General features: G+C 39.6%; 1 protein-coding gene across 1 annotated transcript; it reads right to left on the minus strand.

Moving 5' to 3' along the window:
* Window positions 1-12995: 12995 nt before the first annotated feature.
* Window positions 12996-121038, minus strand: GNAI1 (G protein subunit alpha i1). The gene is made up of 9 exons (XM_069587783.1): window positions 120668-121038; window positions 119984-120152; window positions 46586-46628; window positions 46351-46492; window positions 36539-36696; window positions 33079-33207; window positions 25448-25577; window positions 24247-24400; window positions 12996-15101 (listed from the first exon to the last, which is right to left on the minus strand). The coding sequence occupies exons 2-9, from the start codon at window positions 120099-120101 to the stop codon at window positions 14911-14913; spliced, it is 1065 nt and encodes a 354-aa protein (XP_069443884.1). The 5' UTR covers window positions 120102-120152; window positions 120668-121038; the 3' UTR covers window positions 12996-14910.
* Window positions 121039-144179: the final 23141 nt, after the last annotated feature.

Below are 144179 nucleotides of genomic sequence, written 5' to 3' on the forward strand. Positions count from 1 at the left end.
ACAGGCTGTGTACACCAGACACACTTCACATCTGCTTTGTTGTTGATGTTCAGTCGCTCAGTGGTGTCAAACTCTTTGTGACCCCATGGGCTGAGCACAGCAGGCTTCCCTGTCCTTCACTGTCTCCTGGCGCTTGCTCATGCTAATGTCCATTGAACTGCCAATGCCATCCAGTGTTGTCCCCTTCTCCTGCCTTCAATCTTTCCCAGCATCAGATCTTTTCCAATGAGTTGGCTCTTCACAACAGGTGCCGTGGTATTGGAACTTCAGCTTCAGCATCAGTCCTTCCAGTGAATATTCAGGATTGATCTTCTTTAGCATTGACTGGTTTGCTCTCCTTGCAGTCCAAGGGACTCTCAAGAGTCTTCTCCAACACCACGGTTCAAGAGCATCAATTCTTTAGTGCTCAGCCTTGGTTATGGTCCAACTCTCACATCCAAACATGACTCCTGGAAAAACCAAAGCTTTGTCTATACAGACCATTGTTGGCAAAGTGATCTCTCTGCTTTTTAATACACTGTCTAGGTTTGTCATAACTTTTCTTCCAAGCAGCAAGTGTCTTTTAATTTTATGGCTGCAGTCACCATCTGCAGTGATATTGGAGCCTAAGAAAATAAAGGCGGCCACTGTTTCCATTATTTCTCTATTTGCCATGAAGTGATGGGATTGGATGCCATGATCTTAGTTTTCTTTACTCTAGAGTTTTAAGCCAGCTTTTCCACTCTCCTCTTTCACCTTCATCAAGAGGCTCTTTAGTTCCTCTTTGCTTTCTACAATAAGGATGGTGCCATCTACATATCTGAAGTTGCTGATATTTCTCCTGGCAATCCTGATTCCAGATTGTGCTTCATTCAGCCCAGCATTTCACATGATACACTGTGCATGTAAGTTAAATAAGCAGGGTGACAATATACAGCCTTGACATACCTCTTTCCCAATTTGGAACCAGTCCATTGTTCCATGTCCAGTTTTAACTGTTGCTTTTTGACCTACACACAAGTTTCTCAGGAGGCAGGTAAGGTAGTCTGATATTCCCATCTCTTTAAGAATTTTCCACAGTTTGTTGTGATCCACACAGTCAAAGGCTTTATCATAGTCAATAAGCAGAAGTAGATGTTTTTCTGGAATCCTCTTGCTTTTGATCTCTGGTCAAAAGAGCTTGGCAATTTGATCTCTGGTTCCTCTGTCTTTTCTAAATCCAGTTTGTACTTCTGGAAGTTCTCTGTTCACGTACTGTTGAAGCCTAGCTTGGATGATTTTGAGCATTACATTGCTAGCATGTAGAATGAGTGCAATTGTGCTGTAGTTTGAACCTTCTTTGGCTTTGCCCTTTTTGGGGATTGGCATGAAAACTGAACTTTTCCAGTTCTGTGGCCACTGCTGAGTTTTCCAAATTAGCTGGCATATTGAGTGCAGAACTTTCACAGCATCGTCTTTTAGGATTTGAAATAGTTCAGCTGGAATCCATCACCTCCACTAGCTTTGTTTGTAGTGATGCTTCTTAAGACCCACTTGACCTCAAAATCCAAGCTGTCTGGCTCTAGTTGAGTGATCACACCATTGTGGTTATTTGCATCAGGAAGATCACATCTGTTTCAGTTCAGTTCAGCTCAGTCACTCAGTCGTGTGTGACTCTTTGCAACCCCATGAACCGCAGCACGCCAGGCCTCCCTGTCTATCACCAACTCCCGGAGTTTACTCACACCCGCGTCCATCGAGTCAGTGATGCCATCCAGCCATCCCATCCTCTGTCGTCCCCTTCTCCTCCTGCCCCCAATCCCTCCCAGCATCAGGGTCTTTTCCAATGAGTCAACTCTTCGCATGAGGTGGCCAAAGTATTGGAGTTTCAGCCTCAGCATCAGTCCTTCCAATGAACACCCAGGACTGGTCTCCTTTAGGATGGACTGGTTGGATCTCCTTGCAGTCCAAGGGACTCCAACACCACAGTTCAAAAGCATCAGTTCTTCGGTGCTCAGCTTTCTTCACAGTCCAATTCTCACAGCCATACATGACCACTGGAAAAACCATAGCCTTGACTAGATGGACCTTTGTTGGCAAAGTAATGTCTCTGCTTTTTTTTTTTTTTTTTTTTGGTTTAAGAGTAGGTTATTATTTTAGTAACATCAAGTAACTGTCCCCCAGATAGGTTCAATTCCAAATGATAACTGCTCTCCATAAGCAAATTATTGAATACAACTATTTTAAAATGCTTTGTTAGCTAATGGAAAAACACTCCTTTTTTATTTTTTTTTAATTTTTTAATTTTTTTACATTTTTTAAAATTATTTATTTATTTTTATTTATTTATTTTTTATTTTTATTTTTTTCCTGCATATATTTTATTTTATTTTTTTAATTAATTTATTTTCTTTTTATAATTTTAAAATCTTTAATTCTTACATGCATTCCAATGTGCTATCTAGGTCAGTCATAACTTTCCTTCAAACGAGTAAGCATTTTTTAACTTCATGGCCACAGTCACCATCTGCAGTGACCTTGGAGCCCAAAAAAGAGTGTGACAATGTTTCCACTGTTTCCACTGTTTCTCCTTCTATTTCCCATGAACTGATGGGACCGGATGCCATGATCTTCGTTTTCTGAATGTTGAGCTTTAAGCCAACTTTTTCACTCTCCTCTTTCACTGTCATCAAGGGGCTTTTGAGTTCCTCTTCACTTTCTGCCATAAGGGTGGTGTCATCTGTGTATCTGAGGTGACTGATATTTCTCCTGGCAATCTTGATTCCAGCTTGTGCTTCTTCCAGCCCAGCATTTCTCATGATGTACTCTGCATAGAAGTTAAATAAGCAGGGTGACAATGTACAGCCTTGACATATTCTTGTTCCTATTTGGAATCAGTCTGTTGTTCCATGTCCAGTTCTAACTGTTGCTTCCTGACCTCATATAGGTTTCTCAAGAGGCAGGTCAGGTGGTCTGGTATTCCCATCTCTTTCAGAATGTTCCACAGTTTATTGTGATCCACACAAAGGCTTTGGCATAGTCAATAAAGCAGAAATAGATGTTTTTCTGGAACTCTCTTGCTTTTTTGATGATCCATCAGATGTTGGCAATTTGATCTCTGTTTCCCCTGCCTTTTCTAAAACCAGCTTGAACATCTGGAAATTCATGGTTCATGTATTGCTGAATATGTTCAGCACATCTGCTTAGGCAACTCCATTTGGGACACACTGCCTGATATTCTGCAGCACTCTGAGGGAATAACCTTTGATGTGACTGGATTCTGGAGACATGGCTAACAAATGACTCAGTCCTGGGTTGTGCTCACTCCCACTCTGCTGGTGACCAGGGGTTCAGCATTATACCAGACACTGAACCTTTCTTAATTGGTCTCCATATCTGAAAAGTGAAACTGACCAGTGGCATTGAAGGGCTGCTCTGATGACTAACTGGGAATTAGTAAATCACTGAGAGAAGTTCTGGCGCATAGTAGATACCTAGGAAATGTGGTACATTTGCATTTTCTATGTATAGTTGTGCTATTAGAAGGGACAGATTATCTGAAATATATTTGAACATTATCCTGAGCTTATGGTGTTGAATGAATCCTGTTAGTAAAACTTTTCGAAGGACTCAATTTAGAACTATGTTGATTTTCCTTATATATAAATACATATATGCATATTTTTGAAGTATAATTGATTTACAATGTTGTGTTACTTTTAAGTGTACCACAAAGTGATTCAGTTATACACACACACATCTATTTACCCAGCTTGCTATATTCTTTTTCAATTCTTTTCCATTCGAAGTTATTACAAGATACTGAATATAGTTCCCTGCCTGTTATAAATAAAATAGACAAAAAGCTATGTTATTTTAAATCTGCACTTAGAAGCTTTAGGTGCAAGAGATCAGAGGTGGAGTCTCAGAGAGAAGAAAGGGTGCCTTATACTGCTTCCATGCTTTCTTTCCTCTCTACCTTCAGCCAGAAGAACTCTTTAATTATTAGACATTAGGATGAGTTTCTTTCTGAAGAAACACATACACAGTTAAAACTAGTTGGTAATCTAAAATAGGGAATTTAGGAATGGAGTAAAATGTATACCCAAGCCTGCAAGAGATCCTCTTATTCAAAGTTAATTGCCTTGAAATGAAGTAGGTTGCTACGCGAAATGGTCACTTATGACAACAAATTACTTATGTTTAAAAAGAGAAACATTATATTCTATTGGCATGAGGCACAATGTGCAGCACAATTTCACTAGAAGAATTTGGTGCTGGGATGGTCCACATTCCACAAGGTACAGAATTGACAATTCAGTATTTTTTTTTTCCCTTGAGTACATTTTTATTCAAAGACAAATAGAATTTTAAAGCTGGAAAGATGTCGCACATCTATTCCTTATTCTATTTACTTTTTATTGAGATATAATTGACATATTTCAGGAGCACAACTTAATGATTTGGCATTTGTGTACATTATAAAATGATCACCTCAGTAAGCCTAGTTAAGGTCCATCACCACACATAGCTACAAACATTCTTTTGTAATGCCAAGTTTTAAAATTTATTTTCTTAGCACCTTTCAAATATACAACACAGTGCTATTGACTATAGTTACATGCTGTACATTAAATTATCCTCATGACCTTTCTTGTAACTGGCAGTTTGTACCTGTTGACCACCTTCCCATGTTTCCCCCACCTTCCCACTCCCCAGCCCCTGCAAGCGCCAGTCTGTTGTCTGTACCGATGAGCTGGGTTTTTGTTGTTGTTTTTATGTTCTGTATATAGTGGGATCATACGGTCATTGTTTTGTCTGACATATTTCACTATTATAATATCCTTAAGGTCCATCCATGTTGCAAATGGAAGGATTTCTTTTATTTGGCTGAATAATTTTCCATTGTGTGTGTATGTGATGTTTCATACATGATACACATGCATGTATATGATGCCGCCTTTTCCATATCCATTTACCCATCAGCAGACACTTAGGTTGCTTTCACGTCTTGGCTGTTGTAATAACGCTGCTGTGAATATGAAGGCACAGACAACTCTTCCACACAGTGCTTTTGTTTCCTCAGGATATATTCCTGGGAGTGGAATTTCTAGGTCATTTGGTGTTTAATTCTTGAAAAACCTCCATACTATTTCCCATGGTGGCTGTACTTATTTGTATTTCTGTCAATAGTGCACAAGGATTCCCTTTTCTCCATGTCCTTACCAGTGCTCGTGATTTCTTGTCTTTTTTATAAAATCCATTCTAACAGGTATGAGATGATAGCTCATTCTGTTCTTTATTTTCATTTCCCTGATAGTGACCTTGATGGACCTGTTTTTCATCTATATGTCTTCTGAAAAATGTCTGTTCAGATTCTCTGTCCATCTTTAACTCAGACTGTATTTTTTGCTAATGTGTTGTAATGAATTCTTTATACATTTGGTCTTTACATATTTAGGTATTAACCTCTCCCCTTATCAGATATATGGCTTGAAAAATGTTTCTATATTTCCACAGGTTGCCTTTTCAGGTTGTTGAAGGTTTCTTTTGCCTTACAGAATCTTTTTTTAGTTTAGTGTAGTTCCATTTGTCTATTTTTGTTTTGTGTTTGGTATCGAATCTAAAAATCATCACCAAGACAGATGTCAAGTAGCTTACTGCCTATTTTCCTCTTCTAAGAGTTTTATGGCCTCAGTATTAAATTCAAGTCTTGAATCAGTCTGTATTTAAGTCTTGTGTGTGGTGTAAGACAGCAGTCCAGTTTCATTCTTTTGCATGTGGCTGTCCAGTTTTCTCAACACTGTATGTTCTGGGATCCTCTGTGGTAAATTAATTGACCATGCCTATGTGGATTTATTTCTGGACTCTATTATTCCTCAGATATATATGTCTGTTTTTATGCCACTATCATAACTTTTTTGATTACTATGACTTTGTGATAAAGTTTGAAATCAGGGAGCGTGCCTTTAGGTTTGTTCTTGCTCAATATAGCTTTAGCTTTCAGAGGTTTTTGTGGTTCCACATAAAATTTAGGATTGTTTGTTCTATTTCTATGAAAAATGTCATTGGAATTTTGATAGGGATTGTATTGAATCTTTAGATTGACTTGTATGGATATTTTAACAATATTAATTCTAATTCATGAGCACGGAATATCTTTCCATTTATTTGTGTGTTCTTCAATGTCTTTTATCAGTGTCTTATAGTTTTTAGTGTATACCTTTTTGGGTTAAATTGATTCCTAGGTGGTTTTATTCATTTTGATGCATTTGTAATGGATTGTTAATTTCTGATTGTTATTAGTGATAGGCACCAGATTTTTGTATATTGACAATTATATCCTGCAATTTTACTGAATTTGCTTATTAGTTCTAGGAGCCCACAGCTTTTAAAGTATAAAAATACATATAGTCCCATGGGATCACAAGCATAAATCCTATTGGCATCGGAGCCAGGTGATCTGGAGGCATCTTCTAGGCAGTGGTTGCAAACATTAGGGCATCAGATGAGCGCCTGAGCCCCTTCCCAGAAGGTACTAGCAACCTGGAGCAAGGAAGGGGGAGCACACAGATGGTGTCCCCCTGGCCACACTCCCCAGAGAAGAGCTCAGTTGACCTCTAGACCTGTTTCATGTCAGAAGCCCACCCCTTAAGCTGCAGTTCCAGGACAAGGAAATAGGCCTCTTTTCCCATACAGACCGGGGTGTCTGTACTTCAGTCTACCGTCTGCACTGTTCCCCAGGGGCGGTAAGCAGCTCAGAACTGTCTCTCCATTTGCTACAGTCCCATAACACTCATCAGTGAAAGCCCCACTGGCCACCAGGGACAGATGAAGGGATATCCTCTGGTTGACAGAGAAAAACTGAGCCACGAGACATAGATACAGAGCTCCCCTCTGGCGGGTACTGTCACTCAAGAGTGCAGCAGAGGGAGAACGAGAAGACAGTGTCAGCCTCTGACGTCCCTGGAGAGAACTGGGGTGGCCCTTCGATGTGTGTTTAATAAGCAGCCTGCCCCTCAGGCTGCAGCTGTGAAGATGAGCTGATGCATCGCTTTCACAGAAAGACCGGGCACCACAGCCTCCTGTCTCTCACTAAGCCCTGGGGCTGGAGTTTGTTAAGAACTCTTTCTGTTGGTGACAGTCCCATGGGGACTGTGAGTTTCAGCCCCACTGGCACCAGAGCCAGGATTTCTAGAGGTGTCCTTGGGCAGCAGCTGCAGAAGTTGGGGCACCAGATGAGAGTGAAAGTCCTTTCCAGGAGATACATGTGACCTGGAGCAAGGTGGAGGGGCCTGCTGTCCTCCGTCCCTGGAAGAGTTTTCAGCAGGTCCTCAGTTCAGTTCAGTTCAGTCGCTCAGTCATGTCTGACTCTTTGAGACCCCATGAATCGCAGCACGCCAGGCCTCCCTGTCCATCACCAACTCCCGGAGTTCACTCAGACTCGCGTCCATCGAGTCAGTGATGCCATCCAGCCATCTCATCCTCGGTTGTTCCCTTCTCCTCCTGCCCCCAATCCCTCGATGTGTTATATTAGATGCCTGCCTCTCGGGCCCATGCTGTGGGATAGACAGGTAAGCCTCTTTCACAGAGCTGTGTGCTTTTCAGGTGGCTGCCTCTTTGCTTGTCCCTGGCCTGGCTGGCTCCATTTCTCTGAGAAGTGGCTCTGTTTGCTGTAATCTTGAGAGTCTCATGGACGTAAGCCTGCTAGCTTTCAAAGCCAAATGTTTGGGGTGCTCATCCCTTAGGTGCAGGCCGTAAGAGCTGGGGTGTCCAAAGTGGGGTTCAAACTCTTTCCTCCCCAAGGAGAAGTGGGAGTTTTGAGTTCTCTCCTGATTTTGAGTTGCTGTGCCGGCGGTGGGTTTTATGATGAGATTGTGTTCAGTCTTTTACCTGCTTCCATGTGGCTTTCCTCATTTGCCCAGTGCAGAGGAGTCGCTCAGCTAGTTTTTGGTCTTTCTTCAGAAGCAGTTGTTTCACCTGTAGCTGTAAATGCAGTGTGTCTGGGAGGAGGTGAGTTTAGGCTCTTTTTCTATACCACCCTTTTGAAACACAACCCACTGATTTCATTTGATGAAAATTAAAGACAGAATTGTTTAGAAGTAGCTTTGGCCTTACTCTTTTTTTATTTTTAAAAGTAAGGAAAGGATCAAAGCTGAAATTATTTTCAAAGAAAATAATGAAAATTCAAGAAGACATAACAGAAAATTCCAGGTAATATCCAATCTTCACAATGGCTTATTTGTAAGACTAGTTTTACAAAGAAATTGTACAAATGTATCAATTAAGTTAAAAATGCAAAATTGTACATCTCTCTTGGAAAAGGAATTTCTTTCTTTGGGTTCTTAGGTTGTCAAGAGGCCTACTCCATGTGTTTTCGGTGAGGCACTGTGCAATTCAGGATATGGTATCTTCTTTTGCTAAAAGTGGTACTCTCACTTTCTAAAGTAGTATTTAGTAGTTAAAACCTGCTTTATCATCTCTGCATGGTTTGCTAATACTAGTGTCTAGTTTGTAACCATTTACAATGCATTCTTACTCTGAACAACTATCCTTTGGCAACGGCAATGTTTCCATTCAGTATGGAACCCCAGGAAGATGGCCAGTAAATCAGTCAGAGATATTTGAACTTGTATATGGTGCTCGAGAGTTATAATGTAGTAGGCAGGGATAGGATATCCGCTCCAGTATTCTCAGGCTTCCCTAGTGACACAGGTGGTAAAGAATTTGCATGCAATGTGGGAGACCTGGTTTTGATCCCTGGTTTGGGAAGATTCCCTGGAGGGATGGCATGGCAACTCACTCCAGTACCCTTGCCTGGAGAATCCCCATGGACAGAGGAGCATGGTGGGCTGCAGTCCATGGGGTCACAAAGAGGCAGACACGACTGAGCGACTAAGCACATACAGCAGAGAACTGTCCTGGGTCAGGCCTCCTCAGCCCTGGCCTGCATGATTACAACAGATCCCTGCCTGTGCACATTTGGGTGTTTCTGGACTTGACGAAATGCGTTTCATAACTTTTAAAGTAACTGAAAAATACAAGTAAATAATAGAACACATCACAACAGACACCAAAGCAAAGCAGCTATTGGTTAAGGGAGAAATGCCCAGGAAACAGGCCAATGGAGTAGTAAAACATAAAACTCTTGATACAAAGACATTTTTAATCATTAAGATGTAGGTTTCCAGAAGCAATTACAAGAGAAAATTCCCCAAACCTTAAAATTAGATAAATGTCCGTATGTTTGGTTAAATAATGTAATAATAAAGAATAAAAATAACAGAAGTGTCCTGAAAATGAAGAAATGCATATTTTTTCTTCTGACATTTTCCAATATCATCATCAATGTGAGACATTCGGAAGTTTCATCTATAAAGATGAACTATGATACTTGTTTTGAGACATTTTATTCAAAAATAGTATCAACAACTATTATTTAAGCACTGATTAGGGTTTTAAAGGCATCCCCAAATTAAAGTCTTTATAGTCAAGTAGCAGTACAACTTATCAAGTGCTTACCACATGCCAGACTCACTTCTAAGTGTGTAACATGCATTGTGAATTTAATGGCCTGATTATTTAATCCCTTTTTTTTTTCCAGATAAAAAGGAGACCGAGTACAGTTAAATAACCTGCCCCAGTTTACCCAATCAATAAGAACCAGAGCCAGGATTTGAACTCACGTAACACCAGTGCCTAGGCCACCCCCACCACTTTCAACTTTTCTCTAAAATAACACACTGAGCAATGACAACGCTAACATCTATAATGCAGATTACATTATTAAATCCCTTCACACAAGGCACCATGGGCAAGTCTGCTAACAATAAATGACGTAAAAATGTCTGTAACTGATTGTGTCCTTAAGAATCTTCACATCTAATGGGTGTTATCATAAATAGCTTTGATACAAGATATAAGTGTACATATTTTTAAGCTTTTATGCATTTTTGAGATATATTTGACATATAACATTTCATGTGTACACTAATGAGTTTATGCTACTGCTAAGTCACTTCAGTCGTGTCCAACTCTGTGTGACCCCATAGACGGAGCCCAGCAGGCTTCCCCGTCCCTGGGATTCTCCAGGCAAGAACACTGGAGTGGGTTGCCATTTCCTTCTCCAATGCAGGAAAGTGAAAAGTGAAAGTGAAGTTGCTCAGTCGTGTCCGACTCTCAGCGACCCCATGGACTACAGCCTTCCAGGCTCCTCCATCTATGGGATTTTCTAGGCAAGAGTACTGGAGTGGGGTGCCATTGCCTTCTCCGGATGAGTTTATATATATGGCAAAATAGTCAAAATAAGTCTAGTTAAACATCCATCACCACACAGTTACATTTTTTTTTCTTGCAATGAGAACTTTAAAAACTTACTCTTTGTAACTCCCAAATATGCTACACTGTTATTAACTATACTCACCATGGTATACTTATATCCCCACGACTTATTTCATAGCTGGAATTTCTTTATTATTGACTCTCTCCACCCATTTCATCCACACGCACACACCACCTCTGGCAAGCACCAATCTGTTCTCTGCATCTATGAGCTGAATTTTCTTGATTGTACATATAGGTGATACCCCATATTTGGCAGTCTCAGACTTACTTCATCTAGCATAATGTCCTCCTCAGGGTCCATCCATGCTGTTAAAAATGGCAAGATCTTGTTTGTTTTATGGCTGGTGATCATGCGTGTGTGTCTGTGTGTCTGTTGCATCTTCTTTATCATCTGTGCATAGACACAGGTTGTTTCCCTATCTTGGCTATTGTAAATAGTGCTGCCGTGAAAATGAGGGTGCATGTCTTTTTGAGTCAGTGTTTTCACTCTCTTTTTGGATAAATACCCTGAAATAGAATTTCTGAATCATATAGTCATTCCACTTTTAATATCTTGGGGAACCTTCATCCATAGTGACAGCCCCAGTGTACATCCTGACCAACGGGGTAAAAGGGTTCCTGGTTCAGCACATCCTTACAACATTTGTTATTTCTTTTGGTAATAGTCATCCTAACAGAGTGAAGTGATAGCTCACTGTGATTTTGATTATGTAATTCCCTGATACTTAATAATGCTAGGCAACTTACTGTGAACCTATTGGCTATCCATGTCTTTTTTGGAAAAAAAAAAAAGTATATTCTCAGGCCATTTTAAAATCAGGGTTTTTTTTGAGTTGTATATTTTGGATGTTAACTATTGGATTATATTTGGATTATAAGATATGATTTGCAGTTTTTTCTCCCGTCCCACAGGTTGCTGTTTCAGTTTGTTGATGGATTTCTTTGCTGTGCAGAAGCAGCTTCTTAGTTTGAATGTAGTCCCACTTTTTCTGTCAAATCTCAAAAGATTATCACCAAGACCAGTGCAGAGGAGCTTATTACTGCCTCTGTCTTCTGGGAGTTTCATGGTTTCAGGTCTTAATCCAGTCAGGCCCTTAATCTATTTTGGGTTTATTTTTGTGTGGTATAAGATAATGATCCAGTTCCATTCTCTTGCATAGTGTCCAGTTCTCTCAACATCATTTATTGAAGATACTGTTCTTCCCCTGTTGTATATACTTGGCTCTGTCTCATAAATTGACCATATATGTCTGGGTTTATTTTTAGGCTCTCTATTCTTTTTCTCAGATCTATGTGCACGTTTTTATGCCAATAGAACACTGCTCTACTATAGCTTTCTAGTATAGTTAGTACAAAGCAGGACACATCATGCTCCATAATTTCTATCTTATGTATTTTTAGTCTAAAAAATATGATTCAGATAAACTCAGAAGGTGACAATGGGGGTGCTTAAAAGAATACTTAAGATATTTTCTGGAAATAAGGTAGCATTAAACTGATGTGAAGCCAGAAGTCACAGGTTTGAAATGTAATGTTGATCTTGGTTGTTGATTAACCTCTCTGAGACATTTTTAATCTATCTCACAGTTACTGCTGGCATTTAGTAAGAACTTGTGCATTTTAGTCAGTTGTTTTTTTTTTTTTTGGTAAAAGTCTGAACCTGAATGAATGACACAAAGTGTTATTTTTTAAAAGGATACTGAAATAAATGAAATGAAGGGACTTTAGCAGCCAGAAGAGCTTTAGGAAATTGAGAAATGAGAACTGGCTCTATGACTGGCTCAGCTGAGCTGCTTCCCAGTGAGGGGGATGAGGGCTGATCAGACTGAGCCTCTGGCCAGCGAGGTGAGAACTGTGATTGGCAGCCCTACGAGAACCATGCAGTTTCATGTAGGGCAGATAGAAGACAAGATGCCAGTTGATCTAAAAAGAGAAACCACCAAAAATAGTGCTAATAAATAACAATAACATTAATAGACATAAAGGAACACTTCCTGTGTCCCAGGCATTGTTTTAAGCATTTGCAGGCAGTATGTAGTATAGTGCTTGAAGGAAAGCCCGGGCTATGCACAAAGCGCTGTTAGAATGTGTGGAAGGTGGCAGGGGGAGGGGACGTAGTGAAGTGGGCTCATATGATGAAGAGCATGAATGGAAGGCTAAGTAGATTTCATTTTACTGACAAAGAGCGAATGCACAGAAAGGAACACAGGCGCAGTTCTAGATTAGGATAAGTAACCTGCACTGAAGAAAGGAGAAACTGGAAGCAAGTGGGGAATTTAATTAATAATCCACTTTAATTGGAAGTTAAACAAAGACCTGAATTCAGTAGATGGTAGTGGGAATGGGAAAGAGAAATAAGACAAAAACCACATGTAAGGCACTGGGAAGGAGACCTGTATGCAAATAGCGGCTTATCAGAGATGGAGATGAGGGCTGAGGGATTCCGTGAACAGCGGTTCAGTGGCCAGGACAGAGGGTGAGAACTGGTTGACGGGGAAGATGATGATGAATTTGGTTTGGGCGTACTGAGTTGGAGCAGGAAATTCCAAATGTGGCACCACATCTTGTGAGAAAATTTAGGGCAGGAAAAACTCAAGCTTTGGGAACAGATGAAATTGCAAACACAAAGGTAAAGAAGAAATGAACTATAGACTGATAAGTGCTAATACAAAAACATGTATTTAGCCAAGAGGTTTGTAAAATTTTAAAAATTCGAATTTATTAGATTTTATTAGTAACACAATTACACAGAATAAAGTTCAGGAATTCATCAATGGTGGTCACCAATATGTGCTTCTTTGTGGCTTTTTAAACTGTTATTTCTCATGATTCAAATCGATTCACAGGACAGTTGAATTTCACACATAGCTTCATAAGATGAATACAACAGGTCTTCCATCCATAAAATTAATGAAAACATATCTTTCATGAAAGGCACATAAAGAATCTAAACTAACACATTTATTTAAAGAATTTTGATAACTTTGAATTTCTTTACATTACAAAAAAGAAAAATCCCCAAATGAAACAGATGTAAATGTAGTTTCTGGTTACACACACACAAACACACACATGGCAACAAATAGACCTCAACAAAATGATAACACACAGCTAAATTTAGAAACTACTTACCCACAAAGCTTATTGAAACACTACATAAATGTTTTTAAGACGAGTAAAAAAAGAGAAGTAGGGTATGGAATGCTGTTCACTTTGCTGAAAACAAGGTCATAGAGAGATACTGTGAATAATTAAAACAACAGTGACTATCAAAAGTTTAATATCTAGCGAAAATGTAATACTTACTTGAGAATACATACAATTGCTGACTTAATTAAATACGATTACTCATTTTCCTAAGTGTAATTGCCCATTTCATTCTCAGAGATAATAGCACAGTTTAAAGTAATAATACAAACTCAAGCAAGTGGAGGAAATTTGAATAATCTCAGGGAAAAAAGTAATTTTAATATAATGTGATAATTAAATCTGAAACTAGTTACTTACATATGTGAATTTAAAGCTTGCATGTTATCAGCAGCAGAATCTTCAGAGGTCTTTCCTGTTACCTTCTGAACAAGGAGCGGTCATGTATGGTACGTACAAAGGATTTCCCAAAGGAAATACACAAATGAATGTCTCAAAATTCATTATGCTGACTTATTTTTTACCCACAAAAATGCTCTTGCACCCACCTAAACTGAGTTATAAATAAAAATGTAGTTATTTGAAGTTTATAAAAATTAACTTGGCATCACCTTTAAGGCAATGCATGAATACCATCCAAATATTAAAATTCAAAGTGAAAACAAACCAACTGAATAAAAATTAACTGTTTATAAGTCTATACGTATATCCTCAGAAACCTGCAATTTTACAGTTTTTAAACCAAATCTAACGTAGAACCAGATTAGCATGCACCCTTCAAAGAAAAACTGAAACGCGTACAATGTTTAACTGATCCAAAGGCAGGTATAGTCATCTTCAAGAACATTTCAAAAAAACACATAAATTTAAAGAACGAATCATGTTATTAAAATAGTCTGTGCAGTGTTTGTACAAATAACATTTATGATTACAAGTATACTACATATAATCAAGACAAGAGCTGCAATGTGTCCTAATATTAATCATCGTACTTAAAAATTTATAGGACAGGAACATAAATAAAGCTGTTTAGAACTGGCAAACATGACAATAGTCTGTCATTCAGTACAAAGTACTTAATATTTCTGTTATTTCCAAAGCCATCACGCTAAAATTATAAGTTGCCACTTACTAAATACCTAAAAGTAATGTGGAAAACTAAAGTCATAAATACATGTATACATACATTTGCATATTTACACGTATGTAGAAGTCTATCAGTACACTAGAGCCCAGCTTTAACACTGCCCTTAGTTTCACACTGCAGGACCACCTCTCACATTTAAGAAAGGTCCTTCCATTACTTTCAGTTTAAAAAAACAAATAGAACAGCTTTGGTCAGGTCCCAGATGCACTTGCCATATACTACATTCTGTGTTGCTGCAAGACTCTAGTCTAGAGAGATCCACATGTAAGTACTCATTTGGTTTGAAAATGCATTTTACCATTTACTGCCAAAACTCAGAAGAGACCACAATCTTTTAGATTGTTTTTTATGATGACATCTGTTACGGCATCAAAGACAAACTGCACGTTCTTGGTATCTGTGGCACATGTGAAGTGGGTGTATATTTCCTTTGTGTCCTTTCTCTTATTGAGGTCTTCAAACTGACACTGAATATATGCAGCTGCCTCTTCATATGTGTTTGAGCCTGAGAAGGGAAATGGAAAGAAACGTAAGCAACATGGACCTTAAACTACAGAAATAGGTTTCACAGGTATAAAATATGTAGATTCCATCATAATTGTCTTTGCCATTTGAGAATAAGATAAACTTTAAGTGAAAAATACTCACTGTTAATCACCCTTTAATGACTATAAGTTACCCTTAAAGAAAAAAAAAAAAAAAAAAAAAGCATGGTATTCCATGTACCCCATGATCTTTGTTCCTGCCTCAATCTCCAAGTGTCAGAGCCTCTTTTTGCTTTTACCCCTTACACTCTACATCCTAACATGGAAACAACTTACACAAATGTCTGATGTGGCTTCCTATAACACTTCTAGCCTATAGTGGCTGATCAAGAAATGCTGACTGAGTACTGACTGGTATATTTTTATTCAAAGTGTTGTGTTAGTTGCTCAGTCTTGTCCAACTCCTTGTGACTCCATGGACTGTAGCCTGCCAGGCTCCTCTCTGTTCATGGAATTCTCCAGGAAAAAATACTGGAGTGGGTTGCCATTTCCTTCTCTAGGGGATTTTCCCATCCCAGGGATCGAACCCAGGTTTCCCACATTGCAGGCAGATTCTTTACTGTCTGAGCCACAAAGGAAGCCATTTTTATTCAACTTCCTATATATATTCAATACATTAACTAGCATTTCTCTCTCAGTTTTTTATTCAAAAACTGTATAGTGGTCTACAATGTGGTATATGGCTATGAGGTTACAAAAAAGTGAATGACAGAATGACCGCCACTTTCATCAGATGACCGAAGACTGTCACGTCCACTGGCCTTGTTCACAGTGATGCCTTTGTTCATGTGACTTCACATTCCAGGATGTCTGGCTCTAGGTGAGTGACCACACCATCGTGATTGTCTGGGTCATGAAGATCTTTTTTGTACAGTTCTTTTGTGTACTTTTGCCATCCCTTCTTAATATCTTCTGCTTCTGTTAGGTCCATACCACTTCTGTCCTTTATAGAAATGAGCACACTGCGCTACAGAAATGGCTGTGCGGCGCTGGAGTGGCGAGAGGCTGTGAGGATATCTCATGACCAAGGGCAAAGTAGAAGACCCAGCAAGATGGTAGGAGGAGTGAGTTCGCATTTAGAATTAAACCCCATTCCCACCGGAGATGCTAAGAGGGCTCAAACCGTGTGGACACCAGGACCCAAGGACCCCACAGAGACTGAAACAGAACTGTGTTCGAGCATCTCCTGTGGAGGTACCGTCAGCAGTGGACTGTCACAGGGGCAGGGGCTCTGGGTGCAGCAGACTTGGGTTGGCATAAGCCCTCCTGGAGAGGTCACCAATAACCGCACCGCCAGAACTTACACAGGACTGGGAGACAGACTCTTGGGAGGGCACAAACAGAACCTTGTGCACCAGCACCCAGGAGAAAGGAGCAGTGACCCCACAGGAGACTGGCCCAGGCTTGCCTGCGAGTGTCCAGGAATCTCCAGCAGAGGCATGGGTCGGCAGTGGCCTGCTGCAGAGTTGGGGACACTGAGTGCAGCAGTGCATGCATGGGACCTTTTAAAGGAGGTTGTCATTATCTTCACTGCCTCCACCATAGTTTGGCCCCAGGTAAATAGCAGGGAGGGAACACAGTACCAGGCATCAATAGAAAATTGGATTAAAGATTTACTGAGCATGGCCCCGCCCATCAGAACAAGACCCAGTTTCCCCCTCAGTCAGTCTCTCCCATCATGAAGCTTCCATAAGCCTCTTATCCATCTCCATCAGAGAACAGACAGACTGAAAACCACAATCACAGAAAATTAACCACTCTAATCAAATGGACCAGAGCCTTGTCTAACTCAATGAAACTATGAACCATGCCGTGTAGGGCCACCCAAGACAAACAGGTCATGGTGGAGAGGTCTGACAGAATGTGGTCCACTGGAGAAGGGAATGGCAAACCACTTCAGTATTCTTGCCTTGAGAACCCCATGAACAGTATGAAAAGGCAGAAAGATAGGACACTGAAAGATGAACTCCCCAGGTCGGTAGGTGCCCAATATGCTACTGGAGATCAGCAGAGAAATAACTCCAGAAAGAATGAAGACAACAGAGTCAAAGCAAAAACAACACTCAGTTGTACTTTGGCTGGTGATGTAAGCAAGATTAATGCTGTAAAGAGCAATACTGCATAGGAACGTGGAATGTCAGGTCCATGAATCAAGGCAAACTGGAAGTGGTCAAACAGGAAATGGCACAACTAAACGTCAACATTTTAGGAATCAGTGAACTAAAATGGACTGTAATGGGTGAATTTAACTCAGATGACCACTATATCTACTACTGCGGGCAAGAATCCCTTAGAAGAAATGGAGTAGCCATCATAGTTAACAAAAGAGTCCGAAATGCAGTACTTGGATGCAATCTCAAAAATGACAGAATGATCTCTGTTCGTTTCCAAGGCAAACCGTTCAATATCACAGTAATGCAATATGCCCCGACCAGTAATGCTGAAGAAGCTGAACAGTTCTATGAAGATCTACAAGACCTTTTGGAACTAACACCCAAAGATGTCCTTTTCATTATAGGGGACTGGAATGCAAAAGTAGGAAGTCAAGAAACACCTGGAGTAACAGGCAAATTTGGCCTTAGAATGCGGAATGAAGCAGGGCAAAGACTAATAGAGTTTTGCCAAGAAAATGCACTGGTCATAGCAAACACCCTCTTCCAACAACACAAGAGAAGACTGTACTCATGGACATCACCAGATGGTCAACACCGAAATCAGACTGATTATATTCTTTGCAGCCAAAGATAGAGAAACTCTATACAGTCAGCAAAAACAAGACCAGGAGCTAACTGTGGTTCAGATCATGAATTCCTTATTGCCACATTCAGACTTAAACTGAAGAAAGTAGGGAAACCACTAGAACATTCAGGTATGACCTAAATCAAATCCCTTACGATTATACAGTGAATGTGAGAGAGAGATTTAAGGGACTAGATCTGATAGACAGAGTGCCTGATTAAGTATGGACAGAGGTTCGTGATAATGTACAGGAGTCAGTGATCAAAACCACCCCCATGAAAAGCAAATGCAAAAAAGAAAAATGGCTGTCTGAGAAGGCCTTACAAATAGCTGTGAAAAGAAGAGAAGCGAAAAGCAAAGGAGAAAAGGAAAGATATACCATTTGAATGCAGAGTTCCAAAGAACAGCAAGGAGATAAGAAAGCCCTCCTCAGTGATCAGTGCAAAGAAACAGAGGAAAACAACAGGATGGGAAAGACTAGAGATCTCTTCAAGAAAATTAGAGATACCAAGGGACTATTTCATGCAAAGATGGGCTCAATAAAGGACATTTTGAATGTTAACCCCTAAGCAGATAAATGGTTTGCAAATATTTTCTCCCATTCCTTTGGCTGCAGTTTTATTTTGTTGATGATATCCTTTGCCATGCAGAAGCTTTTTAGGTTGATGTAGTCCCACTTGTCTATTTTTGCTTTTGGTGTCAAACCTAAAAGTTTACAGTCAAGACTGATGTCCAGCTTACTGCCTATGTTTTCTTCTAGGAGTTCTATCATTTCTTGAACACTCAGATCTTTATTTGGGTTTATTTTTGTGTATAGCAGAGAGAGCAGTCCAGTTTCATTCTTAGCATGTGGCTGTCCAGTTTTCCTAACATTTATTAAAGAGACTGCTCTTTCCCCATTGTGTATTCTTGAGTCCTCTGTCATAAATTACTTGATCATGTATGCATGGTTTACTTCTGGGCTCTCTATTCTGTTCCTCAGTTCTGTTTTCAATGCCAACACCACACTTGTTTTGATTACTCTAGCTGTTGGAAACCAGGGAGCACGGTGCTTCCACCTTTGTTGTTCCTTTTAAAGACTGCTTTAGTTTTTGGAATCTTTTATGACTTAAAATTATTAGGATTATTTATTCTTCCTGTGAAAACTGCAATTAGAATTTTGATATGGATTACACTGAGTCTTTTAGACAACTGTAGGTAGCATGGACCGTTCTAACAGTATTCTTCTAATCGGGCATGGAATACCAGACCACCTGACCTACCTCATGAGAAATCTGTATGCAGGTCAGGAAGCAACAGTTAGAACTGGACATGAAACAACAGACTGGTTCCAAATAGGAAAAGGACTAAGTCAAGGCTGTATATTGTCACCCTGCTTATTGAAGTTTTATGCAGAGTACATCATGAGAAACGCTGGGCTGGAAGAAGCACAAGCTGGAATCAAGATTGCTGGGAGAAATAACAATAACCTCAGATGTGCAGATGACACCACCCTTATGGCAGAAAGTAAAGAAGAACTAAAGAGCCTCTTGATGAAAGTGAAAGAGGAAAGTGAAAAAGTTGGCTTAAAGTTCAACATTCAAAAAACAAAGATTATGGCATCTGGTCCCATCACTTCATGGCAAATAGATGGGAGAAACAGTGGAAACAGTGCCTGACTTTATTTTGGGGGGCTCCAAAATCACTGCAGATGGTGACTGCAGCCATGAAATTAAAAGACGCTTAATCCTTGGAAGGAAAGTTATGACCAACCTAGACAGCATGTTAAAAAGCAGAGACATTACTTTGTCAACAAAGGTCCAGCTATTCAAGGCTATGGTTTTTCCAGTAGTCATGTATGGATGTGAGAGTTGGATTGTAAAGAAAACTGAGCACTGAAGTATTGTTGCTTTTGAACTGTGGTGTTGGAGAAGACTCTTGAGAGTCCCTTGGACTGCAAGGAGATCCAAACAGTCCATCCTAAAGGAGACCAGTCCTGGGTGTTCATTGGAAGGACTGATGTTGAAGCTGAAGCTCCAATACCTTGGCCACCTGATGTTAAGAGCTGACTCACTGGAAAAGGCCCTGATATAACTGGGAGAGATTGAAGGCAGGAGGAGAAGGGGATGACATGGTTGGATGGCATCACTCAATGGAGGTGAGTCTGAGCAGAGTCCGGGAGTTGGTGATGGACAAGGAGGCCTGGTGTGCTGTGGTACATGGGGTCGCGAAGAGTCGGACATGACTGAGCGACTGAACTAAATTTTCTTGTGACATATTTGCCTGGTTTAGGTGACAGGTTAACGCTGGCCTGGTAAAATAAGTGATGGAAGAGTTAGAGAAGAATTACTAGCAGTGCTTCTCAGAGTGTTTGGCAGAATTCACCAGTAAGGCCATCAGGTTATGAACTTTTGTTTACTGGGAGGTTTTTGATTACTGATTGAACTCTTTACTAATCAGTCTATTCAGATTTTCTATTTCTTAATGATTCAAACTTGGTTGATTGTTTCTAGGAAATTTTCTCTAGGTTGTCAAAATAAGTTTACGTTTTATCTCAAGTCAATAGCAGATAGCCATATACTCTACAAATTAAATTTTAGTTTATTAAATCATAATCAGGTTGGTACACTGAAATATAAAGGAATAAATAATGTCCTGTTGACTCACAGAAGCTAATGCAACCTCTAATTTAAAAATATGTTTTGAGAAAACAGCTTGCCCTGTGTGCATTCCTCAATCTGCTGCATATATTCCAGGTAACTAGTTACATTACTTAATCTCCAGAACTACAAGATACATGAATGAACTAGTAAGTACAGTATTAAACCTGATTTTAAGTTTTGGTAAAGAATGACTGACTGAGGGAAGGAGTGGTGGAAGATGACATTAGTTTCTAACGTAATAGAACTGTCTTGACTAAAGGTTTATTACAGATGATATAGCCTGGCTCAAGACTGGAGAATGGGAGGCTGGTGATACAATTCAAAAGGAGATAAAGGTGATTTGGAAAAAAAAAATAGCGTGAGTTCAATTTGAGTCTCAGGTGCTAAAAAACACAGATATGCTCAGCAAGCAGTTGGAAATGCAAGCCTGAGTCTCCACAGAGAAATTAGAGTTGACAACAGAATGTATCATGCTGAGAATAAATATGCCTATGAAAGAATAGAATGCTGGAAGATTATAAGACTGCAGACAGAATTTGGTGAAATGCCAACATACAGATAAAAAGAGAAGACAGGAGCAGAGGGAGGTAGGAGATAAACCAAGTGAGGAGCTTGCAGGCTACATGTCATCTATAGCAAACAGTATAGAACAGGAAGGAATTAAGAATTGAAGGTGCATCAGAGAATCTGAATCAGGTGAATCAAGAATTCTATAATACTCTTTGCTAAAAGAATCTTAGATCAGTGATTATTACTAACTTTAAAAAAATGTATACCTGGCCTGGCCAAAAAAAAAAAAAAAGAGCTCACAAGTATGTTCTTGGTGGCTCTAAAATCTCTGCAGGTATGTAATATTTGAGGAGTGATTTGGGTTCTCTGGGACTTTCCCTGGTAGCTAAGACAGTAAAGAATCTGCCTGTGATGCAGAAGACCTGGTTCATCCTCTGGGTCAGGAAGCTGTCCAGTATTCTTGTCTGGAGAATCCCATGCACAGAGAAGCCTGGTGGGCTATAGTCCATGGGATCGTGAAAGAGACACAGCTGAGTGACTAACACTTTTACTTTTTTACTTGGGTCCTCTGACAAAAGGGCTACTTTACAATGTTGTTGTTGTTTAGTCCGTAAGTTGTGTCTGACTCTCCCAACCCCATGGACTGTATTCTGCCAGCTCCTCTGTCCATGGGATTTCCCAGGCGAGAATACTGGAGTGGGTTGCCACTTTTTTCTCCAGGTGATCTTCCCAACCCAGGGATCAAACCCACATCTCCTGAATTTGCACGCAGATTCTTTACTGCTGAGCCAGCAGAAAAGCCTTTACTTCACTACAGAAAATGAATATGACTTTAAAGTAAAGGCAAAACTGAACTGCCTTGATTCTAGGTATCTTCAATCTTGGAATCAGAACTATTAATAATTCTATCCCCAATAAAGCACTAAAAATATTTGAGTAAGGTGACTTAGGATACTAAGACTTTCAAAAATTAAACTAAAAACAAGTTAACTCTGTGAAATTAGTTTGAATTGAGGTATAACTCTGTGGGCTTTCCTTGTGGCTTAGCTGGTAAAGAATTCACCTGCAATGTGGGAATACTGGGGTTCAATCCCTGGGTTGGGAAGATTCCCTGGAGAAGGGAAAGGCTACCCTGCCTCTTGAGAAATCTGTATGCAGGTCAGGAAGCAACAGTTAGAACTGGACATGGAACAACAGACAGGTTCCAAATAGGAAAAGGACTAAGTCAAGGCTGTATATTGTCACCCTGCTTATTTAACTTATATGCAGAGTACATCATGAGAAACACTGGGCTGGAAAAAGCACAAGCTGGAATCAAGATTGCCAGGAGAAATATCAATAACCTCAGATATGCAGATGACAATACCCTTATGGTAGAAAGTGAAGAACTAAAGAGCCTCTTGATCAAAGTGAAAAAGGAGAGTGAAAAAGTTGGCTTAAAGCTCTACATTCAGAAAACTAAGATCATTGCATTTGGTCCCATCACTTCATGGCAAATACATGGGGAAACAGTGGCTGACTTTATTTTTTTTTGGCTCCAAAATCACTGCAGATGGTGACTGCAACCATGAAATTAAAAGACACTTACTCATTGGAAGAAAAGCTATGACCAACCTACACAGCATATTAAAAAGCAGAGACATTACTTTGCCAACAAAGGTCCATCTAGTCAAGGCTGTGGTTTTTCCAGTACTCGTGTATGGATGTGAAAGTTGGACTCTAAAGAAAGCTGAGTGCCGAAGAATTGATGCTTTTGAACTGTGGTGTCGGAGAAGACTCTTGAGAGTCCTCTGGACTACAAGAAGATCCAACTAAGTCCATCCTAAAGGAAATCAGTCCTGAATATGCACTGGAAGGACTGATGTTGAAGCTGAAGCTCCCATACTTTGGCCACCTGATGCAAAGAACTGACTCATTTGAAAAGACCCTAATGGTGGTTGGATGCCTTCACCGACTCAATGGACATGAGTTTGAGTAAAATCCAGGAGTTGGTGATGGACAGGGAGGCTTGGCATGCTGCAGTCCATGGGTGCAGAGTCGGACGTGACTAAGCAACTGAACTGAACTGATACCTCTGTGATTTACAAAGAGGGCTGTAGTAAAGGGCAGTAGGGTCACACTGACTGAAGAACCCTCTGCTTTGCCTCCAGTGAGAATGTAATTAAATGTATTCTGACTGTTCATGTTCTGGACGCAGCAGGTGCAGCAGACTTGGATCTGGTTTGGGACTCTCTTGCTTCATTCCTCCCAGTGCTCTCACCTGTGTTAGTGGGATATAAAGGCATCCATAGCACACAGTTGTTTTAACACTGCCCATGGAAAGGCAGTAAATATTTGTATCATTTACTCAATACAAAACTAAAATTTTGTTTATAAGAAAAAAATTCTTAAAATAGGATGGAGCAAGGGTTGTTTTTTTCTATCACGTTCGACTCTTTGTGGAGGGGACCTGGGGAGCGAGGGGTGGAATATCTGTGTTCCTTGTGCCCACTTCCAGTAGAAGCCAGGGAAGTGTTCCAAAGAACTAAAGCAGTGTTCTTGCCTAACTTTTGATTTCACAGATGGAGTACTGAGACAGGGAAATTAACTGCCTCATTCAAGATCAAAGAGCAAATTATGGGGAAGCCAGGACTGCAACTCAGCTTTCCTCTTCTCAAAGCAGACCATTTTCCACAGCAGTAAAATTGAAGTAGCTTTAAGGTCTCATTACCAAAGGCTGGATTTCTTGTGAACCCTTCCCCCATTCCCCTGAGCAGTTAGCTACCTCAGACTCCTTTCTCATCTTTCCCCCCTTACAATTACTGTTCATTTTCCTCTGTAGCCACATGCTGCACTGTTGTTGTATTATCTGTTTCCTTAGGAGTATCTCTGTCTTAGAGATTAGTCAGTGAACAGAGACACGTCTTATTTATTGTGCATCACACAATACCTAAGATCTGTTAACTGCATGAACAAATCAGTATCTTATGTTTGCAAAGACTCAGGGTCACCATAGAAAATTATCTAACAGCTTTTCCATAAAACGAATGTTATTTTTAATCCTCCACACCTCAAGGAGCTAGCCCAAGCAAGCTGGCCTTGAATGCAGTTTGCTAAATAATTTTGCTTAGAGGTTAAGAACTACGAAGCCAAGAGATTCAAATCAACAACTGAAATCTTGGCTTAGGGGAACTTTCACTTAGAAATCTACGAGTTGACAGAGAAAGTAAAATACCTGCATATTCTGGATAGCATATAGTGAGAGGGCTCTTCTTGATTTTTTCTTCAAAGAGATCCTTCTTGTTCAGAAAAAGTATAATAGATGTATCTGTAAACCATTTGTTGTTACATATGCTGTCGAATAACTTCATGCTTTCATGCATTCGGTTCTGTAATAGAAAACAGCCTGTGTCATAAGGGCAAAGATTCTGAGAAATATTACTTTTAAAAAATAATGAGTGTCTGGTAAAAAAAGTGTGGCAGTACAATAGAGCTTAGTCAGCCGAAAAATAGATAACCTATCACAAAAATGCACTTCTACCATTTAAGAACAAGCACACGTGACGATTTTAGGCAAGATGAATATCTGCATCTCTCATCACGCTTTTGCATCCATCCAGCACTCGCTGAGTGCCCGCGGTGTGTCACTGTACTGCAGGAGCTTGTGATCTAGAAATGGCAAGTGCAGACATCTCGGAGGAGACCTCATCATTACAGAGTGAACTGAAGTTTCCATTAAAAGGTAAGTAGAGGTTTTTAAAGATTAATAAACTGAAAAAGCTGAATACAATTAGACCAATACCCTATATAATAGTGTATGAAGGAAGGAAACCTCCAATTCTTGTTTCCTGCCCTTCTGGTATTTGTGGTTTCAAAAAGGGCACTGATATATTATAGTGCACCAGAAGGACAGAAATGAATGCTGTATGTTACACCTACTGAATGGTAACTGTATATACCTTATCTTAAAAAAAAAGAAACATTTATAGCTCTTATATTTAAAAATATTTCCCCCAGATTAATGGTACATTGAAACACATGTGCCAATTACATGACAGCCGCGAAGTATAATATAGTATAATACAGCCCAGGGATTACTAAGCTGGAAGAAGAAAGAAATATAAGCCTTGGACTATAATGGCGCTAACTTTATTTTTATTCAGTATGTAGATACCAGATCTCAGAAATGCCTAGTTAAGCATCGAGAGTTGAACTCTTTGCCTTCTCCTTTTTATGAGGATCCATCATAAAAAGTATGCTTCTTTGCATACTAAGAGGGAAATGTACTAAATAGAAAAGTTAGAGAAAAGTGCCTGAACTTTCACATTATTCAGGGATTAGCAAGAATTTCTCAAGACGTTTTCTTAGAAAAATTCTTGGCAACAACTCCAACTCTTCCTATTCCATGTTCAATCTTTAAAAGAGGTTCTACTTGCCATTTCTTCATCTTCAGCTAGAACCAGGTCGTAGTCACTCAGCGCCACACAGAAGATGATGGCGGTCACTCCTTCAAAGCAATGAATCCATTTCTTCCGCTCAGATCTCTGTCCTCCCACATCAAACATTCTGTAAGAGGAGAAATGAGTTTGACATCACCCTGAATGCTCAGACACACCAAGGAATTCTATGAAAAAAACAATAAAAAAGCTCTAAATCGCATGGAGAATGTGGGATGGAAGGTAAGGAGAAAAGGACTTTAAGGGAGAAAAAGTCTACTAGAAGGGAAGGTCTCTCACAATAAAACACAAAAAATCCCAAAATACCTTAAAAAAAAAAAACACACACACCTAAATTCATTAACATATGAGACCACATTAGAACAAGAACATTACACATAGTTCAGCCCCTTCATTTGTGTGTTTTAAACAGAGAAGTCACAGGAAACATCTAGAGAATGCAGAGATAATAGAATATATTCAATTCACCAGAGTCACAGAACATTAGAGGCAGAGAACATGGTCCCCTTGTCCAACTACAAAATGTTTTTTCTCTGAAGCAATATAGCAGGACTTAAATGTAAAGGAGAAACCATTAGAGGTAAGAAAGGTGTCATATTTAAATAGGGGCAAACAGGCTGCCTAAATCAAAAAATAAAACCAAGGTACAGAAAAAAAAAGATGAGATAAATGGGTGGCCTACTGAATAGTGTGAATACTAGGAGTTTTTAAATGATATGCAGTAGGAGACCATTCTATTCTAAGTTGCTATACAAGGCAGTAACACAAACAATATAAAGATAATGATGTTTTCTGCTTTCTCCTCTAAGAGTATAAGTTAAGCAAAAGTTGAAATTCACATAAATTGTTATGTAATCTAGAAATAGCCGCTTACATAATAGAAACACTATGCAAACTGGTACATTTTAAAAGACTCCATTTATCTAGATACTGCATTAATTAAAATAGTCCCTATTTAATTCTCAGGCAAAACGAATTTTCCCAGTAGAGTAGGATTGGCCTATAAACCAAATCCAAGTGCATCAGATTTGTACTCAATATAAAAGTAACAATACTAGTTAGTTTTATCATCATTTAAGTGGTATTCTATTAGTCTACCTGGTAAATTGTTCATTAAGTTTAAGTATGCTATATAACAAAATGATTCTACTACACACTAAATTAAAATGGGTAAGATGCAAAAAGGACAGCTGGTAATGAAGATCAAACAAAAAAAAAATTAAAATGATTACCCATCTGTTAAACTGCCAAGGAACACAATTTGAAGACTACATTACAAAAAAATAATATATTTTAGCTAACTTCTCTGATCATATGTCATATACCACTCCATGTAAAATAACAACAACCCTCCCTCTCCCACATTTTCCCTCTGTTGATGGTTGGTTTATGTATCAATTTGGCTAGCCTAGCATATGCAGTTACTTAATCAAGCACTAATTTGGGTGCTGCTGTGAAGGTATTTTATTGTTATGCTTAGTATCTACAATCAGTTGATTTTCACTAAAGGAGTTTATCCTTGATAATGTGGGCAGACCTCATCTATTGAGTTGAAAGGCCTTAAGGGCAAAAGCTGAAGTTTCATAGAAGAAAAAAATTCTGCCTCAATACTGCAAAATTAATATCTACCTGAGCCTGCTGTCCTGCACTGCAAACCAACACCCACTGTCAGGTAAGCCAGGTTCTTGATAGCAAGGAGAGATAAGAAAGCCTTCCTCAGCCATCAATGCAAAGAAATAGAGGAAAACAATAGAATGGGAAACACTAGAGATCTCTTCAAGAAAATTAGAGATACCAAGGGAACATTTCATGCAAAGATGAGCTCAATAAAGGACAGAAATGGTAGGGACCTAAGAGAAGCAGAAGATATTAAGAGGAGGTGGCAAGAACACACAGAAGAACTGTACAAAAAGATCTTCACGACCCAGATAATCACGATGGTGGGATCACTCATCTAGGGCCAGACATCCTGGAATGTGAAGTCAAGTGGGCCTTAGGAAGCATCACTATGAACAAAGCTAGTAGAGGTGATGGAATTCCAGTTGAGCTATTTCTATCCTGAAAGATGATGCTGTGAAAGTGCTGCACTCAATATACCAGCAAATATGGAAAACTCAGCAGTGGCCACAGGACTGGAGAAGGTCAGTTTTCAGTCCAATCCCAAAGAAAGGCAATGCCAAAGAATGCTCAAACTACCACGCAATTGCACTCATCTCACATGCTAGTAAAGTAATGCTCAAAATTCTCCAAGCTAGGCTTCAGCAATATGTGAACCGTGAACTTCCTGATGTTCAAGCTGGGTTTAGAAAAGGCAGAGGAACCAGAGATCAAATTGCTAACATCTGCTGGATCATGGAAAAAGTAGTAGAGTTCCATAAAAACATCTATTTCTGCTTTATTGACTATGCCAAAGCCTTTGACTGTGTGGATCACAATAAACTGTGGAACATTCTGAAAGAGATGGGAATACCAGACCACCTGACCTGCCTCTTGAGAAATCTGTATGCAGGTCAGGAAGCAACAGTTAGAACTGGACATGGAATAGACTGGTTCCAATTGGAAAAGGACTAAGTCAAGGCTGTATATTGTTACCCTGCTTATTTAACTTCTATGCAGAGTACATCATGAGAAATGCTGGGCTGGAAGAAGCACAAGCTGGAATCAAGATTGCCGGGAGAAATATCAATCACCTCAGATATGCAGATGACACCACCCTTATGGCAGAAAGTGAAGAAGAACTAAAGAGCTTCTTGATGAAAGTGAAAAAGGAGAGTGAAAAAGTTGGCTTAAAGCTCAACATTCAGAAAATTAAGATCATGGCATCCAGTCCCATCACTTCATGGCAGATAGATGGGGAAACAGTGGCTGACTATTTTTCTGGGCTCCAAAATCACTGCAGATGGTGAGTGCAGCCATGAAATTAAAAGACGCTTACTCCTTAGAAGGAAAGTTATGACTAACCTAGACAACATATTTAAAAGCAGAGACATTACTTTGCCAAAAAAGGTCCGTCTAGTCAAGGCTATGGTTCTTCCAGTGGTTATGTACGGATGTGAGAGTTGGACTGTGAAGAAAGCTGAGTGTCGAAGAATTGATGCTTTTGAACTATGGTGTTTGAGAAGACTCTTGAGAGTCACTTGGACTGCAAGGAGATCCAAACAGTCCATCCTAAAGGAGACCAGTCCTGGGTGTTCACTGGAAGGACTGATGTTGAAGCTGAAGCTCCAATACTTTGGCCAACTGATGCGAAGAGCTGACTCATTGGAAAAGACCCTGATGCTGGGAAAGATTGAGGGTGGAAGCAGAAGGGGACGACAGAGGATGAGATGGTTGGATGGCATCACTGACTCAATGGACATGGGTTTGGGTGGACTCTGGGAGTTGGTGATGGACAGGGAGGCCTGGCGTGCTGCGGTTCATGGGGTTGCAAAGAGTCAGACACGGCTGAGCTGAACTAAACTGAACAGGCTGTTTCATCGAGAACCCTAAGTGACACATGTTTAGTACCCAGATTTGGGTAATGCAGTAAATCAAATAACTCCTGTGGATGTGGCTTTGGATGTGGGCAGTAGAGAAAGGTTGGAAGAATTTTGAATAATTTGATAGAAAAAGTCCAAAATACCTTGAAATATGGTTGGTTAGAAATACAGATATTAAAAGTGATTTTGATGAGAATTAGATTTTTTTTTAGCCTTCAGGAAGTGCATAATCCTGCTAACAAACTAATTTCTCGCTTCAAGTACTATCACAGAATAAATTTCTGTTGTTTTATGCCACAAATTTGTGGTAATTTGTTACAGAAGCTTTAGGGAGCTAGCTAGTATATGCCATCTTGCTGTTCTCATCATAGCAGTTACCACCCTCTGAATACTAAATATGTATTTCATTTCCTCTCATCCCACAACCCTACAATGATGTAAAGACAAAGACTTTGTTTTGGCCTCCACTGGACGAACAAATGTAATGCATAAGTATTTCTTGAATGAAACAATGAACTGTGTCTACAGAGTATTTTAAAATACTTTTAAGCAGTAATAGACTAGTGCTTACCAATGCTATTTTTCACAAAACTAGAGCTAAAAAACTTTAAAATTTATATGGAAACACAAAAGATCCCAAATAGCCAAAGTAATCTTGAGAAAGAAAAATGAGGCTGGAGGAGTCAGACTCCCTGACTTCAGACTATACTACAAAGCTTTAGTAATCAAAATACCAGGATAGCATGATACTGGGACAAGAACGGAAATACAGATCAAGGGACTAGGTCAGAAAGCCCAGCAATAAACTCACACACCTACAGTCAGTTAATCTAAGATAAGGGAGGCAAGAAAATACAATGGAGAAAGTGGTGCTGGGAAAACTGGACAGCTACATGTAAAAAGAGTGAAATTAGAGCATTCTCTAATATTATATATGGATCAATAACAGACTAATTTTAACATGTTAAAGATACAGACCTTCCAGTTATGCTCTGGGAATGTTAAACATAAAAGAGCTTTAAGTTGATAAGTAGTATGAATACAGAAACAATCTCTTCAATTTAATTTATGAATGAATGAGGGTCATTCATTATTGATCATAAGTGAACCTACGGACTATAGCCTGTCAAGCTTCTCTGTCCATGGGATTCTCCAGGCAAGGATACTGAAGTGGGTAGACGTTCTGTTCCCCAGAGGATCTTCCCAACCCAGGGATCAAACCTGGATCCCCTGCATTGCAGGTGGATTCTTTACCATCTGAGCCACCAGCAAAGCCTAACATAAACAAAGACTCTTTAAGCCAGTGCTTCTCAAACGTTATGTGTGATGTTGATGCTGCTGATTTGCAGACTGGACTTTGAGAATCACTGGCCTAACTCGAGCAAAAATGACTAAGAACTAATACAACGAAGGATCAGACTGTGCACAGAGCATTATTCATTGTTTCACACATGTATTAAAATTATCTTCAAATTCTGAATTTCCATTTAACCCAAAACAAAAAATGATTATAATATGTTCTCCTTCATATGCAGAGACTATTGACTAGTATTAAACAGGGAGTGAAATTGAGCTTTCTTAGATTTCTTTCTTTAGGGAAGAGGGGGAGGGAGGGAAGATGGAAGGGAATGTACTGAAGATCCTGAACTGTGCTGACTTACTCTCAAGACTGTTACTTGATATCACTGTGACCAAGACTGGGGCAGTGCTAATTGACTATACATGAACACTACCCCATAAATGACTTTCCACCCCAAAACCAACTGCACATTTACATGACTACAGAAAAGGAACAGAAACATATTGCAATGATAAAGTATCCCTTCTATTAGAAAATTCTATTTTCAACAAAAATGTAACAAAATACCAAAAAAACTGTTGATTCTTTAAAGCAAAATAATCCTCATAGACACTGTCCATAAATGCCTGGTCACAGAGGTGATAGCATATATTCCTAAGTTATAAAGCTTTGTTGCCTCATTTTAAATTTGTTAATTCCCATACCACAAAACAAGTGAAACTAAAATTTTGTATCAGCAGTTAAAAAATTGGACAACGAATTTATACCACACAACACACAAAAGAATAAAACACACTCAGGAGTTTCCAGTAGAATTGTTCTAAGCGCATTTTTTTGTCTTCATTTTTCTGAGACTCTTAAATATATAAAAAGCATACTTGGAACCATATGTTAGCAATGATAGTAATTTAACAATTCAAATCCAAAATAAGACAAAGTTTATTTGAAGTTCCTGACAGACCTATGTTTAAGTCAGCAAGTGAAAACAGTGACTAAAAACATCCTGTGAAACTTTACATCACCCAAGAAGAGTAAACAGAGCAAGGTTCCTGGAAGGATCATGAGAACAATCTACCTGATGCTGAAATGACAACTTCGGGAAATCGAGGCTGGAAGTGATGAGTATGGTCTGGAAGTATTTATAGTGCATCTACCCAAGAACATGACTGAATTTAACACAGATTGCCTGAAGCACCAAATAATTGACGTAATATTTACCTTTGCCATTTCCCATCATTTACAGAGCTGTCACCTCTATGTTTTTCTTTCACAGATAATAACCCATTTTATGTATAAACCTCTGACACTGGGCAAGATTGGAACAATCTATTAAGAATCTTAAACACGTTTGCCTTTACCTAGCAAGGGCAAGTCCAGAATCCTTATTTGGTAACCTTAACCCCAGGTACTTTTTCCTCAGATTTCACGGTTAGAATAAAGTGATGATCTGAACATAATTTAAGATTGCTACCAAATACGGTTGTAAAGCAAGGTTAAAAAGAAATTTTTTTAAAAAAATCAGAATTTAAGGTGTACTAGGATTTTTAAAAAATGCAATAAACCTTACAAGTCAAACACTGAACTTCCTTATACTTAAAAATCATTTCAAAATTTTAAAATAAATCCAGCAGTAGTAATCAAGTAAGACAAATCAGATGATTTAAAATAATGCTATTTTAATGTTCCTGAGTTTGGCTATGTAATATTCTACAAATAGTAAGCAAACTAAAATAAGGCAAATGATTTCAGTAAATAAAAGATAATACCAGCAGGGAAAGGAGAAAAAAATTACAAGCAAATACAAAACAGTACCATATTATAGTACCAAAAGTTACATGCTCAGATAAACTAATTATGATCTGTATCTCTGTTTAAGAAAGCAAGGTAGTGTTTGCTTCTGAGAGGGAAGCTGCCATGGAAAACTGAAATTAAATTTTAATTTCCTGGAAAACTCAATTACATGAATCACTGAATGTGGGATAATGTAGTGATGAATGCTAGTAACAGATGTATTATATTTAAAATACTTATGGAGAGACTCAGAGGTATAGTTGCATATTTAGCTGTGCTCCCCACAGTGTGTAATATTGAGCTTCTTTGAGGTGAGCTGACGAATATTTCTTTTTAATCTCTGACTAGAAACCTCTTTTTAAGATAGTTTCAGAAATTCTGATTTGTTATCATACTGTTTCAGAGCACTGGAATTAACGAGCAAAATTCAGCAGTTTTTCTCACATTTTGTTTTTCTTTTTTCAATAAGTAACAATTTTCAATGTCTAACTGAAATTCCCTGAACTTGGTTCATTATAAAATGAGCAAACAAGACAAAATGAATTTCAGGATCCCTTTCATTCTATAGGCTACCATTCAATGCTTCTCTGTTCAGACCTCAATAAGTTATAGTACACTGTAAGTTAAACGAACATTTTTCATCATGAAATAGTAGAAATGTAAGTGTGCGTAAAAATCTTTGTGAAAAATTTTAAAAAGGTAGCTTTTAAAAACATTTACATAAATCAGCATATATTCTGTCAGTAAAACCTAAAAATAGATGGCAACACTTTTCAAAATATACAGTATTAGAGCAGTAGTTTATATTTAAAAATAAAAACCAAAATCTATTTTTATTTAAGCCACTGTGAAAAATACAGGCAAAAGAAATCTGCATGGTTACTTTTTCTTAAATAAAAATATCCCTCTTTGGACCTGAAAAACATTTTTTGTAATTTCCAACTCTAAATTTTAAACCTTTTTATACTTTTTTTCCCTTAAACATTGTATTTTGTATTATATATCTCAATTCATATATTATATGCTTTGAAGCTACTCACTTAAAATGAAGATCTTTGAAAGTAAAATGGGTCTCAACAATTCCTGTGGTTTTCACTCGAGTTCTGAGAACATCTTGTTGAGTTGGAATATAATTTGGTTGTGCAATTCTGTCCAAATCATTCAAATAGCTGAAAAATAAACAATATGCTAATAGTTAACATTATCAATAAAGATCATCTAAATCAAAGAGCAAAACATTTTGATGCATAAAGTACTACAGATCACTGCAAGTTTTTTTTAAATCTGTATCTTACACAACTCTCTCTGAAATGAAAATGTTTACACTTCTCCAGCCCCAAAACTCCATAAGCACCCGAACTCACTGCAAGCCATGAATTTGTCTCTAAAAACTCTTTATTACATTTTTTTGATGTACCACTGTGTTTATTTTCTAAACATTTTTTTGTTGAGGAGTTATTGTAGAAAGCCTTCCTTTTTGAGAAAGGCCAAAGGCTGAATTCAGTATTGTTCCTTTTCAACTAGCCTTAAGTTATACAGAAAAACACGACACATGCTCCTGTACTCTACATTTCACTGGCTCTATGAATCAACCTTCATATTTTATTTCTGGTTTCAGCCACTCATTCAACTCTCTCTGCCAATAATGCAGAATATGTTGTGCTATAAAAATGTAGTGGTATCATACTATGCAATTCTTTTGTGTCCAATTATGCAGTAGAATCAATAATGTTACACACAGTACAGGTATAGAGAGATTAAGGTGAACGTGAGTGGTTAAGAAGAGGGCTTATTGGAGAGTGAGGTGAGGAGTGTAACAGAAATCTGAAAGGTACATGGATAAAAGGGAAAGTTATTCACATCAGAAAAAGCGTAGTAAGGAGGTAGGAACAGTCACATCTTGTATCTTGGAACATAAGTCCACTACTAGGCTATGCATGGAATTAATCCTAAGGTCACCTGAATGTGGGGAGCATGACTGCAGTGTTTTCTAATACTAGAATGGAACAGTTCAAGATAATTTAGCAAATACCTCAGGGTTCATTACAGAAGCACCAACTTTTGCAACTTTAATTGATGTTGCCCTCTCAAAGTGTTCTTTAGCCATTCAGAATGAGGACTTATCCACAAAAGGAGCTCAATAAATATATGATTTGTGGAGATGGAATTGGAAAGCCATCTACTGAATTAGTAATCAAAATGTTACAGACAAGTATATGTATGTGATGTTGATACTAGAATACACAGAGATGATAGTTTATCTGTATTTTAAAATAATGTATTACCGCATTGTTGATAATCTATTTTATCTGTTTTTAGTTCCACATATATTAAAGCTCACTTTACTGTAATAAAATCTGACTTAAAACAGGCCATGACAAGAGTTTCCTAACTGTCCCTTTGAAATAATGAGCTGTTCTTATTTACACTATGTTCTGATTACTCATATAAACATTTATTTGCTTAACACTGCTATAGTTCTATTAGCCTCTAAAAATAATGCACATTTATATTTCAACAAGACAAAAAAGAAAAATGGGCACTGTGAAAAACTCCAGTTGTTTTAAAAGATCACAAATTTTTCATAGATGGATGCTTAGGTGGTCTTACTGGGCAACTTGGCAGCACCCTCTATCTCCAGTCAAGAATTCAGAAATCAAGATGCCTTATAACTACCAAGGAGAATAATGAGTTTCATGACTGCCTTCATTCTTGAAAAATGGCTCCATCTTGACCATCTTAAGATCAGAACTATTAGTAATGAAATAACGGAGAGCCAAAGTGACTCCAAGCACTGTGCACAGGACAGGGGGTCTGGGCAAATATACTTGGCGGGAAGTGGGACATCCATCCAGGAAGATAGGGGGAAGTGAACTTTAATCTACTGTCCCTGAGAAGCTCCCCTTAATTATTCACATAGCTCCTCTTGCTGGGCTCAGCTCAGAGCAAGTTACTCACCATAAGTAATTTCCGCTTTGATCTTTCTGTAGGTTCTGGTGGTGCCAAAGCAAGTACTGTGGACCAAGAGTTGTGTTTTGCACTGAGAAAATTTTTTTCTAATTTTTTCCTCTAGCTTCTGGAAAGTTTGGCTTATTAATATAAGGGCATATTGTGTGATGACTATGTATCAGGTAATGGAGATAGAATACTGGGCAAACAGACCTTACTGAGTTTACAGTTTAGTGGCACAGATTTAAAAAAGAAAATCAAATAGTCCTCAATGTTAAGTATAAATAATATTACCTCAAAATACGTGTAAATCTGTGAGAGCTAGGGAAAAATAATACCGCAGATCATGAGTACACAGCATGGAGACAAAGGCCTACCCACTGAGTCAAAGAATATTTCCTTGTAAAAAGTCAGGACACCAGATGGAGAGATGAACTACATGTCAATAAGATGTTATACCCATGTAATAATACATATGGCTTATACACTTGTAAAACACTAAAAATACATGTTAAAAAACATAGCGCTATAAAAATTATGACAGATTACACAATATCTTGTATTACTTCTTCACTCACACTAAATCATTAACGTAATGCCGAGTATACTGACGTGCAACACATGACGATACTATAATTAGGTTCTCAGCAGCCACACCCATTTGCTTTTCACTGTGGCAAAGTGAAAAGCAAAATTAGACCTTCTAATACTTGGCATCTTCTACCCTGAGAGCCAAGACCTCTGTCAAGAAAACTAACTTTGGAAAATAAATAAGCATAAGGTACTTGTTTCTACTCAGAGGATCATCTTTGACATTGCTGAGTATGTGTGCCAAATAATGGAAATAAATTCTTGATTTTTTTTTTCCCTATGCAGATCACCAAACAGAAAACTCCCTGACTAGGTTTTATCAAAACTTACTTTATAGACTTTCTGAGGCCACCACCTAGAAAATTGGGGCAAATTTTTCTTCTAAAAACTGCAGTTTGATATCTATTAATATAAACAATGTCTAATGCAACACAGCACATATACTTGACAATTGTCAAGTTTACAGCTCCTTTATTTTCATCAATAAGAATATCTTGATGCTATCACTGTACACCCCTTCAAACAGGCTGCCTGTGACTCAAGGTGCCTGTCACTGGACAAGTGACTTCCCAGGCATGTTAGTAAATGAAGAGCACTCACATTAGTTACCCTTCCCTTTGGCTGGTCCCAGGCAAACTAGAGGTCTACCCAAATTCAGAGTAAACTTTGGGAAATTCCAAATACTTTCTTGGAAGTATACTGGAAACAGTTCCATGCCGCATGATTAGAGTTAGTTACATAAGCATGAGTGCCCTGAGACAATTTTTGAACACAAAAGAAATATGAGCCTTGCTACCTGCAAACACACACACACAGAGACAGAAAAAGTGTTCAAATATTGTCATCTTGAATACCTTGAATTGTACAAGAATGTGTCAGCCAATTCTGCATTAAAACTGACTTGGAGGTATATTTGACTTGCAAGTAACTATTCATGATCATGAAGTTATGATTACTTACTATGCTGCAGAATCATTAAGCTGGTACTCTCGGGATCTGTTGAAGCAGGCTTGTACACCACTGTCTTTCCACAGTCTCTTTATAACTCCAGCAAGTTCTGCAGTCATAAAACCTTCCTCGGCAGCACCAGCAAGCACAAAGAGTTGGCGGGCATCATCCTGAACATTCAAAGGCCATTTTTATTTAAAAAGTAAAAAGACACTACAGATAAAATACATTGTTGATTACAAAAGGTACAATCATGAATTTCCTTTATGCTGTCTGTTGATGTCATAACTTGGATTTCCCTAAAATACCATTTTAAAAATTGGCTTAATCAAAAAAGCACAATCTTAAGTCATGTGTCCATGTTTTGTGATATTAGTAACAGCTATCAAGGCACCAGAAAGCTCAAACAACGACGAGACAGCTCATGAGGGAATATATTAACCAACTACCCACTGACAGTCAGCCGTGCATGGAAGATGATCACTTGTGACCAAACAGAAGATTGTATTCTTTGCCTCCCATCACCAAAATGTTTCCTAATCTAAAAAACACATGACACCATTAGAAGTTATTTTCAGAACTGAATTGTCAGCTCTGTGATATACTTTGTAGAGGCATAATAAACTCAGATAAGGAAGAAGTAATGTGGAATAAAGCAAGAATAGTTCCACAGAATAGTCTGAGATTTCAGAATACCTTAAAGTGTGTATACATTAACATCACTGGGTCCAGAAGTGGTGATAGGTGTTTGCTAATCCAAGCATAGGGAACAAACACAGCTCTGAAGTAGAAATAACTCATGATGCATACAGAAGATAGCATGCAGAAGTTTTTAAAAGGAGGAATACTGCACATAAAATTAAATTCTACTCAAGTGCTGAGCCTACAACGCATGTGTGCTAAGTCGCTTCAGTCGTGTCCAACTCTGCGACCCCGTGGACCGTAGCCCGTAAAGCTCCTCTGTCAATGAGATTCTCCAGGCAAGAATACTGGAGTGGGTGGCCATGCCCTCCTCCAGGGATCTTCCCAACCCAGGGATCAAACCCCCATCTCTTATCTGTTCTACATTGACAGGCAGGTTCTCTACCACTAGTGCCACCTGGGAAGCCCAGAGTCTACAACAGTTACAGTTATTCTGATCTATAGGTAATAAAACCCACTAAGTCAGGACTGTCCAAGAGATTTAAGCCACTGATGGAATTCTAAATTTTCTAACAGCACATTTTAAAAAGTGTAAAAAAAAAAAAAGTAAAATTCATTTCCACAATACTTTATATCACCTGTATATAAAATATATTTCAACATTTAACCAATATAAACTTAGATATTTACTCTTTGAAACTTGGTATTTCTTTTATACAGACAGCACATCCCAATTCCGATCAGGCACATTTCACACACTCAATAGCCACAAACAAGTAGTGGTAAGAGTGCTCTACAACACAATTCTAGTCTTTGGGTAATCACATGGTTAACACAAAATAAGGGAGATGTGAGGATACCATCGTCACAAAGATTGTTGGGCTGGGATTTGCAGCTTATGTTAACTGGGTAGACCATTCCTAACTTTTCTCTAGGGGCATCTTTCCAGCCTGGTGTAGTAGCTCTTTACAAAGTGATGGCACATCTCAGGATATAGTGTACAGAAGGGAAGCATTTGGTGACACAGGCTAGCAGTGGGTACCAACTGACAATATAAATTCATTCTACTGCCAATTTGAGAAACATTTTCTTTTCAGATGGAACCCATCATGAGAAATAATTAAGTCACTCAGCATGGGAACATATTATTCAAGCATATGTTTCCCTTTTTAGTAAATCACAGGAGAAATGCATGCAAGCAAGTAACACGTGTACAAGATCCTTAATAAACTCCAACAAAACACGATTTCAAGTCGTTCTTAGCACCATTTACCTTATTCCAGTAAACAGTTACTCAGTTTTCCAAATAATGACTTACATATAAGAAATTTCTAAATTTGGTCATTTTTATTTTTAACTAAGTGACATCAAACATACTTTTCTCTATCCATTTTAGAAAAGTGCTTTGCACTTAAATGAGCTTTCATTATGATGCATTTATTCAATTTCCATAAAATTTTTTGATAGAAAAGACTAATGCCCACTGGTATGGGTCATAAGATCACATTCTCTTCAAACTTACCAGGCAAGAAGCCTGAAGACAAGACTTGGGAAACTGTGGAAACGCTATTTATAAACTGTATTCTCTCTGTAGTATTCAAAAATGTCTCCTCTTCACAAAAATGTTAAGAAGTCTCTTTTCCTTAATAAATAAATTGGAATACTCCCACGTCATTAGCAGGATATTCAGATGTCTACAGATGAGCTTTAAGGAATAAATATAAGCTGGAAGGTACTTTTAAAATTATTCTTACTTTAGGTTTTATATAAAAAGAATCCGATGCACAGGAAGACTGCGCAATTTATCTGGAGTTCCACAGGTAATTAGTCACCTCACCCAATCACACATATTAGTCAATAGTTACTAAGTAGCCACCGCCTAAGATAAGACACATTTGAAAATTGCAGAATGATGACAAGTCCTATCTTATCATCAACTGAAGTATTTTCAAGATTCACGTAGAATGTTATTTAAGAACATTTAGGGCTTCCCTGTAGCTCAGATGGTAAAGAATCTGCCTGCAATGTAGGAGACCAGGTTAGAGCCCCAGGTAGGGAACATCCCCTGGAGAAAGGCATGGCAACCCACTCCAGCATTCTTGCCTAGAGAATTCCATGGACATAGGAGCCTGGTGGGCTACAGTCCACAGTGTTGCAGAGTCGGACACGACTAAGGTAGTGACATTACTAAGAACATTTAAGAAAGAAAAACTCAAGTGCACCAAAACAGCGTGATGCAGAGTAGAAAACTGATAGGTATCACTGAAGGGCTACAGGTAAGTAAAACAGCTTGTAAGGACTCTTGTTTGTGAAGTTAAGAAGAAATTTACTTATCAGGCAATTACTTGCAAGCATCAAGAAAAAAAATCTGTGAATGTAGCCAAGTTAGTATGTTTTTAAATGACTAAGAACTAAATGCAAATAAGATGGTTTGAAGAATGGAAGTTCTAGTTCATACAAACTGGGCATTTGGGGAACTCAGAAAAGAGATAAGAAATGCTATCTGCTATCATGTCAAGAGATGCATAATAGCCTCTTTTCCCACACTGACGATGAGCGAGCACCTGTTACTCAGCGACAATACATATGGCTGTTTTCTGATTTCTGATATATCAAGGTTCATTAAAGGGAAGAAGTAGACGTTGTGCTTAGACACAGAGCAGAAAAAGAATTCTTAGGGCAAAGGAGAGCAGATTTCAATTCAATAAAAGCACTTTTTAACAACCAAAGCCACCTAAAAAACAAGAAATGGAGGGAGAGGGAAAGACTGAAATTTTAAGCAAAGGCTACATGATTACTTACTGTGATCTAGCAGACAGAATTTATGAATCAGAAGGAGAGTTTAAACAGAAATCATCAGAAAGCCCTTTACGATAGAGGCTAAAGAATATGCTCAAGGAGTGTTAAAAAACTGACACCTTCAAAATTTTGGCTGCAGGGAAAATATCAATATATTGATGTCATGATGGATATACACATAGAAATCCTTTGTTTCAATGGTTTTGAATAATTATTTTCATTAATATTATTAGTTAACAACACTGAACACCACATACAATGAGAAATGCTCCTATATTTAATCTACCACATTTCTATAGCATAAATCACTCCTATAAATTTAAAACGACTATACAGCTTTTACCAAAGTTAGTGTACTCAATAGGAAATACTGAGAATAGTGAAATCACCTCTCCACAGCTCCTGGTGCTAATCCCAGACATTAAAGAATAGCTTTGATTAAAAAATAAACGTAAAGCTTTTTTTTTTCCCTCTAAAAACAGAACTGTAACTAAAGTAAAAATGACTGAGACAAGGAAATGGGGGAAGGGTGTGCTAAAAATAAAATAATCTAATTTTAAATTGCAGATGGCAAAACTTGACTAAATTGCCGTAAGCATGAGCTTCATTAAGTCAAAAAAAGAAATTACAATATATTACACAAATATAACATGTATTTATTAATTTTACAAATGTATGTATCTTAAAATATCAAATCAATAAAATAAATATTTAAGTGTTCTTTGTATGGACAATAGAACCTTTTGTCAAAAGACAGTTAAATATGTAATGAATGATACATGAACTGAGTAAAGTAGAAAAATACTGTGCTGGAGGGACATAATATATTTCAAATTAAGGTAAGTATCACTTTCCACATATATAAATCATTATTTCTCAGACTCAAAAACAATATAACTTCTTCATCATCCTGGTTCTCAAATAAAAACCAGGCTACTACTATAAATAACTCAAATACTGATCTGGGAAAATAACAAGCAGAAATACCTAGAAACATTTTGAAAAAGAATACTGGGGACAGAGGGCTGAAATTATCAGATATTAAAAGTCTACACTATGTAGATCATCTGGTATTAAGATCAATAGGGGTGGGGAGTCCCAAATCTGAACTTATATGGTAAAGTTGGCAAGATAAATCAGGAAAGAATGCAATTACTTAAAAAACACTTGTGAATATTTAGATAGCCATCTGAAGAGGAAAAAAAATAGTGTAGATCCTTATTCCATGCATACAGCAAAGTTTCAGAGGGATTTGAGGATCTAGCATAGAAACAATGCTGAAATCTACTCCCTAAAAAAACTCTTAAAATATCATAAATATTCAGTAAACCTTTGGTCGAGAGAAGACTACCTAAATTTAAACATAATAGAATAAATAATAGGGGATTTTTTTTTAAATGAAAACCTAAGATGAAAGGCAGTAAGCCAAATGTGAGAGAAGTATGCATTAGTGGACCAAGAGTCACTATATATGTACATTTGTTGTTGTTTACTGGCTAAGTTGTGTCCATTCTTTGTGACCCCATGGACTGTAGCCCGCCAGGCCCCTCTGCTCATGGGATTTCCCAGGCAAGAATACTGGAGTAGGTTGCTATTTCCTTCTCCATGGAACCTTCCAGACCCAGGGTCTGAACCCACATCTTCTGCTTGGCAGGGCAGAGTCTTTACCAATGAGCCACCTGGGAATCCCATATATATACAAACAAGCAAAGAGATCATCAAAACACCAATACTCTAATCAATAAATGAATACAGGATGAAACAGGTGACAAAACGTGGAGAAAGAGAGTCGATGCAGATGTGGAAAAACGCATCGCTGTAGTAAAAATTGAAAAGGCAAATTAAATTGAAGTAAGACTTAAATTAGCCAATATTTTTGAAATTTAAGACTGCAAGATTTTGGCTACTGAGACTGCTAAGAAACAGCGCTGCTGCTAGGAAGGTACATTGATACAGCCTTTCTCAAAAGCAATCTGGCAAATTTGGCAGACAGATATAATGTAACTAACTAATGAAATAAATTTAAAAATCAGAGGAAGAGGAAAGTGGCCATAGTGCAGGAGCCCACTCCAGTATTCTTGCCTGGAGAACCCCAGGGACAGAGAAGCCTGGAGAGCTACTGTCTATGGGGTTGCACAGAGTTGGACACGACTGAAGCGACTTAGCAGCAGCAGCAGCAGCAGCAGTGCAGGAGCATGCTGAGGCCTGGGGGAGAAAGGGAGCTTAAGTCAATTCAAGGCAAGGATTTCTGTTCCTTATAGCCCAGCTTATTCTAAGGAAGTACTTCTCAAGCTTTCTTGGATGAAACATCAGCCCTGTGTTTTATCTTCTTTTGTTTCTAACATTTTAATACTAATTCTACTGGAAATTAATTAAATGACAGAACACATTTTTATTAACTTGTCAATTGCTGCAAGTCTAATTACTTCCCCTACCTCTGCGCTCACTTGTGTACATGCTTGTGTGCAGTGCCTAAGACATGTTTACAGGCCCCTATTCAAGGCTTCCCTAACTGCACATTATTAAAAACAAAATAATCTAATTTATCAGTATTGTCATCTACAGATTAACTACACTCATTATGAGAGTTCTAAAAGTATATTAGGTACAAAATTTGATTGCTCTATGCCAGCCTTGAAAACAATTTTGTTTCCTCTCATTTTAAATAACTAATGTGTAATCTGCTTTGCAAATTCACTAGCTGCCAAATATGAAGCAAACCACAGCAAATGAGTCACCATCTCTTAAAATTTAAAATACATTTTGTCATCAGTTCTCACTCACCCAGTTACCCTACATATTAAAATATAATTCCAGTTAAGACACTGATAGGCTTTTTTGTTTCAATAGGGATGTGGGGAATTACAATGATTCCTGAGTTCATCGGGAAGAGAAATGGATAGTAGCCTTGATATTTTGGTTAACAGTGGAATGGATGCACTCACCCTAGCAAATACCCATGTCCTATAAATCAAGAGAAACTAAATGTTACTCTGACAAAAATTATAATAGTAGTATAGTCATTATAAATGACAGTAGCAGTAATAAACATTTATTGAAATCTCTTATGGCCAAGGCATGTGGTAAAGTCTTGTCATTATTCCTCACAACCCTCCAAGGTAGATGTTATTATTTCCATCTTACGATGAAAATGTGACTGAGCTGGGGAAAAAAGAATATATCAGTGAGGAAAAAAAAAAAAACAACAAAAAACCGGAGTCTAAAAACACTCAACAGAATGCTAAGGGTAGCATTTTCAAGTCACTCAGGAACAGACTACTTAATACATGGTTTGTAAGGCAAGAGATGATCAAATTATAAAACATACGTAGATTCCACCTAGCAGGAGACACAAATAACATTTCCAGATGAGTGGACATGTTATTCTAGAAAAAGAAGATATGTTTTTAAAAATAATTTTAAGATGAAGAACATCTAAAGGTACAAAACACAGAAGTCAGAATTGCCTGAAGAAAACGACTTCTAACGTAAGAAAAATACTGTTTTAAAACAATAAAAGAAATATCCTGAATAATATTCTAAGAGACTTAATGTGAAAAAGGACAAGGTATTAAACAGAACTGAGTAAAGACTACTAAGACGAGTCCAAATACTAAGTTCAATACTAAGAGATACAAAAAGAAAGATTCTCAACCTCAGTAGAAATCAAGAAAATAAAAGCCAGTAAAGAAAAAAAGAGAGTAATTTTTCACTAAGATATTAACAAATTCGGAACAATCCCTGGTGGTCAGTCCAGTGGCTAAGATTCCTTGGCTCCTAAAGCAGGGGGCTTGCGTTTGATCCCTAGTCAGGGAGCTAGATCCCACACGCTACAACTAAAAACCCAGTAAAGCCAAATAAACTTACCAAAAAAGATACTAAATAATTCAAATGTTGACATACCTAAGTTAATGAGACTGAGTTGACACTGATGCACAGTTGCTAGAAGAGATTATTCACTTTGTGTTTTTTCTGAGAACAGAAAAAACTATACTACCTTCACACTTAAATATCTGGTTATCCTTCAACTTAAGGCTAACACGTCCAAGAATTGATACCTTAGAAAAAGAAACATATGCAGCCTTTCACTATACAGTTTCTTCTTTCTAGAATGCTTTTTCCCCTTGTTTTGGTCTAGAAAACTCATAACACATGCTCCAATTATCAAGCTCAAAGTCCAAGCTGTCTTTAATTCATCTTTGTATTCCTGAGCACAATTTCCAGAGCCTCACAGTATTTTAAAACTTGCATAGAGGCAAGGCTGCAAAGACATGGACGAGACCACTCAAAACCAATGAGACAGCCTGAAGACATTTGTACGAAAGACTGACAGTGGCTAACATTAGCAGAGGTAACAGGCAGAAGGAAGGAAGAAAATAAGTTACTAGGATACAGCTAGAGAGTCTAGAAAGAGTGGGTGAAACAGAACTGACCACTGCAGGCCCTCATGTAGATTCCAAAGCATCAGAAAACCAGTTAAAAAAAAAAAACACCTTGTGTGAGGGAGCAGTTATTCCCAGTCAGTCCTGAAACAAAGTCTCTGAAAGTTGCTCAGCCATGTCCAACTCTTTGCCATCCCATGGACTATATATACAGTCCACTGAATTGTCCAGGCCAGAATACTGGAGAGGGTACCCCTTCCCAGATCTTCCCAACCCAGGGATCAAACCCAGGTCTCCTGCCCTACAGGCCGATTTTTTATCAGCTGAGTCACCAGGGAAGCCCAGTCAGTCCTGAAATTAAGCCCAAATCTCCCCCCAGAGGACAGAAAATGAAAATATTTCTTGAGAAAAATATGAAAATAAAAAGACCTCATAAAAAAGCAGCTTGCATTGACCCTTCATTACCTCACACAATGGAGGCTACAAAACCTTTCTCTTTAATAATCACATGTAAGATCTGAATGCATAATACTGTGCATGTGAATTGGAATTAATGTAAAGTACAATTTATTCAATTCCTTATCTTAGAGTAGCTCTCTTGTGTATGACTAAGAGCTCAAAAACATTTCCTGAATGAATAACGATAAATGAATAAGTTACAGCCTGAATGGATAGGAGATAAGGCAAAAATTGTCTGGATATGATCAAATGTTGTTTCAGAAAAGATAAGTTAGAAGAATGCTATGAATTATTATTAAAAATGATCTTGAAGTCTTTGAAAATATTCCTTATTTAAAAAGAAAAGCTTAGTAAATTAATATGCCCCACAACTTATAAAGAAATTTTAGTGACTTATTATACAAAATAAATTTTAACAGATTTCCCCAATATGTTTTCTAATGATGCTTTCATTCATTTTTTTTCCTATTAAGTACAAATTGAGCCTGTATATAAAATTAAAAACCTGGCAGATGTGAGAAGATAAAAAGTTATGGTCTCTATACAAAAAAGTCTTTCTAGTATTATTAGGGAGATAACACACATATTGAACACATAAAAATAAAAAGGAACTATAAAAGAGGGTAGTAGTAGTTAACAGTAGTAATAATATACATCTACTTTGTACCAAAATATTAAAAACTAATCTAGAGACTTACTTAAAGGTTTCTAGAAACATCAAGTTTTACCATGTTATTTAAAAAAAAAGAATGAGTGAAGAATAAACCATACACAAATTAAAAAAACTTAAAACAGATTAAGCAAGCTACCCAGGACTGGGGAGAAAAGAGGAAAACGTAATAGATGGGCCAGGCTGGGGCTGTTTCTAATCAAACTGCAAACAAGTTACATACTGGGTCACATAAGGAAGCACAGGCACACTGCCTTGCTCACCACCCTGGGGCAATCTTTCCTATCATGGGATGTCCTGGTTTCCAGTTCCTTTACTGCCAAAATGAAGTGATGGAACTAGCCTGTCTCCTAAGGTCCTTGTTCTAGCTCTGAAATTCTGAAAGATGTTTTCTAATAGCAAGTATTTGCTGATTCCAAAGATAAGCAAACTTTATACTGTTTTCATCATCTGAGACTAGACTGCTTTTTAGTCTGGGCATGAACACAAATATTTAGATCATTTCAGCATTCCAAATCACATAAACAAATTCTGAAGAATGCCAGTGTAGGCAGTTTACTGAACTCGGTAGTAACTACTCAAAACCATGATGGAGATTCAGAGGTAGTCAGTATACTGTGTTATACAAAAAACACGGTAATGGTTACTGAGTGGTCCAAACCATCTGATGGATAAGGAAAGAATTCTGGCTAAATGGGAAGATTATGAAATCTGTGTATTCTTACTCTACTCACTTCTAAAGCTTCTGACCTACTTCACTCACTACTATTCTTCTGGTCCTGAGACAGCTGATAAATACAGTATGGTGTTATCATGTAAGCCTTCTTTTATTTTTACTCTTCTGGTCTGCTGCAAGGACTTTAGTAACTTACCGCCCGGGCCGAGTCACCGAAGTCAATCTTCAATCTCCCCATGGCCCTAATGATAGCGATAATTGACTGGATGGTGTTACTGTAGACCACTGCTTTGTACTGCTTACATTCCTCTTCTGAATAACCAGCTTCGTGGATAATTCTAAGGAGACAAAAGGAAAAAAAAGAATACTTACTTCCTTTGAGGGAATGGTATACTTAAATAACATCAAAAAAATGTTTTAAATCTACTTACTTCATTTGCTTCACAATTGTACTTTTCCCAGATTCACCAGCACCTAAAAATAGTGAAATAAAATAATTAAGGGATTTCTAGTTTTATCACTTATGTATATCCAACTCCCAAACACACACATTCTCACAGTTGAATTTTTTAAAAACATTTTTTTAAATTGGAGTTATAGTTCAAACTACAGCACAATGGCACTCATCTCACATGCTAGTAAACTAATGCTCAAAATCTCCAAGCCAGGCTTCAGCAATACGTGAACCATGACTTCCAGATGTTCAAGCTGGTTTTCGAAAAGGCAGAGGAACCAGAGATCAAATTGCCAACATCCGCTGGATCATGGAAAAAGCAAGAGAGTTCCAGAAAAAACATATATTTCTGCTTTATTGACTATGCCAAAGCCTTTGACTGTGTGGATCACAACAAACTGTGGAACATTCTGAAAGAGATAGGAATACCAGACCACCTGACCTGCCTCTTGAGAAACCTGTAAGCAGGTCAGCAAGCAACAGTTAGAACTGGACATGGAACAACAGACTGGTTCCAAATACGAAAAGGAGTACGTCAAAGCTGTATATTGTTACCCTGCTTATTTAACTTCTATGCAGAGTACATCATGAGAAATGCTGGGCTGGAAGAAGCACAAGCTGGCATCAAGATTGCCGGGAGAAATATCAGTAACCCCAGATATGCAGATGACACCACCCTTATGGCAGAAAATGGAGAAGAACTAAAGAGCCTTTTGATGAAAGTGAAAGTAGAGAGTGAAAAAGTGAGCTTAAAACTCAAGTGTCAGAGTTTGTTTTTTTGAGCTCCGAAATCACTGCAGATGGTGACTGCAGCCATGAAATTAAAAGATGCTTACTCCTTGGAAGAAAAGTTATGACCAACCTAGACAGCATATTAAAAAGCAGAGATATTACTTTGCCAACAACGGTCCATCTAGTCAAGGCTATGGTTTTTCCAGTGGTCATGTATGGATGTGAGAGCTGGACTGTGAAGAAAGCTGAGCGCCGAAGAATTGATGTTTTTGAACTGTGGTGTTGGAGAAGACTCTTGCGAGTCCCTTGGACTGCAGGGAGATCCAACCAGTCTATCCTAAAGGAGACCAGTCCTGGGTGTTCACTGGAAGGACTGATGCTGAGGCTTAAACTCCAATACTTTGGCCACCTCATGTGAAGAGTTGACTCACTGGAAAAGACCCTGATGCTGGGAAAGATTGAAGGCAGGAAAAGGGGACGACAGAGGATGAGATGGCTGGATGGCATCACTGACTCGATGGACGTGAGTCTGAGTGAGCTCCGGGAGTTGGTGATGGACAGGGAGGCCTGGCGTGCTGCGATTCATGGGGTCACAAAGAGTTGGACACAACTGAGCGACTGAACTGAACTGAACTGAACTTATAGTTCATTTACATTGCTGTATTACTTTCTGCTGTATAGCAAAGTAAATCAGTTATACACACACATATATGAAAAATATATTTTCCCATATAGGATCATTACAGAGTATTGAGTATAGTTTCCTGTGCTATATAGTAGGCCCTTATCAGTTATCAATTATATATATAGTAGTGTGCATATATATATACACACATATGTATCAATCCCAGTCTACCCCCTTTTACCCTGGCAACCATTTTTTTTAACATCTGTGACTAAATTTTATATCAAAATGGTCTTTATTGGTTTCCAAAATACGAAAATTTCTTAAAAATAAGTCCAAATATTTATTACACCATAATACTTAAAACTCAACTGAAAAAAAATGCTTTCATTGTTGTTTTTATGTATTCCCTAAAGCACTTAAAAAAAATTCTTCTTCTATGACTTACACTGAAGCAGTATAAATTAATTTTATTCAAGATTTTGCCCCTCACTGGAAGACATTTAACTGTCTGGCCAATTATCATAATTTTAACCTTTGCCTCTCGTGAAACAGAAAGCCAGCAGTACCAAGAAACCATGAAAATTATTTTTAAATATTATGTTAAAATAACAATGTCTCATGCATTATATATAGTCAACTACCATTATTAAACAAATGACAGAGAGCCAACACACTTTGCCAGCAGTAAGGATGCAAAGGTATGCAGGAAGAAATATCTCTGTCCATGTTTTTCCATATTCCCTATCACCTGAGTCATAAACCCAGTCTCAAAACTATCCCTAAAAAAAAAAAAAAAAAAAAAACCTCTCCCTGACCCTCTATACTCATGCACGATCTCCTCACCATTTGAGTCTCTAGAATTATGCCATCACAACATGAAAATATTAATCACAAAACAGCCCTTTATAAAATTAGAGCCCTCTAGATACTGAGAACATCTGAGCATAGCACACAGAACAAGGTAGGTGTGACAGCTTCATGCTGTCTTCAGCCAGAGCTACACATCATGGAGCGATCACGCCTGTTAGAGAGACGGGGCTCAGGATTTTCATTATCTGGGCCTCACATTCCCATTTTCCCAGGGCCATTCCTACAGTGCTTTATGCTCCAGCATCACTGAACTTACAGTTCCCAGAACGCCTACTGCTGATGACGCCACAAGTCTTCAAACATACTGTTTCTCCTGCCAAGTGTTCCTCGTGCCACACCAGTGATGCTGTATCAGCCATCGAGCCTACCTCCTTCACCAGCCTTTCCCGACCCACTCCCGCTGTGATCCCTGCTGCCTGTCCCTTTCCACACTTTCCACTTGAAAGCTCAGCAGCTAACCTGTGCTAGACACACCATCAACCAGAAATGTACCTGAATTTATTTAAGCTATCTGTGGTGGATGTGGTAGATGGCAAACTTCTGGGCCTCGTTCCCTTGCCCTTCTCCTCAGCCACATGTACACAACCAGATCATCAGATCATCTGAGAATAAGTCACAGTTAAATGGCCTATTTGGAAATCTGGGGGAAAAAACTGCTTACATTTTACTTGTGATTTGATATTCAAGAAATTTCTCCAAGATAGCTGCATATTAAATAGAAAAGCAGGCACTGAATAAACAATAAGGTCATTATTCGTTTACAGACAGCCTTTGAATTTTAGAGGGCATCTGCCAATACAAACAACTCCAAGATAAACAACCCATTATTCATTAATCAGCAACAGTATACTTGGCTCTATGAAAAGCACAATTGTGGGCATCATGGCTCACACATTTCTCTAATTCAGGAGAGGTTTGCCCAAGTCACACACCATCAACAGTTTCCAGCAGAGCTATCTCCAAGGGACCTCTGAGCTTCCAGGGCCCTGCACGTTGACTCAGCAGCAGGCGAGCTGTGGAGACACCCCCGTTCTGTTAGTGAAACAACTAAGAGGCTCAGAGAAACACTTACGCGACGCAAGTCCATGAGGTCTGAGAACCACACAAAGTGAAAAAATCAGAAACAGTAAGAGTAAGATGAAACAGTAAAGAACAGAAAAGTTACTAGCTAAACTATGTGTACAGAGATGAAAATTTTAAAATCTTAATGAGAAAAAAGTAAGTTTTCCTAATGTTGGACATTATTTTTACATTCAAATTCACTTCCCATGTCATCAATAATTGTATGAGCAATAGATAATCTAGTCAATGCTTTGCAGTTCAAAAAAATCCTGAAATATGTTAAACATTTAAGAGTGAGGGGTGGCAGTGTTATTGGTTGAATGTTTAATGATTTTTTTGCTAGATACAATGTACCCTCTGTGGAATAGATACCCCAGACACAGAAACACTTGGGGGCGGGGGATCTTTCAAAATTTAAAGATTTATGTAATTAGTTTTCAATTCCTAGTTCCACACAGACTCTTAATAGGAAAATTAGAAATGCTGCCTGGTTACGGTTCCAAAATTCTAAACACTGCTATTCTTTCCATACAGCATATAGGAGACTCAGTTGAGTTTAGTCACTCAGCTGTGTCCGACTCTTTGCGACCCCATGAATCGCAGCACAGCAGGCCTCCCTGTCCATCACCAACACCTGGAATTCACCCAAACTCACATCCATCGAGTTGGTGATGCCATCCAACCATTTCATCCTCTGTCATCCCCTTCTCCTCCTGTCCCTAATCGCTCCCAGCATCAGAGGCTTTTCCAGTGAGTTAACTCTTTGCATGAGGTGGCCAAAGTACTGGAGTTTCAGCTTCAGCATCATTCCTTCCAAAGAACACCCAGGGCTGATCTCCTTCAGAATGGACTGGTTGGAACTCCTTGCAGTCCAAGGGACCCTCAAGAGTCTTCTCCAACACCACAGTTCAAAAGCATCAATTCTTTGGTGCTCAGCTTTCTTCACAGTCCAACTCTCACATCCATACATGACCACAGGAAAAACCATAGCCTTGACTAGACGGACCTTTGTTGGCAAAATAATGTCTCTGCTCTTGAAAATGCTATCTAGGTTCATCATAACTTTTATTCAAAGGAGTAAGCGTCTTTTAATTTCATGGCTGCAATCACCATCTGCAGTGATCTTGGAGCCCAGAAGAATAAAGTCTGACACTGTTTCCACTGTTTCTCCATCTATTTCCCATGAAGTGATGGGACCAGATGCCATGATCTTCGTTTTCTGAATGTTGAGCTTTAAGCCAACTTTTTCGCTCTCCACTTTCACTTTCATCAAGAGGCTTTTTAGCTCCTCTTCACTTTCTGCCATAAGGGTGGTGTCATCTGCATATCTGAGGTTATTGATATTTCTCCCAGCAGTCTTGATTCCAGCTTGTGCTTCTTCCAGCCCAGCGTTTCTCATGATGTACTCTGCATATAATTTCAATAAGCAGGGTGACAATGTATAGCCTTGACATACTCCTTTTCCTATTTGGAACCCAGTCTGTTGTTCCATGTCCAGTTTTAACTGTTGCTTCCTGACATACATACAGGTTTCTCAAGAGGCAGGTCAGGTGGTCTGGTATGCCCATCTATTTCAGAATGTTCCAGTTTATTGTGATCCACAAAGTCAAAGGCTTTGGCATAGTCAATAAAGCAGAAATAGATGTTTTTCTGGAATTCTCTTGCATTTTCTATGATCCAGTGGATGTTGGCAATTCGATCTCTGGTTCCCCTTTCTGAAACCAGCCTGAACACCTGGAAGTTCACGGTTCACATATTGCTGAAGCCTGGCTTAGAGAATTTTGAGCATTACTTTACTAGCATGTGATATGAATGCAATTGTGTGGTAGTTTGAGCATTCCTCAGCATTGTCTTTCTTTGGGATTGGAATGAAAACTGACCTATTCCAGTCCTGTGGCCACTGCTGAGTTTTCCAAATTTGCTGGCATATTGAGTGCAGCACTTTCACAGCATCATCTTTCAGGATTTGAAATAGCTCAACTGGATTTCCATCATCTGCACTAGCTTTGTTTGTAGTGATGCTTTTAAGGCCCACTTGACTTTGCATTCCAGGATGTCTGGCTCCAGGTGAGTGATCACACCATCGTGATTATCTTGGTCATGAAGATCTTTCTTGTACAGTTCTTCTGTGTATTCTTGCCACCTCTTCTTAATATCTTCTGCTTCTGTTAGGTTTCTCCCATTTCTGTCCTTTATCGAGCCCATCTTTGCATGAAATGTTTCCTTGGTATCTCTAATTTTCTTGAAGAGATCTCTAGTCTTTCCCATCCTGTTGTTTTCCTCTGTTTCTTTGCACTGATTGCTAAGGAAGGCTTTCTTATCTCTTCTTTCTATTCTTTGGAACTCTGCATTCAGATGCTGATATCTTTCCTTTTCTCCTTTGCTTTTCGCTTCTCTTCTTTTCACAGCTATTTGGAAGGCCTCCCCTGAAAGCCATTTTGTGTTTTTGAATTTCTTTCCCATGGGGATGGTCTTGATCCCTGTCTCCTGTACAATGTCACGAACCTCATTCCATAGTTCATCAGGCACTCTGTCAGTCCGATCTAGTCCCTTAAATCTATTTCTCACTTCCAATGTATAATCATAAGAGATTTGATTTAGGTCATACCTGAATGGTCTAGTGGTTTCCCTACTTTCTTCAATTTAAGTCCGAATTTGGCAATAAGGAGCTCATGATCTGAGCCACAGTCAACCCCTGGTCTTGTTTTTGCTGACTGTATAGAGCTTCTCCATCTTTGGCTGCAAAAAATATAATCAATCTGATTTCAGTGTTGACCATCTGGTGATGTCCATGTGTAGAGTCTTCTCTTGTGTTGTTGGACGAGGGTATTTGCTATGAACAGTGCGTTCTCTTGGAAAAATTCTATTAGCCTTTGCCCTGCTTCATTCCATATTCCAAGGCCAAATTTGCCTGTTACTCCAGGTGTTTCTTGACTTCCTACTTTTGCATTCCAGTCCCCTATAATGAAAAGGACATCTTTTTTGGGTATTAGTTCTAAAAGATCTTGTAAGTCTTCATAGAACCGTTCCATTTCAGCTTCTTCAGCATTACTGGTTGGGGCATAGACTTGGATTACTGTGATATTGAGTGGTTTGCCTTGGAAATGAACAGAGATCATTCTGTCATTTTTGAGATTGCATCCAAGTACTGCATTTTGGACACTTTTGTGACCATGATGGCTACTCCATTTCTTCTGAGGGATTCCTGCCCAACTAGTTCTCTACAAATCTCAGCACAGTCTTGTTTGAGAGACGGACAGGAAGCAATTGTGTATATATTAAAAAAAACAAACAAACAAAAACAAACCTCAGAGGTCATGGAGGCAGGATAAAGGAGAAAAGGATAAATTTTCCTAGCAGGACTCAGCTAGACAGCTATCGCTTTTCAATTCAATCCATAGGTGAGATTAGAGTGAGAGAACCCTTCTTTCAAGACGACACAAGGAATATGTAGCACCTATCGTCAGGAGAGATCCTAGCCACAGACTCCTGCAGTCACGAAGCTGACCCAGTCAAGGTGACTAGGCGGCCTCTAAAGTAACTCTCGACAAGCTGGTCGGTGTGAAACGAGAGACCTCAGGGAAGTGGTCAAAAATGTGGGCAACGTGGCGCAGGAACCATAAGGCCACTGAGGGGGATCCCCCAGGCCTCTCTCTAAAGAGGAAGCGGCAGATGGAAAACTGCAAGTGTGCGAGCAACACTGCACCCAGCAGTTGTGTGAAGTGGAGCTCGGCATCTGGTAACACACCACACAGATGATGGGAGAGTAAGGGCACACCACCACAGTGACGCGGACAGTGACTCACCTGCAGGCACGGCCACGTGTGCAGGCCAGCTCATTAACAGCACATCAAGTGCTGACAAGGAGAGACAAGAGGAGGGGAAACACTAAAATCATAAAGAGGTCTAAGTCAAGTCACCAAGGCTAGATTCTAAGGTCATGAATAGAATTATGTAAGTTACAGTTATAAAAGTGATAAGCAAATAGTGCCTACTCCCGATGTTTGTTGAGAGGCTGTCTAGGGAAGTTAGGAATTTTAACTGTAGTGAAGTGTAAAAGAAAGAAGACCTCCAACCTCAGAACACAAACTTGTCTTTTCCCCAATATTCTTTGTCCAGGACATCCCTGGTGCCTGAATGGTAAAGAACTGCCTGCCCATGAAAAGATGCAGGTCCTGTCCCTGGGTTGGGAAGATCCTCTGGAAAGGAATGGCAAGGCACTCCATATTTTTGCCTAGGAAATCCCATGGACAGAGGGTCCTGACAGGCTACAGTCCATGAATCGCAAAAGAAGCAATAGACTTAGCAACTAACCAACAGTTCTTTGTCCGATTCTCTGCTTAGGTGCATATTTATATAACTTACCAGCATCACAGGCTGTTCAACATGAAAATAGTGATTTAGCCAAAGTCATCTTATGCTGAGCTCCTGAAAAACTCAGTTCAGTTCAGTCACTCAGTCATGTCCAACTCTGCGACCCCATGGACTGCAGCACGCCAGGCCTCCCTGCCCATCGCCAACTCCCGAAGTTGCCGCAAACTCATGTCCATTGAGTCGGTGATGTCATCCAATCCTCTCATACTCTGTCGTTCCCTTCTCTTCCTGCCTTCAATCTCTCCCAGCATCAGGGTCTTTTCAAATGAGTCAGTTCCTCCTATCAGGTGGCCAAAGGATTGGAGTTTCAACTTTAGCATCATTCCTTCCAATGAATATTCAGGAATGATTTCCTTTAGGATGGACTGGTTGAATTTCCTTGCAGTCCAAGGGACTCTCAAGAGTCTTCTCCAACACCACAGTTCAAAAGCATCAATTTTTCAGCACTCAGCTTTCTTTAGAGTCCAACTTTCACATCCATACATGACTACCGGAAAAACTATAGCTTTGACTAGACAGACCTTTGTTGATAAAGTAATGTCTCTGCTTTTTAATATGCTCTCTACATCGGTCATAACTTTCCTTCCAAGGAGTAAGCGTCTTTTAATTACATGGCAGCAGTCACCATCTGCAGTGATTTTGGAGCCCCCAAAATAAAGTCTGTCACTGTTTCCATTGTTCCCCCATCTATTTGCTATGAAGTGATGGGACCAGATGCCATGATCTTAGTTTTGTGAATGTTGAGTTTTAAGTCAACTTTTTCACTTTCCTGTTTCACTTTCATCAAGAGGCTCTTTAGTTCTTTTTTGCTTTTTGCCATAATGGTGGTATCATTTGCCTATCTGAGGTTATTGATATTTCTCCCGGCAATCTTGATTCCAGCTGTGTGTCATCCAGCCCAGTGTTTCTCATGATGTACTCTGCACAGAAGCTAAATAAGCAGGGTGACAATATACAGCCTTGATGTACTCCTTTTCCTATTTGGAACCAGTCTGTTGTTCCATGTCCAGTTCTAACTGCTGCTTCCTGACCTGCGTATGGATTTCTCAAAAGGCAGGTCAGGTGGTCTGGTATTTCCATCTCTTTCAGAATTTTCCACAGTTTGTTGTGGTCCACACAGTCAAAGGCTTTGGCATAGTCAAGAAAGCAGAAGTAGAAGTTTTTCTGGAACTCTCTTGCTTTTTTGATGATGCAACGGATGTTGGCAATTTGATCTCTGCTTTCTCTACCTTTTCTAAATCCAGCTTGAACATCTGGAAGTCCACAGTTCACATACTGTTGAAGGATGGCTTGGAGAATTTTGAGCATTACTATGGTAGTGTGTGAGATGAATGCAAGCGGGTGGGTAGTTTCAGCATTCCTCGGCATTGCCTTTCTTTGGGATTGGAATGAAAACTGACCTTTTCCTGTCCTGTGGCCACTGCTGAGTTGTCCAAATTTGCTGGTATATTGAGTGCAACACTTTCACAGCATCATCTTTCAGGATTCGAAATAGCTCAACTGAAATTCCATCACCTCCACTAGCTTTGTTCGTAGTGATGATGCTTTCTAAGGCCCACTTGACTTTGCATTCCAGGATGTCTGGCTCTAGGTGAGTGATCACACCATCATGATTACCTGGGTAATGAAGATCTTTTCTGTATAGTTCTCCTGTGTATTTTTGCCACCTCTTAATATCTTCTGCTTCTTTTAGGTCCATACCATTTCTGTCCTTTATTGTGCCCATCTTTGCATGAAATGTTCCCTTGGTATCTCTAATTTTCTTGAAGAGATCTCTAGTCTTTCCATTTCTATTGTTTTGCTCTATTTCTTTGCACTGATCGCTGACGAAGGCTTTCTTATCTCTCCTTACCATTCTTTGGAATTCTGCATTCAAATGGGTGTTATCTTTCCTTTTCTCCTTTGCCTTTTGCTTCTCTTCTATTCACAGCTATCTGTAAGGCCTCCTCAGACAACCATTTTGCCTTTTTGCTTTTCTTTTTCTTGGGGATGGTCTTGATCCCTGCTGCCTGTAGAATGTCACGAACCTCCGTCCATAATTCTTCAGGCACTCTGTCTAACAGATCTAATCCCTTGAATCTATTTCTCACTTTCACTGTATAATTGTAAGGCATTTGATTTAGGTCATACCTGAGTGGTCTAGTGGTTTTCCCTACTTTCTTTAATTTAAGTCTGAATTTGGCAATAAGGAGTTTATGGTGTGCCATAGTCAGCTCCTGGTCCTTTTTTTGCTGACTGTATAGACCTTTCCATCTTTGGCTGCCAGGAATATAATCAATCTGATTTCGGTATTGACCATCTGGTGATGTCCATGTGTAGTCTTGTCTCCTGTTGTTGGAAAAGGGTGTTTGCTATGACCAGTGTGTTCTCTTGGTAAAACTCTACTAGCCTTTGCCATGCTTCATTCTGTACTCCAAGGCCAAATCTGCCTGTTACTCCAGGTATTTCTTGACTTCCTACGTTTGCATTCCACTCCCCTTTAACGAGAAGGACATCTTTTGGGGGTATTAGTTGTAGAAGGTCTTGTAGGTTTTCATGGAACCATTCAACTTCAGCTTCTTCAGTATTACTGGTTGGGGCATAGACTTGGGATTACTGTGATATTGAATGGTTTGCCTTTGAAATGAACAGAGATCATTCTGTCATTTTTGAGACTGCATCCAATTACTGCATTTTGGACTGTTTTGTTGACTACGAAAACAACACTACTCCACTTAAAAAAGTCCCAATTAAACCATTTTTATACTGAATAAGACTAAATAATAATTTAAACTGTAATAAAACCAAATTTACAAGTGCATTTAAAGTCACTTCTGTTTAATCATTAAGCTACTGTAAGATTAAGAAAATCAAGGTCCTTATTTTTAAGACAGAAGCAAAGAAGATGCAAGGGCAAATATGACAAATCTCGACAGTGTATTAAAAAGCAGACAGTACTTTGCCAACAAAGGTCCATACAGTTAAAGCTATGGTTTTTCCAGTAGTCATGTATGGATGTGAGAGTTGGACCATAACGAAGACTGAGCACTGAAGAATGGATGCTTTCAAACTGTGGTGTTTGAGAAGACTCTTCAGAGTCCCTTGGACTGCAAGGAGATCAAACCAGTCAATCCTAAAGCAAATCAACCCAGTATATTCACTGGAAGGACTGATGCGGAAGCTGAAGCTCCAATACTTTGGCCACCTGATGCGAAGAGCTGACTCACTGGAAAAGACCCTGATGCCTGGAAAGACTGAAGGCAGGAGAAGGGAATGACAACGGATGAGAGGGTGGATGAGATCACTGAATCAATGGACATGAATTTGTGCAAATTCTGGGAGATCATGAAGGACAGGGAAGCCTGCCACACTGCAGTCCATAGGTTTGCAAAGAGTTGGACACGACTTAGCAACTGAACAACAGCAAAGGGCAAATATATATTAAAGAGGCTTAAATTATCCCTGATGGAAATAAAGTAAAATTTCTTTCCCTTCTTCTTAGGACATTTACTTATAATACTTTTAAATGTAAGTAAAATTTCCCCTCTCTTTGAAATGTATGTACAGTTGACCCTCAAACAACCTGGGTTTGAATTGAATGGGTTCACTTATACATGGAATTTTTTTTTCTTTTTCGAGTAAATTCACACAGTACTACACAAAGACTCTCAGGCTGGTTGAATCTGTGGCAGGTCCTGGAACCAATCACCTTCAGATACCCAAGAACAACTGTATTCCCTTTGGAAAACTAAATAGGCCTTTTTTGTCAGCTTTATGATGGAGAATGTCTTTCTCAAGGACCTGAAAATCATCTCTTTGAAAGGTAAACAGCAGGGAGATAGCACCCCTAACTGCCCGTTTCTGCAGGTGGGCAGAAGTCTAACTTGGTTGAATATCTTGCTCCAAGTTGTAAAACTACCTCATCACAAGATAAGCTTGTTTCTCTTCTAGACAAGGCCAATTAGCTAAATGATGATTATTTCAATTACCCAGTAAAGTTATGATGAACTGTGTATTACATAAGGTGTTGTAAAGCCTGTCATTTAGAAACTAGTTGTTTATCTTGAAAACATGTGTGTAATAGGTTGTATCAGCTTGGCTACATAAGTCGGTGAGATACCTTTCTGTCTCTGCAGTCTCTTAATGGAATGCCTGTGATGCAATCCATTCAATCAAAAAAGAAAAAGTTTTCTTTCTCCACTACTGTCGTGAAGATGATTTCTGGGTTGAGAGAAGAATTTGTTTTTAATTATAAGTCCCCAACATAGGTAATAATCTAGAAACTTTTCTTATGTAGCAGTAAGCTGGACTTACATTTATATGAATACATACATTTTATGAGATTACCTGATATTCTGAGATATAAAAATAGTGACTGTAAACACCAGAATCTATAGATTCCCCCCCAGATGATCCTCTTTCTCTAAATGTTAGTTCCCCATAAAATCACTCCCCAAGCCATTCATGTCTGAAATAGGGATCACACTGTAACACTAAGCAAGAATGATTACACATGCAAGGGCAGCATAGAAAGGGAGGACAAAAGAAAGGAGAATTGTGGGCAACACAGGAAACTTTTTCCTGGCAGGCTAGTCAAAGAGACCACAAAGTAGCTAACTGAACTGAGGGATCAATGTTTGTTTCAGATAGTCAAGTCTGCAGAATCCAAGGTGAGGCTGAGGAAGGATAAAGGACTGGTGCTACAAGCAAACTCCTGAGAGTTTACAAGTTTTCTGCAAGAATTAATTCAGTGTTTTGTTTTGTATTTGTGTAACAAGAATATTTTAAGAAATCCTGAGTCATCTGAATGCCTCTATATGGATGAATTTCAGGATCTGTATTTGAGCTTGTGTTTACAGGTCCAGGCTTCTCCGTCCATGGGATTCTCCAGGCAAGAATACTGGAGTGGGTTACCATTTCCTTCTCAAGGGAATCTTCCTGACCCAGGGATTGAACCCAGGTCTCGCGCATTGGAGGCAGACGCTTTAACCTCTGAGCCGCCAGGGAAGCCCTAAGATACTCAAGCAAGTGCCAAACATTGTACCTTGCTTGAGAAGGTGTCTAAGCATGACTCTATCCAGTTTGGCTGTCAATCACTAGACCCCTTTATCCAAAGAAAGGACGATGTGTTTCCAGCAGGCTAATCACAGCTGTGTCTGAGAATACTCCCTATTCTTATAGATCATTTACAAACCATCAAAAAAGTTTTAGAAACATATGTAAATATATCCATATAGGATATACATAATATATACTAAAAGCTTAACAAAAAATCAGTTTGGATGCAGTGATTCCCGCCCCCTCCCCTCGCCCCCCCCCCCCCCCCCCAAGGAAGGAATGAGATCTAGGTGCCGGAGATCTTCCCTGGCCTTTTATGTGAAAGTTAAAGAAAGAAATCACAGGAAAGGATAGTGTGAAATCTGGTCCATAGAAGTCATTTTCCATGATCAAATCATGGAAAACACTATGAAAGGATGGGGTCAGAACAGAGGGAAGCAGCACTAAGAGAGAGCTAGGATGAGAAAAGCCTGAAGCATCCCTGAGCCTTTAGTCACATTTAGGGAATCACATTACAAATGACCTTAGGAAGTGGGGCACTGCTGAGAGTTAAAGGGGGCAGAAGCACAAACCAGGACTGACCTGGGAGAAGGAGAAAAGACACCACTCTAGTCAGAACTGAAGGCAATTTCAACTCAGTTTCCAAGCTATGAGTCAGTTATGAGTTTGCGTTCTGTCACAAGGACCTGAAAAGTGTTTTGGATAACCCTGTGCCAAACGTTATTACTTTAATTATCTTTAGCTAATGAGGGGAAAACAAAGGAGGTTAATGATGCATTTGCAGCAAGTAAAGGTCAAGTGATAATTACTGGATCCTTTAAAAAAGAAAAGTTACAGAAGTTTAGAGAGAGAAAAGATGTGGGAAAATTAGTCATCATATAGCCCACTGCAGAAGAGGTATGCCTTAATCCAAGAGTCATACTGTAAATGCAATCTACTGTGACTAATGCATCACTATTTGTCTAACTAAATTCATATTTACCTTTTAAATGTTCATATACATTTCATAAAACTATTTGATTTTATAGTTCATAGAAGACCTGTAAAGCATGAGAACTTTGTTCCCAATGACAGTTACACACATTTGTGAAAATGATTTGGTACCACACAGAAGGGGAAGGTTTCCTTTATTAGGGAGTCAGACATCGCATTTTCTAAAACTCAAGTCTAACTGCTCTCAGGTTTTGCTTAGCTGTTCACTAGTAGGACCACTGAGTAATATAATACACAAACTCGCAACTCCTCCTATGTTGCTGTGCAACTCTCCATGGGTCTCTCTCACATTCTGAACGTACATGAGCCTTTGTCCTCAACCATCTTTTCAAGGATGTTTATGTAGAGAACAGTCTTTCAAGTCAGAGATAAGGCTCTCCTCTGGAACCAAGAGCAAGTCTCTTTGCTGTCCAGTATAATAAAGATAACATATCCTCTGGGACAAATTCCCAGGCACTGCACATTATGAAAAAAATACTGAGGATCCCTAACTTCAGGGCTCCTCTATTGCAACATAACTAACAGACTGTGTAAGAGAGAGCCATGGCTCTCTTCTTGCTGCCTTAGGGCATCAGGGCTTGGTAAATTGCCATAAAGGCAACTCCAATTGCTGTAATATAGTCATTTTTGTCTCTGAACCAAGATTCTTATGTCTTCGGCCAGTAACCATGAAGCTGAGGTGGGAATTTTCTGGTGGTCCAGTGGTTAGGGCTGCCATGAGCCTGTACTCTCCTTGGTGGGGGAACTAAGATCCTACAAGCATCAAGGCTTGGCCAAAAAAAAAAACAAAGAAAAACAAAACTGGGGTAAGCTAACTCGTTATATTAGCATGTTAGCAGGGTAAAGTCTCAGGTACTGAATCATTCTGGACATGCTCTTCTGCTTAATTTTTAGTTAATTCCCAAATTTCTGACAGAGATCCAACCAGTCCATTCTGAAGGAGATCAGCCCTGGGTGTTCTTTGGAAGGAATGATGCTAAAGCTGAAACTCCAGTACTTTGGCCACGTCATGAAAAGAGTTCACTCATTGGAAAAGACGCTGATGCTGGGAGGGATTGGGGGCAGGAGGAGAAGGGGATGATAAAGGATGAAATGGCTGGATAGCATCACTGACTCGATGGACGTGAGTGTGAGTGAACTCCGGGAGTTGGTGATGGACAGGGAGGCCAGGCGTGCTGCGATTCATGGGGTCGCAAAGAGTCAGACATGACTGAGTGACTGAACTGAACTGAAGGACACTTCCAGCCATTATATTTAGACCTGTACTACTTATCTTTTTTTTTTTCCTTTCCTCAAATGGCAGGTCAATCAGCTTGTCCAATAAAGAGCTAGAATAGTGGTTCTAAAACTACAATCTAAAGACCAGCAGTATCAGCAACACTTAGGAAATATGCATTCTCTGCTTACAATAGCCAAGACATGGAAGCAATCTAAATGTCCGCCGACTGGAATGTCCTGTGGTAGCCTGGGTAGGAGGGGAGTTTAGGAGAGAATGGATACTTCGGTTATGTATCGCTGAGTCCTTCTGCTGTCCACCTGAAACTATCACAACATTTTTAATCAGCTATACTGCAATGTAAAGTAAAAAGTTAAAAAAAAGAAAGAAATCTGCATTCTCAAGTCCTACCCAGAACTTAGTGATTCATACTATGGGAGTGGGGCCCAGGAATCTATGTTTTAACAACCCCTCCAAGTGATTCTAATACAAGCTAGGGACTGAGAACCAGTTAGGTAGAAAGGTCACCTCTTTTTTCTTGTGATCAGAGTAATTACAGTGATTAAGTTGCTGATCAGTTATAAAAAGCTTATTATTTTTATGAAATATTTCTATTTCCCTCCTCCTCCTATAAGTGAAACAAGTAATATTCTTTTACTTTTCTGCAAATACTAGATTCTCATATCTATGTCTGCATTTAATGTGATACAATATATTACTTTGGTTGAGTGAAGAAAATCCATTTTCACATAATAATGAAGTTAGAAAATGAAAGAGCATTTTAATAACATTTGCAGATAACTGTGGATAGTTTTCATTGATTCTATAGCAAAATTTGAAAAGAGTAGCTTAAAGTTTGATTATAATGCATTTCCTTGGACTTTTTATACTTAGGTAGCTTAAAATCCATTGGTCTATCTTGTACTTGGAACGGATCTTCTATCTATGTCTGATGTGGAAATTAGTTCACTAACTTACAGAGAACTGAATGTCGACATATTTTCAATTTTTTAAAAAAGCATTTATGTTTACATTGCCTTTACTGTAATATTACACATAATTTCACCAGGAAAAGCTTTAGGTGAAATGGTATCAAGCTCCCAGTGGTAGGGACAAGGTTATAAAATTTCAATTTATTTATTTATTTATTTTTGTTTGAAAGCTCACATTTTATTATTGCCAACATATACTGTTTGCTGTTTTCCTAGAAGTGACAACTGACTAACTGCCAAATCCCAAGTCGGATTAACCATAATTTTTCTGTCTTTCAAGTGAAAATGGACTGGTATTCCAGGAAAACAGTATCTAGCTCAATTCACAACACAAGCAATCACACAACTGCTCTTTCTCAAGACACCACGTGCAACAGCAGTCTGGAAGTACTTCCCATTTGGTCACACAGAATATTAAAGAGGTATTTACTCAATGATCAAGATTTAATAAAAATAATGTTTATGACTTCAACATTTTTAAATCAGAAGTGCATAGCAGTGAAGAATACAATGACCATTGGTACAACCCAGTGCTACTGACGTGATTCAGCAGTCTGACCGATTGTTACTTTGGTACCATCAGACCAAATGACACAATAGAAAAGGCAAATAATATCTTGGTATTATGAAAATGGTCTTGGGGTCTCCAGAGTCCACTGATCCCTCCTAAAACCAGATTTAATGTCTTTCTCACCCACTGGACTGTGAGCTATGAGGGCAGAGAGCACTTGGTTTTTGTCATCATGACATCCCTAATAACAGGAACACATGTATTCACTGGCTGGATGGCAGAAAGGGAGGGAGTAGAAGGGAAGAAGAATACACAACATGAAGAAAGCATAAGAAAATGTAACTGAGTATTTATATGAACCATGGAAAGGGAGAACAGAATTCTGCTGGAAGACAAAATAAAGAAATGAGTGGAAGCCTGTGACTGACCATTAACAACAGGTTCATAAATAAAGAAAAAGCAGGTTCTCTTCTATTACAGGAAGAGCAGTGGCTGAGAGCACAGCAGCAGGTGACCACCTTGCTCATCCTTACTTGCCGCTGGGTGTAGCCACTTCCCCACATTTCTCATCAAATCACTATGCATATAAAAGGAAAATGCAGGCTTGGACTCTATCATTCAGGCTCCTACGTATAAGCCAGAAAATGGGTTTCCCTGTGGTCTTCTTCCAACTGGGTGAATGAAGACAATGTCCAAGGATGGTAGGGCAGTAAGAAGGCAGGAATATGGGTAATGAACCATCATGTGAGGCAGAGCACCCCAGCACTACTTAACCTTAAATCCCATTATACGAGAGAGCTAAACACCTACCTTCTTTAGGCCATGGTCAGGTTAGGTTTCTCTGATTCTGAAACAGCCTTTTATACTAATTCTTAAAAGCTGTCTGCTGCTGCGGCTGCTAAGTCACTTCAGTCGTATCTGACTCTGTGCGACCCCATAGACAGCAGCCAGCCAGGCTCCTCCATCCCTGGGATTCTCCAGGTAAGAACACTGGAGTGGGCTGCCATTTCCTTTCCCAATGCATGAAAGTGAAAAGTGAAAGTGAAGTCACTCAACTGTGTCCGACCCTTTGCGACCCCATGGACTACAGCCTGCCAGGCTGCTCAATCCATGGAATGTTCCAGGCAAAATACTACAGTGGGTTGCCATTGTCTTCTCCTAAAAGCTGTCTAGGTATAAATATACAAGCAAATATATATATATATATATATATATATATATACACACACATATATATATATACACATACACATATTTTTTAATATATAAATAAAAAAAAACTAAAAAGTCCCAAAATCTATAAATGTTTTAAAAAATTACCATCAGTTCAGTCAGTCAGTCAGTTGCTCAGTCATGTCCGACTCTTTGCAACCCCATGAATCACAGCATGCCAGGCCTCCGTGTCCATCACCAACTCCTGGAATTCACCCAAACTCATGTGCATTGAGTTGGTGATGCCATCCAGCCATCTCATCCTCGGTCGTCCCCTTCTCCTCCTGAACCCAATCTCTCCCAGCATCAGGGTCTTTTCCAATGAGTCAACTCTTCACATAAGGTGGCCAAAGTACTGGAGTTTCAGCTTCAGCATCAGTCCTTCCAATGAACACCCAGGACTGGTCTCCTTTAGGATGGATAGGCTGGTTGGATCTCCTTGCAGTGGAAGGGACTCTCAAGAGTCTTCTCCAACACCACAATTCAAAAGCATCAATTCTTTGGCACTCAGCTTTCTTCACAGTCCAACTCTCACATCCATACATGACCAATGGAAAACCATAGCCTTGACTAGATGGACTATTGTTGGCTAAGTAATACCTCTGCTTTTTAATATGCTATCTAGGTTGGTCATAACTTTCCTTCCAAGGAGTAAGCGTCTTTTAATTTCATGGCTGCAATCACCATCTGCAGTGATTTTGGAGCTCAAAAAAAAAAACAAAGTCTGACACTGTTTTCACTGTTTCTCCCATCTATTTCCCATGAAGTGATAGGACCAGATGACATGATCTTAGTTTTCTGAATGTTGAGCTTTAAGCCAACTTTTTCACTCTCCTCTTTCATCAAGAGGCTTTTTAGTTCCTCTTCACTTCTGCCATAGGGTGGTGTCACCTGCATATCTGAGGTTATTGATACTTCTCCCAGCAATCTTGATTCCAGCTTGTGCTTCTTCCAGCCCAACGTTTCTCATGATGTACTCTGCATATGACTTCAATAAGCAGGGTGACAATATACAGCCTTGACGTACTTCTTTTCCTATTTGGAACCAGTCTGTTGTTCCATGTCCAGTTCTAACTGTTGCCTCTTGACCTGTATATAGGTTTCTCAAGAGGCAGGTCAGGTGATCTGGTATTCCTATCTCTTTCAGAATTCTCCAGTTTATTATGATCCACATAGTCAAAGGGTTTGGTATAGTCAATAAAGCAGAAATAGATGTTTTTCTGGAACTCTCTTGCTTTTTTTGATGATCCAGTGGATGTTGGCAATTTGATCTCTGATTCTTCTGCCTTTTCTAAAACCAGCTTGAACATCTGGAAGCTCACAGTTCACGTATTGCTGAAGCCTGGCTTAGAGAATTTTGAGCCTTACTTTACTAGCGTGTGAGATGAGTGCAACTGTGCAGTAGTTTGAGCATTCTTTGGCATTGCTTTTCTTAAATTACCATAAATTAAGTCAAAAGGCAAACTATAGAATAGGGAAAGCTATCAGTAATTACTGAATATCAAATGTAGATTTATTTCTTTTCCCCCCAGATACACAGCAAAATGACTCAGCTACACAAACACACATACAAAATTTTTTAATTGAACTTTTTTTGACCACATCATTTGGCATACTGGATCTTAGTCCCCAGTCAAGGATTGAACCCACATCCCCTGCACTGAGGGCTAGGAGTCTTAATCAATGGACCACAAGGGAAGTCCCAACACATATTCTTTTTCAGAGTCTTTTCCATTATAGGTTATTACAGATATTGAATATAGTTCCCTATGCTATACAATAAGCAGGTCCTTGTTGTTTATCTGTTATCTATATAGTAGTTTGTATATGTTAACCCCAACTACTAATTTGGCTCCTTCTCTCCCTCTCCCCACACTATTCCCCCTTTGGTTATTTTCTGGTAAGCATAAGTTTGTTTTCTATATCTGAGTCTATTACTACTTTGCTAATAAGTTCAAATATATTCTTTTAGATTTCACATATAAGTGATATCATATGATATCTGTATTCCTCTGACTTACTTCACTTAACATGAAAATCTCTGGGCCCATCCATGTTGCTGCAAATGGCATCATTTCATTCTTTTTTATGATTGAGTAATAACACCATATATTTTATTCATCTATCAATGGACATTTATGTTGCTTTCATTTTTTGGCTATTACACATAGTGTTACTATGAACATTGGGGAACATGTATCCTTTTGAATTCTGTTTTCCATAGTGGTTATACCAATTTACATTCCTACCAACAGTGTAGGAGAGTTCCTTTCCTTCCACACCTTCTCAAGCCTTTACTGTTTGTAGACTGATGCCCATTATGACTAGCGTGTAACTTGTCCAGCACAACTTACTGAGAAGACTCTCTTTCCTCCACTATGTTGATAAATTCTTGCCTAATTTATCATAGATTAATTGATCATAAATGCATGGGTTTATTTCTGGGCTTTCTATCCTATTTCACTGATCTATATGTCTGTTTTTGTGCCAGTACCACACTGCTTTAATTACTGTAACTTTGTAGTACAACCTGATACAAAAAAACAGGACCTGTATACCTGCTGCCTATAAGCAACCCACTTCAGATCTAGAGACACATGCAAACTGAAATTGGGGATGGAAAAAGGTATTCCACACACATGAAAATCAAAAGAAAGTCAGAGTAGCAATATTTAATATCAGACAAAACAGACTTTAAAAGACTGTCAAAAGAAACAAAGTTATAATACATATACATGATGGAACATTACTCAGCTATTTAAAAGAATGCATTTGAATCAGTTCTAATGAGGTGGATGAAACTGGGGCCTATTATACAGAGTGAAGCAAGTCAGAAAGAAAAAACACCAACATAGTATATTAACACATATACATGGAATTTAGAAAGATGGTAATGATGACCCTATATGCGAGACAGCAAAAGAGACACAGATATAAAGAACAGACTTTTGGACCTGTGGGAGAAGGCGAGGGTGGCATGATTTGAGAGAACAGCATTGAAACATGTATATTACCATATGTGAAATAGATTGCCAGCCCAAGTTTGATGCATGAAACAGGGCACTCAAAGCTGATGCGCTGGAAGAACCCAGAGGGATAGGGTAGGGAGGGAGGTGGCAGGGGGTTCAGAATGGGGGACACATGTACACCTGTGGCTGATTCATGTCAATGTATGGCAAAACCACCACAATACTGTAAAGTAATTAGCCTCCATTAAAATAAATTAATTTTTAAAAAAGAGACAAAGAAGGACACTACTTAATAATCAAAGGATCAAACAAAAAGCAGATATAACAATTGTGTGTTTGTGTGTGAATCTCCAATCCAACAAAGGAGAAACCTCAATATATACGGTAAATGTTAACAGACATAAAATGAGAAATTAACAGTAACAAAATAATAGCAGGGGTCTTCAACACTCTCCACTTACATCAATGGACAGATCACCCAGATAGAAAATCAATAAGGAAAAACACATACCTTAAATGACAAATTACATCAGATGGACTTAATTGATATTTATAGAGCATCTCATTAAAAGCAGCAGAATCCACGTCCCTTTCACACGCACATGGAACATTCTGCAGGACAGACCATATGCGGGCCCACAAAGCAAACCTTGGTAAATACTGGGTTGGCCCAAGAGTTCATCTGGGAAACATTTTACAAAAAAACCTGAACAAATTTTTTGGCCAACCCAATATAAGAATACTGGAATCATATAAAGTATCTTTTCTGAGCATAATACTTGGAGGCTAAAAACCAACTACAAGGAAAAAAAAAAACTGCAAAAGTACAAACACGTAGAGATTAAACAATATGTTATTAAACAAGCAATGAACCACTGAATAACTCAAAGAGAAAATCAAAAAATATCTACAGACAAATGAAAATGAAATCACAATAATCCAAAACCTATAGGATGTAGGAAAAGCAGTTCTAAGAAGAAATTCACACCATACAAAACTTGCCCTCAGAGAACAAGAAAAATCTCAAATAAGCAACCTAACCTTACACCTAAAGCTACCAAGGAAAGAATTACAAACAAAAATCCAAAGTTAATTGGAGAGAAATCATAAAGATCAGAACAAAAATAAATGAAACAGGGACCATAAAAACAGGAGAAAAAGTCAATGAAGCTAACAGTTGGTTCTTTGAAAAAATTAACAAAATCAATAAACCTTTAGCTAGCATCATCAAGAAAAAAGAGAAAGGGCCCAAATGAAATAAGAAATGAAAAAGAAACAGTTACAAATGACACACAGAAGTAAGAGACTACTTCACTGTAGCTCATACAGTAAAGAATCTGCCTGCAATGCAGGAGACCTGGGTTCAATCCCTGGAACATCTTCTGGAGACGGGAATGGAAACCCACTCCAGTATTCTTGCCTGGAGAATCCCATGGACAGAGGAGCCTGGTGGGCTACAATCTGTGGGGTCGCAGAGAGTTGGACACAACTTAGTGACTAATACCACCATGTGGGCAACTATATGCTAATAAGTTGGACAACCCAGAAGAAATGGGCAAATTCTTAGAAAGGTTCAATTTCTCTGAAATTGAAAACTGAACCAGGAAGAAACAGAAAATATGAACAGGACAATTACCATAACTGAAATTGAATCAATAATTTTAAAACTCCCTATAAACAAAAATCCAGGACCAGATGGCTTAACAGGTGAATTCTACCAAATATTTAGTGAAGAGTTAACAGCTATCCTTCTGAAACTATTCCAAAAATTGCAGATGAAGGAGCATTTACGAATTCATTCTATGAGGTCACTATCACCCTGATAGCAAAACCAGACAAAGACATCAGAGAAAAAGAAACTGTATATTTTTAAAATTCATAATAGATTAAACATTAAATGACAAGAAAAATACCAATATTCTAAAAACAAAGGACACAAACACAACTTACAGAGAAAAATCAAACATATATAGTAGTTTTAAACTCTAGATATACATATATTCATACCAAACAAGGAAAAGGCAACGCACTTCAGTATTGTTTCCTGGAAAATTTCACTGATAGAGAAGCCTGGTGGGCTACAGTCCATGGGGTTGCAAAGAGTCAGACACAACTGAGCATGTACACCAAAAAAAAAGTACCTTGAAAGAAATATACTGAGAAGTGTTTGTATCTGAATAATGCAATTTTATGTCTCAAATATCTGTGTAATTCCAAATTTTTTACACTGTAGGAATGAATCAAAATGATGCAATTTATTTAGAAAAATTTGGTCATATCTCTATGATTAAAGCTGAATAACATCATGTTCTTTAATCTCCTTTGCTTCAACCCACGTTCCAATCTCATCACTCATGCACATAAATCTCACATTCTAATCACACCAAATCACTTTTACTTCCAAAAGTTTCATGATCATGCCTGCTCCATTCCTCCCCCAGACTTTTTCCCAAGTGGAGCCCCTTATTAACATCGACAATAAAAAGGACCACGCCATATTTAGGCAGGGAGCAACTGGGGTTGAACTTTTCCAACCAAAACACAGCTAATTCCCAGGGAGTGTGGAACTGAGCAGAGATATGCCAGGCCTGCTCCATGGCCCAATATGGCAGGCAAGAAAACCACCAAGACCACGGCTCTACAAAGACCCAGGAGAGAGACTCAGGGCTGCACTAAGAGGCATCTAGAGCAGCCAGGCTCTAAGCAGGCTGAGTTATAGCACCAGCGACTTCAATTATGATGCCAGGAGCACCAAGGTGAAAACTATCACCTCCATGACCAGAGGAAACAGAGCTGAGCATATTAAATCTAAGGAACCAGAAGGAAGTCACTCTTCCCTCCCAGCCCACTCACTGCCCCCCTACCAATTAGGGAGAACAGCAGGAAGGAAGGATGGGAAAGGATGAAACACTTATCTGAACACTACATAAATGATTGTTCGAATTATCAGATTGGACTAAAGCTTAAGCAACATTGAACATTTTATTATTTTCTCTACTAATCAGCAGGAAGTTAAGTTGATTTTAGATTAAATAAAATACTGTGGATTTTGTTACTCAATTTATAGGCAATAATCTTTAAGCGGGTATTTTTTAAAAGACATGGATATTATACTTTCCCCTATCAAACATCCCAAATTTTATACAGTATCTTCACAGCCTGTTCAGAGGAATCATAAATCTAACTAGGATGACATGTCTCACATCTGATGTGAACTGACTCCATCCTTTCACCACTTCAAACACTTCCCTTTAGTACATAATCCAATGCACATACTACCTTTTCTACTTTTATCGACTCAGATAAATCAATTCCGTGGGGCACCAAGCTTTTGGCATGTACACATGTACCTTAAAGTTCTAACGAGGATTCTGGTTCAGGAAATGGAAGTGGTTTAAACAAGACAGACAGAATTCCATCATTCTTCCACTCCGCAGTCCATATGTGAGTCATCCAGGGCCTGCACTGAGAGGCCCGAGCACCTTCTACGTTACTGCTCTGCCACCTTCATGACAAGGCTTCCTACTCAGGAACAGGCATCTGTTCAGGAACTCACTGGTATAAGAACTTGCAGTCACTGGAGGTGACAACCAGTAGAGGAAGTGGAGGGAATGTGCTTTCCCTTTAAGGGGACAACCCCAAAGCTGTATCTTATTTCCCTTCATATCCCCATGAGCAGAATTTTTCTTTCTAGTTTCATGCTAGTTGAGCTGGGAAATACAGTCACTATCTGTGTGGCAATGTGTCCTATCAAGGGATAGCGGCTAATGGAGAATAACCAGAAATTTTTGCTTATCCCATAGGCCTATTCTTTTCTTTCCCGTACTGTCTGTTTCATATTTGAATTAAAAAAAAAATTTAATGAAACATTATGCCAGTCAATATATTAATATATAAAATAAATGGGTTGTGTTTTGTTTTTTATCTGCTTTGGTTTCCTTCTAAAAACTAAGTTGGATGCCTTGGAAAAACGCAATAAAGCAAGCTGCTAAAAATGGCCACTGAATTAGATCAATGTGAGAAACTCTTCAACAGAGAGGAGGAAAAAAAAAATCTAAGAGGATTCTTCACTCAGATTCCTTTGCAAGTATCTTTAGTTGACAAAAAGGAAAGAAACTGGAAATAAGGGGTTCATTTTAACTATGCAAAACAGACAACTATGAATTATATCATCAGTGAATCATACTCCCCTAAAAAAGGGATCAAAATTGTACATCAAAAGATTGCTAAACAGAATTATACTTATGTTTTCAACTAAAAAAGAATATTTAAGTTATTTTCCAAAAGTATATATATTTTTTTACCCTTAAGACCGGTAAATTCTGATCCTATCAATACAGAGAACTTCTACAAAGGAAATTTTCCCCTGCGTGTCAACAAATTCAGAACTTAATTACCTTTATCTTCTAATTTTTATAATCCTCCCACAACCATTCTAAAATGTTTACATGTGTATCAGTTCTTTAACACAAACTTCTGAGCATGACATTCCAAGGATGCTGGAATTTGGACCCACAGGTATTCCAGCCTCACCTCTTTCATATACCTCCAAGCATTCTCTAGCCATGGAAGTCTTCAAAATAATCTAGCAAATCTACTCAGCCAGAATTCCAGCATCTGTGTGTCAAGGATCACATTACACAACCAAGTCAACGTTGAATAAATCACAGGTCCCGACTCTATAAAAGTTGTATCTAGAATCAAAGGAGACAGTCAAGAAAATGAACAATTTCAACATATTTTCTTTCATTCAAAAAGTATGAAGTACTTGCTGCCTGGCAGGTACAACTCTGGGTATTGAGAACAGAATGATTGGGAATAAGAGTTGCGTGTCCTCATCTCATGAGGGGGAGGAACAGGTGGCAGGAAACACTTCAGATCATGTGGGGAGGAAGGGTTACTTAGAGGGGTGATTAATAAATACATGCAGATGGTTTACTTAAAATATAACTGCTACTAATGGATCTTAACAAGCTAATGTACTTAGTACGTCAGTGGAAGAACTAAAGTAATGAGAGGAAGAAAATGATAGTAGAAAGTTACTATAAAACAAAACATCTACAAGTATATAATTCCTAAGAACTACAACCCTAATATATTTTTCACTGGTCCAATAATGTCTAAAATGTCCTCTAGCCACAGTTCTAGGAAGAACACAGATAAAACAGAATTATGTCCAGAGAGGAGGTACAGAGGACTCTAAACTACTTCATTTGAGGAAAGGCTGAGGGAGGGAGGAATGTTTAGAAAAAAGACTAGGAGAAAGCAGGGTGATGCTAAACAGCTTGAGACCCTACACAGGAAGGGAAGCTGCACGGTGTGACACTCAAGAAGGCTGAATTAGGACCAATAACTGAAATTACACAGAAGCAAACCTCAGTACAAGGAAGAAGCTATTAACAAACTGATGCCAAAATCTGTGAATAAGACTGTCATTCTCCTCAGTTCTTTATGCCATGGTTTAGTCACTAGGTCGTGTCTGACTCTTGCAACCCCATGGATTGTAGCCCTCCAGGCTCCTCTCTTCATGGGATTTTCCAGGCAAGGATACTGGAGTGGGTTGCCATTTCCTTCTCCAGGGGATCTTCCTGACCGAGATCCAACTTGCGTCTCCTGCACTACAGGCAGATTTTTTATCGACTGAGGGAGTTCATTTTAGCAGGAGTCATATATATAGTTTTGTTAGACGTCATTTTACATCATTAAGATACGTTAAAAAGAAATGAGGCAACCTTCTGATTTTCCATGGTTAACAATACTGTACACTTGACATTTTGTTAAGACAGCAGATCTCATTTTAGGTATTTTTACCACAATAAAAGGGGTGGTGGAAGGAATGGGGCAGTACAGAACTCTAGACAACACTACTAGAAATCATCAAAACTACTTGTACTACCTTGGTTTATACAGTCATGTTAAACTGTAGGTTTCATACAAACAATAATAAAAAAAAGACTATGCTGAATTCATACATTCTGGCCATAGCCAGTTTCTCTACTGGGTCAAAGTCCTATAGGAATCAATAAAACACAAGCCTTTGCTTTTTCTTATCAGCTCTCTTCACCAAACAAAAGTAAGTCTAAAACTGATCAGTGATGAAACAGCTTTAACTAAATTCCTGTACTCCATGTAAACTGAAACACAGAGACTTAAATTTTTAAGTAATAAACAAAATTCTTCAATAAATAGCCAATAATTTTATAAGGAAATAAGGAAAACAATCTATTAAAAATAAGGATAAATAATGCATCAAATCCCTCATGATTGGTGGGGACATGATAAAATAGGTTGGCAAGTATCAGTGAGCTAACCAGAAAGAATTGTGGAGGCAAAGAGACTTCACATCCCAAGTTACTTAAAAATTTAGTCTGGTGATCTGTAAGAGAAGGAATTATTAGTACTAAGTCCTAATCTGAGAACCCTTTAATTTTTAGATGAATCAGTTGCTCTAGGACTATGGTACCAGAAGCCTCAGTAAACTTCTTAAATGCCAACTGGGTTTTCTTTTTCAAGTTGTCTTTACTATAAGCCATATTATACTTACTGTAAGATGTGCATATCCTGATTTCAGTATGTTAAATGTGAAAAATGTGTGAAGTGAAAGTCGCTCAGTCATGTCCAGCTCTTTGCGACCCCATGAACTATACAGTCCATGGAATTCTCCAGGCCAGAATACTGGAGTGGGTAGCCTTTCCCTTCTCCAGGGGATCTTCCCAACCAGGGATGGAACCCAGGTCTCCTGCACTGCAGGTGGATTCTTTACCAGCTGAATCACAAGGGAAGCCCGAAGTGTTACACTGATTGCTTTTTAATATGTCTATAATTATAGGTTATTTTTATCTACCAATCTTGTTTTGAAATATTAGAGGGCATGTTAAAATTTTTTCTTCTACAAAAGGGGGCACTGGGCCTGATAAGGATGAGAAGCGTTGATCTAGAACAAGTAAAATATGGACCAATTTTCCTTTCTCAGACACTTTCCCTTCAGTTCAGAACACTAACCTCCATTCTGAAGTACAGAAAAGAAAAGCTAAGTCCACATGACTCTTGCCGTCCATTGTTGACATTGTAAATGTCTGTTTTCCCCAGAACACCAAGCACTACAAGACAGACCTTCTTCTTTTGTTCCACCCATCCAGGAGCCGTGCTCAAAGGCAGGATGCCCATCAGTCAGGGATGCAGAATGATACAGGTCATTCTTACACTAGCTGAAGGCTGGACAGGAGTTAACCCCAAGTTTCTTTCTAACTTCAAAAAGTCTATGAAACTAGCAATAGTTCTAAGGTGAGTTTAAGTTCCAAACCCCAGGAAACAGCAAGTCATTAACCCACTCATTCTCAATGGTTGTTGTTTATAATGATGTTAACCAACCACCTCGTCAAGCTCTCAGGACTAGCAGACATCTGGTCCTGTCTAAAATGTCCATGAGACATTTTATCCACACCAAAACGTCCTTGATATTTGGCCCTGTCCAAAACTACTTGGCATGGGCCCGATACGCTCACGGATGTTTTAAATAGGACCAAATGTCCTAGAAAGGCTTTCACAGGCAACATAATGCCCCAGGTGATAGACCTCAATGATGACAACTGTACCAAGTCACTTTTAAAAACCACAGGTATATATTTTACAGAGCACTATGTGTAGAAGAAGATCCATTTCTATCCCCAAACACTGACATTAAAAATAGGGGGAGCAAAAATGAGACTGAAAATAATTTTATAAATATATATATATATATCTCATTGCTCAAAACTCCCGTATAGTTTGAAAAGACTAAAACTAAATTATTATAGTTAAAGCAACAATATTAAAATGGGCACTCAATCAGAGTAATCATCAAGTCAACTCAGAATACTAAATTAATATCAATATGCAAATATTCACAATAGAATTAACTGTGAGACTTCACTTCCTCCAACAGTGCTCTACAAGCAGTCACTTAAGAGTCAAGCAAATGCCAAATGTATTACTACTAACTTTATGATTATTTACAACAGCAATGTATTGATGTTATTTTGCACACAGGAAAATGATCTAAATAGCACCCTTTAAAAAAATATTTTTATTCTTATCTGTTCAGCACCCAGCATAATGCCTAGTGAACAGCAGTAAGCAAACTGCATTTGTTTCTGTTAATGTATGAAAACAGCTACCTTTATAATTGTTACTATGTGATAAGCACTATACTAAGCATTTTGCATTATTTTTTTCTGTCTTAATAAGCATGACCATTACTATAAGTCATTACTATATTATATAATAAATACTAAAACTGAAGCTTAACCTGGATTACACTAATTGCCCAAGGTCACACCCCTTGCAAGTAGAGATCCAAAAGTCAAAGATTCTATGTTAATCTACCTTCTCTGCTATGATAAACCAAGACAGCATATTAAAGCAGACACATCACTCTGCTGACAAAGGTCTATATGGTCAAAGCTATGGTTTTTCCAGTAGTCATGTGGAGGTGAGAGTTGGACCATAAAGAAGGTTGAGCACTAAAGAATTGATGCTTCCAAACTGGTCGGAAAAGACTCTTGAGGGTCCCTTGGACAGCAAGATCAAACCAGTTCATCCTACAGGAAAACAACCCTGAATATTCACTGGAAGGACTGATGCTGAAGTTGAAGCTCCCATACTTGGGCCAACTGATGCAAAGAACTGACTCATTGGAAAAAACCCTGAGGCTGGGAAAGACTGAAGGTGGGAGGAGAAGGGGACGACAGAGGATGAGATGGTTGGACGGCATCACCGACTCAATGGACACTGAGCCTGAGCAAGCTCCAGGAGATGGTGAAGGACAGGGAAGCCTGGCATGCTGCAGTTCATGGGGTCGCAAAGGCTCCGACATGACTGAGCAACTGAACAACAACCTTCTCTGCCTCTAATTCTCAATGAAGGACAAAGTAATGAAGGTCAAACAGGATGGCATCTCCTGTAAAAAGGATGCAATAACTGTTATGGAAATAACTTACAGATTGAACTTTGTTATTTTGATTATATCTGTAATTAACTTTATTTCCAAAACAGAGAAAATTAAGAACTGATGTTCCCAAACAGCATTTGTTCTTCTGAGATAGATAACATGACCAGCTTAAGAGTAATCTAGTTTCTAAGAAGTACTACAGTGAAAAACACCCCCAGTTATAAAATAGTTTAGCTAAAAGAACTACCTAGTAATGAAATATCTGAAATATCAAGTAAAAATAAATGCTAGCATATTCAGTTTCACAATAGACAGAAAAAATCTTCAGCCAAAACTCTTAGGGTGAACTGAAAAGCAAAGACCATCATTAAAAACAATTAATCATATCACCTGCCATTTAAATTACCAAAACATTATAGGAAGCATTTATATTTTACATAAACATATTGAGTTTTATTTTTATACAGAACAGCACACTAAACTGCCTAGTCACTTTTCCATTAGCAGCTTCATGAAGGAATGTTCACAGCATTTTAAATGACAGAAAGAGAAAGAACTGGAGTGACTCTAAGGCATCAGATCTGTAGATGTGAGGTGAGATTTGTGAAAAGACAGAATCACTGGACCAGAAAGGATTTGTAAAGGTCACCTAGTATCTCTGTTAGCCTTGGGGAGCACTACAAGGCTACACCATTACTGAGAGATGAAAATCTGTTATATTTAGACATTAGAAGGGAGGGAAAATATCCTACTTCCTTTAAAAAGTCACCCCAGAGATGAACAATATTTAGAGTCAAACCTCTATTTATACTCAATATAAATCCTTGAATAATCCTGCTTAAGTCCATTTCCTTTTGTATGGTTTTCATGGAATGTGCAAAACAGCTGGCCATCACACTACATGTAAAGTCTTTAGCTTTCTTTTTTGGGGTAGGGGGGACACAAATATGCCATCTTTAGCTTTTTCTCATTAGGCTTTATTTTCTAATCTGTTATAAATCCTTCTCTCTGATCTCTCTCCATTCCTCATAAAAGGCCAAGGGGAGGAAGTGGGTGGTTTCTCATGCTCTCAAATGTCAACCCACTGTTAGTAAGCCATCATTCTTGCTTCTCCAATTGCTGGTATCTTTGTAAAGTTATCAAATGAAAGTTGAGACATCGTGAAGGCTAGAGAAGAAAAGAAATAAGAAATTAGGTAAGCCTGGAATAAACTGCTGACAACTTTGAAGACAACTTACAAAAAATAAATTGTAAGCATTTAGAACAGAAATCCCTGGCATGAGGAAGTAGCTACAGGTTCACTAAAAAAGGTCAGTACTATTTTGATGAGATTATTAGACAGAGAAAAAGGCATGACTACACATGAGCCCAAAAGTAGCTTAGTTTCAGAAAGGCTTTAACAGATATCCCATAATATCCTTGTGCTCAATACAAGAAAACAATGCTAAGCTCTAGTTTAGGTGGGTGTGTATCTGGTATCTATTTAAATAATGGGTTTAATGAATTACTATCTGTGAATAATTAGTTATAAAACTTATTCTTTTATCATGAGATAGGAGGAAAAAAATAGAAGGAATACCAGCATCTCTTAGTATCTCAAAATTCAGTAATAAAGGGCAAGGACAAATTGTTTTCACATATGTTAAAATGGATGTAGGAAACAGAACGTAGACTCAAAATTTCAATTTTTCAAATGTATGTTACTGGTTTGAGTTAAGTAGTTATGTAATGAATTTCAGTGGGATATAATTAACATGCCAAGAGTAAAGAGAAGCTTGCTAAACACCAAACAGTGACGGAGAATCTACTCTAAACAGAACATACTACTAGAGGACGTGCAGAGATCAAGCAGTGTCTAGGTCCTTGCCATTGTATAAATGTATGTGGAGTTTGCAAACAGGTGTGGGCCTACCTACAGCAGGGCTACTGATGCTAAGGTGTCTGAGAATAATGCTTACAGAAGGATTACAGAGCTTAAATTATTTAACTTATACAAAAGAGCGGGAGGTTTTGGGGAAGGGGCCATTCTCTCCTTTAATCATCTAAAACCCTTTCAGATGCTACATAAAAGAGAAGTGACACGTATACTGCCAGAGGGAAATATATACAGGGACCACAGACAAGCCTGGAACTTAGGGGTGTCAGCCTCCCTTGGGTCATCTCAGCAAGTCAGCTCTGAGTCTCCCCACGAAACTGCAGTTAGTACTTGGACTAAAAAACAAACCCAGGTCCACATGTTATTTTTAAACCGTTCAATAAAGAATCTGTGGGGAGACAAGGGATAAAATTTGTATCACACAATGCATTCCAGAACCTAACAATATTGCCCCCACACATCCATTCTTCCTTCCCCTGTTTTTCCTCCCTGGAAGTCACCCCAACCCTCTTCCATTCTACTCTCACATGCTTTCTCAAAACCCACCATCATGCACAGCCACAGCTAATGTTTGTGGCTGAACGAGGACCATTTATTATTTCTCCCAGGCACCTTAAACATCTTTCCCCTAACCTCAAGGAACTGTTCAAAGCACCCCTTCAACCCAAGAAGGGTTTCTTTTCAAGAGGAGAGATTTGCTGTTGCTACTGACATGTGAGCTCCATGAGCAAATCCTCCTGGAAAACATGAAACTGAAGAGATTCCTGCTGATTCTGCTTGGGTATCAAAAAAACCAATTCCAGAAGAGGTAGCAGAGTTCTTTTCCTGTCTTTGGTATTAACCTTGCTATTCAGGTGTGTCGTCTCAGTTTGAGATGCATGAGAAGAGTATCTGTCTCATCTATAAAATGTGTATAATAATACAAATTTTCAGTCAGCTGCTGTAAAAGTTAATAAAATAACTCAAAAAACCAAGCAAAGTACCTGGCATATTAGCAGACACTCGATAACAATTAATGAAATAAGCTGATATTTATGGGTCCCTTGGAACACTGTCTGGAAAATGCTAAGCAATATATAAGCATCTGCTAATAAATAAAACTGAGCATCTTTCCAGTGATTATCAATCGTGCTATATGATTCCATGATCCAGAAGGAATGGTGCAGGGATCATTTCAGCTTTTAGAAGAGAAGGATGGACTAAGGGACACAGAAAATCCCTTTCAACACAACTTCCTATCAGTCTATGATCCAATGGTTTCGATTGTGGGGCTCCCACTTTAGAAACAAACACAGGCAGCCTTAGCAAACAATAACATTAGAGATTAACACGTACTTTAAATTTTAAGTTAATAAGAATCCAAGGAGTTTATATTACAGAGCCACCGCTGCTGTTCAGTTGTTCAGTCGTGTCTGATGCTTTGTGATCACATGGTCTGCAGCACGCCAGGCTTTCCTGACCTTCACCATCTCCCAGAGTTTGCCCAAGTTCACACCCATTGAATTGGTGATGCCATCCAACCATCTCATCCTCTGCCATCCCCTTCTCCTCTTGCCTTTAATCTTTTCCAGCATCAGGGATAATGTACTTTTAAAAACATACAACATTGAAAGAAATTCTTTCTTATTGACACAAACATAATTAAGGAGTGGAAAATTTCACTCGCACGCCCAGTGGTAAATAGTTGACATTCTTAAACTCTCATTCCCTAAATCAATGTCTTCTAATATATTTCCCTTTAATCACCAAAGCTGTACTGAATTAACTTCGCAAATACTTCTTAAAACAACACACCATTGCTGAGTTAAGATCAAATTTCCTTCTCAATATAAAATCTCCAGCTAAGTAAACATGCGCCTTTGTAATATAGCCATAGTTTCTCCAATACTCATACATCTGACTAGTAAAACAATACCTAACAGAGTCGTGAAAATCAAAGGAGGTAATCATGAACAATACTTCATAAACTGCTAAGAATTATATAAGACTGAGTTTCTCACAAACTATCCTTAGAACACTAATATGAAGAATGCCAAAAGGCATTCTGTGAATACCAAGCTGTACAGTATAATAAGGTGCTTACCATACCTACTTCAAGGATATACACAATGAACATAAGCATATTTAAGACTAACTCAGTACTTCTTAGAGGTAATGAGAACTAAGAAACCATTCTACTTGATTTATGGAAATTCAGAAAACTGTTGCAAAATAAACCATAAAATATCAACTATGATGTCAGCTATCAAATTTTTTTTTCCGGAAAAACAGTATTACTAAATGGAAGGAGATAGGAACTTGAGCGAACTCCGGGAGATGGTGAGGGGCAGGGAAGCCTGGTGTGCTATAGTCCATGGGTAGCAAAGAGCTGGACATGACTTGGCGACTAAACAACCACAAAATGGAAGGAATATAAAAAATATTAATTACTGCCTTCTTTAGAAAACACTCAAATTGTTTTATCAAAATATCCTCTTTAACAGATTTTCACATTGCTCTCAAGAATATAATATGCTATAACAATTCAAGGTAATATTCTTCCTTAACTGGTAAAATCACTACAAATAATACATTGGCAAATAACTTGAAATTAATTCTCTGATTTGCAAATGGATATCATAAGTACTATCTATTTTTAAAACTTAATGAAAATCATCAAAGGCCACAACCAAAAGGGCTGGAAGCTGTTGGATCTATTTCCAAACTCTGACTTGTATTAGGTTTATCCTGGATATCTACTTATTCCAGGATAGGAATATCAGGATACATCTTACTTATGTGGAAACCTCTAGCCTAAAATACAAAGTTGAGCATAACAGATCTTGTCTTAGAGAGTAACAGATTGTTTTAACATGGAGAAGCTCTTCAAAGATCACCTGGTTGCTTCCTCCCATCTGTAAAAATAACCAGACTGTGGTCCAGAGAACTGCAGAAACGCCAGGCTCTGTGAGCAGTTGCGTTTTAATCTAGACTCTGCTGACTGTCACATGCTTACATCATGTGCAAACAGTCCCAATGTTTCCCCTCACATTTTAAAGGAAAACTGTCTGCAGTGAGCTACCAATAAACAACATATAAGTCACTTTTGGGGTGATTGGTGAGATCATTTAAAAAGAAGCAGTCATTTTCCAGAGAAGCTGCAGAGAACTGATTTGCAGTAGAGCTGCCTGTTAAGCACAGATCTATGAAGCAAAGTAACAGGAAAGATTCATTTATTTACTGATGGTTAATGAATGATCCAACCAAGCCAGGAAGGTCAACATTACCTACCACATAATAAGCATTCAGCATGTGCACAGCCCCTGATACATATCTAAACTTCACAACAAACCCTGTAAGACAGATATTTTCTTACAAATTCACAGATGAGGAGATTAAGCTTCCCAGAAATGTAGAAATGCATCACAGTCACTCCAACAGTTAAAGTGCTGATGTTAAGATGGAAACTGAATTATGCCTGCTTGAAAACTAGGATCTTTCATCATAGAAAAGTGAAGTGGAAAAAATCGACCTGGAGACAACCACGGCTAACGATTCTCCGCCACCCAAATGGGAAGCAAAGCGTAATTCAAAATGTGAAAGCAGTTTGCTGAAAAAGAAGACAGTAAATAGAAACGTCTCAAGTGTCTGCTAAGAACCACCCACCGAGTGTATTTCTTGAACTTGAGCTGTGGTCACCTAGGATTTAAGGCTTTTCTAAACACTAGAAGACACTATATCGAAAGAAATTGGGGGCTGGGGGTGGTGAGCAGTCAATCCACACAGACTGGCTCAAGAACAAAGAACGATGGCGCCTCGGAGCTATGGTTCTTAGCATGATGTCAGACAGCTATGCCTGTACAAGGGCACTGCAATCAACAAGCCAGTCAAACCTAAACAGAAGTGTTTCACAAAACTCTCCATGGGACTGTGCGAGCACAAGGCTCCGGAACCTGCGCCAGCAGCTGGGGCCAAGGACAGTGCTCTCAACCTGACATGGGAACCACCACAAGAGACCTGGAGAGACCAGGAGACAGACAAGCAAGCTCAAGCCAGGGCACCAAGAGTCCCAGTGTGTCTGTGTGAGCAATGAGACACGGCAAAAGCTAGGATATCTCTGATCTCAACAGCCTTAGAAGACATCACCACTGTGAGCTGTAGCCAGAACACTGGAAAACAACAGAGTTCATGCAGAAGCCAAGAAAAGAGACACGAGGGATTTGAGTCTCCCTCACAAATCTCACAGAGAAGGCAGTGGCGCCCCACTCCAGTGCTCTTGCCTGGAAAATCCCATGGACGGAGGAGCCTGGTGGGCTGCAGTCCATGGGGTCGCTAACAGTCGGAGACGACTGAGCGACTTCACTTTCACTTTTCACTTTCATGCACTGGAGAAGGAAATGGCAACCCACTCCAGTGTTTTTGCCTGGAGAATCCCAGGGACGGCGGAGCCTGGTGGGCTGCCATCTATGGGGTTGCACAGAGTCGGACACGACGGAAGTGACTTAGCAGCAGCAGCAGCAGCACAAATCTCAGGGTGGACTTGGAGGAATTTGAAAAGGATGGATATCCTCAGGCTGGCAAGAGTAGCTTGGAACCTCCTGAGAATACAGTGCTTTGCCCTTTTCACTGTGACTTTTTATCTGAAGGTCGCTCTTTGGGAAAGAAAAGTTTAATGAAATGTCTAGAAACACTGTTAAGTATTAGTATGCTTATTCAGCACGTGAACCTCATTAAAAGCTTGGCCATTTGAAAGAAATGATTTCATTTCTGTACTCAAAAGCCCTCCTTTTAAAAAAGTATACTTATACTTGGGGGTTTGTTTCACCTAAAAGAGCATCTTAAATCTCTCACCTCTAGATCCAGTCTTAAACCTCTTACCACTAGATCCAGGGTACAAGAGCCTTCTCTTGCCTTATTTTCTTTTACTGCTTCCAACATGCCTCCAAGAGGATGCGTGGCATACAATAAGCCCACAGTAAGTGCTTAGTGAATACAGCATATTTAAGACAGGGGGGAAGTGTTCGGAAGAATTATGCAAAGAAGCATGGTGCCCTCCACAACTCAGGCCTGCTCCAATAGCTCTGATCTTAATGTCATCTGGAAGACAGGCAAACTTGCCTGCTCATCCGTACATTCACTTTCTAATAGTCTGCTCAGTGACACACTGGATTTCATTCTCTTAAACATCTAGCTGAATAACTCTGTTATCATTCTTTCTGGAATGCCATTGCTACTTAAAATTTCAAAACCTCAATTATAATCACTGATCTTTAATAATAAAGACACCAGCCTACTCGCTGACTTTGACACCTTAATGACTAAGAGTGCAAAGTCTTGAACACTAGACTACATAAAATATATTTAAGGAATGTAAGCACATATGAGTTTTTGTTTAACCTTGACAAAATCATTTTATTTCAGAACAAAAAAAAACACACACCAAAAAATACATTCTGAAATCAATGAAGTCTAACTATTATAGATCTGGTATATATCAAAAGAACATCATTCTTATGCTATATACAGGTATTATCTGATAGAAATATAGAATTAGAAATTATCTGAAATTCATAATACTAGCAAAGAAAATTTTATTTCCTTTTTTATGCAGGAAAAAGCGATTCAATTATGATTAAAATATTAAAAACACAAAACAACCCATGTATTCATTTAATATCAACTCTCAGAATCATTTGTCCTTATTCAAGTTAATGAGATTCTATTAAAAACATTAAACTTTTCCTTTTACTAAGAAAAGCTCAATAAAACAAATGTTGTATAATCCCACTGACTAAGTCAGTAATTTTAAAAAATCTCTACACTTTAGTTAGAAATACAACATTTATAGACGATGCACTTAAAAATGAATTCAAAGGCAGGCTAAGACAAAATAAAGAATAACTAGCATGTTATTTAATTTTCCCCATAATATATAATAGGTATTTCTTCTACAGCAGTATATCTAATTAAAGATGAAATAATATTTTATAAAAATAATCTACTTTAAAAATATTATATCTATAACCTAATAAACAAGTCCAAGTCTTTCACAATTAGACTCCACCTATAATTTTGGAACACAGCCCAGAAAGCTATTCCGGAAGCCAAAGTTCTAGTTACAATAACTGAAATCTTTCTAAATTCTTCCAACTTGCAGAAAACACCATTATCAAGAGATATTTTATAGTTTTCTCTTAAATATAAAATGCACCAATGATTTGCTTTACTATAACAAAGAAAATAACCTTAAAAATTATATAACTGAAATGTGTTGTCAACCATGAAAGTGCTGCACTCAATATGCCAGCAAATTTGGAAACCTCAGCAGTGGCCACAGGACTGGAAAAAGTCAGTTTTCATTCCAATCCCAAAGAAAGGCAATGCCAAAGAATGCTCAAACTACCACGCAATTGCACTCATCTCACACGCTAGTAAGGTAATGCTTAAAATTCTCCAAGCCAGGCTTCAGCAATAGGTGAACTGTGAACTTCCAGATGTTCAAGCTGGTTTTAGAAAAGGCAGAGGAATCAGAAATCAAATTGCCAACATCCGCTGGATCATCGAAAAGCAAGAGAGTTCCAGAAAAACATCTATTTCTGCTTTATTGACTATACCAAAGTCTTTGACTATGTGGATCACAATAAACTGTGGAAAATTCTTCAAGAGATGGGAATACCAGACCACCTGACCTGCCTCTTGAGAAATCTGTATGCACGTCAGGAAGCAACAGTTAGAACTGGACATGGAACAACAGACTGGTTCCAAAGAGGAAAAGGAGGACGTCAAGGCTGTATATTGTCACCCTGCTTACTTAACTTCTATGCAGAGTACATCATGAGAAATGCTGGGCTGGAAGAAGCACAAGCTGGAATCAAGATTGCTGGGACAAATATCAATCACCTCAGATATGCAGATGACATCACCCTTACGGCAGAAAAGTGAAGAGGAACTCAAAAGCCTCTTGATGAAAGTGAAAGTGGAGAGTGAAAAAGTTGGCTTAAAGCTCAACATTCAGAAAACGAAGATGATGGCATCTGGTCCCATCACTTCTTGGGAAATAGATGGGGAAACAATGGAAACAGTGGATGACTTTATTTTGGGGGGCTCCAAAATCACTGCAGATGGTGATTGCAGCCAAGAAATTAAAAGATACTTACTCCTTGGAAGGAAAGTTATATCCAATCTAGATAGCATATTAAAAAGCAGAGACATTACTTTGCCAACAAAGGTCCATCTAGTCAAGGCTAATGTTTTTCCTGTGGTCATGTATGGATGTGAGAGTTGGACTATAAAGGAAGCTGAGCGCCAAAGAATTGATGCCTTTGAACTGTGGTGTTGGAGAAGACTCTTGAGAGTCCCTTGGACTGCAAGGAGATCCAACCAGTCCACTCGGAAGGTGATCAGTCCTGGGTGTTCATTGGAAAGACTGATGTTGAAGCTGAAACTCCAATCCTTTGGCCACCTGATGCGAACAGCTGACTCACTGGAAAAGACCCTCATGCTGGGAAAGATTGAAGACAGGAGGAGAAGGGGACGACAGAGGATGAGATGGCTGGATGGCATCACCAACTCAATGGACATGAGTTTGGGTAAACTCTGGGAGTTGGTGACAGACAGGAAGGCCTGGCATGCTGTGGTTCATGGGGTGGTAAAGAGTCGGACACAACTGAGCAACTGAACTGAACTGAACTGAGTAAAGTATCTATGGCCGTATTTCAGACAATTAAAATGACCCCTCAGATAAGATCACCAGAAACACTTCTTTATATATTTACAGTATTTTAGCATTCCTGAAGGAATAAGCATCCTATCTTATTAATAGGATAACTTTCTAATCTCTGACTTAAAATCTCACATTTTTCCCATGGTGAATCAGAGCAAAAGCACCTGTAGAAATGGAAATGTTTTAATTCCAATTTGATAATTAGACATACCAGTGTTCAAATATACTTACAAAGTTAGAAAAATACAAGCATTAATTATACTTACCAATTTTAAGACATACATTTTACAACCAAACCCTTAAACCAAAAATATAAAACTGTCTTATTATGCCTATGTCAAAGAAAAAAGAGAAAGACGGAGGGAAAGATGGCGGAGGAATAGGACGGGAAGACCACTTTCTCCCTCACAAATTCCTCAAAAGAACATTTCAACGCTAAGCAAACTTCACAAAACAAATTATGTAGGCTGGCAGAGGACATCAGGCAACCAGAAAAGCAGACCATTGTCTTCAAAAACAGGTAGGATAAAATATAAAAGACGAAAAAGGAGACAAAGGAGGTGGGGAGGGAGCTCCGTCCCGGGAAGGGAATTTTAAGAAGAGAGGTTTCCAAACACCAGGAAACACTCTCCCTGCCGAGTCTGTGGCGAGCCTTGGAAACACAGAGGGCAACATAACAGGAAGGAAAAACAGATAAATAATTAAAACCAACAGATTGCAAGCCCACCAGTAACTCCCCCAGCGGAAAAGCAGCACAGACGCCTGCATCCGCCATTGGGAAGCGGGGGCAGGGCAGGGACGCGCGGGAGGCGCGGGCTGCAGAGCTTTGTAAGAATCGGGCAGGAACACCCCACGGGCAACCAGAACGATCTAACTCGGGCTAGCAAATCAGACTGTGGGATAGCTACCACGCGAAAAGCTCGAACATAAGACACCGCCAGGACCGAGCACAGAACAAAGGACGGAACGGAAAAAGCCGGCTGCAGACCATCCCCCGCCGGGGACAGGCAGCCAGAGCCGTAAGGACTGGAAAGGGGCAATTGCAGACCCGGAGAGACTTTACTTACCTAACTGCAAGCAGGCTCCTTTGCTAAGACTTCTGGGGGTGCTGGACAGTCACAATCTGCCTCACGGGGTGCGCCAGCGGTCCACCCAGAAAGCTGAGCAGCAGCGGCAGAAAAGGTGACAAGCCGCGGCGATCGCGCTCGCCAAACTCCTGAGCTACTCGGACCCAGGAAGGGCACAAAGCGCGGTCCCAGCCGAATCTGTGCCTCTGAGGGCTGCCTGAGCGCCGAACCTGAGCGGCTTGGACCGGGGAAGTGCACGCAGCCTAGGGCCGGCCCCAGACGGTTCCCGGCTGAGCATCCTAGAACCGGAGTGGTTTGTGCGCCGCGAGAAAGGACAGGTCAAGCGGGGCAGAGATACTGTGTGCACACGACAGTGCTATTTGTTTGCAGCATCCCCCCTCCCCACAGCGCGACTGAACTAGTGAGCCTAAAAAACCAGCAAACAGAAGAAGTTAAACAGAGGGAACCACCTTGGAAGTGAGCCCACACGGCCCACAACATCAGAGAAGGGCCAGATATATTTTTAATATTTTTAAAATCATTCCTTTTTTTTTTTTTTGCTTTTTCTTTTTTCTAACTTTTTTTTTAACTGTTAAGTCTTCTATTTCTCCTCTAATTTTTATTTCTATAACCTATTATTACTATTTTTTTAAAGACTTTTTTTTTTTCCAAGGCAAACATCATATATAGTCTTTGGATGGTGTTGACTTTTTTTTTTGATTGTTTGTCTGTTTGTTTGTTTGTTTTTTAATAATTCTTTTTCTTTTTTTTTTCTTTCTTCCTTTTTCCTTCTGTTTCTCTTTAATATTGTATCTTTGAAAATCCAACCTCTACTCTAGATTTTTAATCTTTGCTCTTAGGTGTTTGTTGCCAGTTTTGTACATTTAAAAACCCAAACTTCACTACCCCAGTTTACCTGAGAGCGAGATTACTGGCTTGACCACTCTCTCCTCCTCTGGACTCTCCTTTTTCTCCACCAGGTGGCCTCTGTCTCTTTTCTCCCCCATCTCTCCTCTATCCAACTCTGTGAATCTCTGTGTGTTCCAGACGGTGGGGAACACCTAAGGAACAGGTTACTGGCAGGAGTTGTCTCTCTCCTACTCATTCCTCTCTCTGATCTTCCTGGTCACCTCTGTCTACTTCCTCCCTCTCCTCTTCCCCGTATAACTCTGTAAATACCTCTGAGCGGTCCAGACTATAGAGCGCACATAAGGAAGTGACTACTGGCTAGCTTGCTCTCTCCTCTTTTGATCTCACCGCATCTCATTCCAGTTACCTCTAACTACCTCCTCCATCTTCTCTTCTCCTTATAACCCAGTGAACCTCTCTGAGTGTCCCTCAATGTGGAGAAACTTTTCATCTTTAACCTAGATGTTTTATCATCGGTGCTGTATAGATGGAGAAGTCTAGAGGCTACTGTAAAAATAAAACTGAAAACCAGAAGCAGGAGGCTTAAATCCAAAGCCTGAAAACATTAGAGAACTCTTGAATTCAGGGAACATTAAGCAATAGGAGCCCATCTAATGCCTTCATACCTACACCGAAACCAAGCTCCACCCAAGGGCAAACAAGTTCCAAAACAAGACATACCACGCAAATTCTCCAGCAACACAGGAACACTCCCCTGAGCTTCAATATACAGGCAGCTCAAAATTATCCCAAAACCTTTGATGTCTCGTAACCCATTACGGGTTACTCCACTGCACTGCAGAGAGAAGAAACCCAGCTCCACCCACCAAAACTCCAACACAAGCCTCCCTAACCAGGAAACCTTGACAAGCCACTGATAGAACCCCACCCAAAGTGAGGAAGCTCCATAATAAAGAGAACTCCACAAATTACCAGAATATAAAAAGGCCACCCCAAACGCAGCAATATAACCAAGATGAAGAGACAGAGGAATACACAGCAGGTAAAAGAACAGGAGAGTTGCCCACCAAACCAAACAAAAGAGGAAGAAGTAGGGAATCTACCGGAGAAGGAATTCCGAATATTGATAGTGAAAATGATCCAAAATCTTGAAATAAAAATGGAATCACAGATAAATAGGCTAGAGACAAAGATTGAGAAGATGCAAGAAAGGTTTAACAAGGACCTAGAAAAAATAAAAAAGAGTCAAAATATAATGAATAATGCAATAAATGAGATCAGAAACACTCTGGAGGCAACAAATAGTAGAATAACGGAGGCAGAAGATAGGATTAGTGAAATAGAAGATAGAATGGTAGAAATAAATGAATCAGAGAGGAAACAAGAAAAACGAATTAAAAGAAATGAGGACAATCTCAGAGACCTCCAGGACAATATGAAACACTCCAACATTCGAATTACAGGAGTCCCAGAAGAAGAAGACAGAAAGAAAGATCATGAGAAAATCCTTGAGGAGATAATAGTTGAAAACTTCCCTAAAATGGGGAAGGAAATAATCACCCAAGTCCAAGAAACACAGAGAGTTCCAAATAGGATAAACCCAAGGCGAAACACCCCAAGACACATATTAATCAAATTAACAAAGATCAAACACAAAGAACAAATATTAAAAGCAGCAAGGGAAAAACAACAAATAACACACAAGGGGATTCCCATAAGGATAACAGCTGATCTTTCAATAGAAACTCTTCAGGCCAGGAGGGAATGGCAAGACATACTTAAAGTGATGAAAGACAATAACCTACAGCCCAGATTACTGTACCCAGCAAGGATCTCATTCAAATATGAAGGAGAAATCAAAAGCTTTACAGACAAGCAAAAGCTGAGAGAATTCAGCACCACCAAACCAGCTCTCCAACAAATTCTAAAGGATATTCTCTAGACAGGAAACACAACAAGGGTGTATAAACCCGAACCCAAAACAATAAAGTAAATGGTAATGGGATCATACTTATCAATAATTACCTTAAACGTAAATGGGTTGAACGCCCCAACCAAAAGACAAAGACTGGCCGAATGGATACAAAAACAAGACCCCTCTATATGCTGCTTACAAGAGACCCACCTCAAAACAAGGGACACATACAGACTAAAAGTGAAGGGCTGGAAAAAGATATACCACGCAAATAGAGACCAAAAGAAAGCAGGAGTGGCAATACTCATATCCGATAAAATAGACTTTAAAACAAAGGCTGTGAAAAGAGACAAAGAAGGCCACTACATAATGATCAAAGGAACAATCCAAGAAGAAGATATAACAATTATAAATATATATGCACCCAATATAGGAGCACCGCAATATGTAAGACAAATGCTAACAAGTATGAAAGGGGAAATCAACAATAACACAATAATAGTGGGAGACTTTAATACCCCACTCACACCTATGGACAGATCAACTAAACAGAAAATTAACAAAGAAACGCAAACTTTAAACGATACATTAGATCAGTTAGACCTAATTGATATCTATAGGACATTTCACCCCAAAACAATGAATTTCACCTTTTTTTCAAGTGCTCATGGAACCTTCTCCAGGATAGATCACATCCTGGGCCATAAATCTAAACTTGAGAAATTCAAAAAAATCGAAATCATTCCAAGCATCTTTTCTGACCATAATGCATTAAGATTAGATCTCAATTACAGGAGAAAAACTATTAAAAATTCCAACATATGGAGGTTGAACAACACACTTCTGAATAACCAACAAATCACAGAAGAAATCAAAAAAGAAATCAAAATATGCATAGAAACGAATGAAAATGAAAACACAACAACCCAAAACCTGTGGGACACTATAAAAGCAGTGCTAAGAGGAAAGTTCATAGCAATACAGGCATACCTCAAGAAAGAAGAAAAAAGTCAAATAAATAACCTAACTCTGCAACTAAAGCAACTAGAAAAGGAAGAGTTGGAGAACCCCAGAGTTAGTAGAAGGAAAGAAATCTTAAAAATCAGGGCAGAAATAAATGCAAAAGAAACAAAAGAGACCATAGCAAAAATCAACAAAGCCAAAAGCTGGTTCTTTGAAAGGATAAATAAAATTGACAAACCATTAGCCAGACTCATCAAGAAGCAAAGAGAGAAAAATCAAATCAATAAAATTAGAAATGAAAATGGAGAGATCACAACAGACAACACAGAAATACAAAGGATCATAAGAGACTACTATCAGCAGTTGTATGCCAATAAAATGGACAACGTGGAAGAAATGGACAAATTCTTAGAAAAGTACAATTTTCCAAAACTGAACCAGGAAGAAATAGAAAATCTTAACAGACCCATCACAAGCACGGAAACTGAAATGGTAATCAGAAATCTTCCAGCAAACAAAAGCCCAGGTCCAGACGGCTTCACAGCTGAATTCTACCAAAAATTTCGAGAAGAGCTAACACCTATCCTCCTCAAACTCTTCCAGAAAATTGCAGAGAAAGGTAAACTTCCAAACTCATTCTATGAGGCCACCATCACCCTAATACCAAAACCTGACAAAGATGTCACAAAAAAAGAAAACTACAGGCCAATATCACTGATGAACATAGATGCAAAAATCCTCAACAAAATTCTAGCAATCAGAATCCAACAACACATTAAAAAGATCATACACCATGACCAAGTGGGCTTTATCCCAGGGATGCAAGGATTCTTCAATATCCGCAAATCAATCAATGTAATTCACCACATTAACAAATTGAAAAATAAAAACCATATGATTATCTCAATAGATGCAGAGAAGGCCTTTGACAAAATTCAACATCCATTTATGATAAAAACTCTCCAGAAAGCAGGAATAGAAGGAACATACCTCAACATAATCAAAGCTATCTATGACAAACCCACAGCAAACATTATCCTCAATGGTGAAAAATTGAAAGCATTTCCCCTAAAGTCAGGAACAAGACAAGGGTGTCCACTTTCACCGCTACTATTCAACATAGTTCTGGAAGTTTTGGCCACAGCAATCAGAACAGAAAAAGAAATAAAAGGAATCCAAATTGGAAAAGAAGAAGTAAAACCCTCACTGTTTGCAGATGACATGATCCTCTACATGGAAAACCCTAAAGACTCCACCAGAAAATTACTAGAGCTCATCAATGAATATAGTAAAGTTGCAGGATATAAAATCAACACACAGAAATCCCTTGCATTCCTATACACTAATAATGAGAAAGTAGAAAAAGAAATTAAGGAAACAATTCCATTCACCATTGCAACGAAAAGAATAAAATACTTAGGAATATATCTTCCTAAAGAAACTAAAGACCTATATATGGAAAACTATAAAACACTGATGAAAGAAATCAAAGAGGACACTAATAGATGGAGAAATATACCATGTTCATGGATTGGAAGAATCAATATAGTGAAAATGAGTATACTACCCAAAGCTATTTACAAATTCAATGCAATCCCTATCAAGCTACCAGCCACATTTTTCACAGAACTAGAACAAATAATTTCAAGATTTTTATGGAAATACAAAAAACCTCGAATAGCCAAAGCAATCTTGAGAAAGAAGAATGGAACTGGAGGAATCAACTTGCCTGACTTCAGGCTCTACTACAAAGCCACAGTCATCAAGACAGTATGGTACTGGCACAAAGACAGACATATAGATCAATGGAACAAAATAGAAAGCCCAGAGATAAATCCAAACACATATGGACACCTTATCTTTGACAAAGGAGGCAAGAATATACAATGGAGTAAAGACAATCTCTTTAACAAGTGGTGCTGGGAAAACTGGTCAACCACTTGTAAAAGAATGAAACTAGATCACTTTCTAACACCGCACACAAAAATAAACTCAAAATGGATTAAAGATCTAAATGTAAGATCAGAAACTACTAGAGGAGAACATAGGCAAAACACTCTCAGACATAAATCACAGCAGGATCCTCTATGATCCACCTCCCAGAATTCTGGAAATAAAAGCAAAAATAAACAAATGGGATCTAATTAAAATTAAAAGCTTCTGCACAACAAAGGAAAATATAAGCAAGGTGAAAAGACAGCCTTCGGAATGGGAGAAAATAATAGCAAATGAAGCAACTGACAAACAACTAATCTCAAAAATATACAAGCAACTTCTGCAGCTCAATTCCAGAAAAATAAACGACCCAATCAAAAAATGGGCCAAAGAACTGAATAGACATTTCTCCAAAGAAGACATACGGATGGCTAACAAACACATGAAAAGATGCTCAACATCACTCATTATTAGAGAAATGCAAATCAAAACCACAATGCGGTACCACTTCACACCAGTCAGAATGGCTGCGATCCAAAAATCTGCAAGCAATAAATGCTGGAGAGGGTGTGGAGAAAAGGGAACCCTCCTACACTGTTGGTGGGAATGCAAACTAGTACAGCCACTATGGAGAACAGTGTGGAGATTCCTTAAAAAATTGCAAATAGAACTACCTTATGACCCAGCAATCCCACTTCTGGGCATACACACCAAGGAAACCAGAATTGAAAGAGACACATGTACCCCAATGTTCATCGCAGCACTGTTTATAATAGCCAGGACTTGGAAACAACCTAGATGTCCATCAGCAGATGAATGGATAAGAAAGCTGTGGTACATATACACAATGGAGTATTACTCAGCCGTTAAAAAGAATTCATTTGATTCAGTTCTGATGAGATGGATGAAACTAGAGCCAATTATACAGAGTGAAGTAAGCCAGAAAGAAAAACACCAATACAGTATACTAACACATATACATGGAATTTAGGAAGATGGCAATGACGACCCTGTATGCAAGACAGGAAAAAAGACACAGATGTGTATAACGGACTTTTGGACTCAGAGGGAGAGGGAGAGGGTGGGATGATTTGGGAGAATGGGAATTCTAACATGTATACTATCATGTAAGAATTGAATCGCCAGTCCATGTCTGACGTAGGGTGCAGCATGTTTGGGGCTGGTGCATGGGGATGACCCAGAGAGATTTTGTGGGGAGGGAGGTGGGAGGGGGGGTCATGTTTGGGAACGCATGTAAGAATTAAAGATTTTAAAATTTAAAAAATAAAAATAATAATAATAATAAAAAATTAAAAAAAAAAGTTACACAGGAATATATCTTATTTCTCACTATTTTTCATCACTTCTGCCTATATTTTATTGATGACCTGGGCCTTGAATTTACATGATTGTATAATACATGTCTGATATCTTGGGAGGCCTGTAACAAATTGATTTTCTAATTATTTCTTTATATTGTTCTATTTGATCATTACAACTTAGCCTCTAAAATGGAGAAGAAAAGGAATTCCATCTACATGACAAACAAATAAACAGGAGATAAATGGAATTTGTTAATAATGGGATTTGTTTATAATCAGTTAAAAACATGATAAATTTTTACTCCCCGTGATAGTAACAAAATGGAATAAGTTGTGTTCCTAGGGTTTACGTATAAGTTAAACACAATATTACTACTTTATTTCCTTATCTCATCTCTTTAAGAAAAGTGTGTCCCTTTAAAATGATCTATCAATTTAATTTTATATTGAAAGAACAATAAAATTATTCTTAATGCAAAAAAAAACAAAGAAAAAAGAATTCAAAGTTAAAGAAAATATTTTGACTTTTCATGAAGTGTATATTAGACCTGACAAGCTTGATTAATTTAATCTGTCCTCAGTTTCCATCATTATCAGTTTGTCATTGAGAGGGTTATTTTTACATTGTGGCATTATCTTTAAAATTTAGTATTTTAGTTACCTTGGTTAATGGGAAAGTCACTGATATAGAAAACAGCTGTTCTAAAATCAAATAGTCCATAATTTTTTCCTATGGTAAATATAGCGGAAAGTGAAGTCGCTTAGTTGTGTCAACTTTGCGACCCCATGGACTGTAGCCTACCAGGCTCCTCCATCCATGGGATTTTCCAGGCAAGAATACTGGAGGGGTTGCCATGTCCTTCTCCAGGGGATCTCCCCAACACAGGAATCGAACCCAGGTCTGCCACATTGCGGGCAGACGCTTTACCATCTGAGCCACACTAAGGGCCAAATATAGTATAGTAAGTATAATTACAGGCTTCCCTGGTGGCTCAGACGGTGAAGTGTCTGCCTGCAATGCGGGAGACCCAGGTTCAATTCCTGGGTCGGGAAGATCCCCTGGAGAAGGAAATGGCACTCTTGCCTGGAAAATCCCAAGGACAGAGGAGCCTGATAGGCTACAGTCCGTGGGGTCACAAAGAGTCGGACACGACTGAGCGACTTCACTTTCACTTTCAAGTATAATTAACTCTTTCTTCAAAGATTCAGGATATTCAATTTTACTATTTTTTTAAACAATAAATTTCATGTCTCATTTGAAATATTTCAGCCCTAGATCTGGAGATGGAAGAGATGGTATTAAATCTACACTAACCTCAGATTAGATTCTGAAGTTGATTTCTCAGACCTAACATTGAACGATTTTAACGTATCATTCAGTTTCCCTTTAAAAAACATCTAGCTAAAACATCTCATTATGCATCAGTTAATACTGGTGTTTTAAATTATTGCTCTTTCAACATAAGACACAACTGTTAATTTATTCAACCAATATTTAGGAAATGCCTATTCTGTACCAAGCCCTTTCACCCTAATACACCCTTTAATTTCACAAATGCAAAAAAAAAAACCTACATGAAACAACAGAAAAGTAGATTACTCCAGATTTAAGCTTAAGAAAGTACTGATCAGGCAGTATACCAAGAGAGTTAAGAACCTGGAATTTAATCAAGAGATGTATATAAAAGGCCCAGCCTGGCCACTCAGCAGCTGTCTATCCTTGGGCAAATTACATACAACTCTAAGCCTCTATTTCCTACTTTGTAACATGGCATTATCATCACCTTCCTTAATTCTAGAAAACTGCAGGGAATAGGCCTGTGAAAAAGAAGAGAGGCAATGGAAGTACATTTCATGTAAAAAAAAAAAAAAGTTCCTGTGAAAGATTTAATATTTAAAGTTTAGATACTCTTAAACCTTCCAATGGGAGACGGAAATGGCAACCCACTCCAGTATTCTTGCCAGGAGAACCCTGTGGACAGAGGAGCCTGGAGGGCTGCTGTCCAGACAGTCGCAGAGTCAGACATGACTGAAGCAACTTAGCATGCATGCATGCATGCATTGAAGAAGGAAATGGCAACCCACTCTGGTATTCTTGCCTGGAAAATCCCAGGGACAGAGGAGCCTGGTGGGCTGCCATCTATGGGGTCCGCAGAGTCAGACACGACTGAAGCAACTTAGCAGCAACAGCAATGGAAGCAGGATGAAGAAAATGAATATGGAACTAGAGAAATCAATTCAAAGTGAAACACATTGACCTATTTTTTTTTTTGCTTGTATCCGTTAATAGCTTAAGGACTGAAGAGTGACCAGCTCTGAATTTGAAATCCTGGTGCCTCCCTGTATATGTTCAAATACCACCTCCAGCATTTTTTCTTCCTGTAATGTTTCCTTTTGCTTTATGTTACCACTAAACTCCTTGAGTTTTGATGCTTTCGAAATGTGGTGTTGGAGAAGACTATTGGAGAGCCCCTTGGACAGCAAGGAGATCAAACCAGTCAAATCAGTCCTGAATATTCACTAGAAGGAATGATGCTGAAGCTCCAATACTTTGGCCACCTGATGTGAAGAACTGAGTCACTGGAAAAGACCCTGATGCTGGGAAAGATCGAAGGCAGGAAGAGAAGTGGGCAACAAAGGATGAGATGGGTGGATGGCATCATCGACTCGATGGACATGAGTTTGGGCGAGATCTGGGTATTAGTGATGGACAGGGAAGCCTGCCATGCTGCAGTCCATGGGGCTGCAAAGAGTCGGACATGACTGAGCAACTGAATTGGAATTCCTTGAGAGTAAGACCATGTTTGATGTGTGTGGCATCTGCTATGGCAGTCACTTTACTATTTATTAGTGACTCTGCATTTATCTCCAAATATACCTTGTTTCCCCCATGCACAAAATCAGGTTACTTGGTGGGTATAGCACTGAGCCTTATGATTCATGCTACCACAGACGATGCCTCAATGGGCATTTATTCCAATGATAGTGAGACCATAGGAATGAGGGGTTTGAATAACTCAATTAGAGAAAGGGGAGGAGAGAATTGGGGCATTTTGCCTATTAGTACAGGCATGCCAAAAGCAAAGGCAATGTATACCTGACTCATCACACAACCAGCACAGAATAAATGTTAGTGGGAATTGTATAAGTAGTTTTGTAATTTTTTTGGCTTCGTAGCTAATTAGGAGTAAGAAATATATGATTTTTTAAACCTAATTACATGCTTGCACAACTATATATAATCAAGTGATATTGCAATACATTTAAAACAGTACTAGGAATCTGTAAGAATTGTTTTCTCTTTATTAAGGATCCAGATATTTCAATTTGGACGAAGGTTGTTCCAAACTCTCTCTACTCATGAACATTCTTGGGCAGGACTGGAAATCGGGAAGGATGGAAGGGTGTTCCTAGAAAGAGGAACCGCGTGAGGAAGGGTATCCACGGGGAAAGCAGGTGCAGTGTTCAGAGAGAGACAAGGGATCATCATGGGAAATATGGAAAGGCAGGGCAGACGCCAAACCACAGAGGTTCTTGATTACAAAAGTCATATACATGGTAATTTTCTGTAAGTAATCACAACTACTACATACTTCTGAGTAGTTACTGCTAGGATCAAGGCTGTCACTCAGAAGCATTAATTTAGAATGAAGGGCAGAAAGTACGTAGGTAGGAAGTTCTGGTAGGAAGAAATTACTACAGTTCAACCTAACATGAAAATGCAACAACAACAACAAAAAGATGATGAACAAGACAATGGACATTATTAGCAAGCAAGTAACAGATGTGAAACACACCCAAAAATGAGGATGCCAAAACTGACAAGAATTAGCGAAGGGTAACAATACTTCAGTGTTCTTATGTAATATTTCCGTCAAACAGAAATATCTGGAAAATAAGAGAATCAACACCTGTGTGGTGTATCCAGTATACTGCTTGAGACATAAAGCACTATAGCACCCTGGATACCCCTCCCTCATTCATTCCCTCTCTCTCTTCTCAGGAATCACCAGCACTTTGAATTTGATGTTTATCCTCTCCATGCATTTCTTTAGACTTTTGCTATACACATTTGTACCTATAAGCATATGGTATAGTTCTTAAGATTTTTTTTAACTTTACTTGATTGCGCCATAGACTAGAAAGTTGCTGAGTCGTGTCTGACTCTTGCAACTCCATGGACTATACAGTACACAGAACCCTCCAGGCCAAAATACTGGAGTGGGTAGCCGTTCCATTCTCCAACCCAGGGATCAAACCCAGGTCTCCTGCATTGCAGGCGGATTCTTTGCTAGCTGAGCAACCAGAGAAGCCCTGAGTGTGCCATAGAGCATATCATTTACAAACTGCATATGCAACTTAACATTGGCACTGAGATTTATCATATATCCACTTTCTCTTTGAGTATTTCATTTGTAGAGTTGTTTACAGTACTTCATTTTTAATATAAACTCGTATTAATTTATTCCTGCTCATTTACTCCTGCTACTGCTACTGCTAAGTCACTTCAGTTGTGTCCGAATCTGTGCGACCCCAAAGATGGCAGCCCACCAGGCTCCCCCGTCCCTGGGATTCTCCAGGCAAGAACACTGGAGTGGGTTGCCATTTCCTTCTCCAATGCATGAAAGTGAAAAGTGAGAGTGAAGTTGCTGCTCAGTCGTGTCCAACTCTTAGGGACCCCATGGACTGCAGCCCACCAGACTCCTCTGTCCATAGGATTTTCCAGGCAAGAGTACTGGAGTGGGGTGCCATTGAATACGAATAATTCTAGTATTTCCAAATTTTGCTTTTACTACTAACAATATTGCAGGAAATATTTTTCTTGATATAAGTGTTAACACTTTCTCTGGAGTCCATACTTAGGAGTGGGATTGCTTGGTCTGAGGGATGTATATCTTCACTAGATATGGACAAAACATTACCCCAAATGGTTCTGCCCTGATGCTCCCACTGACAGAGTACGAAAGTTGTCCAGCTCAGTATTTGGTGTTGCCTGATTCTAACAAGTGTGAGATGGTGTCTCGTTTTAATTTGCACTTCCACAAAACATATGCTATGTTTTCTCCCCACTGTGTTTAGAGTGCATATGTCATCAATGTTAATATGAATGAATTACTCAATCTTGCCTACTACAATTTGCAATGTTTTTTCTTCTTGTATAAGAAAGTCTTCTCTACTTCTGTTAAAAGTTCTTTAGTTGTGTATCCTGAAGGCACATATAACTAAGTGAATATACAATATCGTCATAGTTTACACGGTCTAACAATTTAAACAATTCTAAACCATAAAGAAGGCTGAAAGCCAAAGTGGTTCAGTTGTGTCCAACTCTTAGAGAACCCATGGACTATACAGTCCATGGAATTCTCCAGGCCACAATACTGCAGTGCATACCCTTTCCCTTCTCCAGGGGATCTTCTCAACCCAGGGATCGAACCCAGGTCTCCCAGACTACAGGAGGATTCTTTACCAGCTGAGCCACAAGGGAAGAGCAAGTTCTGAGAGATGGTGCAGGACAGGGAGGCCTGGCGTGTGCAGTTCATGGGGATGGCAATGAGTCGGACACGAGTCGGACAAGACTGAGCAATTGAACTGAACTGTATCAATCTCAAGACTGAACAGTTCAGAACATAGGAGATAATGAACAGGACTGATAGAAAGCTTAACAGAAAGCAATTTTGTTGTCTGAAATGCACAAATAATTTTCTTATACTGGATATATATAAAGGATTCAGAAGCAATGTCATATATTTCTTCAACAGTCTGACAGCTCCTCTTGGCTTTACTGAGAAGCAGGCTCAGTGACCCTGCACTCCTCTCAGACCACAGCTGCCTGGACCTGAAAAGAGTGAGCACTGGACCAACAGAAGGCCCAATCTTCACCCACCAAAGACCTGTGACTCCAGAGCCTGAGGCAAAAGCTGTGACAGGCAGATCAGATCTGTCTGATTTTTGAAAACTAATTAAGGGTTTGACAGAATGTGGTCCACTGGAGAAGGGAATGGCAAACCACTCAGATTCTTGCCTTGAGAACCCCATGAACAGTATGAAAAGGCAAAAAGATAGGATACTGAAAGAGGAACTCCCCAGGTCGGTAAGTGCCCAATATGCTACTGGAGATCAGTGGAGAAATATCTCCAGAAAGAATGAAGAGATGGAGCCAAAGCAAAAACAATACCCAGTTGTGGATGTGACGGTGATAGAAGCAAGGTCTGATGTTGCAAAGAACATTGCATAGGAACCTGGAATGTTAGGTCCATGAATCAAGGCAAATTGGAAGTGGTCAAACAGGAGATGGCAAGAGTGAACGTTGACATTTTAGGAATTAGCTAACTAAGATGGACTGGAATGGGTGAATTTAACTCAGATGACCATTGTATCTACTACTGTGGGCAGGAATCCCTCAGAAGAAATGGAGTAGCCATCATGGTCAACAAGAGTCCGAAGTGCAGTATTTGGATGTAATCTCAAAAACGACAGAATGATCTCTATTCATTTCCAAGGCAAACCATTCAATATCACGGTAATCCAAACCTATGCCCCAACCAGCAATGCTGAAGAAGCTGAAGTTGAACGGTTCTATGAAGACCTACAAGACCTTTTAGAACTAACACCCCAAAAATATGTCCTTTTCATTATAAGGGACTGGAATGCAAAAGTAGGAAGTCAAGAAACTCCTGGGGTAACAGGCAAATTTGGCCTTGGAATGCGGAATGAAGCAGGGCAAAGACTAATAGAGTTTTGCGAATAGAATGCACTGGTCATAGCAAACACCCTCTTCCAACAACACAAGAGAAGACTCTACACATGGACATCACCAGATGGTCAACACCGAAATCAGATTGATTATATTCTTTGCAGCCAAAGATGGAGAAGCTCTATACAGTCAGCAAAAACAAGACCAGGAGCTGACTGTGGCTCAGGTCAAGAGCTCCTTATTGCCAAATGTGGACTTAAATTGAAGAAAGTAGGGAAACCACTAGACCGTTCAGGTATGACCTAAATCAAATCCCTTATGATTATACAGTGTAAATGAGAAATAGATTTAAGGAACTAGATTGGACTGACAGAGTGCCTGATGAACTATGGATGGAGGTTCGTGATATTGTACAGGAGACAAGGATCAAGACCATCCCCATGGAAAAGAAATGCAAGAAAGCAAAATGGCTGTCTGGGGAGGCCTTACAAATGGGTGTGAAAAGAAGAGAAGCGAAAAGCAAAGGACAAAAGGAAAGATATAAGCATCTGAATGCAGAGTTCCAAAGAATAGCAAGGAAAGATAAGAAAGCCTTCTTCAGCGATCAAGGCAAAGAAATAGAGGAAAACAACAGAATGGGAAAGACTAGAGATCTCTTCAAGAAAATTAGAGATAGCAAGGGAACATTTCATGCAAAGATGGGCTCGATAAAGGACAGAAATGGTAGGGACCTAACAGAAGCAGATGATATTAAGAAGAGGTGGCAAGAATACACAGAAGAACTGTACAAAAAAGATCTTCATGACCCAGATAATAATGATGGTGTGACCCCTCACCTAGAGCCAGACATCCTGGAATGTGAAGCCAAGTGGGCCTTAGAAAGCTTTACTACGAACAAAGCTAGTGGAGGTGATGGAATTCCAGTTAAGCTATTTCAATCCTGAAAGATGATGCTGTGAAAGTGCTGCACTCAATATGCCAGCAAATTTGGTAAACTCAGCAGTGGCCACAAGACTGGAAAGGTCAGTTTTCACTCCAATCCCAAAGAAAGGCAATGCCAAAGAATGCTCAAACTCCTGCACAACTGCCCTCATCTCACATGCTAGTAAACTAATGCTCAAATTCTTCAAGCCAGGCTTCAGCAATACATGAACCGTGAACTTCCAGTTGTTCAAGCTGGTTTTAGAAAAGGCAGAGGAACCAGAGATCAAATTGCCAACATCCACTGGATCATGGAAAAAGCAAGAGAGTTCCAGAAAAACATCTATTTCTGCTTTATTGACTATACCAAAGCCTTTGACTGTGTTGATCACAGTAAACTGTGGAAAATTCTGAAAGAGATGGGAATACCAGACCACCTGACCTGCCTCTTGAGAAACCTATATGCAGTTCAGGAAGCAATAGTTAGAACTGGACATGGAGCAACAGACTGGTTCCAAATTGGAAAAGGAGGACGTCAAGGCTGTATATTGTCACCCTGCTTATTTAACTTCTATGCAGAGTACATCATGAGAAACGCTGGGCTGGAAGAAGCACAAGCTGGAATCAAGATTGCTGGGACAAATATCAATCACCTCAGATATGCAGATGACACCACCCTTATGACAGAAAGTGAAGAGGAACTAAAAAGCCTCTTGATGAAAGTGAAAGTGGAGACTGAAAAAGTTGGCTTAAATTTCTACATTCAGAAAATGAAGATGATGGCATCTGGTCCCATCACTTCAGGGGAAATAGATGGGGAAACAGTGGAAACAGTGTCAGACTTTATTTTGGGGGGCTCCAAAATCACTGCAGATGGTGACTGCAGCCATAAAATTAAAAGACGCTTACTCCTTGGAAGGAAAGTTATGACCAATCTTGACAGCATATTCAAAAGCAGAGACATTACTTTGCCGACTAAGGTCTGTCTAGCCAAGGCTACGGTTTTTCAGTGGTCATATATGGATGTGAGAGTTAGACTGTGAAGAAAGCTGAGTGTTGAAGAATTGATGCTTTTGAACTGTGGTGTTAGAAAAGACTCTTGAGAGTCCCTTGGACTGCAAGAAGATCCAACCAGTCCGTTCTAAAGATCAGTTCCGGGTGTTCTTTGGAAGGAATGATGCTAAAACTGAAACTCCAATACTTTCCACCTCATGCGAAGAGTTGACTCATTGGAAAAGTCCCTGATGCTGGGAGGGATTGCGGGTGGGAGGAGCAGGAGATGACAGAGGATGAGATGGCTGGATGGTATCATCAACTTAATGGACATGAGTTTGAGTAAACTCCGGGAGTTGGTGATAGACAGGGAGGGCTGGCATGCTGCGATTCATGGGGTCGCAAAGAGTTGGACACGACTGAGCGAGTGAACTGAACTCTACTGAATTAAGGGTTTGAGGCTGTGAGTGGTGCAATGTGAACTTTAAGTTCACGGAAGCGGAAACCAGAGGCTGGATGGAAATCATGGAGGCAATGCTATACACAAGCCAGAACCAAAGGTTCCAGCCCTGATTCCCCACCTGCCATTTTAAACAGTTTCAGCCTTGGACTTCCTCTGAGCCTCTTGTAATAATGATGCCCTTTTTGTCAGAGCCGGCTTGAGGAGTATCTCTTCGTAGCCAATAAAGAGCCCCACCTAGCAACAGAAATGTTCTTCAAATACTTATGTCAGATATTTACTGTATCTATCAGCACAGATGCCAGTTTACATTTAAGAGAATGAGATATATCATTAAATATAAAATTAAGAGAAATAGAGAGCTAGAAAGGAAGAAAAAACTTTGTGAATATGTTATGTCCAAGAAAGTTGAAGAATGTGTCTTTTATGAAGTCTCTTTACTGAAGCTGTAACAGCAGACTCTATTGAAGTATGAAACCACCATGGATCTATATCATATAATCCATTATTAATAGAAGAAATGTATTCAAAAGACTAATGCCACAAATGCTCTGGCTAAATGCTTCCTTAAGGCCACACATCAAGTTTTAGAAACTTAATTATAGTAAACTAAAGCTTGAAATCACAACAAATGTAAATGAACAGTATGAAAATTATACCTATACACAATTAAAAACCAACTTCTCTTCAATCATACTATCTATATGGAAAACACATGACAACTAATTACACCCCTATATTTGAACTTGAAATGTTCTAGCAAATAAGCTGATTTAACCTGACTGCAAACTTACCCACATAGTATTTAATAGTTAGAAATATCAAAAAATCTAAACATCTAATCTTAACTTAGATGTCTTCCCAGGTGGCTCAGCCGGTGAAGAGTCTGCCTGCAATGTGGGAGATCTGTGTTCAAATCCTGGGTCAGGAAGATTCCCCTAGAGAAGGAAATGGCAATCCACTCCAGTATTCTTGCCTGCAGAATACCATAGACAGGGGAGCCTGGTGGGCTACAGTCGATGGAGTTACAAAGAGTCCAACACAACTGAGTGACTAACACACACACACACACACACAAAATCTTAACTTTCAGAATCCAGACAAATCATTATGCCAAATTATTTTTTAGAATATTATGATTCTTAAATTAATAAAGTTCAGCTCTCAACTTATTCCCCCATGTAGAGGAACCCATTTTAGAAATTCTTCATGGCTATGTTTATGCAGAAAAAATAAACTGCATACCTGACAGACTCATTCTGATGTTTGAATTTTCTAACACTTTTGTTTTTTAAAATAACATTTGTCCACTAATGAACAAAAACATCCAACACACCCAAATGTAATTCAAACTCTACACAAGTCTATGAATCACACAAAGCTTCAGTTCTGCTGACTGACTGTCAAAAGCTAGCCACTATGAAGAGTCTGTTAAGAGCTTCGTATTTTTCAGAATCATTCTTTATATACTGTTTACTTCTTAGATTAGAGCTTCAGTTACTTTGGATGTGACTGCAAGAACTACAATGGGCTACATTGGTAGACTGACAACTTCTCTGGGAATTAGTTCTGAAATACCATGGGTACAGTATAAGTCACTGTGGAGCTCATTACATATTTTCTGCTCTGAAAGTTTTTGAACAGCTTTTGGCAAAAAGCAGTAAAATTCAACTTGACGTATAAAATGCAATCATCCAGAGCAAAGTTAAAATGATCTCTACTACAAAGGGTAAGACAAATGTCAGAGTGGAAGAAACCCAGAACCCAGTTTTTAATACTTAAACTTACAACAAGCCAAAAATAACCATATTGTTCTTATCTAACAGTAAAATGCTTAAAGAATGCTTTCTCTACTTTAATTAATACCAGCTTCCCAAAGATTTTTCCATTCCCAGATACCTCAATGCAGGCCACAGGGTTGGCATTCTATAAATATTCGTTGAATGAATTTACATGTTTCATAAGAACCAGATGTCATAGCTAACTTAAAGTAAGCCCAGCCAGCTAACGATACTATAATGAAAACAGAAGTCATTGAACATTTATGCTATATTTAATCACATTTTGTAAGTGCAAGTCAGTAAACACTAATGTGACAGATAAGTTTTCTAAGACCAGAACTCCCTTTAAGGGCAGGGAAAAATGCGTTGTATGTGCACATAGATTAGGAAAGCTGAGGTTATAAAAGTGGCAATGGCTATAAACTTCCTCAGACTTTGTAACTATCTTTTATTTACTTGTAACAAAGGAATTTCATCATGAACTTTACCAGATGAAAATGTTCATAAAAAAATTATAAGGTCACATTCAACCTGACCTGAACAATTATATCATCAAAAGAAGAAATCCACTGTAAAAATTCTTGCTAAACACACAGAAGATTCATTATCACTAATTATAGTTTTTGATCACTTTCCAGGAAGTGCATGCTTCCATGCAAGATAGTATCAAGTAGTTTTTTTTCAAAATGCACTACTAAAACAAGACTCCAGATTAACATTAAAAGTTGACAACAAAATGATAAGTGGTAAGAATTATACAGGACTCCCTTAGTGGCTCACAGATAAAGAATTCACCTGCCAATGCAGGAGACATAAGAGACGTGGGTTCGATCCCTGGGTCGGAAAGATTCCCTGAAGAAGGAAACGGCAACCCAGTACAGTGTTCATGCCTGGGAAGTGCCATGGATAGAGGAGCCTAGTGGGCTACAGTCCATGAGGTTGCAAAAGAGTCAGACATGATTCAGCGATAAAACAACAACAAGCATTTTACATGTATGTACATATATGTGGCTGCATAAAACATAATGAGTGCTTACTTTGAGCAAAGTGCTGTTTTAAATACTTTATTGAGAAGGTTATGGGAGGCTTCAAGAATGTGGCAAAGACAGGATAAGTCTTGCAAAATGTGTACAAATGGATAAATGGGAACAATCCAGGAGGATCACCTACTCAAGGAATTTGCTTCTCCAAGTATGGCCTGGGCTGTGGATCAGCAGCCAAGGGATCCCCTCTGAGCTTGTGAGAAACGCAGAAACTCAGATCCCATCCCAGACCTACTGAATTAGAACCTACATTTTAAAAGATTCCAACTTACCTTTTTGTGCTTAAGAAGAGCTGCTTTAGGAAAATAAAGGTGAGCACACATGGAGCAGCAAGAACTCACAATTAGGACAGTAGCAGAAAAAAACCAGCTTCAGAGCAGGAAGGTAAAGGACAACAGAGAATGTAATGTGAGAAATATTTTTAAATTTTTTGTGTTTTTTTTTTCTCTTTCACATTTACATGAATAATGGGAAAGAGGTAGAAAAGGGTTCATTAGTGTCATCAAGACAGAAATGGGTGAATACACATGGCATACTTTCTAGGTATCACACAGCAGAGACTGCAACCCTGGCAGCCACAAGGCACTCAGTGGTCTGGGAGCAACTGCAAAAGGCACATGGGGACAAGGGAGGAATGCAGTCATCTCTATGCTGATCTTCTGTTTGAGCCCACATTTCAGGCGTGAATGGGATGTCAGAGAAGAGACTGCTAAAGGCAGTCTATTTGGGATCATGGGAGAAGAAAGTTGCCTAAGGCAGCAACACATTCAGGCAGCCCGGTGGGGTGACTCTGCAGAGAGAACACGCAAGTTCATCTCCCTCCAGAACCTTGGCATCTCCGCAGCATCAATGCCACACAGAACCTTCCACGTGCTTGAGGTGACTAGAGAAGGCAGAGCTCTCAGGGGGCTCACAGCTTGGCTACCACATTCTGGCTCTGCAACAAAGGGCTGTCTGGAAAGGGGGAGACCAGGAGACCCAGAGCACCACTAGAGACAGAGGACAGCCACGGCAGTGAGACAGATGGTCCTGGCTGTGATTAAATGAGACATAATGGACCAGCACGGACACCCCCACTTCAGCAGTGGGTGCCAGTAGACAGCAAACAAGCTGTCTGCCAGGGTCACGGGCACCATGGAAGTGAATGAGGATCCCCAGAAGACCCTCCCCACTAGGCTCACACAGACAGGCGCGCATGAACGAACACACACACACACACACCTCTCACACACACAGGCGCACATGAATGAACACACACACACCTCTCAACCTAACCAGAGACCATACACACACACAGCGAACACACACACACCTCTCACACACACAGGCGCGCATGAATGAACACACACACACACACACACACCTCTTAACCTAACCAGAGACCCCGTAAGTGAAGGGTCAATTCAGTTCAGTCGCTCAGTCGTGTCCAACTCTTTGCGACCCCATGAATTGCAGCACGCCAGGCCTCCCTGTCCATCACCAACTCCCGCGTTCACTCAGACTCACGTCCATCGAGTTAATGATGCCATCCAGCCATCTCATCCTCTGTTGTCCCCTTCTCCTCCTGCCCCCAATCCCTCCCAGCATCAGAGTCTTTTCCAATGAGTCAACTCAAGTGAAGGGTAGAGGGAAGCAAAAAAAAAAAGAGAGAGAGAGAGTACATGAGTGAAAGGAACCATAAATATTCAAATTCAAGGTTGCTGGATCATAAAAAAAAGGCAGGAAAATACTTAGAAAATAAAGTCAATGGTGATTTTGACTAATTAGGTGTGAGAACAAATAAAAAGTGAAGGATTGGTGGTGACAGGAACTAAGAAGGAAACAGGAAGAAGAAAGTGGTTTAGTGAGTGGAGGAGAGATGATGCTTTCAGTGTTAGAACACCATGTTAGGTAAACGAGAAATAAACCTGTCCTCTGCCCTCAGTTCGCAAAACAGAGGAAAACTGCAGCCAATACCGGGTGCCCAGAATTCACACAGGCCATGTTTTGATTAATATACACTCAGACATAAAAATTACAAGAGAGTACAATCTACTTACCATGAGATACAATCAAGACACTACAAGTAGCTGCAAAGAGACTATGAAGTTAGTATTAATAAAAGTGATTTTTTAAGACAAAAAATACAGTAATAAACTATTAAAAAAGATTAGAAACAGTTTCTAGAAGTAAAATTGTCACCATTAGAAGTAAAAAAAACCACTTATGTTACAAGGCACATTAATTTATTACTGAATTGAGAAAGTAAACTAGATTACCTAAGTAGCATACAAAAACGGATGAAAAAAAAAAAAACAGGAGAGAGGTTAAGAGATGTGGAAGTTAGAATGAGAAACCCATACTAATTATAAAAGAAACTTCAGTGAACAGAGCAAAGTCACAAGACATTATCTCTTTTAAAAAGATACTGGTGTGCATTCCATGAGCGTTTGTATAGTTTCCAATAATTCTGTATCACTAGAAAAGTCCACAATTTTAAAACATAAAGCAGCTTAACTACTGAATTAAAAGTGAAAATGATGGGAATATAGCCTAGTATTTTGAAAAGTTTAGATGACAAAATATGGGATGAAACATTTTTAAAGGAGTGTATGATTTTATCACTTTAAATTTTTGTCCGGATTCTATTACTTTTAATGCCAGGCATGACTTGATAATATTTATGGAACAGGACACAGGAGACTTTAGGGGAGTGTGAAGAGGATGGGAACGTCCTGTGTGCCAAGAGAGGATGAAGGTGTTGAAGCCATCGCAGTGCACTGGCGTTGAGCTGGGAGAGCCCCATCTCATCACTTCCAGCAACTCCAGGGACCAGCATCACCACTTTATTGTCACAAAGCATCCCTGGCAGGTATGCCTTGATCTGGTTGTTAGGGACACTGACGTGCTCAGTTTGTAAAAATTCAGTGGGTCAAATTTTTAAATTGCATAGAAATATGTTATTCTTCAGAAGATTAACTTCAACACTACTAATCAAAGGCAGTTTTCTTCTCCTACTACATTATATTGATCTTGTATGGTTTACTTACAGGTTCCATGCTTCTGAAATAAATTAAAGGCATGTGCCCAAACAAGAAAAAATATATTGTAGATTAGATAAGTATATTACCCAGATTAAAAAAAAATCTGGTACAAACCTTAAATAGGTTAAATAGGCATGGTAAATGGAACAATTCCATGTAATTCAAGGTTAAGTCTTAAGGGACGTCTTTGAAAAATTATTAAAATAAGTACTGTAACAAATTCAAAGCTTCATTGTTTCTATTTCAAGGTTATGACCACTTTTCAAGAGATGCTGCTTCTCTCATAAAAGTAAATTCATTTTAATTCTGGAGTTTTATTAGGAATCTATTTGAGTTAGCAATACAGGAAGTTTCAGAAAAGTTCTAAAATTTGTGGGAAATAATCATAAACTTCAGTGATAAATGGCATATTCATTTGAATCAACTCAAATTATGTTTCATAATTTATATTAACAGCTATGTTTTATTTTTAAGAAAGACAAAAGGAAAGTTTGCAGGAAATTGCTGCATTTATTCTATGAATGGGTAATAAAATGGAGAGAAAATTACCTCTAAATCATTTGTAAAGTTTTCTATTTACTCAAAATTCACTCTCTACAGAATTCTTAACCTAGCACAGGTATTTAGCTGGTCTATTCCCAGTGGGGAGTCTGTTAACAGAAATCCAAGTCCCAGAACAAAGCTGAGGTGGGATTGGAAACTAGTAATTACGACTGACTTTATACTTCTTCAGCTATGTACACACCCTTTGCTAAGAAGAGTCAACAAAAAGATTTAATATTTGTGACCATAAATGGATCAAACTGCAAGGAGGCAGGGAGCAAGGGCTGACTCCATGGAGTCTCTGAAGTATTCATAATAACAGCTTATATCAATACTTTTTAAGATGTGTGTGCCATGAACAACTGCTCTACGTACTGTAGATATATTACCTTACTTTGTCTCCCAGCCCTATAGGATAGCAATGCTTATCGTCTGGAATTTATAGAAAACTGAGGCTTACAGAACTGGATAACCTGCCCAAGGTCTTAAAGAAAACATTTTACTGCCCAAGTTCTGGGTCAACCACCTTTCCCAAGTGGAGAGTCTTCCTACAGAATAACAACAACAAACCCTTGGAGGAATAAAAGTCCTTATACATGGAAAAAGTAAGAACGTAAACTATAGATGGCAAAGTCTCTTCTAGATTGTAGGTTCAGGTACAATACCACGCTCACAGCTGACAGAATCCAACAGTCCCTCAGAACTACATGAAGGCAATGGGCAGATCTGTAACCACTTGATTTCTGAGATGCATGCCGCATCCACTCTCACCTCACAAGATCAACAAAGCAGTCCCCTCCCCCGGTGTCTCTTATACCACTTTTCTTTCCCTAAGGAGACTGTGCATTCTCCCAAGGAGTTAGCAAACCTAAGGAAAAATACCAAAAATATGAACCACATTTACAAATGCCACCAATAACAATTCTCACCAGACGAAGGCCAGCGAGACATAAAGAACTGATGAGCTTCTGAGCAGCCCTGCTGGCTCCTGCAAGCCAAAGTTACCCACCGGGGCATCATCCTATAGGCCAGATACGGTTGTGAGAGTATATTTAATGTCTTGTTGCATTACTGTATGCATTTTAAGAAAGCATTCAAAACAAAGCATTCAAATAGTATGTGAAGTAGCAATGTAACAATCTTGTTAAAAACAATGTGTTCACAACAAGGACCTACTGTGTAGCACAGGGAACTCTGCTCATTGTCATGTGGCAGCCTGGATGTGAGGGGACTTTGGAGGAGAATGGATACATGTATATGTATGGCTGAGTCCCTATGTTGCCCACCTAAAACTATCACAACACTGTAAACTGGTTATACTTCAGTATAAAACAGTTAAAAAAATATATTCAGAATATACAAATAAACAATCACATTTTACTCCACCACTTACCAAGAGTAAAAATATTTTTCTGATCATGTAACAAGAATTTGGTCCTCTATGTTATTTTTTAGAACTCTGTTAGAAATAACATAGTAGGTTCTATCTAGTTACTTGTAACTAGCAAGGTATTATACATAAATAGAGATACAATGGGCCAAAATTCACTAATTTACCCAAATCACAAGGATAATATATTGACTTTTTCCCTTTTAAAGACTATTACTCAAAATGAATCATTTAACTAGTTACTCATTTAATTAATGCTTATGAAAAGACAGTATGTGTCTCCTCAGTAGGTGCTAAGTCGTACAGGGTTCGTGCTCCGATGAAACCAATCCGCGTGTAGAGATGCGAGAAACACAAAAGTAAATGGACAAGATGATTTCAAAATGGTGTAACTTGGAAGGGAGAGGAAAGAAGACTAATTTAGACTGAACGGTCCAGAAAAGCTTCACTGAAGAGGAGGCAAACAAAGGAAAAGTCATTAATTCACACTACGTCTCCAGTGAAATACCGCAAGTTCAATATGAAGCACCAGAAACTGGTGGTTTCGCTGTTAGTCTAACAGTTCAGTAAATTACAAGGGACCAAAGGATATAAAATTACTAACATTGTGCATCCCTAAAGTTAAACATGAGATATCAGTGAGGGTATCTGGAAGTACAGTGTTGCTACAACAAATACTAAAAATGCGGAAATGGTTTTAGAATGAAGCAATGGGTAGAAGCTGAAAGAATTTTCAGGAGCAGGGAAAAAAAAAAGCCAAGATTTGCCTGGACATGCTTTTTAAAATATAGATATTAATGGCTCCCCTGGTGAGACTCAGAAGAAAGTGAGGAAGATGGTAGAGAAAACTGAATACCATCATGAACAGACTGTCAATAAACAGGCGAACATAACATGTGCTGCTGCTGAGGATGTGGATGGAAAGGAGGAATGTATTATTAGAAACTAGAGGAAAGGGAACCCCTGATATGTCATGGCAAAGCATCAGTGAATTATGTCCTGCAGTTGTGTGGAAAGCAGAGCTTGTGAACTATAAACTTGCATATTTAGACAAGGAGGTTGGCAAGCAAACTGCTGAAGGTGCAACCTGTTTTTCTCTTACCGGTTATTGGAAAATGGGAGAGGAAAAAAGTACAAAATGAAAGAATGCTGTCAGATCACCATCATACAGACAAGAAACAGGCTGATAAAACGGCGCTGCCTTTCCTTGAAAAGACAAGATGAAAACTGAAGGGCGGAGTCCAGAGGCCAGAAAGTGAAGCAGAGTCACCAAGAGTGTTCGTAGGCCTTGAAACCCAAAGTAGTTTGCAAAGTGTATGGGACTGAATACGCAGGCCTTTTTCTTTCCACTTTATCCCTTTCTGAATGAGAATGACTATTACTGGTATCCTGATACTTTTGAACTGTGGTGTTGGAGAAGACTCTTGAGAGTCCCTTGGACTGCGGAGAGATCAATCCTAAAGCAAATCAGTCCTGAATATTCACTGAAAGGACTGATGTTGAAGCTAAAGCTCCAATACTTTGGCCACCTGATGCGAAGAACTGACTCACTGGAAAAGACCCTGATGCTGGGAAAGACTGAGGGCAGGAGGAGAAGGGGACGACAGAGGATGAGATAGTTGGATGGCATCACCTACTCGATGCACATGAGTTTGAGCAAGCTCTGGGAGTTGATGACGGAAAGGGAAGCCTACCGTGCTGTAGTTGATGGGGTTGCAAAGAATCAGACACGACTGAGTGACTGAACTGAACTGATGCCTGTTTTATAAGCTGCGCATTCTTACTATATTCTCAGAGTAGATAACGTGTTTTCTAGTTTCACGGGTTCACAGATAAAAAGAAATTTGGTTCCAGTATGAATTATATGAAGATGCTCCCCCTTACCAGAAGTAGATTCTGAGATCTGGATGAGATTTCAGGTGTTAAATTGATGCCGTAAAGGGCTGAGACTTTAAGGAGATCAAACCAGTCAATCCTAAAGGAAATCAAACCTGAATATTCACTGGAAGGACTGATGATGAAGCTGATACTTTGGTCACCTGATGCGAAGAGCCGACTCATTGGAAAAGACCTTCCTTTATGCTGGGAAAGATTGAGGGCAAGAGAAGAGTGCGACAGAGGATAAGATGGTTGGATGGCATCACTACCTCAGTGGACATGAATTTGAGCAAACTCCAGGAGACAGTGGAGGACACCAAAGTCTGGCGTGTTGTGGTTCATGAGGGTGCAGAGTCAGACACAACTTGGTGACTGAATAGCAACAACTGTTTTTGCACGTGGAACACACATGAATCTTTGGGAGCCAGAGGGCAGATTATAGTAGACAGAATAACAGTCCCCAAAGATGCCCATGCCCCCAGCCCCTGGAATCTATTAGCATGCTATCCTACAAAACAAGGAACTTTGCAGATGTGATTCAAGACTCAGCTTGAGATAAGCCTGTTATCCTGGATTATCTGGGTGGGCCCAAAGTGATCACAAAGGTCCTTATAGGTGAAGGAGGGAGACAAGAGAGTGATGCTACATGAGAAAGTCTCCACTCGCCACTGCTGGCTTTGAAGATGAAGACGAGGCCAGGAGCCAATGAAAGCAGGTAGTCTCTAGACAGAGGTTGGATTCTCTTCCACAACCTCCAGAAGAAAAGTAGCCCTAACAACATCTTGATCTGAGTTTGGCATAAGGCTCTGACCTACAGAAAGTAAAGGTAATAAACTGTGCACTGTTTCAAGCCACTAAGTTTATGGTAATGAACGTTCCTTTTAAAATTGTTTCGTTCCATTTCTGTTAAGATTTTTAGCCCCGCTTCTGTTACAGGTTTTAATTAGTATTTAACAAATTATAACAGAATACAGCCTAAAGCATTACAAAACCAGGTGCCGCTGACTTTAGCTTATTCAACTCAGATGCCATCTGGGGTCCAGTGTCACACTCTGGGATGCCAGACACTGGGTCACTACAAGCCAGAACATGTGACCAAAAAATACAACTTAGAAATATGACAAATACATCAGGTCCTCCCATGTAAATCTGTGGTATACTGAATTTTCCAAGGTAGAGAGAAGTGCATAACAAAATACAAATCAACATTGTGGTTGGACACTCAATTGTTGTCTTAAAAATCCTAGCACTCTTTTCAAGGTTTAAATAATATCTTCCACCACATCCTATAATATGGGTATCATATTTGAATGCAGAGTTCCAAAGACTGGCAACGAGAGATAAGAAAGCCTTCCTCAGTGATCAATGCAAAGAAACAGAGGAAAACAACAAAATGGGAAAGACTACAGATATCTCTTGAAGAAAATTAGAGATACCAAGGGAACTTTTCATGCAAAGATGGCACAATAAAGGACAGAAATGGTATGGACCTAACAAAAGCAGAAGATATTAAGAAGAGGTGGCAAAAATACACAGAAGGACTATACAAAAAAGATCTTCATGACCCAGATAACCACGATGGTGTAATCACTAACCTAGAGCCAGACATCCTAGAATGCGAAGACAAGGGGGCCTTAGGAAGCATCACTACGAACAAAGCTAGTAGAGGTGATGGAATTCCAGTTGAGCTATTTAAAATTCTGAAAGATGATGTTTTGAAAAGGCTGCACTCAATATGCCAGCAAATTTGGCAAACTCAGCAGTGGCCACAGGACTAGAAAAGGTCAGTTTTCATTCCAATGCCAAAGAAAGGCAATGCCAAAGAATGTTCAAACTACTGCACAACTGTACTCATCTCACATGTTAGCAAACTAATCCTCACAATTCTTCTAGCTAGGCTTCAACAGTATGTGAACTGTGAATGTCCAGATGTTCAAGCTGGATTTAGAAAAGGTAGAGGAATAAGAAATTGCCAACATCTGTTGGATCATCAAAAAAGCAAGAGAGTTCCAGAAAAACATCTACTTCTGCTTTATTGACTATGCTAAAGCCTTTGATGGTGTGGATCACAACAAACTGTGAAAAATTCTTCTAACAATGGGAATACCAGACCTGCCTCCTGAGAAATGTGTATGCAGGTCAAGAAGCAACAGTTAAAACTGGACATGGAACAACAGACTGGTTCCAAATAGGGAGAGGAGGGTGTCAAGGCTGTATACTCTCACCCTACTTATTTAACTTATGTGCAGAGTACACCATGCGAAATGTCAGATGAAACACAAGCTGGAATCAAGATTGCCGGGAGAAATATCAATAACCTCAGATATGCAGATGACACCACCCTTATGACAGACAAAAAGCAAAGAGGAACTAAACAGCCTCATGATGAAAAGTGAAAGAGGAGAATGAAATAGTTGGTTTAAAACTCAACATTCAGAAAATTAAGATCATGGCATCTGGTCCCATCACTTCATGGCAAATAGACGGGGAGACAACGGAAACAGTGACAGACTTCATTTTGGGGGGGCTCCAAAATCACTGCAGATGGTGACTGCAGCCATGAAATTAAAAGACGCTTGCACCTTGGAAGCAAAGCTATGACCAGCCTAGACAGCATATTAAAAAGCAGAGACATTACTTTGCCAACAAAGGTCTGTCTAGTCAAAGCTATGGTTTTCCCAGTAGTTATGTATGGATGTGAGAGTTGGACTATAAAGAAAGCCGAGCACCAAAGAATTGATCCTTCTGAACTGTAGTGTTGAAGAAGACCCTTGAGAGTCCCTTGGACTGCATGGAGATCCAAGCAGTCAATCCTCAGGGAAATCAGTCCTGAATATTCATTGGAAGGACTGATGCTGAAGCTCCAAAACTTTGGCCACCTGATGCAAAGAACTGACTCATCTGAAAAGACCCTGATGCTGAGAAAGATTGAGGGCAGGAGAAGAAAGGGATGACAGAGGATGAGATGGTTGGATCGTATTGTGGACTTGATGGACATGAGTCTGAGGAGGCTCCGGGAGTTGGTGATCGACAGGGAGGCCTGGCGTGCTGCAGTCCATGAGGTTGCAGAGTCAGACAGGACTGAGTGATTGAACTGAACTGACTTACTATCATTGATAAATTAATTTCATGTTCTTTATAACTAACAGTGTAAAAATAAAGAGTAAAAAAATGAGATCTAGGCTTAATACAAAAAAATAATTTTAAGGAATAATACTGTATAACAACATAAAAGACCCTCCTCAGATATCCATTGTCATTTTCTTGAATTTACCTAATGTGTCAAATAAACATAATGACTGTGCAGTCAACTTGCTTTTAGATACCATGCACTTATTGGTTGTCATTTACTTTTACTGTTTCCTTTCTGTTTACATTCCCATCAATACTGAAAATGGCAAAGTATAAGGTTTATATTGCAGGTGAATTCTAGTCCTACACAAGATATTAACATAATTAAGAACTAAATATGGACTTGACAAAATAAAAGGTTTGTCAGGACAACTTACAAAGATTCTGTTCCTGAAGTTTCACAATAGTTTGGGAAGCGGATAGGGCATAAGGCGAAATCACTCTGGAAGCCAGAGTGCAAATATGCTTCACCATATGCCAAGCATTCCTGTTTGGAGAAGAATGGTGCCCTGAGGAAAAGAGCACGAGGACAGAGGGAAGCTAGGTCTACAAGAAAGCTTTGATTCTACAGGAAAGGACAAGTCAAGAATGGTTTTCTGGAGTTAGCATGATATCTACTGCAGGCTAGAGGTGAATGAAAGCAAAGGCAGGAAAGTCTGCTGCAACTGGGCTGCCAGAGGCAGAGTAGAACCTGCACTATAAAAGATGAGAATGGAAAGGAGAAGATACAGAAACATCAGCACTTTCAAAACATAAATAAATCCCCACCACCTGTGGCTTCTATTACAGTAACTGCTAATACAAAGCAGGTGAGGAAGAGAGAAACAACCTCTGTTGAAATACCAGATCCACTCACTCACTCAAGGAACTTTCTGACATCTAAGATCCTGAGCCAACTCTAAGCAAATAGCTAAAGCAATGCAAAATCAAAAGTTCTGCAATGCCATAATTTCTCAATTAGGGGAGTCACGGGAAAAGTTTAAAGAAAGCAAAGCAATGAACGGTATAGTTCCTCAAATAGCTCGTCAGTGGCAGGAATGGAAAAATATTCACCAAGTAGAAGAGATCCAGTTCCTCACATCATTTTAAGAAGCTAAAGAAGAAGATAAAAGGTGTGGATTTGTATTTGTTTGTTTGTGGAGATGACTCTGGTGGAGGGAAGGATAATGGGTGGAGTGAGAGAGAATAACAGCTCAAAGTTTCAGAATCAAATAATTTAAAAACAATTTGCAAAAATTTTATTGGCATATTTTCTACCCTCATATATCATTGAAAATTATCATAAAATATGTAATAAGTATCCATATGTACAATATAGTCTCACTGAAACAGGTTTAATGATGATGGTAAGTTGTAACATCCTCAAAGATATAACAATAAGATTTTCCCTTGAGAAAGTCACATATAATGGAAAGAAAACTTTCATTATTAAAATAAGTTTCTTTCTTTAGGATTATCACTCTAATATTAAAGGCTGAAAGCTAAATCTAAAAGGTCAAACCACTTAAACCCTGACCTAATTTTCTTTAGGTCAATTAGACTAGGTCCTCTGTTTTGTAAGGCCTAATTCACTGCTCCTAATAAGGATAGTGAAATACCTCTGAGTTTAAAATATATATATTTGTTCCCAATAACATAGACATCCAGTACCAAAAACTTTTTACTCCTGTGTGTCTTATACCTGAATCTCTCAACCACAATGTCTAAAATATAATTCTTGCCTTAATAAAAAATGAAATATAATGGACTATTTACTACACCATCTTAAAGGTAACTTAGGTACCTTAGGTGCTTTACGCCTTAAATTAAAAAAAAAAAACATTTGATGAGGAAAAAAAAAATAAACAGAAAACGAGATGTAAATGGAATTGACATTGGTTATAGGTTACCTAGACACCATTTTATATTTCTAGATGATTCAGTTGCTGCGTTTTACATGGAATGATTTAATTGAGCTCTTTACACACTAAGAACTAAAAAAAAAAATCCCCCAAAGAACCAAAGGTCAACACTTCACTGCTAAAGTCAAACTAGGAAAAAGAAATATTTTTTCAAACATTCCAAGAATAAGCCAACATTCTGTTTAAAGGAACTAGAATGTTGGAACTCTGGGCAAAAGGGTAGAGGGTAGGATGGGAGTAAGACAGACGAGGAGGTCCTCTGTTTTGTAAGGCCTAATTCACTGGGCCAATAATATGATGCTATGATGGGACTTCTACAGAGAAAAGGTGTGGGAACAGCACAAGACTAAAGCTAAAAAAGAGAGCTGAAAAAAATTAGCTACCTAAAGATTTTAAGTCATTTTGAAAGCCTTCTAATGTACTTGGTATGGAGAAACAAAACTCCTTAATTTCTTCTGAAAATCGTAGCTCTGCTACACCTCCCTCAGAGTTCTCACTACAGTTCATGGTAGAGATCCAAACTCAGGTTCTACCCTACATATTCAGTATATATTTTTCAGTCTAGAAGAGCTAGTCTCAGCTGAGATTAAACTTGCCCCTAGGGCATGTTTGAGACATTAGTTGGAGGCCAAAGATTCTGCTAAGCTTCCTATAAGGCACAACACAGCTTTCACAACAGAGAGATATTCCATCCAAAATGCCAGTAGTGCTAAGTTTGAGAAATACTGATCTCTTCTGAATATAAGCAAACACCAACTCCTTGGACCCTTATCCTTGTCTATTTCTAATAGACATCTATGTAAAGCATATTACCATACCAGAGGACTCATTTTCCAAGGCTTTAAACAAACATGGTGGATAGCTGGCTCAAAATGAGCGTCACACAATACACTGAAATAATACATCAGAGCAGGAGTGCACAAACTGCTGAAGAGAACTTTTCAATCCTTTCTCCATTTTTGTCTGAAGCACATTCCATTTGAAAGAGGAGCACCTATATGTTCCCATACCAAGGTATGTCCCTTCTGTGTTCAAGATACTAAAAATATATTGCCTTACTCAAAAGACTATTTCTTATTAATGTAAAAACTTAGGTAAACAGTATGAACTGAGAAAGATTTACTTTGGGTAGGGGGAGGTGTGGAAAAACCACCAGGTCTCTAAAATGCAAAGTTATTTCACAGTTTACTTGTAGAATGACTCAGATCATTATTACTTTTAGTCATGCCAAGTTTGCAGCTTCTAAGCCTACTAGTAATGGAGAAAAAAACCCACCATTTTTCCTGCACTCATTAAACCAATGAAACAGAAGCTTACTGAAAATAGGCTTGTGCAATAGTATTTATTTTATTATAACTGTTACAAAAACAAAAGCAGTCGCTGCAGTGCAAACAAAGATTCTGAGAAATCTTTCACCTACTTTGCTACCTATAGGTAGGGTGGTGTGGTGTGTTTGCGGGGGGTGGTGTGTTTGCGGGGGGTGGGGGGGCGGGGCAAACAAAAGAAAATCCTAACTCACACATCAAAAATCTTAAACTGTGAATATTTTCCAAATGTATCCCTCAATCAAAATCCTGGATTACTCTTTTCACGTTCCCTTCCTTCAAACAGCTGGAAAAGACCTCCGCAGAGCGTTTTACCACCAGAACAATACTAAGAACAAATAAAAGCCTTGCGTCGACCTGGCAAATCTCATTCATCAGAAGCCCTGGCAGCAGAGAAGAATCCTGTTGTCCCGTGTGACCCATTCACACCTTTCACATCGGTTTTACTGAAGCCAGTTACCCAACTTTGGTGGTTCTCATATCCCCACAGTTATTTTTAAAAATCCAGCATAGCCTACTTCCCCTACGCAAGGTAAATGTAATCAGTGCTCCTTTAACACTTACTGAGTCGCCATAGGAAGTTCACCAGAAAGACACAATTCAACCCTAAGGAGGCCCCACAAAAGGTGCACTGATTTCACAAAACATGGCACTCTTGACATCCTCGAGGAAACCACAACCGCGATACGATGCCTTGTACGCAGGGTTTTAGTGCGGGGGGTGCTTTTCTTTCTTTTTCGCCAATGCCCTTTCATTTTGATAAAGCTGAGCTAACTTAAAAGAAGGGGGCTTCCTTGCGAACCGCTCCTGGGCTCCTGGTGAAATTTCACACCAGGCACGCGAGTGAAGTCTTGCCGCGCCACCGGCGAGTTCTCCGCGGCCAAGGGAGCAAAGAGAAGAAGACCGAGGAGAGGGGCCCCCGCCTCAGCTCTGCGCGGCACAAGCTCGCGCTCCGAAACCATCCTCGGACGCTACACGATGCGCCCTCCGCCGCTTTGGCACGTCCCCTCCGGGTTTCCCAACGCCAAAGAGCCCAGCACAGCCGCGCCCGGCTCTGCCGCCCGAACCCCGGGTTCCAGGCCCACCAGGCGCCCAACCCGGCCCGGCCGCCCTTACCGAGCAGCAGCAGCTTGACCTCGCGCGCCGCCTTCTCGCCATCCTCCCGGAGGTTCCGGTCGATCATCTTACTCCGCTCCACCGCCGCCTTGTCCTCGGCGCTCAGCGTACAGCCCATTGTGCCAGGAGCGAAAGCTGGCTGCCGCTCCCTCCAAGTCCGGCGCGCTGCCTCGAAACACAGGTGAATTCTTTCTTTCTGGATGCAGGCGTTCGAATTCCTCCTGACGCCGGCCACGCCACCCCTACCTCCTTCCGAAACTGAGCGAGGGCAGCGCTCTCTGCCGAAGGGCGAGCAGCACCGCGCAGCTCTTTTCTACAGTCAGGCTCTACTCCTCGCCTCCCTAGGCGCCCCCTAAGACCAGGTTCCTAGGCTCTGGGAGCAGCTGCCAGCGGCCTCCTACTGGTGGCCGCGCTGCAGCCTCTAAGAAGCCCAGCTCGCCGAGGCGTCCGCGCGCCGCCGCGTCCCCGCCCCTGCCGCCCCGCCCGCCGCCCCGCGACCACTCCCAGAGCGCGCGCCCGCGCACGAGCCCTCGGACCTCGCCCCCTCGGATGGGCGCGCGCACCCGCGCTGCCGCGGACCCTGGCGCCGCACAGCCCGCGAGGGCCGGCCACCCGCGCGCGCCCGTGGGAAGCGCCCCTGGGAAGCGGCCAAGGAGCCCCAAACCTCTCGGGGAATTCCTCTACCTGGCTTCCTCCTCGAGAGTGTGATAATTTCTTCCCATTTACTCACACCCAGGGATGTGTGCGGACCTGCCCCTTGGCGTGCGGGTGGGAGAGCTGCCAAAGTTGGAAACCGAAAAAAAACCAGTCCTGGGCGTTTGAGCATGCCCAGCTCGGGCGGGCGCGCGAGGGTTTTCAAAATGCAAACCCGTGTTAGCGGGCCTTCATGGCGGTGGGAGATAGAGAGAGCTGGTTTGGGAATGGAGCCATGGAGAAAGCCGAGCAGGTGAAGTGCGGAACAGAAAGTCCCGGGAGGACAAGAGGTCAACTTTCTTCCTTTTTTTTTTTTTTTCCTTCTCTCCTCCCTCCTACCATCCATTTTCACGTTCCTTTCCACAGGCAGAAAACATTTTGAAGGATTTCCTCAAACCTGAGAAAATATGAGACAAAGAATCAAAGAGTTTATTTTTAAAATAAGAGCCAACACACCCACACAAACAAACCCGCTCCTCACCGTAACTGACCTCCTCTGGGGCGACATAGAAGCTTCCAAGCCAAGTTCTGCACCAATATTCATGACCATGTTAGTAAATCAGAAGCCACTGGGCATGTCATTCTTTATTGCAGGCTTTGGCTTCCTGAACCATAAAATGAGATGGAACTGATCCACAATAGCCTCCATCCTTCCAGCTTTACCTGGTCTGGGAGAAATCACTTCTGTGGGCGTTGGAGGCATCTCACCCAGCGTGTCATCAATGAGCATAGGCTTAAGATCTGGTCTCTGTTAGTTGCACTTTTCCTTACAGATATCACAGGAAATGTTGGTTGATTATAAGACTGGGTTGGTAGCAAAGAAAAACGTCTTCTTTGATGTGTTATATTAGGTAATTGCTCTAACAGAAACCAAAGAGCAACCATTTATAAGTCTTATTTTCTAAAAATAAAAATAAAAACTTTGTTTAAAAAACTGGGCTTGAGTTTTCCAAGAAGGTAAGGCTGAGCTCATGCTACAGGAAGGATAGCCTTAGAGTGGGTCTCCTAAGGAAGGCCTGGGGCCTGGGAGAGATTGCCAGTTTCCTCCTAATTGGACATGCCCTTTCCTGTTCTGCAGTAGTCAAACATGCTGGGCTCAAGAACTGCCATTTCAAGAACTGCCTCAGGTTTTCCTAAGGTCTTTTGCAAGATAACAGCAAAAAGGAGCAAGCTTTGAATTATAATGAATCACCTTTACCCTCTTTGTATTTCTTGGCAATATAAATGATGTTCATCAGAAACCATGGAATTAAAGTTGACAGAGTGAGGTTTCAACATAGTGTTTGCATATTACAATTTTGTATTATCTGTGAGTCTTTTGATTGAAGCATCTTAGCACACATCAGTGTGTGCTAACAATAGGAATTTATTTCTCACAGCTCTGGAGGCTGGGAAGTCCAGGATCAAAGTACCAGCCAATTTAGTTTCCTGTTGAGGACTCTGCTCCTGGCTTTCAGATGGCTACCTTCTTGCTGTGCTCTCACCTATAGAGAGAAAGAGCTCTAATCTCTCTAACTCTTCTTATAAGGACATTAATCCCATCATGGGACACCCCCTCCCCACCATAACCTGCCAAAGGCCCCAACTCCAAATTCCATCATACTGGAGTGAGGGCTTCAACATATGAATGGCAGGGGCAGGGACACAAACTTTCACTTAATAACAGGGTATGTTTTGTTTAAGAGGAATAACCAGTTAACAGAGTTAAGTGCAAAATATATGATGGAAATAAAGGATTTTACTTAACAAAACAAATGGTGTTACCAGCAAGAGGATTTTGTTAGTAGTGCAGATATAAGGTGATAAAAATCATTCAAATTAATAAGTTACATAATTATGACATTGAAAAACATGATTCAACAACCTCATCAAGCAGGTGGAAGAGATAGTATCAACTCATTTATTTTATAGAGAGTGAAACTGAAATACAGAGGTTAAAGCAATCTACTTCAGAGTACTGTTTTACCTTCTGGCCATCATCTGTTTTAAACAACTATACTGAGATATAATTCACATTGCATTTATTTTATCCACTAAAAAAGTATATAACTCAATGGCTTCTAGTATTCTTGCAGAGTTGAGTGGCCATCACAACAATCAACTCTAATAGAACATTTTCATAACCCCCAAAAGAAACCCCATGCCCTAAAGCCACCTACCCCCAATCCTAGGCAACCAATAATCCACTTTCTGTCTCTATGGATTTACCCATTCTGGACATTTTATATAAAAGGAATCATATACGTGGTCTTTTGCCACTGCCTTCTTTCACTTAGCATAAAATTTTCAAGGTTCATCCATGTTGTAGCATATTTCATACTTCATACTTTTTTTTTTTACTGCTGAATAACACTCATCATCACATGTTAAGAGAATCAGAGGCAATGTTAAAAGATGAATTGGGATACATTCAGCTGAGAGCATCTAGGTCTTAAAGTAACTCCAAACTGTGTCATAAGGAATAATCAAAGAAACTGGGGATATTTAATGCAGCAATGAGAAGATATAAAATGGCATGATAGCTCTTTATGAATGACTGAAGAAATATCATAAACCAGAGGCAACAGACATTTTCTGTCTGGATTCAAGGTGGTAGATTTAAGAACTATTGGAAGAAAGCCAATAAATTGTACCTTGAAGTAGGAAAAAAAAAAAGTGGATAATTTCCCCAAAAGGAAATAAGGAACCTCAGAAACTCATTTATACTCAACTAAGATGTAAAAATCTAGACTGGGTGATCATATACTGGGGAAGATCTAGAGAGTGATGCTTTTGAAATCCCTTGCAGCCTTGAGATTACGTATCAATCAGAAGTTAAATGGAATTAGTGTGAGAACTGATATTAAAATTCAGAAATTCCTTCTGGCCTTACTTCGTTTCCTACTCATCCTGCCATCAATACACAAGCAAAAGTGGGAAAGGAGAGTTTATGTGAGACACGTTGGCTAAGTGTGTGGATAGATTAGTGTGGGGATATGGAGGAACCAAAAGAGAGAGTCAGGACAACCTGATGTGTATACACACACATACATACACACACTCACACATGGCACCAGGGTAAGAGGAGACAAAAAGACACACTAGAAAAGGCAGTGTGTATCTTTGTCTAGCTGAGCTGGAAGCAGAAGTGACATGTGGACACATTTCCATTGTTTACATTGAGAGTTCTGCTAAGAAGAAGAGTCTGGTTTGGAGACAGGTTATACACACAGAATAGAGGGGTTAGCATGGCATCCTTACCTGTCTATAGTTAGAGATAGAAAAACACCCCAAACAAAACCATTTTTATTAGAGATGTGAGAATCTGGGCAAATATTGAAATATGAGAGCTCATGGAATAATTACTGAAAGACTCTAAAAGACAATCAGCACCCTTTGGTTTGCAACTTACAGCACCGTGGGGCAGAGAAAATGATAACGTAAGGCCGTGGTCTCTGCATAGAACATACCACCGCTCAGGCACCAGCGCGTTGATGAACTGAAAGCGTATAGAGACAGCACTTGGGTGTGGATGTTCACATGCTGCCAATGGGCACTGCACCACTGGCAACGCTCAAGTCTCCCCTGCTTAGCTTCACAGACAGTGGCCGTGATAGAAAGGAACGGGAAAAGAAGAGGGAAAACATGAGAGAAAAGAGGCAGTGATTTCAACCAGCAGACTCATTTGTGAGCACGTGTGAACATGATGCCAATTAGGACACTTAATTTCTTACTGAAGAAGGTACATCTTGAGTCATTATCCATGAGGCCAAGGGCATTGAGGAATATAACAGTACATAAGCAAAGGTGGAAGATGTTTAAGAAAAAAAAAGAGAGAGAGGTAATAGAGTATTTCAAAGGCATCAAAAATACTCCCAGGGACAAGAATAAAGAAAAGAGTATTGGAAATAGTATTATGGTAGAAGAAGCTCTAAGCAGGTAATCAAATAACCTTGGAGCAATTCAAAGCTCTATTATCAACTGCGTATCTGTCTTTGAAAGTCCCTTAACTAATATCCTTTAAAATATCCCTACCTATAAAAGTGAGTATGTTGAATCTGATCATCAGCAAGATACCAATAATCCTGGGTTCCTATGAGCCTACCATTTCAACAGGAGATGGTTGGCAAATAAACTAAAGCATTTTGATGTACTGCAGTGAGGAGGCCATACCATGCAAAATCAAGAAGGAGGTAAGTACTGAAAATGCAGAGATTAATGAGGACATTTTCTAGAATGTTTAACCACGAAGAATGGTAGACACATGGGATGGTAGAGAGGTAGGTTTGGGATATGCTATTGTTTCCTTTAAGCCATGACTCTTCTTCCCAAATATTAGGCAGGGGTAGAAAAGGAAATTGTTACCACCCCAAGGAAGGAACGTGGCTGTCCCAATTTCTGATCTCTACCTCTGATTTTTCCATCTTATGCTGTCTGAAATCTCATCACCATCAATTCTTCAATCCACCCACCTTGCATCCATTGCCCTTATGCCTTTTCCCTGTCCCTTATGTCTTGTCATGTGATCTTTTCTCTCCTTAAGCAACTTATGCAGCTTGTACCAGGATAATCATTGCTTTGCAGATAACCTCCCAGAAAACCACACCATTGGATCCAACAGAAAACCCTCAAATTTGGTTAAATCAACTCCTAGCCTATCTGTGTCTGTACCTGCACAGCAGCTTGACTGGAGGAAAACAGAGTGATCAGCAATTCTGCCCTTCCATTTGCTCAGGCCACAAAGCTGGCACCATCTTTGATTCCTCCCTTCCTCTCAGCCCCCTGAGGAAATCCTGTATACTCTGCTTTCATATACATTTGGAATTTGGCCAAATATCACCATCCACTGATATATCCCAGTTTGAGAGATCAATGCAATTTCACAATAGCCTGTTTTCTTGTCCCTCTCTCTCTGCCCCTTATCCCTGCCTATTTTCTACCCAGCAAACAGTCATCCTTCAGAATGGTCATTCTTTACACGGAACCAGCCATCCATTCACTTTCCACCTTACTTAGAGAAAACTCCCACCTCAAGTTCTTATGACGACGAAGATTTGCTGGTTTATCAGGCTCACTTTTTTACACTCAATATTACTTCCTACCACTCTCCTTGCCTTCAGTGATTCAGCCTCGCTAACATGAAGGCTACTCTTTGAACTTGCCAAACACACTTGTCATGGGACTTTTGTACTTCTGTTCACCCTGCCTGGAACACTCTTCCTCTACTTATCTGCTTGGCTCATACATCAGTCCAGTCTCAGTTAAACGGCATCTTAAGAGGGAGATATATTGCTTAGCCACCCACCTTTAACTTTCATTCCTTGACTAGGCACTGCCATTTCTTTATAACTTATCCCATCACACGCATATTTTTGTGACTTGTTTACTCCCTGTCTTCTCTCACTAGAACATAAATTCAAAAGAGCAGAGAATTGATCTCTTTTGTTTACTGTTTTATCTCCAATCACTAGCACGTAAATGCCCATAGTAAACAAATGAAGACCTGGATTTAGAGTATGAATCTAACCTTCTGAACCATTGATTCTTTCACTCAACTATTAAAGACCTGTCATGAACCAGATAATGCCCTTAGCACTGGGAATGAAGTGGTAAATAAGATTTACTATGTTGGGTTAAGGGGCAGTGGTAGAAGAGAGATGTTAAATAATTAGGTAAGTGGAGCAATTAAACATGATACAATTAAAAATACTTGTAAGTGCTCTGAAGAAAAAGAAACAAAGTGTTCTACGAGAGAATACACCAGTTCAGGTCTTCTGAGAAGCAAACTCTAAAACAGGGTTAGGCACAAGAGATTTATTGGGGGAAATGTCTATGAAGGTAAAGGTGAGATGGGAACAGAAAGAGATGGGGCGAACTTTCAAAGGGGATGCAGCTCTGACACCTGGGGAAGGAGAGAGAGAAGAATTGCGCAGGCAGAGTCTCAGACTATGGTGTGACTCTGAGAAAGTCTTGCCCAGGCCTACGGGGCTCCCTTTCCCTACTCCCCAGTAAATACTGCTCACTAGACAAATCCTGCCTTGGGCAGAAACAGCCAGGGTCTAGGACCCCCACCTTGCTCTGTCATGGACTTTGGGCAGCCTCAGACGGGATCACTGCAGTGGACCTAAAGATGGGGCAGTTGGAAGTGGTCAGCCAACTACGCTCCCCTAAAGTGGGATCCGAGTGTAATGCTCTCGTGGCCATAATAGGGAGTTACTCTGACTATTGTAACTAGCAAGCAGAAAGTAATTGTTCTTCCAACCAAGGGTTCACGGGGAATTACTTTCAACTGAGGGCTCAGGGATATCAGTCTGAGGAGGTGACCCTTTTGAATGGAGAACTGGAGGAGAAGAGGGAACCTGATTTGGGGGAAGAGGATCCAGTCTCATCGTAAACTGCCAGTACTAAGTCCCCAGGATAGAACTGAGGTTGGCCTAATCAAGGAACCCAAACACTGGTTTGACTGAACCGTAAGAGTGAAGGTGAGAAGGGTGGGGGTAAGAGAGATGGGGGCTGAGAAGGAGATGGAGTCAGATCCTGCACAGTGGGGCAGACCATGCTTAGTCGGTCAGAATTTATTCTAACTTTATTCTAAACTGGAATTTGTGAGCCTCTGCTAAACTGAATATATCAACAGATGTGTTTTGATGATTAAATAACATCAAGGATAACACAGTTCCTGGCACATCATATTATTGTACTTATTCTTTCTGCTTTGTCAGACCCAAGAGTTTAAGTATTTCACTGTTATATGAAACAGAAAATTAGGTGGAGAGAACAATTGAGGATGCTGAGGGCCAAGATGAGGGTCTGAGTAAGATCTAGAGAGAAGAAACTACAGAATAGTAAAATTCATGATATGGTGTCTATTTGTATTTTAGTGGACAATGCTAAATGATTTGGTTTTTGTGCTTCCTATTTGCCTTGTCTTTTCCTGCTTCTTAAATTTCATGCTTCTCTTCGTGAGAGTAAGCCTAAGAATGAGGTCATGTCTTTTTTTGTTTTTTTCCCCTCACATTTATTTGTTTAACCTGACCAAAATTTCAACATGCTATTCTAAAAAAGGATCGAGCAAACCTTGGGCCAAGCTTGAAGCATAAGCGAGCTTCTTCCAGAAAGCTACCTGGCTTTATTAAAGCCTACGTGTTTATTTACTACATTGGATTAAAAACAAAACAGTTGTATTGACACCTCCCCTGCAGTGTTTGCTTCCTGCTGGCTCAGCTGTTTTTCTTCCCGGTAGCTCTCTCTTTAAACTGTGAAACCCGCATGTGTGTCTCTTATTCAGCTCAGCAGGAACTGCAACAGAAGGGTTGATCAGGACTGGAATTAGGAGCCAGGCCAAGGGGATTCAGGGAAGCACTGAGTGTTTTTCTGTCCCAATTACTGGTAACAGCAATATTACGTCAAATCACGGTAATAAAGAGGTTAGCAAAATACCAACACGTTATTAGGCTATGTATAGATTAGGGGCTAAAAAGCACAAAATATGATTTATATTAACATATTAAGAACTGAGTTCTTTGTAAGAGTTCAGGGTCACTGAATGGGGGGGAAAAAGCATGTATGAGGAACTTTAAGGCATGAAATTTTCAAGGTTTTCCATACACACAACCACAGTAAAACAGAGTCAATTAGTCAGTGCTAAAGATCAGACTTTGTCTCCTGTGAGAATAGTGACTGGGATAAAATATATGTATTGGCAGAAAATCTCTGGCCACTGCTCCCTGGGCCTGGCCTATCCTTACCCCCTTTATTCCCAGCTTACTGTTACTATACCCCTAAAACCCAGGAAGATAAATTCAATCACTCAGGAACAGCATGAGGGCTGGTACACTGGTTTCCTCCTAGGGATCCATGCTACCCTTGCATGCCCTGGGGTGGGCAGATGCAGTCTTGGCCTCAGCAAAGCTTTTCTCTGTCTTTTGATGCACTCTGGGTGGGTACGTGGGCTCAAGGTCTGCCTGGGGTACACTGTTTTGCCCAAGCAAGCTAAGTGTGTTGGCCCACAAATATTTAATATCTGTTGACTGAAAAGTGCTGCTTAGCTCTCAGGCTTCCACCACAAGTTCACCCTCATCCTTTAACCAAAGTTCTCCTTGCACAGCTGCTTGCAGAGTTGCGCTTTGATTCACAAAACGCTTGTGTTCTTTTCAACAGCTCCTTCTAAACACCTGGCTGAGGAAGAGTGTTTATGTTGGTGGAGCACCTTCAAAGCATTTCTTAGTCCTTGAAAGTAAAATTCAAAACTTCTTTTTCAGGTCTTTCCTGGTGGTCCAGTGGTTAAGACTCTGCCTTGCAATGCTGGGGACACCGGTTGGATCCCTGGTCTGGGAGGATCTCACATGATGTGGAGCAGCTAAGTCCGTGCACCACAACTATGAAGCCTGTGCTCTAGAGCCCATGAGCTGCGACTGCAGCGAGAGAAGCCACCACAATGAGAAGAAGCCTGCACAAGGCAAGAGAGCAGCTCCCACTCACTGCAACTAGAGAAAGCCTGCGTGAAGCAACAAAGACCACTACAACCAAAAGCTTCTGCACAACAAAGGAAACTATAAGCAAGGTGAAAAGACAGCCTTCAGGATGGGAGAAAATAATAGCAAATGAAGCAATGGACAAAGAATTAATCTCAAAAATAACAAGCAACTCCTGTAGCTCAATTCCAGAAAAATAAAAGACCCAATCAAAAAGTGGGCCAAAGAACTAAATAGACATTTCTCCAAAGAAGACATACAGATGGCTAACAAACACATGAAAAGATGCTCAACATCACTCATTATCAGAGAAATGCAAATCAAAACCACAATGAGGTACCATTTCATGCCAGTCAGAATGGCTGCGATCCAAAAGGCTACAAGCAATAAATGCTGGAGAGGGTGTGGAGAAAAGGGAACCCTCTTACACTGTTGGTGGGAATGCAAACTAGTACAGTGGCTCAGATGGTAAAGCGTCTGCCTGCAATGTGGGAGACCTGGGTTCAATCCCTGGGTTGGGAAGATCCCCTGGAGAAGGAAATGGCAATCCACTCCACCACTCTTGCCTGGAAAATCCCATAGACGAGGAGCCTGATCGGCTACAGTCCATGAGGTCGCAGAGTCGGACACGACTGAGTGACTTCACTTCATTTCACAGCCACTATGGAGAACAGTGTGGAGATTGCTTAAAAAACTGGAAATAGAACTGCCTTATGACCCAGCAATCCCACTGCTGGGCATACACACCAAGGAAACCAGAATTGAAAGACACACGTGTACCCCAATGTTCATTGCAGCACTGTTTATAATAGCCAGGACATGGAAGCAACCTAGATGCCCATCAGCAGATGAATGGATAAGAAAGCTGTGGTACATATACACAATGGAGTATTGCTCAGCCATTAAAAAGAATGCATTTGAATCAGTTCTAATGAGGTAGATGAAACTACAGCCTATTATACAGAGTGAAGTAAGCCAGAAAGAAAAATACCAACACAGTATACTAACACATATATATGGAATTTAGAAAGAAGGTAATGATAATGCTGTATGTGAGACAGCAAAAGAGACACAGATTTATAGAAGTCTTTTGGACTCTGTGGGAGAGGGTGAGGGCAGGATGATATGGGAGAATGGCATTGAAACATGTAAAACATCGTATGTGAAACAAATCGCCAGTCCAGGTTTGATGCAGGATACAAGATGCTCGGGGCTTGTGCACGGGGATGACCCAGAGGGATGGTATGGGGAGGGAGGAGGGAAGGGGGTTCAGGATGGGAAACATATGTACACCCATGGCAGATTCAAGTCAATGTAGGGCAAAACCATTACAATATTGTAAAGTAAAATTAATTTTAAAAAATAAAAATATATATAATAAATCTTAAAAAAAAACTTTTTCAGAAGTTCATCAGATTATTAAGACTCCTTTTTAACATAAAGTAGCTGACAGGAGATTTTGGAGAGCACAGGAAAACACAGAGGAGGAAAAGGCAGCAATGGAAGCAGTGACTGCAGTGGAGCTAGTGTTCATTTATTATCACATTATTTATGCACAAGAAAAACATCTATTTCTGCTTTATTGACTATGCCAAAGCCTTTGACTCTGTGGATCACAATAAGCTGTGCAGAATTCTGAAAGAGATGGGACTACCAGACCACCTGACCTGCCTCTTGAGAAACCTATATGCAGGTCAGGAAGCAACAGTTAGAACTGAACATGGAACAACAGACTGGTTCCAAATAGGAAAAGGAGTACGTCAAGGCTGTATATTGTCACCCTGCTTATTTAACTTATATGCAGAGTACATCATGAGAAACGCTGGACTGGGAGTACAAGCTGGAATCAAGATTGCCGGGAGAAATATCAATAACCTCAGATATGCAGATGACACCACCCTTACTTATGGCAGAAAGTGAAGAGGAACTCAAAAGACTCTTGATGAATGTGAAAGAGGAGAGTGAAAAAGTTGGCTTAAAGCTCAACATTCAGAAAACGAAGATCATGGCATCTGGTCCCATCACTTCATGCGAAATAGATGGGGAAACAGTGGAAACAGTGGCAGAATTTGTTTTTTGGGGGCTCCAAAATCACTGCAGATGGTGACTGCAGCCATGAAATTAAAAGACGCTTACTCCTTAGAAGGAAAGTTATGACCAACCTAGACAGCATATTCAAAAGCTGAGACATTACTTTGGCAACAAAGGTCCATCTAGTCAAGGCTATGGTTTTTCCAGTGTTCACGTATGAATGTGAGAGTTGGACTGTGAAGAAAGCTGAGTGCCGAAGAATTGATGCTTTTGAACTGTGGTGTTGGAGAAGACTCTTGAGAGTCCCTTGGAATGTAAAGAGATCCAACCAATCCATTCTAAATGAGATCAGCCCTGGGTGTTCTTTGGAAGGAATGATGGTAAAGCTGAAACTCCAGTACTTTGGCCACCTCATGTGAAGAGTTGACTCATTGGAAAAGACTCTGATGCTGGGAGGGATTGGGGGCAGGAGGAGAAGGGGACGACAGAGGATGAGATGGCTGGATGGCATCACCGACTTGATGGACATGAGTTTGAGTGAACTCCAGGAGTTGGTGATGGACAAGGAGGCCTGGTGTGCTGCGATTCATGGGGTCACAAAGAGTCAGACACGACTGAGCGACTGAACTGAACTGAACTGAGAAATGCGATGTGGTTGGTTTTCTTTCTTAATTGGGATATAATCTACATATAAAAAATCACCATTTTAAAGTGTACCATTCAATAGTTTTTAATTTATAAAATTGTGCAACCATTACCACTAATTTCAATACACTTTTATGATGCCAAAAAAAGAGTCCTCACACCCGTTAGCAGTCATTCCCAATTCCCTACCCACCCCAGCCCTTGTTGTTGTTCTTTAGCCGTTAAGTTGTGTCTGACTCTTTTGCCACTCCATGGACTCTAGGCCACCAGGCTCCTCTGTCCATGGGATTTTCCAGGTGAGAATACTGGAGGGTGTTGCCATGCAGTCCTCTAATCTTCTCGAACCAGGGATCTAACCCTTATCTCCCGTGTCTCCTCCATTGGAAAGTGGATTCTTTACCACTGAGCCACCAGGGAAACCCCAGCTCTTGGCAACTACTAATCTAATTTCTGACTCTGTATTTGCCTATTTTAGACATTTCATAAAAATGGAATCATACAACATATGATCCCTTGGGCTGGTTTTTTTGTTTAGCATAATGTTTTTAAGTTTCATCCATGGTGTAGCCTGTATTAATCTTCATTTCCTTTTTTGTTGATAATATTATTCCATTGTATGGGTATGTCATGTTTAGTTTCCATTCATCAGTTTTCATCAGTCATCAGTTGGTAGGCATTTGGGTTGTTTCCACTTTGGGGTTATTATGAATATTGTTGCTATGAGTATTTGTTCATAAGTATTTGTTTGAATACATGTTTTCATCTATCGTCAGCATAGCATACCTTCAGCATTTCACTTCACCTAGGAGTGGAATTGCTGGGTCATATGATAACTCTGGACTTCCCTGGTAGCTCAGACAGTAAAGAATCTGCCTGCAATACAGGAAACCAGTCTGATCTCTGAGTCAGGAAGATCCCTGGAGAAGGGAAAGGCTACCCACTCCAGTATTCTTGCCTGGAGAATTCCATGGATAGAGGAGCCTGATGGGCTACAGTCCATGGGGTTGCAAAGAGTCAGATATGACTGAGCAGCTAACACTTCATATGATAATTCTATGTTTAACTTGTTGAGCACCAGCCAAGCTGTTTTCCAGAGGGCCTGTACCATTACATTCCTGCCAGCAGTGTGTGATGGTTGATGTGGTTAGTTTTGAAATTTTAACTATTCAGTTCTGCTGCTGACACCAAATCAGGCTTTGTGTGACACTGCAATTTCAAAGAGAACTTTAAAAAAAGTGGGGGGAAAGAAATTGAGAACATTGTGAACCGCATGGTCTTCCATTACTATTTAGTCTTTTCCTTTCATAATTTTAAGATTCACTTTGTCAAACTATTCTTACTTACAGACAAAGGGCCATCCTATCACCTACTTTAGTGGTGGTCACAGATTAGGAATTCAACCAGTACATATAAACGAGCAGACAAATGAGTAAGTGGTAATCTTGGTGATTTCACTAAAAGCATTAAAAAGCATGAAAAGCAGTGTCTTCTTGATTCTTGCCACTAAGGTATGCTCACCCCTGTTCTGCTGGTGTCATAACAGTTAAGTTCAGTGCAGTAAGATGAGCCTAGGAGTGAAGAAACATACCGGCTTCAATCCTGCCTTGAGACTAATTTGCTATAAGACACTGGATAAATGATTTTTAGCTTCCTCATCTATTACAGTAATGATATGTTTTAATCACTCAACAAGTTGTTGGGCAGGTCATAGGAAATAAGACATTTATAACCCTGACTCACTGCTGCCTCCCTGCTCTGGAGATCCAAGGCGGTGTGTGCTCTGCCTCTGTCTGCATACATTTCTTCTGTTCCTTACTGATGCCATCCAGACATATTTAATTTACAACCCCCCCCCCACACACACATATACACACATACACACACACATACACACACTCTTACCTCATTTACATAATGTCTACAGAGCAGACATAGAAACCAAATTACAGAGAGCCAATTAAAAATCACATTAGGTTTTTTTTTTTTTTTCTTAAAGGACTTTTTTGGGTTAGATGGAGGCTGAGGCTTATCCTACCACCCAGGAGATTGTACAAGTTCTTTACTCCATGCAGCTCTGACACACAGCATGTCTTGGTCTCTTGGCCTCCCTGTCTCCTCTCGTCTTTCTCTGCCCTAGTCTCTGAGGAGCCAAATCCGACACCTTTCATTTTCTGGAACAGAGTTCCCTCAAGCACTCCTTTGTTCTTGGGACTCAGGAGGCACCCACGCCCTCAAGATCTCACATCTCTTTCAAATAGTTTTCCAAAGTATTTTTTCTCCTCAACAAAAACAGTTTCATCCCTCAGAGAAATTCTATCTGTTGTGTATTATCTTAATACATTTTTTCACCTCGCTCACATGTGAAAATGCTTTGGAAAGTTAAGGGTATTTGTGGCTACCAAGGGATCTGTCTGACCACCCCTTTCCTTGGGAAGGAAAAAGGGTTTCTCTTTCCAGTCTAGTGAGAACGATTCACCCAATAGCCATTTTGTCTATCTTGTTCTTCATCATTCATGGAAATATAGGCATGGGTGGGCACGTCATCCAAGCATAACCAGATTCCCTGTGAATTTGTAGTTGGATATGAAAGAGAGACCAGTGTCTTCAGGTGGCTGGATCTGTAAAATATACTCTGGATCTGTGGGTAGTCACATTTTCATTCATGGGAAAGCAGAAGAAATCTATCTTTAGATTAAAATTTTTTAAAAAAAGCTTCAGGCAAACAGAGAAAAGAGAAGTTAACTGGCTTCTGTTTTTCTCCTAAGATCTTGATATGCTCCTGGTTTGATATACCAAGAGATGATTTTGCATTCTTATAATACAATCCTTTCTCCATGTTTTGCCCCCTAGTTAAGCTTCTTTGAGTTGATTTTTATTGCTTGCAATCAAAAGATTCCTAATAAAAGAAATATTTACAAAATGAGGACTTGTTACTATTGAAATTTTTCTAAGCTTCCAGGAATAATCTCTCTTTTTGTTTTCAAAATGTTAATGTATGTATTTGTATGTTTCAAAATGTTAATGTAAATGTATTTGTATGTTTTGCCTCATTTGATTCCTATGATAACCCTATGAAGCAGGTAGCACAAGAGTTGCTGTCCTCATACCACATACGAGGAAGTTAACTTTCAGAGTTTAACTTACATACCCTTGTAAAATAATCAGTAAGTGACAGAGCCAGAAGGAGATGACAGACCTCCTGGTGCTTCTGTGACACTGTAGAAATGAGACAGAGAGGAGGGGCTTCTAACTGAATTACCGTGTGTTTATATAAAAGTTGTAACTGTTGGAAATTTATCAATGCCTGAGCTGTGCTCAGTCACTTCAGTGGTTTCCAACTCTTTGCGACCCTATGGACTGTAGCCCGCTAGGCTGCTCTGTCCATGGGATGCTCCAGGCAAGAATACTGGAGTGGGATGCCATGCTGTCCTCCAGGGCATCTTCCCGACTCAGGGATCGAACCCACGTCTCCTGTGTCTTCTGTGTCTCCTGCATTGCAGGTGGATTCTTTATCCACTGAGCCACCTGGGAACCCCGTAACAATGCCAGATACCACTTATTATCTATTTAAGTCAAGTGGCATTGTAATAAAATTCCAATATGGGACACAGGACACAAAACCCTTCCTGAAATAAGCTGATTGAAAAAATGTAACTGTACTGCTCTTAACCAAGAAAGTCTTATGTTTTTATTTATGGAGTAAGTAGCATAACTGATTCAAATTTTAAAAGACTTTTTCTAGCAATGCTAAATATTGTATTAAAATTTATTCCCATATAATACCATAAAAGTCTATAATTTTCTCTACATTAGGTTTTAATCTTTTGTTGTCTAGGAACCTGTCAGTGGCCTGAGAGCTCTGGAATTTAATTCATACAATACTGAATCACTGAACATATATATGGGTTGAGTGGACTCAAACCTCTTGGAAAGCAAGACAGTCCTACTCCATTTATCTCCTCTAATGTGAAGTGTATTAGAAGTTCTCTAGAGACAATGTTGTTACTGATTCTGGATACCTAGAGCAGATCTAACAAGTTGGAGCACAAAGGATACAGACCTCCTTGAACTGGTCTGAGAACCATTCCATTCCACATCCTTCCCTGGGCAAACCCCTGAGGCTGCCCTAGGTGGGTAAATTCTGATGTGTTATCAGAAAAGAGATAACACACACTTTCTCCAGAGGGCTGGTTCAGTATACCTGTCCATGCAGGCTCTTTGTCTTCTGACGTGCTCATAGCATCTTCTAGAGTGAGGCAAAAATGACATATGTAGGCCACAGCTTTTAGCCTCTTAAATCCATGAGCTTGTATTCTATTTTTTAAAATAGAAGGTGCTTTCCTGGGGGTTCACCAGTTAAAGACTTCAAGCTTCCAATGCAGGGGGCCCGGGTTCAATCCCTGGTCAGGGAACTAGATCCCACATGCCACAACTAAAGATTTGGCATGCAACTTTGTTTAGACCCCACATGCTACAACCAAGACCCAGTGTAGCCAAAATAAATTAAAAATAAATATTAGAAAAAGAATTACCATTACTTGAAAAAATAAATAAAAAGACAGTGCTTCATTTATCTAAAATTATTTTTAAAGTGTTCTCAGAGAGATGAAATCATCATATAACATATTTTTCCAGAAAATTAGAACCATCTTAAATAGAATTTTAAAACATAATTTATTATTGATATAAATCTTCACAATATGTTATTTACTTTCTGCCTTAATAAACAGAAGGTATGAAACTTAAACTCTCTTTTATTCTTCTTAGGAGCCTCTTCTATTAGAACAATATGCGTAGGAGTTGGGTAAGGTCATTTGGACCAAATGTCTTCAGACAGCTCTGATGCCCCAGCTTCTAGTCACTTCTGTCTTGTCTTTGTTCCTGTTCTCATTGTCATGAAAACACTTCTTGTCACTAGTGTTCCTCCTGGAACTCCTTGTGACTGATTCTCAATTCTTTCACCCTTCGGTATAATAATCCACTATTGCTTTTGCTCTCCATTATTTTCATTACTTCAATGATTTTTCTAAAAATTTCTCCTTGCTTTCTTTAATTGCTTTAAAATTTAGCACTGACGGTATTTGGTCTTTATAACCATGTCTTATGCATGAACATTGCTTAAATTATGCCCCTAGCATTGCATATAAGAGTGAAAATATAGAAATCATCTAAATGTTTAGTAATAAAAAATATATCTAATATTCCACATAGTGAAATACTAAGCACTCAGTCAAATAAACAAAATATAGATCTATATTCATTGATTTCAGAGGATGTTTGTACAATATCACTAATTCAAGGAAGCAGTTTTTAGAAGAAGATGTTTTATAAAACCCTATATATATCTATGTATTCGGTTCAGTTCAGTAGCTCAGTCGTGTCCAACTCATTGCGACCCCATGAAATGCAGCATGCCAGGCCTCCTCCCTGTCCATCACCAACTCTCAGAGTTCACTCAAACTCACGTCCACCAAGTCAATGATACCATCCAGCCATCTCATCCTCTGTTTTCCCCTTCTTCTCCTGCCCCCAATCCATCCCAGCATCAGAGTCCTTTCCAATGAGTCAACTCTTCGCATGAGGTGGCTAAAGTACTGGAGTTTCAGCTTTACCATCATTCCTTCGAAAGAACACCCAGGGCTGATCTCCTTTAGAATGGACCAATTGGATCTCCTTGCAGTCTAAGGGACTCTCAAGAGTCTTCTCCAACACCACAGTTCAAATGCATCAATTCTTCAGTGCTCAGCTTTCTTCACAGTCCAACTCTCATATTCATACATGACTACTGGAAAAATCATAGCCTTGACTAGACGGACCTTTGTTGCCAAAGTAATGTCTCTGCTTTTTAATATGCTGTCTAGGTTGGTCATAACTTTCCTTCCAAGGAGTAAGTGTCTTTTAACTTCATGACTGCATTCACCATCTGCAGTGATTTTGGAGCCCAGAAAAATAAAGTCTGCCACTGTTTCCACTGTTTCCCCATCTATTTCCCATGAAGTGATGGGACCGGATGCCATGATCTTCGTTTTCTGAATGTTGAGCTTTAAGCCAACTTTTTCACTCTCCTCTTTCACTGTCATCAAGGGGCTTTTGAGTTCCTCTTCACTTTCTGCCATAAGTAAGGTGGTGTCATCTGCATATCTGAGGTGATTTATATTTCTCCTGGCAATCTTGATTACAGCTTGTGCTTCTTCCAGTCCAGCATTTCTCATGAAGTACTCTGCATATAAGTTAAATAAGCAGGGTGATAATATACAGCCTTGACGTACTCCTTTTCCTATTTGGAACCAGTCTGTTGTTCCATGTCCAGTTCTAACTGTTGCTTCCTGACCTGCATATAGGTTTCTCAAGAGGCAGGTCAGGTGGTCTGGCAGTCCCATCTCTTTCAGAATTCTCCACAGTTTATTGTGATTCACAAAGTCAAAGGCTTTGGCATAGTCAATAAAGCAGAAATAGATTTTTTTCTGGAATTCTCTTGCTTTTTTAATGATCCAGCACATGTTGGCAATTTGATCTCTGGTTCCTCTGCCTTTTCTAAAACCAGCTTGAACATCTGGAAGTTCATGGTTCACGTATTGCTGAAGCCTGGCTTGGAGAATTTTGAGCATTACTTTACTAGCGTGTAAGATGAGTGCAATTGTGCGGTAGTTTGAGCATTCTTTGGCATTGCTTTTCTTTGGGATTGAACTGAAAACTGACCTTTTCCAGTCCTGTGGCCACTGCTGTTTTCCAAATTTGCTGGCATATTGAGTGCAGCACTTTGACAGCATCATCTTTTAGCACTTGAAATAGCTCAGCTGGAATTCCATCACCTCCACTAGCTTTTTTCGTAGTGATGTCCTCTAAGGCCCACTTGACTTCACATTCCAGGATGTCTGGCTCTAGGTGAGTGATCACACCATTGTGATTATCTTGGTCATGAAGATCTTTTTTGTACAGTTATTCTGTGTATTCTTGCCACCTCTTCTTAATATCTTCTGCTTCTGTTGTCCATACCATTTTTGTCCTTTATTGAGCCCTATATATATAAATACAGATTTATGTATATAAAGTAATATTAAATAGAAGTATAATATAAGCCATGAATGTAACTGAAATTTTGTGGTAGCCAATTTAAGAAATAAAAATATCCAAAAAATAAAAGTAGATTAGATGAAAATATTCTACTTAATCTTGTAGATCCAAAATACTAATATTTTTAACATATAATCTGTAAGAGTTATTACTAGATTTTTTTGAAATTTTTGTGTTGGCTTTAAAAATATAGCATATATTTTACATTTATAGCACATCTCAATTCAGACACTGTATTTTCAATCAAGCAAAACACAGTCACACCAAACAATAAAGTGGTTTTTAAGAAAAAAAATATTTTATGCTGCCTCAATTTTAAGCTGAAGCTCTAATACTTTGGCTACCTGATGTGAAGAGCCAACCCATTGGAAAAGACCCTGATGCCAGGAAAGATTAAGGGAAGGAGGAGAAGGGGCGACAGAGGATGAAATGGTTGGATGGCATCACCAATTCAACGGACTTGAGTCTGAGAAAATTCCAGGAGATACTGAAGGGCACGGAAGCCTGGCATGCTGCATGCAGTTCATGGGGTTGCAAAGATTCAGACATGACTGAGCAACTAAACAACAACACAAATAAATAAGTAAACTAAAAATTCAGTTCCTCATTTGCACTAACCATGTTTCAAGTGCTCAATGACCATATGTAGATATCCTGGGAAAAATATGGAAGTTATTTAATAAAATATTAGTTGAGGTTTTGACATGTTGATGGGGTGGCAGGTATACTTAGATTATTTTTCCTTATATATTTTTCTAAGATTTCTACAATTATATATACATTTCTTTGTAAGTTTTCAAAAGAGAAAAAATGTGTCTCTCTAAACTTAGTATATTTGTTTTGTTTTTATTCTCTCAGCTGTGTTGTTGCTCCAGATATTCTTGGATTATTTATATTTTTGGAATTTTCTAGACAATTGAGTTTGGGTTAGATTGTCAAGTCATCCAATTTCACGCTCTGACCTTTTTAATATAACAAACATACTTTATAAATAATCTATTCATTTAATCCTACATTTACTCACCAGTTAGCTATCAATTGCTATAGAGGGCAGACACTAGGCTTAAAAAAAAGAAAAAAAAAAAAAAAAAGAAACTGATCCAGAGTGTCAGTGTTCCTGTTCTCCAGGAGCTTCCATTCAAATGAATATTCAAATGGATAAAGAGTGAAGAAGAAACCAAATCAGGGCACTTGTCTGCTGGTCCAGTGGTTAAGGAAGACTTCATGTTCCTAACACAAGGTATATGGGTTCCATCCTTGGTTGGGAGAACTAAGATCCCACATGCCAAAAACAGAGGAAGGAAACCAAATTGGATGTTTTCAGGTGGTGACAGACAGGTGTAGGGCTACATAAGCAGAGTGAGAAAATAAAGAGTGGTGGGCAGAGGCTACCGTAAATGGTTTTGGGGAGGAGAGGACTCTGCAAAACAGACGATATTTGAGTTGAAATATGAAGGATGAGAATAAGCCAATGGAAGGCTATGAGTGGAAGGAAGGTCAGTTCCTTCCATAGAAAGCCAACGTGGATACTGGAAGGGCAGCTGACTGAAGAACAGGCTGTTAACTGAGAAGTAATACAGGGGATCTATATTTGCAGAGGTAAATAGGAGCTTGATTGTATTTGGAAAGATGTTATGGGGAACAATTGGAGGAGAATAAACCAGGCAAGAATAATGGAGTGGTTTGCCATTTCCTTTTCCAGGGATCAAACCCACATCTCCTATGTCTCCTGAATTGACAGGCAGGTTCTTCACCACTAGTGCCACCTGGGAAGCAAACAGAGCTCAGAGGTAAAGAATCTGCCTGTCAATGCAGGAGATGCAGGTTCAATCCTGGGTCAGGAAGATCCCCTGGAGAAGGAAATGGCAAACCACTCCAGTATTTTTGCCTGGAAAACCCCATGGACAGGGGAGCCTGGTGGGCTATCGTCTCTAAGAGTCAGACACAACTTAGAGACTGAACAACAACAAAACAGAGAAGAGCAGGGATTGTAATTAAGAAGTTTTTGTGATATTTTACACAACACAATGAAGATGATTTAGGACTGGTGAAGTTCAGAAAGACAACTGACATCTTTTAGATAAATTCAAGACATATTTTACAATTAATTAGACCAACAGGACTTGGTGATCAATTGTATTTATGGATGATGGTATGGAACAGAAAGGAATCAACTATGATTTTTAGTTTTAGGGTTTTTTTTTTTCTTGACTTGAATAACTGGCAGAGTCATTGCATAAAGTAGGAGTATAAAATGATACAGCCTCTGTGGAAAACAAAGTGGCAGTTCCTCAAAAAATTAAAAAATGGAACTACTATGAATAGAGGAAGAAGTAGGTTAGTGGAGAAAATCATTAGCTACCTTTTGAACATTTCCTACCAGTTAGGTATCTAGGAGATGTCAGGTAGGAACGTGAATACATGAGTCTAGACTTCATGAGCCAGGATTCAGACCTAGAAGACATATCTGACATGGAGAAATAGACCTGCAATGTGGGAGAGCAGGAATACTATTTAAAGCTATGAGGAAAAAAAAAAAAAGTCAACCTGAGATGAAGATGTAGATAATAAAGAGTAAGAGGCACACCAGGACGGCATTTAGTCAGATCTACATCAGAACCGGACCTTGGGGAGATAGTGGCGTATGAGGAAACACTGAAAATACTAGGTCAAGGAGCCCAGGAGGGAAGGCTTCCATAAGAACAGTATTCCTGTCATGTTGAATATACTGTCAAGGGGCCATGTAGGTTAAACACAGAGAAACTTCTGTTGGAATTGGCAACTCTGAGGTAGCTGGTGACCTTCAAAAGAAGAGTCCGTGGAAGGGAGAATAAAGCCAGATATGTGTAGTTTGATGGATGAATTGGAGAAATGAAGTTGGAGAGAGTACATAAAGCCACTAACTATCATTTTCTGGGAAGAGGAGTAGAAAAACAGGACAGTAACTGGGGAAACGATGAGGTTAGGGAAGGAATTTAAAAATGGAAATAGCAGGGAATTCCCTGGCATTGCAGTGGTTAGGGCTCCACGCTTTCACTGCTGAGGGCATGGATCCAATCTCTGGTCAGGGAGCTAGGATCCTGCAAACCTCATGACGCAGCCTTTTTATTTTTAAGGAACTAGTAGAGAATATCTGTATGCTAATGGAATTATGCCAGTACAGTGGAAGAGACTGATGACAGATGAACAGATTGAGGAGGTGGTAGGGAGGAGGCACGGCTGAGGAACTGAAGTCCTCGATAAGCCAAGAGGGGAAGGAGGCCGGTGCCTGCAAGAATAGACTTGATTGGACACTCCATTCCTACTCCAAGTAGGAGTTCAGAGAAAATGAATATATTATCTGCTGGGAATATGAGGGAGCCACCCTGCAGGAACTTTTTTCAGTGAGCAATAAGGTGCAGTGTACCTCAGCAGAGAGTTAAAGACTGTGGGAGAGGGAGGGCAAGTATCACGTGAATGGATGATATGAGCAACAGTGAACTAACTGGGGCTGAACAGGGAACTAATTGGGGAGGGACACTCTCACTAGGAGAAGGAGGGGATGTTTCACAACAGATGCACAACCTCTGTTGTGCTTTGATGTCATAATGAATGGGTTACCTTTCAAGACATGAGGATGAGAGTATCAAGTAATATGACTCACATATTTTTAAAGGTTCAGGAAAACAAGGTCCTATGATCAGTCCTGGGTGTTCATTGGAAGGACTGATGTTGAAGCTGAAATTCCAATACTTTGGCCACCTGATGTGAAATTCCAATACTTTGGCCACCTGATTCATCTGAAAGACCCTGATGCTGGGAAAGATTGAGGGCAGGAGGAGAACAGGACAACAGAGGATGAGATGGTTGGATGGCATCACTGACACAGTGGACATGGGTTTGGGCGGACTCTGGGAGTTGGTGATGGACAGGGAGGCCTGGCATACTGCAGTTCATGGGGTTGCAAAGAGTCAGACACAACTAAGTGACTGAACAGAACTGAACGTAAACTTTAGAATTAGCTTTCTAACTATTTGTTAGAATCTAACTGATTCTGTTTTCATTTCATTCACTGAGTTTCTGTTTCGTTTTTAGTGGTCTGGGAAGCACTTGATTATCTACATTTGCTGACACCTGGCCAGACTAAATGTCTTCAACAGAGTGATGTTTAAATAGAGTTCCTAAGATTGAATGTCTTAAAACTACCATTTACTGTAGTATTAACGGTAGATTCTACATCATATTTTACAATATTGAAGGGTTCTACATCATATTTTCCATAGGATTTTCTAAAATATATACATATGCATGTGCACAAAAATTTATTTTAAAATATTCAAATAAGTAAATAAGATAAACTATAAAATAATCTGTCCATGGGGTTCTCAAGGCAAGAATACTGAAGTGGTTTGCCATTCCCCTCTCCAGTGGACCACATTGTGTCAGACCTCTCCACCATGACCTGCCTGTCTTGGGTGGCCCCACAGGGCATGGCTTAGTTTCATTGAGTTAGACAAGGCTGTGGTCCTAGTGTGATTAGACTGACTAGTTTTCTGTGAGTATGGTTTCGATGTGTCTGCCCTCTGATGCCCTCTTGCAATACCTACCGTCTTACTTGGATTTCTCTTACCTTGGGCGTGGGGTATCTCTTCACGGCTGCTCCAGCAAAGTGCAGCCACTGCTCCTTACTTTGGATGAGGGGTATCTCCTCACCCCCGCCCCTCCTGACCTTGAAAGTGGAGTAGCTTCTCTCGGCCCTCCTTTGCCCCCACAGCCACCGCTCCTTGGACGTGGGGTTGCTCCTCTTGGCCACTGCCCCTGACCTCGGGCCTATGGTAGCTACTCTAGGCCGCTGCCCCTGACCTCGGGCGTGGGGTTGCTCCTCCCGGTTGCCACCCCTGACCTTGAACGTGGGGTAGCTCCTCTTGGCTGCTGCCCCTTGGGCATGGGGTCCTCCCGGCTTCTGCCCCTGACCTCGGATGCGGGGTAGCTCCTCTTGGCCGTGCTTGTGTTATTGAGCAATATCAATAACCTCAGATATGCAGATGACACCACCCTTATGGCAGAAAGTGAAGAGGAGCTAAAAAGCCTCTTGATGACAGTGAAAGAGGAGAGTGAAAAAGTTGGCTTAAAGCTCAACATTCAGAAAACTAAGATCATGGCCTCTGGTCCCATCACTCCACGGGAAATAGATGGGGAAACAGTGGAAACAGTTGTTTCCTGTATGTTGTACCTGTACATTATCAACTAGTTCAGTAAATGGGCTGTGATTTCAGTATATGATTGTGTGTCCACTTGTATATAACAAAACTATTTTTTAA

Source organism: Ovis canadensis, chromosome 4, assembly GCF_042477335.2.
Source record: "Ovis canadensis isolate MfBH-ARS-UI-01 breed Bighorn chromosome 4, ARS-UI_OviCan_v2, whole genome shotgun sequence".
NCBI lineage: Eukaryota > Metazoa > Chordata > Mammalia > Artiodactyla > Bovidae > Ovis > Ovis canadensis.

What these genes read in the sequence shown, in the direction of transcription:
- GNAI1 (XM_069587783.1), bottom strand. Translation starts at nt 120,101, where the DNA reads ATGGGCTGTACGCTGAGCGCCGAGGACAAGGCGGCGGTGGAGCGGAGT. An exon ending in GGTCAAGCTGCTGCTGCTCG is followed by an intron (nt 46,629 to 119,983) that starts GTAAGGGCGGCC and finishes CACTATTTTTAG; the next exon opens with GTGCTGGTGAATCTGGGAAA. An exon ending in ATGCTATCCAGAATATGCAG is followed by an intron (nt 15,102 to 24,246) that starts GTATTTTACTTT and finishes TTCCCTTCTCAG; the next exon opens with GCTCAAACACATATGAAGAG.